Source organism: Peromyscus californicus, unplaced genomic scaffold, assembly GCF_007827085.1.
Source record: "Peromyscus californicus insignis strain IS unplaced genomic scaffold, ASM782708v3 Scaffold_17__1_contigs__length_78620276, whole genome shotgun sequence".
NCBI lineage: Eukaryota > Metazoa > Chordata > Mammalia > Rodentia > Cricetidae > Peromyscus > Peromyscus californicus.
This window is the reverse complement of record NW_026294469.1, coordinates 16959287-17103465: the sequence shown is the minus strand read 5'-3', so window position 1 is coordinate 17103465 and position 144179 is coordinate 16959287.

Sequence of the window (144179 nt, the reverse complement as noted above, 5' to 3'; positions counted from 1 at the left end):
ACACAGATGAAAGCTTGAAGGCTGTGCTCCTCCTGGCTCTCCAGACAGCTGTTCTACCTCTTATTGTTACCACGCACCAAACAGCACAAAACATTTCCCCCTGCTTCAGAAAAATTCAGTTAATGTTCCTGACTAATTAAATTCTTACTCTAGTCATGATTAATGTAACAAATAATTACAGCTTAGATCTAATATAGATACAACTAATTGTTCTGCCCACAGAGAGTCGTGACTAACAATTAAACACAGCTTTTAAAGCCAAAGCAGAGGATGTGAGTGGCGACCTTCACCTGGCCTGCCTCTTGCCATCACTAAGCTTCTGTTCCCTTCCTCATTTCCTTGAAGGTGGCAAGGGTTTCTGTTTTGTCTGTTTACGTTTCTCTTTCTTGTCATGTTAGATGATCTCTTTGCCTTCCTTTTCTCACTCTTCTGCTGAGCCATGCAGTGGTATAGTAACAGACAGGAATGGATGGGCCTGCGTGGCCTGAATTTCCTCCAAGGACTAAAATGCAAAAGTCCTCTTCCAACCCAGCTGAAGTGAAAGATACCAGAAAACCGCCAGAGTTAAGAATACAAAATAACACACCTGGGCCCCAGTCTGCCAGTTTTGTATCTGGATACCCATGCCTGCAGCAGATGCAATGTGTTCTATAGTCCTATAGAAGATACTCATTCAGCATTATGGAAAGAGTGTTATACTAGCCTCTAATAATATCCTTGACAGCCATAGAAAACACTCATGATGCCTCTTGGGGATTCTCACAGCTCTGAGGAAAAAATGCCCCTATTTGTATTAAATGCTTGTTGAAATTTGAAATTGATAATGTTCATAAGTTTCTCATCTGCAGTCCCAAATAAGGGGTAAGCTGAATGATCCGTTGAAGAATTTGCTTCCAAATAAATGTATGAAATCTTCTCTTTATTAACTACTTCTGTACTTTAGAGTAATAAAAATTCCTTTTCAGAGTACTATTAAGCATATATTATCTTTATTAACTTAAATGCCAATAATTAAAAATACCCAGAGAATAAAATGTCTTATTGTTTGTTTGTTTGTTTTTCTTTTGTTTTGTTTCTTTCTCGAGACAGGGTTTCACTGTGTAGCTTTGCGCCTCTCCTAGAACTCCCTCTGTAATCCAGGCAGGCCTCGAACTCACAGAGATCCTCCTGCCTCTGCCTCCTGAGTACTGGGATTAAAGGCATGCACCATCACTGCCCAAAAATGTTTTATTATTATTAGAGAATTTATATATTACTGTGCTGCATCAAATATGCTATTTTACTTTTCTGTGGCAAATATTTTTAAAATATCCAAAGTTATTTCTCTGATACAGTGCATACCAGTATATAACAAAGCATTCAGTTTCACACAAAGATTTAAAACCCGAATCCAAAATGTTCTTTGCACAGTTCACATAATCAATCTGATATAATTATTCTAAATACATTCACACCTTTGTGATAATAATTCATATTATTGAAAGTTTTATATGGAACTATATTGGAGGCTGGTAACCATGATTCAATATTTTCTGATTTTTCTACTTCACAAGATAAAGTACATAGAATCCTAGAAAGTATCTAGTAAAAACAAATTCCCATATCATTTCTGTAATGTGATTACTTTATTTGCAATGTACACCTGAAATTGTAGATATCGCTAAACACACACACACACACACACACACACACACACACACACACACACACACACAGACTCGCACACACATTTGCATACATGCATACACACACCTGCACATGTACATTCAGGCACATGCACACAATGCATCACTCACATGCATTCGCACACATACACACACATGCTGCACATACGCATGCATAAGTGTTCTCTCTCTCTCTCTCTCTCTCTCTCTCTCTCTCTCTCTCTCTCTCTCTCTCTCTTGCCGCCCATGTCCAATCATTGTCACAACAACAGGCAGAGAGCAGGGTGCTCTGACCTGAAATGATCATAAAGGAAAGAATGGGAAGATAGATGATTTCTACAGAGTGAATCTACAGTTAATATTCAGATGACTCTATGTTGATCTTCAGCAACAGAATTTTGACCCACTGTTCAATGGCCAACATACAATTACTCAAAGAACTCTCATTTTTATAAACTTAAATTCTTGATTCTCAAGTTGGAAAGAGTCACAGGATATGTTCAAAGTTATCTGCAAATACCCACAGAGGACTGGATTTGGAAGCAGAGCTAACATTTAATTCTAGTTATTAAACATTTTACATATAAAATGTAAACATTCTGTATGTAACATTTACATGTAAAATACATCTTTAAGATGTTCCCAAACTCTTCAATCACCAATTAAATACTTTATTTGATTTTCATGTAGCTCCATACATCTAAGATATCTTGAGCCAAAAACTATGTGTTTCCAGCTTAAAACCACAGAATATTTGAGTATAGTACTTGCACAGTTCTAATAGATCAGCCTAAAATAAAGTAACTAAAACATCTGTCCTTTTCTATTTCATCAAAGTAGACATTAATTCTTATAAGAATCCCAAAATTATTAGAAACAACTCCTTCACCCAATCATGTGACCCTCTCTCTGTTACAATCTTGAAGGCATACACAAAGTTCAGGGCTTCTAGGTTAGAAAGAGAATCTATAAATGTGCTGAACAGCGTAAAGTTGTATTTTTCTATGTCAGTCCTTCCATACATATATCTGTGTATATAAAAGGGAGTCGATTTATATACACATGCCCATATTTGCTCTCGAAGTGAAGGATCTCTGCCATTCTGCGACTTCATATGCCTTCTGCTCATACTCTTCTATGAGAAAGAAAACTATGAAAAAGAAAAAAACAATTTTTCTCTGCCTTTGGAAATTACTGAAGAAATATTGTAATCTTCATGTCCATTTGAAGGCAAAAAATAATTTCTACACCTGGGCATACATACCATGTGTATGCTCCTTTCAAGCTATCTTTTTCTGGGGTTTCATTCCTAGCTCCTTTTACTTTATTTTTAATTTTAGATTCCAACATGAATGTCATACCCACAGAATCCAGCCACACTTTTCCTCTTTCACATTGTGTAGTGGTCCTACTGGAGTAGTCCTGAAAGATATCATATGACCCACAAAGCACAATTATTCATCAACTAGGTCTGTAAGAAAGTGCTTCCTGACATTCATGTCTTCTGCCCCACATACTCCATGAGGCCGGTGCTTTTTATCCAAACCCTCTCTGAAGAAACACTCCATCCCACAACCTGTATGGATTGAGAAGTTTTCCCAATCAGTACTATGGTATTTCCACTCTTTCTCCTATGTGCATGAGGATGGTCACTCCTCACTATGGGTTGATTCACTGAGGATGGAAACTTTCTCTTCTATTTCATCACTGGCTCTCTATACTTTCATATCATTTACTATCCAATGAATAACGTACAATGAGAACTGTATGTGACTGAGAGAATAAATAATTCTGCAATCAACCAGTCCAGGTAATACTTGTCTTTCATGTACATATTTATTCAAATAACTATCTAAGAAAATAGCAAATAAGCAAAAGTATATCCCCAGAACTCTCTATACATCCAATCACTTCAGAAGTAAAGGTTATGACTGTCATTACAGATATAAAATGAATCTTGCCTGCCATGGGATATTGTGTATCATGGAATAGAGCTATACAGGAGGCTTGGCCTACAAAGGGAGGTGTATGGATTTTTCCAATTCTTTTTCCAGATGATCTAAATACACACTCTAACAGATATTTTCTGTATCAGGTAATCATGTCTATTTTCAGCCTTGACTTCTTTGTCTCAAATTTGATCATAATCATCTCTCTCTCACAGGACTTTTGTGAGTACCATGCTAATAACAATTATATAGCAAAAAAGCACAAAAGCCAAACAAAGAACACAGAGATAAAAGGATAGATTCTGAACATACCAAGCAGTTAGTTGATTTTACTGAATTTCTGAGCTCTGGAATGAAAGGCTTACAGTGCCTTCTATGTTTAGGGTAAGTCCCTGCCTGAGCAATGTGTGATGAAATTCAGAGCAATAGAGGATATTCTATTCTTCCTTGATGGAACTGTAGCCACAGGATAATATAAAGTGGCCATGTTTTGAGTTCCAAAGCAGAGACAGTCTGTGACAATTCCATTAAGGATAGCTCCATGATAATGGGTTAGAAACGTCCATTGTTTTATAAATGATGCTGCTAACCTGCTTTCTGAGTCACCCTATTTGTCTCCCACAACTTAGAGAAATTATCTCACCATAGTTTGTCTACTTGCTTCATTTACAATGACAGCAAAGTCCTTCATGTTAGACATGAAGAAATATCTTTGTCTCCTTACTCTTCTCAATTGTGTGAGGTTTTATGTACGTATTGTTAAATTTTGTTTTCTGTTATTTTTGTTTCCTGTTCCTTCAATTAGACTTTCTAATCTAAGAAGGAAAGACATGTAACAATAGATTAGTGTTCTTTAGGATATGTAGTTCATTCTATAACTATCTGTTACCACTATTACTATTCAAAATAACAGACATTTTAGAGTTTGCAGCTGATACAGTCATGTGATATGACATAAAAATACAGAGAAAGATTGGTGACTAGGGAGAATTAATGAAGCATGACTCTCTCTCTCTCTCTCTCTCTCTCTCTCTCTCTCTCTCTCTCTCTCTCGTACTGTTTCTGTCTCTAGCTCTTGCTCTCTTTCCTTACTTAGGGGTTCAAGTCCTCTTAATAAACAGTACAAACTGCCTTTATATTTAAGGTGGGAGAACCTGTTATTTTACCTCCACAAATAGATGCCTTAAAATGAAAGAGAGCATTCTTTTGTTTCTGTGTGGGAAGCAGTTTGAATCTTTACAGATTTATCAGCACAAACTAACCAAGCAGATAAGTGGTCTTCAAGGTATGGTTTGACTATTCTTGCTAGACACAGCTAGAAAATTCACCCATCCATGATAAAGTTCAAAAGGATTGGAACAAAACATTACATGCATGATGATTTGAATGAGAATGAGCTCTAAAGGCTCAGATACTGAATACTTGCTGCACATTTGATAGAACTGTTGGGGAAGGTTTAGGAGACTTACTTGGCTTCACTCTTATCACTGTGGCTTCTTCCCTCCCTTCTGGAATGGTAAAGTATATTCGATGCCGTTGTACATTATAAATATGTAATTTATTTTTGCTTTTGATTGTAAGGGGGTTACAATTAACGATTGTTTTGAGTCTCAGAAAATACTTTGAAGTATTGAGACTGTGAAACACCATGGGGACTTTTGAAGCTGGAATAAGTACATCTTGCATTATGGTATGGCTATGGGGACCAGGGAGTGGAATGTGCTGGTTTGAATGAGAATAGCCACCATAGGCTCTTAGGTATAAATATTGTTATTCAATTGGTGAGACTATTTAGGACAGTTTAAGAACTGTGGCTTTATTAAAGGAAGTGTGTCACTGGGTGCTGAGCTTTGAGGTTTCAAAAGCCCATGGCATTCACAGTTAGCTCTCTATGACTCATCATGTAGACTAAGGGTAAGCTCTTAACCATTGTCCATGCTGTGCCTGCTGTCCTGAATGCTGCTCTGCTCCCCTCCATGATGGCTGTGTACTCTAACCTTATGGAACAATGAGCCCCCAAATAAATGCTCTCTTTATAACTTGGCTTTGGTCACGGTGCTTCATCATGGCAATAGAAATGTAATGAAGAAACTACACAAATTTAAATACATTTTACTTGAAGACTAGCCTATAATCTGAAACTGTATTTCAACATTAAAATGACTGGTTTGGGTCTTCCCCAGGGTCAATATAAAAATCTGTCAACACCATGCCAGCACTTGAACCTCCATTTTCACCTTATATTCCTTTTACCATTTAATGGTCTGACAATATTTCTGGCTTAGATATAACCCACTTTTAACATGATGTTTATTGTAATGATACAATTTGTTTCTACTTCAAAAATGAATATGGAATAAAGAATTAGAAGGAGATGAGATGAAATGATTTCCATCCTCAATGTATGGAAATGGAGTTATAAAAAGCCTTAGAGGTGTAGGTTTATATAAGATCTTACATGTAGAAGACCTTAGGTTTAATAAAATTGAATTTTGTTTGTGTGAGACTCTTACACATGCATGTGGTGATATTTTATCTATGTCCCCCAATGAAGTTTATCTGAGGATCAGAGGAAAAAGCCAGCCACTATATTACACATAGATGTCTGGCAACGGTAGCACATGCCTTTAGTCCTATCACTCAGAAGGCAGGGATCTGTCTAGATCTCTGTGAGTTCAAGGCCACACCGGGAACAGAGCCAGATGTGGTAGCACATGCCTTAATTTCCAACACTAGTTAACTATAAAGGTCTGGAGGTCTGTACAGACAGACAGAAAGTGACAGAGCTGGGCAGGAAGAGGAAGTGATGTAGCTGGGTGGAGAGAGGAAATGAGTTAACAGAACAGAAACGCATATAGGTGTTGGTATACAGAAAGTAGGTCTCCTTTTTGGAAGCTGCAGAGTTGATGAGGTAAGGTTAGCTCTGACTTTTCCTATTCCTCTGATCTCTCAGGTTTTAACCTCAATATCTGGGTCTGGGTTTTTTATTAATAAGACCTTTTAAGATTCCTCTACACATACATATAATGTGTTATGATTAAATCCATCCCCTATTCCTTTTTGATTCCTTTCCTGTCTCTCCCACCGCCAACAGCTCCATGAACTTTTTTTTTTTCAGTTATTGTTACCTGTATGTGCAAGTTTGGAAGAACTTCTGGTATAGCTTTTCAGTGGTCCCATCTCTTATGCTTTTGGCAGGTGATGACTTTTGTGGGAGGGATGGAATTGAAATTCTGTGGAGACCAAAAGGAAAAGTTTTAGTCATTTTTGATCCATTTGTAACAGAATAGAACTGACAGATGATAGACTTTTTCCCAAAGGGTTTCCATGTTTAATATGTCTTAGAGAATCATGCACCTATGCAGGGGATAATTGTCAAAGATCACAGTGAAAGGATACAGAGATAGAGAACATAATCGAGACTCTAAGAAAGAAGACATAAATAGCATTGTCTGAGACTAGGGGATAATCTAGAGGAGAAACATAGACTGGTTATATTCAGAGATAACATCAACATCCATTGTCATAGAAAATGTTGGGATTGGTCATACATGGTTTTAAGTCTGTTATTCTACAGTGTCAAGAGTCAACACTTGGATTAATGCAATTCACTGTGTGCAGATCCAATGATGCCCCAGTACAGGGCCTAAGACTGTAACAGTTCTTGCCCAACTAGTGTGTTAACAACTTTTAGAAACTTTTTGTCTTGGGTTGGATGAAGACCATATTCCTCCCCAAGCAACCATAGACAGGTAATGCTTCTAGGAGAAGGAGAAACACTTTTTGTTCAGCAGTACAGCCATTAGTAAGCTTCATGCCATTTTCCTGTGAAGAGGTCATCACCCATCCTCCTATAAACAATCATATTTACATTGATTAGTTCATCAGAGAAAAAAAGAGATGAAAATAAAAGTGGGAATCAGCAAGTGTGGGAAGGTTCAAAAGAGTGTGATGAGGGTGTATATGATCCAAATACCTTATACATACCTATAAAATGTCTTAATGAAATCCATGTTCTGTGTAATAAATACATATTTGTAAAATAAAGAACACTGGAATGTGTATAATGCAGGAATGAAAGAAAGAGAATGGGAAAGGAAGGCAGAGAAAGGGAGAGGAGGAGAGAGATTAAAAAGGATACTGAAAGGGGGCACTTGGCACGACAGGCTAATGTGAAAATAATACACGCTTTGTCACCATTTGGATTGCCCTTCCAGGTAGAGGTTGTGTTCAATGAGACTCAGGTTGAAAGCATTTCTCTGGTCTCATTTAAAAGGTTATACATAATGAGATTTCTGCCATGGTGGGAAAGTTAAAATTCTGGGTGAATTGCCAAATCTTTTGATTGCAAAAGTGCTTTTAATATACTACAGAGCATTTGTCTTTGCTCACAGCAAAATGCCAGAGCCCTACTTCCTTTCCAGGACCTGATATTCTCCACAGAACCATTTATTTTAAATTCCCAGGCAGAACTAACTCTTTCTATCCACTGAAGTAACTGTGAACAGGTGTGTAGGGCTAGAGCCTTGGCCCCAGCGAGGGACCGTCTGCAGCCTTTCTGACCCCCTGAGGATTTCTGGACTATGACAAGCACTGCATGATCTGCCTTTCATGTAACCAATGCATGTCTGATGAACACTGTTTATGTGTCCACACTCTACCGTAAAGTGGCAGCCCATGAGAAGAATTCTCACAAAAGGCTCCCAAGCCTAGAATATTCATAGACATCCATAAGATTAAGAATAAAACTGATAAGGGAAGATAGCTGAGGAAGTAAAGAGGAGGAAGTAAAGAATTTGTTTTCATCTAATGCAATATGAATTGGACACTGTGATTTATTTGCCTGTTTGAACATAAAATTATAAATAAATACACAGAAGATGTTTTGGGGATGAAGTCTCATGGGTAAGGAAGAATATATGATCCATTTCTTAGAATGGCCAAATGCCACCTAGTGACATTAACCTACACACTGTCCATCAAGGGACAGTGAGAAGTGGGGTGATTGGGAACAGTTTAAGAAGACCTCTTACTCCATCTGGAATATGAGCAAGGGTAAAGACACATAAACCTTCACAATAGAAAGTACTTTGTTCATTCCTAGGTGCTTCCAGAGATGACTCTTCTCACAGCTGCACTTCTAACATTACTGAACTTGCCTCTGAGGAATATGCATGATCTTTATACCCATAGCTGAGACAGCCATGGGCAGACCGCTGCTGCCTAGTCCATGTTTCTTCCTCCATCCCTGAGCAATGCATAAGCTCCTACAGGGACAGAAACAGCAGCATAGCCTACTAGAACCCTACCATAATATTAAGCTTTGCTGTTTGCTTTCCCCTGATCATAAAAGATCTACTTTCAAAGTAATTTTTCCATGGACTCATAATTATGGCTGGAATTTCTCTGCCTAAATTTGAATAGAGAATGGATTCTAGCCTGTTTTTCTTGCTATTCACTTTCTGATATTTGTGTTGTTCTTGGAAACACACAGGAAAAAAAACTGTCATATATATATATGACATATATATATAGATTCATATAAGAGATGGCTGTATAGAGAGGTCTCCACAGTATAAACACAAACAAGTATTATCACCTGAAGGTAATCACAGGTTTTCACTCACATATAAAGAATGCAATATCTTATTGGTTACATTTTATTTGGGATCTTATTGTTTGTGAAGCCCTTGAGAAAACGAATCTAGATCCAGGATTGAGTTTATGCAGTTTGTCAAATAAAGTTCCTTATATCCAATTCATACAGATGTAAAATGAACATACATAATGATGTTCTGTCTCAATTCAGCACTGTCTCAAATTATTGGCATGTGGTTTGTTTCAAATTTTAACATCAATAAGAACATTTGAACATTACACAAGTGTTCCTGTGTTTCATTTTTTTTATTCTTCTCTCATGCATAACATCTCATCTGCAATTTTCCAACTTTTGCCATTACGGGTTATCTATTACGATTATTTTAATTGTCGCTCTTCACTCTAGTAGGTGGGAACTGACATGTTGTTGTGGTTTTAGTTAGGATTTCCCTGATGATTCATACTGATGTGGAGTGTTCATTCATACACCTGTTGGTCATCACATGCTTCATAAGTGTTTATTTGAGTCCTATTGTGTACATTTTAATTTTTATATTTATAAGTTATTTAATGTTTATTTATTTTGGGTATTAATCCCTTTATATTATGAGTCAATTGCAAATATTCACTCTAATCCTTATATTATATATACACTTTTAATTTTATTTTATTTTTGCTTTACAGAATTTCTTTTAGTTCATTATGATCCCTGTTTTCTGATTTTAGTACTTGTATTCTTTTGATCATATCCCAAAATCCACTTTGCAGATGAATGACATAGATCTTTCTCCTTATAGTTTCTTCTGATAGCTTTACAGTTTCTAAGGCTTTTGATTAAGCTTTTTATCAATTTTGAGTTGATTTAGTACATAATGTGATAAAATCTCTAATTCCATTCTTCAGTACAGATGTTCCAACTTTCCCCAGAACTGCCTTTTGAAAAGACTTGCATATTGTTGGTGAGAAATTAAATTTTAGTATATCCCCCTCCAGGAAACAGATTGGAGATTTCTCAAAAACATCAAAATAGGATGATAATGTGGTTCAGCATTCTGACTACTAGGACTATATCCAAACAAAAGAATCAGTACCTCAAAGCAAGGTTTACACTCAGATAATGAATATAACATTACTCCGGGAGTGATATCAATATATGTATCTATCAGTGTATGAACGAACAAGGAAAAATGGTGCACCATATACATAGTACAATGCACGGAGGAAAGCATGACATTGCCGAAGTGCATACAAGCATGGAGGAAAATGAACGGCATGAAAGAGGCTGATAATGGAAAGACAAGCACTCCATGGTCTCAATTATACATAGAATTAAAAAGTACTAACAAGGCCGGGCGGTGGTGGCGCACGCCTTTAATCCCAGCACTTGGGAGGCAGAGCCAGGCGGATCTCTGTGAGTTCGAGGCCAGCCTGGTCTCAAAAGCGAGTACCAAGAAAGGTGCAAAGCTACACAGAGAAACCCTGTCTCGAAAAACCAAAAAAAAAAAAAAAAGTACTAACAAATAGAAATTGAGAGTATAATAGTAACTTTAGGACAGAGTCAGGGAACATATAGCGAGATTTGGGTCAAAAATGAAGATTTTCAGGTAGACAGGAGGAATAAAGTCATTAGTTGGTCAAAATCATGGCTTCAGTCATCACACACTGTATACTATAAAACTGAGATGAACGTAGATTTAGGTCCTTTCACACCAAGTAAGTGATGATTCTGTGAAGTAAACTGTACATGCTAACTTCATTTAGCCACTCCAAAGCATATATATATGATTTAAAACATTGCAGTTCTCATCATGAATGTGCATCAGTATTATTTTTCAATTAAAAAAAGAAGAAAAATTTAGATGGAAAGCAATAGAAAGAAAAGGAGGAGGAGAATAAGAGAGAGTAAGAAAGAGAGAGAAGAGAGGAGATGATAGAGAAGGGATGGAGGGGGGAGAGGAGGAGATCTGTAAGTTTTAGGTTGACACACCATAGTTTGATAATGACAAGAACATTTATTTTCCATTTACAGAGATTTCTGGGTAGATCTTCACTCTGAGAAGCTTTGTAAATTATGCAGTAGATATTTTTTGTCTAAGTTTGCACAAGGACTGAGTCAGAGAGCATTGTGTGGAGTGGGCAAAAGTTGCCATGACAGATGTAAGCTGAAGATTTATAGAGAGAATTAAAATTTGCATCCTTACTGGCTATTTGGTTGATGGCTGGTAATAGTGTCCTAGGAGGTGTAGCTTGCATGTCTGGCATCTACAGAACAAATGGCTTCAGCTTGTGCTGACCTTGACATCATTATGAATTATTTTAACAAGGCAAAACTTGGGAAAACATCTCTAATGTATGAGATCCCAGTTGACTAAAAGGAGCAGCTGGAGTAAAGGTCTTCTCTGTCTCTTTACTGGGTTCTGGAGTCATGCCAGGCTTTCAAAGCTGGCATGAATATGTAGATCACTTTTCCAGCAACCAAGTGTGTACCTGAGTTTGGAATTCTTTTCCATTAATATTTGCAATAACCTGTAAATTTTAGAAGGATGGGAAGCAGAAAGTTATTAAAATATTCACGGTACTATGATATATGGAATCATGAAAGACAACTTCTTAAGGGAACCATATATCATATGATCATGACATCAAGTAATTATATCAGAGGAAGATCTGCATCCACCAGTTAATTCTGGTTTGGCTATCTGAATAAGAGGTGGATTAGAAAGTAAGAATAAAAAGTAAAAACATGTTGATTCTGTGCTCTTCATTCCTGAAGGGAAGAGATGGATCCATAAGCTCTCTGCTTCTTTCTACCTTGCAAAATCCATGAGTTAATAAATGAAAATAGAAGGAAGAAACAGAAACCTAGACAGACCTACCTAGACAGAAATCAAAAAGTGTAAGAATGAGGATGTAACTCAGTAGCAGAGGGTGTTCTAGTGTTCAGGTCAGTCTTCCACCCATCTCTCTCTCTCTCTCTCTCTCTCTCTCTCTCTCTCTCTCTCTCTCTCTCTCTCTCTCTCTCTCTCGTGTGGTGTGTGTGTGTGTGTGTGTGTGTGTGTGTGTGTGTGTGTGTGTGTGTGAAAAGCAACATAAATTGAGAAAATGCTGCCATCAGATTTCCCTGTAAGGAAGTTTGTGGACAGATTTTCTTGATTGCTGATTCATGTGAGAGGACAGCACCATCCCTGGGCAAGTAGTTGTGGAATGTACAAGAAAGGTAGTTGAGCAAGCCAGCAAGCAGCATTCCTCTGTGGTTCTACTCTAGTTGCTGCCCCAGTGATAAACTGTTTTCTGTAAGAGTAAGATGTAATCCTTTTCCTTCCCAAGTTGTTGTGCTTATGGTGTTCTCAACAACAATAGAAACTTAGCTTAGTCAGCCAGCATGTGCTAAGCCCTGACTTTAATTTCCAGGGAAAAGGGAAAGGAAAAATGTGTTCATTATAAAGATACTAAATCAGAGATTCAAGGAGTGCCTATTCTACCCAGAAAGGCTCAGAGAACTGAATAAGCAGCAAAGAACAAGTTTGAGACTACTGAATACTTTATTTAAGGATGTTTCTTCTGGGTGTGACTTTCATTTCTATAACCCTAGCATTCAGGAGGTGGAGGTACAATGAAGTTTCCAATGCCTGTCTCAGGTATGTAATGACTTTGAGGACAAAGTGAACTATAGAGGATCCTACATTTATATATATAAATAAACAAAATGAATGAACAAGTTAGTTTATCCTGCTGCACATACAAAGATATTGCTTGTGTTAATCTACTGGTCTGGAGTTCCCCAGATCGTACCCATTCTTTTCTGTGTAGTAAACAGGTCCTTGGACTAAAGAGTTTGGCAGACTTTAGTGGTAAAAAGAAGTAGCTCCTAACCAAAGCCATATTCTTGGAGCCCAATCTCTACGTGTGTGAATGCATGGTAAATTAGCACAATGCATCTCACAAGTTGTTACACAAATGTGACAGCGTCAAATGCCCATCATCATCTAGCCAGGACTATAGAAGAGCTGAGATGCTTAGTGCTGCAGGTACTAGGTTGCTGGGAGAGTAGGAGGGCTGAGATGCAGGGTGCAACTATACTGATATATGAGATAGACAGAAAATGCTTCTGATTCTTAAGATCTTCATTCAGATAATTATTGAAAGAAGCTTAACAGAGATGGTGAAAACATCAGACCGAGGAGGACATACAGGACAAAAGCTGGAGGTCTGATGTAGATCAGAACTGTGAAGAAGAGGTTTGCATTGCAAACTCCATGACCTAAATCTTCTCAGGGAAAGCGTCTTTATGTTTCACTTCAAGTCTTTGTTTCATGATTTTCTCACTTTGTTCACTGAAAACAAAAATGTTAACTGTTCCCACCAGGAGGATTTAAGGCTAAAGAGACAAGATAGCAAAAAGTGTAATAACAATGATAAGGAGGAGGCACTACTAAAAAAAATATTAAATGAGAAATGCAAGGAAACTATTGAAATGGATATGAAATTTCAAACCTCTAGTGTTGGCCTGGACAACATGTGGAACTAAAGAACAGAGCCATCTGGAAAAAAAATCTCAGTATGTTTTCACTCAACATGTAAACCTCTAGTCTCCATGGTCAGTGCCTCTCTGAGGATTCTGTGAAGCTCCCTTGGGAACGGGTAGGGTGAAGTTACCAGGAAGAAAACTAAACACTTCTGATGGAGCAAAGTCTGATGAGAGATGCTCCCAGGCGGATTTCTGCTTCCCTGTGTCCTGACAGCATAATAAAAATTAAACTTTCTTTTCTTTTCTCATTTATTCACTTTTGAGAGTGAAGTTCATGTCGCTCAATTTGGCCTAGACCTCACTGTGGAGCAGAAAGTGACCTTAGACTTCTGATCCATCTGTCTCCACATCCTTGAGGCTAGCACCACAGGCCTGTGCTGGCACTCACAGTTTATGTGGTCCTGGGTTACAAACCCAGAGCTTTAGTAGCACTAGGCAAACATTGTGCCCAGTAAGCTATACCCCAAGCCCCAATATTAACCAATTTTAAAAGGTATTTGTGTGGTAAAATCTTTATAGCATTCAGAGTAAAATCTATAGAAAAACTTAGTGGTGTTATAAAGGGAAAATATTTGTAGGTTTGTTTTGTTTTACTTGTATATTTAGGTGACAGACATTCATCTATAGTTTTAACTCTATATAAGCATGCAGAGAATATCTACCGAGTGCCTATTGCATCAATGGACATGCTTAGGTATGAAAAAATGTTAAAACACCCTTTATATTAAATTGTTTTAGAGAAGCCAACACCTCTAAATACTTATTACATGGAAATACCATATGAGAAGTGAATACACAAGGGCAATGGGAAATTTTAGAGTACAAAACAATTTCCCATACAAAGCAAATAGAAAATACAACGTGGATGTGCTGATATTTGACCTTGTTCTTTGAAGACTGAGAGTTTGGAGGATGAGGAAATAGCAAATTTTATTGCAATCTGCATTTGCTGAGTTTGTGGCATTTAACATAATCAATATCATTACATTTGTGACTGTTATACTTGCACTTTTAAGTCAACTAATGCATTTCTATCACCCACAAGCTTATAACAGTATATTGAAGTTGATTCAATATTTGGCAACAACTGTACTTTATAACTGAGAAATCTTAGTATGTTCATAGAGTGCAAAGGCAGGGACATTGTAAAATAAAGATGGAATAATAAGAATGCAAATGTGGTGGCCTGCAGGAGTAGTGAGTTTATCTATGTCATGTTACATGTTACATGATCACAGTCCCCACCCTGCTCTGTACTTCTGGCTAATTACCCATGATACAGCCCTGCAAAGAAAAAAAATGATAGTAAATAATTTGATGGGTGAAGAATCTCATATAAATGAATCACAACTATAAGGGAACACCTTTAATTAGATATTGATTAAGTTATAGATCCATATTTGTAGCTTGCTGTGCTTTTATGTGGCCTTATAGAGGCAGTGTGTGTGTGTAACTTGTCCCTTACATTCATAGTTGAAACGGTAAGTAAAAGAAAGATCTCACCATCAAGATGAAGAATGGATGAGATGCAAATCCAAGGTAAAAGGTGTAAAGGCTCACAAATGACAAGGTAAAGCATAACAGACTCAGATTTCCTTGAAAAAGAGAGAGATACACAGTAAATATGATGGTTTCTTCATCTCAAAGCCAGGCAGGTCTTGTCAGGGACACAGTGCTAAAATGCACAAGGTTCCTGCCTGACAATAATCCTTCTCTAAGCTGGTGGAGACATGAGAAAGAACACCTCCACAAGGATCTATGATCAATGCAATTGCCAGAGACACAAATAACCGTGGATTTTTCTGAGTCTCTAGGATGAAATGGCATTCTGAGGCAAGGAAGAGTGAACTAAAGACAGCCATGATCTGAGATCCTGTACACATGGAAAGTTTCTGGATCACTTAAATGTTACAGAACTTCCTTCCCACCCTTCCTTCTTTCCTTTATCTTCTTCCATTCCCCCTCCCTCTCTATTCTCAAAACTGACCTGGAATATATCACCCAGACTGGCCTCAGACTCACAGAGATCCTTATGCCTCAATCTCATGAATGCTGAGAAGATATTCACTACCATTCATTCTTGTCTCACTCTTTCTTTCTTAATTTTTTGTTACTTTCCTTTTATTGGAAGTAGATTCCTTTTTCATACAACACATTATAATCATAGTTTGTGCTCCTTCCACTCCTCCTAGACCCCACACTTCCTCTACCTTCCATGTCCATTGTCTTTCTGTCTCTCCTTAGAAAAGTACAGGGTTCTAAAAGATAACAACCAAAGATGACAAAATGCAATATAATAAGATGAATCATATCATATTATCGTTGAACATAGCAACACAACAGGGGAAAAGAAACCCACAAGCAGGCACAATAGTCAGAGACCCACTCATTCTTCCCATCAGGAGCCCCATAAAATACAAACTTAATAGCTATAATGTATAGACAGAGGACTTAGTATAGATCCATGTCGCTTCTGTTCTTGCTGCTTTAGTCTCTGTGTATTTATATGCTCCTTGCTTAGTTGATTCAGAGGTCCCTATTCTCCTGCTGTCCTCCTTCCTCTCTGGCTCTTACAATCTTTTTGCCTCCTCTAATAATCTTTTTGTCTCATCTTCTGAAGCATTCCCTGAGCTCTGAGGGGAGGATTTGATGGGACCTCCCATTTATACTCTTTACTGTAATGTCTGGCTGTGGGTCTCTGCATGCACTCCCATCTTCTGCAGGAGGAAACCGCTCTGATGATGACGGAGTAAGGCACTGATCTATGAGTATAGTGGAATATCATTAGGAGCCATTATTTTGATACATTTTTTTTAGACCAGTGATGTTTGGTTTTACCCTAGGTCTCTGGTTTTTAATCACTCAAGCAGGGTTGGGTATGGATTCCTTCTAATGAAGTCAGCCTTAAGTCAAATCAGATATTGGTTGGTTATTCCAGTTCTGTGCCACCATGATATTAGCATACATTGCAGGCGGGACAGATTGTAAATGAAAGGTTTTGTGATTGGTTTGGTGTCCATGTTTCTCTTTGGGTAGCTTACAGAATACCTTCCCACACCAAAGAGAATAGAATTAAGGACTGAACACTCCATGTAGGCACCAGCTTGATATCTACATGTTAGATGAGTTGAGTGGGAGTTATCCTTGCCAATGGGGCCCCACAGTCAGTTTTCAGAGAACAACGTATTGTCTTGACAGCAGCCTGAGTTGTATAAGCATGTCCATGGGCCCCTTTTCAGCAACAACTCAATTGAATGCAACCAAGACTCTCCACTGGAAGCTTCACCTGAAGACAAGAGATGGCTAGTTGTAAATAAAGACTGTAATTGGAAGTTTCTCTCTTGGTGACCATTTCCTGAATAACCGTTTAGAAGCTTAATACTAATTATAAGTATTTGACTAATGGCTCAGGCTATTTCTAGTTAGCTCTTACATTTAAATTAACCCAATACTATTAATCTAAGCATTGCCACGTGGTTGTGACATTCCGGTCTGCTGGCATGTTGCTCTTTGAGTGACTGGATGGCATCTGCGCCTGACTCCACCCTTCTTCTCCCTGTATCTCTGCTTGGATTTTGTGCCTAGCTCTATCCTCCCATGCCATTGGCCAAAGTAGCTTTTTTATTAACCAATGGGAGCAACACATATTCACAGCATACAGAAATGCATCCCATATCAAAAGCCCTTAAAAAAATCCAGGAAAACACAAATACAAATTAGAGGATATAAATAAATACCTTAAAGAAACCCAAGAAAATACAAATAATTGATTTAAGAAAAGCAATAAAACTTTTCAAAACCTGAAAATTGAAATAGAAGCTCTGTGTGTGTGTGTGTGTGTGTGTGTGTGTGTGTGTGTGTGTGTGTACAATATGAATTCTAGAAATAAAAATTTAGGAATTTGAAAAGGAACTACAGAACCAAGCTTCACTAACAGAATATAAGAGCTGGAAGAAAGAATCTCAGGCATTGAAGATAAACTAGAAGAAATGAATACATTGGTCAAAGAAAAAAATCCTGACACAGAGCATTCAAGAAATCACACCAAACCTAAGAATAATAGGAATAGAGGAAAGAGAAGAATTCTAGCTCCAAGGCCTAGAAAATAGTTTCAATAAAGTCATAGAAGAAATTTTTTTCTAACCTAAAGAATACAATGCCTATAAAGGTCCAAGAAACATCCAGACACCAAATAGATTGAACCAGAATGCACAGACCCTTACCACATAATAATCAAAACACTAAACATACAGAACAAAGAAAGAATATTAAAAGCTGCAAGAGAAAAAGACCAAATAACACATAAAGACAGAGCTATTAGAATTATATCTGACTTCTCAATGGTGACTCTAAAACCTAGAAGGGCCTGGACAGATATGCTGCACAGTCTAAAAGACCACAGATGCCAGCCTAGACTTCCATAACCAGAAAAACTTTCAATCACTGTAGATGGAGAAAATAAGATATTCCATGATAAAGTCAAATTAAAATATTATCTCTCTACAAATTCAGCGCTACAAAGATTTTAAAAGGAAAATTCCAACCTAAGGAAGTTAACTATACCCATGAAAACACAGTAAATAAATAATCTTATATCAGCAAAATCAAAAGAAGGGAAACACTCAGAAAGACAAACACACACACACACACACACACACACACATTTATACACACACCACCATCACTACTACCACAAAGAACAAAATAATAAGAATCACTCATCATTGGTGACTGATATCTGTCACAATATCAATTGTCTCAATTCATCAATAAAAAGACATAGAATAACAGAGTGGTTATGAAAACAGAATTCATCTTGTGTTGCATCTAAGAAACATGTCTCAACATCAATGATAGATATTACCTCATGGTAAAGAGTTGGAGAATATATTTCAAGAAAATGAACCATGGAATCAAACTGGACTAGCTGTATAATATCTTATAAAATAAAGCTTAACCAAAACTAATCAAAAGAGATTAGAAGGTCACCATAATCATCAAAGGAAAAATCTACCAAATGTCATTTCAATTCTTTTTTTTTTAATTTATTTTAAAAAAAAAGTTTATTTTTCATTTTACATTCCAATCCCAGTTCCTGGTTCTTCCCTTTCTCCCACACTGCCAACTATCCCAGTCTCACCCCCTATCCACTCCTCAGAGAGGGTGAGACCTCCATTGGGGAGTCAATAAAGTCTGGCATACTAAGTTGAGGCGGGACGAAGTCCTGCCTCCATGTGACCAACCCCAAGGCTGAGCAAGGTACCCCACCCTAGGGAATATATTTCAAAAAGCCATTTCATGCACCTGGGGTAAGTCCTGGCCCCACTGCCAGGGGTTCCCCAAAGAGATCTCGTCACGTAACTGTCACCCACATTTGAGGAAGAGCAATGAAAGAGATACCTTGGTAGAGGGAACCATTAGGGTGTTAGGGAGAAACCTGGTGCTAGGGAAATTCCCAGGAATCCACAAAGATGACACCAACTAAGATTCCTAGCAATAATGGAGAGGATGCCGGAACTTACCTTACCCCATAATCAGATTAGTGACTACCCTAATTGTCATCACAGAATCTACATCCAGTAAATGATGGAAGCAGATGCAGTGATCTACAACCAAGCACTGGGCTGAGCTCCTAGACTTCAGTTGAAGAGATTGAGGAGGAATCAGGAGTAAGTAAGGTCAACATCATGATGGGGAAAACCACAGACACACCTAACCCAAGCTGGTGAGGGCTCATGGTCGCCGGTCTGTCAGCTCAGAAACAGACATTTCAATTCTTAACATCTATGCCTCAAACACAACAGCACCCAAGTTTGTCAAATAAGCATTACTACAACTTTAATCACATATTGACCCTCATACTCTGATAGTGGGAAACTTCTGTACCTACTCTCATCAATTTATAGGTCATCTAGACAAAAACTAAACAGAGAAATACTGGAGCTAACAGATATTATGAACCCAAATGAACCTTACAGATATTTACAGAACATTTTACCCAAACAAAATAATATACCTTCTTCTTTACACCACGTGGAACATTCTCCAAAATTAACCACATACTTGGACACCAAGCAACTCTCAACAGACACAAGAAAACAGAAGTAACTCCTTACATCCTATCAGATCACTACATATTAAAGCTGGATGTCATAACAGAAACATTGGAAAGTTTACAAACACATCTAAAGTGAACAGTTCTCTACTGAATGAAAAATGGATGAAGACAGAAAGAAAGAAAGAAATCAAAGACCTTCTAGAATTCAGTGAAAATGAATACATGGACTCACTTTTTCTTCACTCTTGTCTTCCCACCTATCTAGAGCCACGTGTACTTTTCTCAGCTGAATCCATTGTGAGCTCAGATTGGTTTTCTAGGATCCCAACAGCTTTGGCTCAGATTGCATTAGTCTGACTGATGGTGACTGGCATTGAGCTATTAGAATTCTTGGTTTCTGTTTTATTTTTGTTTGTTTCGTTGGTTGCATGGTTTCTTTTTTGTTTCTTTGTAGTTTGCTTTTTATAAAACAAAATGTAATAGAGCCATGTGTAGCCATGCATGCGTCTAATCTAGCAAATGGGAGGTCAAAGCAGCAGGTTTGCCATGAATTTGTGATCAGGTGGGGCTGTATGGTAAATTGCTTTTCCTAAAAAATGTGGGGATATAGTCTTCTCTTCCAGAGATTCAGCACTATCACTCAACTACCATTATGATAAGCAGTTGTTTGATAAATCACATCAAGTAACTGTGAAACATTTAGGATAGCATTAGATTACTCTGAATTATGAAGTAAATTTAATAATATCTGTAGGAATTCTCAAAAACCCTGCAATTATTTCCCTTCAGACTCTCCCATCTCTTTCATAAACTTAGCTTATACCTTGTGTAGAATTTTATGAAACTACATTTGGAGGTAGCTGTGAAAACATGCCTTTGCTGATTTTTGACTGTATGCCTAAGTAGCAGTTTTAATCATTAAACACCACCTCTAAGGGTCACTTATTATCTATGACTTTTTGGGTATTTCCTACTGCTCAACTATTCTTTTGTTCTTTGGGCAGTGATGACAATATCTAAAAGGCCCATATGAACAGTGTCTTTTGATACTGTTGGTACAATATTTTTTGATGAAGTGTCCCTGTTGGAAAAAATCTCTTAACACTCCTGTTTCTTCAAGCATCCCCAGTAGCATTTGGTTCATGTTCAATCTTCACAGGTACGCATTATGCTCATTAAATTTTATCTACAGACTCCTAAAGCTGGGCACTGACCAATCAAGTCAGCATCTCCAGCTTTTTTTCAGCTTATAACCTTCAGCTCTCAGAATAATCTGTCATCAAGGAGAAGTACAGATGGTCTCATCCAAGACACTATATGGCACTGTGACCAGAGCACAAAGAAGGTAGAAGGAGTCTCTTCACAAATTGCCTGGGTTAAAAAAATTCAAATATCATTGTGGTTTGAATGAAAAATATTCTCCATAGGCACAGGCATTTAAATACTTGATTATTTTTTAGCATCACTGCTTCAGAAGGGTATGGAGCCCTTAGGAGATAAAGCCTTGATGAGAAAGCTTTGATATTTTATTGCATTGTATTGTGGGATATTTATACACTGTGTGAAGATGTATTGCTGTGATTGGTATAATAAAAAACTGAATGGTATCTATATCCATTCTTTAGTTGAGGGGCATCTAGGTTTTGTCCAGGTTCTGGCTATTGTGAATAATGCTGCTATGAACATAGTTTAGCAACTTGTGGTATGATTGAGCAACTTTTGGGTATATGCCCAATAGTGATATTGCTGGCTTTTAAGGTAGGTTGATTCTCAATTTTCTGATAAACCACCATACTGATTTGTAGGCAAATAAATGGAACCAGAAAAAAAATTAACCTGAGTGAGGTAACCCAGACTCAGAAATACAAACATGGTAAGTAGTCACTCATAAGTAGATATTAGACTCAAAGCAAAGGATAGTGAGGATACAATCCACAAGCCCAGAAAAGCTAGGTAAAAAGGAGGACCCTAAGAGGGAGGACACACATGGAGGGCCCCACAAGCATAAATAGTTAAGATCTCCTGTGTAAACTGGGAAGAAGGCTAGAAGTGGGTGGGGGTGGGGAATGGGAACATGAGGGATTGAGATGGCCAAGTTGTCAGAGGGCTGGAGAAGGAGAGCAATGAATGAGATATCTTAATAGCGGGAGCCATTATGGGTTTAGGGAGAAACTTGGTGCTAGGGAAATTCCCAGGAATCCACAAGGATGATCCCAGTTAAGACTCCTAGCAATAGTGAAGAGGGTGTCTGAACTGGCTTTTCCCTATAATCAGATTAGTGAATACCCTAATTGTCATCGTAGAACCTACATCCAGTAACTGATGGAAGCAGATGCAGTGATACACAGCCAAGAACTGGGCTGAGCTCCTGGAAATCAGTTGAAGAGAGGGATGAGGGATCATATGAGCAAGGGGGGGGGGGGTCAAGATCATGATGGGGAAAATCAAGAGACAGCTGATCCAAGCTAGTGGGAGCTCACAGCCTCTAGACTGAGAGCTGGGGAACCTTCATGGGACCAAACTAGGCACTCTGAATGTGGGTAACAGTTATGTAGCTTTATCTGTTTGTGGAGCCCCTGGCAGTGGGAGCAGGACTTATCCCAAGTGCATGAAATGGCTTTTTGTAGCCCATTTCCTATGGTGGTATACCTTGCTCAGTCTTGATGCAAGAGGAGGGGCTTGGTCAACTTGCTATGCCAGACTTTGTTGAGTCCCCAAGGGAAGCCTTACCTACTCTGAGGAATGGATTGGGGTATAATGTGGAGGAGGTAGGGGTGAGGAGCAGAGGGAGTGGGAACTGGGATTAGTATGTAAAATGAAAAAACTTAAATTAAAAAAGGAAAAAAATAAAAAGCTGAATAGTGGGAAAAAAAGAAAGAGGCATTGCTGGCGAGCACTTGAGTGGGGTTTATGAACAGTTGGTGGTGCACTAGTTGGTGGTGTGAGACTAGGCAGAAATGCCTGCTGCAGCTGGGGCAAATAGACAGGCTCCAGGCTAGGGCCCAGAGGCATGACGCTCTGCTCTTATATACTTGAAGAGGCAGAACCAATTGCCAGACCAAACCCATGCAGTGGAGGACCTAGCGACAGTTTAGCAGTTTAAGGTTTGGCTCATGCAGACAGAGAAGTCTGAAAATGTACAAAGTGTCTAGTCCAGACTAAAAATGTCTCTAAACATATATAGTATGTTTTAAAATGTGTGTAAATGCTGAGGAAAGAAAAAAATGTGTATAGACAGTCATAGAAAAATAAACTAATTGTTTAGAATAATAAATTCTTTAAAGAGAGAGCAAAGTGGCCAGGTGGTTATAGCGCGCATGCCTTTAATCCAAGCACTCAGGAGGCAGAGCCAGGCAGATCTCTGTGAGTTCGAGGCCAGCCTGGTCTACAGAGTGAGATCCAGGACAGGCACCAAAACTACACAGAGAAACCCTGTCTCAAAAAACAAAAAAAGGAGAGAGAGATTGAGTAAAGTAATAAAAAGGAAAAAGCCACATAAAGATGGAAAATTCACAGGGTATCTGGATCCTGTATGTCACTTTGTTGACTTTAATTTTTTAAATACTAATGAACAAAAACAATAGCTGCTGAGAGATGCTGGACTATGGAAAATGCTAAATTAAACCAATTCATATATTTTAGGAATTTTTTAACTTCAGAATGGAAGTCAGAAAATATGGTGCATTGGGGAAAGCTTATACCTCTGTTTACACAGGAAACAAAATGCTATGGACCTCTTCAAAATTAAAAAAAAATTAGATTTGACCATGAGACATTGCCTAAAAATCTTGGCTACAGACATAGAGAAATAAAAGAAAAACTACAAGACAGGTGACCTATATGCTGATTCCTCTATGTGGAACAGCTCTGAGACTGAATGAGACATAATAAATCCTGTTGGCTACAGAGTCCTCATGACTTATTATTACATGTCATCCTTTCCTATGGCATGGATAGAGATCTGGTTATACAAACCAAACAGACTTATAAAGTTAGCAGATGCCTTTTACCTGTTCAAACATAGAACAAAAAAATCATATTTAGCTGATATTTGCACACTGTACATTCCATATTTGTGTTAGTGCAGATATATATATATATATATCTTACCTTTAAAAATTTGTGTGTTTTCAGGAAATAAAATAATGACAAGACACCAGTGAAGACAAGAGGCCCAGGTAACCCAGCTTCAAAATGCCTCTGTTGCAGTTTCCTCAAAATTCTGCATCCAGAACAACTTCATAGCTGCTAGTTCAGATGAGCTCTGCATTTTCCCATTACACAGAGACTGAACAACAAATATCAGAGCTTGTTTTCGTACAACTTGACCATTATCTCAGTTTTCTCAGGATACCATAGAGATGCCATCACCCCCAGACAATAAGAAGCAGTCTCGACAATTCTCGCTCATACAAAGCCTCCTCTTTCTCACCAATTGGACTCCTGGAGCTCCACCTGGGGCCTGGCCATGGATCTCTGCATCCGGTTCCCTCAGTCATTGGATAGGGTTTCTAGCATGACAGTTAGGGTGTTTGGCCATCCTATCACCAGAGTAGGTCAGTTTGGGTTGTCTCTCGACCATTGCCAGTAGTCTATTTTGGGGTTATCTTTGTGGATTTCTGTGGGCCTCTCTAGCACTTTGCGTCTTCCTATCCTCATGTGGTCTTCATTTACCATGGTCTCCTATTCCTTGTTCTCCCTCTCTGTTCTTGATGCAGCTGGGATCTCCCGCTCCCCTAAGCTCTCTTTCTCTCGACCCTTGCCCTTCATTACACCCACTCACGCCCATGTTGTTCACGTGGATCTCATCCATTTCTCTGTCATTGGGCGATCCCTGTGTCTTTCTTGAGGTCCTGTTTTCTAGATAGCCTCCCTGGATTGTGAGTAGCAGTCTAGTCATCTTTGTTTTACATCTAGTATCCTCCTATGAGTGAGTACATACCATGTTTGTCTTTCTGAGTCTGGGTTACCTCACTCAGGATGATTTTTTCTAGATCCATCCATTGTATGAGCGAGAATTGTTGAGACCAAGGTTGGATAAAGCACAGGGACAAATAGCCAAACGAATGGAAACAAATGAACTATGAACCAATAGCTGAGGAGCCCCAACTGGATCAGTCCCTCTGGATAAGTGAGACAGTTGATTAGCTTGATCTGTTTGGGAGGCATCCAGGCAGTGGGACTGGGTCCTGTACTCAGTGCATGAGTTGGCTGTTTGAAACCTGGGGCTTATACAGGGACACTTGGCTCAGCCTGGGAGGAGGGGACTGGACCTGCCTGGACTGAATCTCCCAAGTTGAACTCAATCCTCAGGAGAGTCTTTGCCCTGGAGGAGATGGGAATGGGGGGTGGGCTGGAGGGAAGGCGCGCAGGGGGGGGGGGGGGCTGGAAGAGGGAGAACAAGGGAATCCGTGGCTGATATGTAAAATTAAATTAAATTATAAAATAAAAAAGATAAAAAAGAAGAAGTCTCAAGAATATGATACCCCCATTCCCCAAATGTGTGTGTGTTCGGTTAATGATGGATGTTTGTCATCATTTATGAGGGTTGTCATCACTTATGGAGGTTGGTCACAAATTGTTACTGGTCATGGTAAGGGAGGAAACTAAGCAAAGGGAATTAGATTCAGGGATGTCATTCTGGAAAGAAAAAGGGGATATAGGAATGGTAGGATAATAGGGTAGATTATTGAATCTAATTTTAAACTAAAATATCAACTGCTTAAATATTTTACATTGGTATGGATTTTTGTATATTGATAAAAATTTAAGGTTATTTTTGTTATACTGTATATATTGATACTAATTCAAAGTTATTTCATTATATTATGTACATGTTTCTATTCTTATTTAAGGTGTTGTACCTATGCATCACATTTAAAAATGTAATGTATAATTAAGAAATGTAGGTTAGTAGTTAGGCATCTATAACAATCAAATTTGTGGCCATGTTAGGTATGTGTCAAGGTCAAACTGAGATATATTTTAGATATACAGATGGTCTTCAAATACCTCAGAGACCTACAGAATATGGCATTTAAGATGTTTTAGTAACACAAGGTTTTTCAGGACGGTGAGACATGTCTGCTCCTGGTAGCACTAATTTCCTTCAAAAAAGGATGATAGGCATGTAAGAAACTCCATATGGAATTTGTTTGCATTGTGGAGAAGTTATCCACTGGACAAGAAACTGCCCTTGCCTTGAGTGCTGACATTGCGCTGTCCAAATTGGACAAGCAGGACACAAAAGAAGACAACTGCTGAACTTTGCCAAGATAAATGATAGTCCTTAAAATTCCTGCTTAACAGAAAAGTCTGCCAGATATTCTTGGCCTGTAGGCTTAATCTGGATGCCCACACATTGCAGAGGAACCTTGAGTGACTGTCCATACAGATAGATGTCTTCGTTGTTTCTACAGCTTTGGAAGTTGCTTGCTCTGCATTTCCTGTTTACTCAGGTAATTTTATATCCTTTTTTTTTTCTTTGATGTGGTTGAAGACTAGATATAGTTACAGTTTTTGTTGTCACCTAAGGAAAGAACTTACAAAAGAGATGTAAAGTTTATAAAGTTTGAGAGACATAAAAGCTTAAGTTGTCTATCTAAGAAAATGTTTTGAAGTCTAAAAAGATAGTTTTGGTTGGCAAAACAATTATGATAGAAAATAATTCTGGTATAAAACTTCAGACTTATCAAGATAGGATAGAAAATAGAGTGTTTTCCCCAAAATTACAAATAAAAATGGATTTGGATATTGTAAATGCAGTTATTTACTGATAACTGTTTGTTTTACTATGTTACAGTTAAAACCTTCCCTCTTTATTTAGACAATATGTGACAATTGCTCTCATTATATGTAGTTTTACTATGTTATAGTTAAAAACTTTCCTGTTTATTTAGAAAAAAGGTGGAAATGTTGTGGGATATTTGTACACAGTGTCAGATGTATTGCTGTGATTGGTGTAATAAAAAGCTGAATGGCCAGGAGGTAGGCAATAGGGATAGGTGGGACTTCTGGAAGAGAGAACTCTGGGACAAAGAAAGGTGAAGTTGTCAGCCAGCCACAGAGAGGAAACAGGATGTGAAAGATGGAAGAGAGGCAATGCCACCTGGCAGAACATGGATTAATTTAAACAGGTTAACTTAAGTTATGAGTAAGTTGACAACAAGCCTAAGCTAAGGCTCAGTTTTCACAATTAATAATATGTCTCCATGTCATTATTTGGGACTGGCAGCAGAAAAGAAAGTCTGACTACAGCCTTGTCTCTTTTTCTGTTCTTTCTCTCTCCTTTGCTTTCTGTGTGCACATAAAACATGATCACCCAGCTCCCACTTCTGCTCCTGCTGTCATCCGCCATGCCTTCCTGACGTTACGATCTAGAACCAAAAGCCGAAATAATTTTTTTCCTTAAGTTGCTTTTGCTCATGCTGTTTTTATAACAGGAACAATAAGACTAATATTAACACCAATGTAGATTTCTCTGAGATACTCTAAAACTATATATGTGATTGATACAGCACTGTGTGTTGGTATAAGTATGATGTATTTAGTACATATGATTAAATCTTTTAGTGAATCCTACTTATATATGCTAGATAAATTTCTTGGTTAATAAAAATTCAAAGTTCTAAGATTTTTCTCATGTGTGTCCCAAGGTACCACAGTGACAGAGAATGTACCCGTAAAGTCCAGGCTTGATACAATGATGCATTTTTATATTTTTCTTTTACATTTTACAAATCTTTATCATTTCTATTAATATTATTTCATTAATAGCAAGCTTTTTGGAATATAAATCAGCATATTTTATTTACTAATATTTATTTGGAAAAAGTGGCTGCTGTTAAACGTGGGTATTGACTATTTGTGTAAATAAGTATGTATTTTATCAGTCTATTTACTTTGGTGTTCTTTTCTAAATTATTTGTGTAAATTTATTCTTTCTTTCCTTCAAACTTTCATACATTAGCTTCCATAGGAAGATACATTGTCTTAGTTTATTTTCCAGTTGCTGTAATAAAATACTCGGACAAAAGAAATTTGCACAGAAAGAGTTTATTCCAGCTAATAGTTCCACGGGGCAGTCCATCACAGTGGGGGAGGGGTCAAAACAGCAGTAACTTGAAGCTGTTGGCTACATTACATTCAAACTCAGCAAGCAAAGGGGAAATGAATCCATGCTACTGTGCATTTCTCTTTCTCCCTTTACAGTCCAGAAGCCCATCAGGGAATAGTGCCACCCACAGTGGGCATGAATTCCCACCTCAGTTATCATAAGTATGATAATACTACACAGGTATGTCCAGAGGCTTGTCTCCGAGATTACTGTAGATGCTGTCAAACTGAACACACTGACCATTGTAGTAAACATTCTTGCACAGAATACTCATTAAACTTTATCCTTCATGTTCCTACATAACATCGTCATAATCTCAATAATCTTCCCATCTTCTTGTTTGCTTGTTTGTTGTTCATATCATTTCCTCTTGCACTTCTCCCGTTTATCACACTGAAGACTTGCCGTGCATCCTGACTGGTACATTCATAGCAATCTCATCTCATTTCTATGCTTACATTAGAATTATTTCTTGTGTCTTAGTATCTATGTTCTCAGTGCTTTTTCCCCTAAATCTCTTTTCTCTGTGAAGATTACCTTTTAACATATTTCCTTTTCTATCACTTTAACTTCTTCCAATATTAAATTCTACTGAAAAGTTCATCTGTCATTATTCTCTTGTTTTCTAGACACAATCCAAAGTATAAGATTTACATAAGCAAGTGAGTTGCTTTAATGTATCACATTCACTTCTTACATGTACACAGTTCTAGCAATGAGATTATACTGTGAGAAAATTCAGTGGAATCATTGAACTGTATGTGAAATGGTGTGTGTAGATTTGTAGGGGAGTGATTTTTTTAAGACGGGAATTAAAAGTTTTCTAGATTAAATTGGTAATTTCTCCACCTGTGGTCATTCTTGACAATTTGTGTATGCATAGAAGCTAGGAGTCACCCCTTAAAGATATTAGTCCTGAGAAATATACTGTCTTCTATCGCCTCTAATTACAATGAATTATTTCATTTAGTAACATTGGAAAATGATAAAAATGCTCTATAGCTCCTGTCCCTAGAGTACTGCCCTTCCCACATCCATACGGCCTGATAATAAAATGGTAAATGGCTTATTTGCTTTTTGGTTTGTGTAGGTGCTAGCAGAGTTGACACACTCTTGAATTTCATCTATTTTCAATCAAATGCTCCCTATAAACTTGGCTTCTCTCAGCTGCCTGAGCCCATTACTAAGTTATATATTCCCTTTTCATCGCTCTATCACAGTGCTATAGATTTGAATGACATGAGTCATCTATGGTTCTGCTTATGAAAGGCTCTATAGCAACTTAAGATATTGTTTTCAGATTGGACTGCATTGTGCCGCTCATATCCTAGTCTGACTTGACTCCCAAAAGTACACCTTAGGTAGAAAATAACATATTTGCATGTGAAACATCCAATATAAGATATTCGTGCATACAGTAATTGAATGACTGCAAGTAGAAGATAATTTTCTCATTATTAATCTCGAATAGTTTCGTACTATAGAAAACCTGCACACTTCCAATATGAAGTCGGTTTCATTGAATTTTTTCCTCTGACATCTGGTTATTTAATCTTATGCCAACATTGTGTCTGTAAAGCATGTTTTTGCAGCTATGCCCACTCAGCTTTTAGGCTATTGATGTTTTCATAGAGAACAGTGCATTTGTGTCAAATTATATCTATTGATCTATGATTGTTTGTTAATATATACAGTTATTTAGTTAGTGTTATGGCTTGTCTGATTGTAGACTTACAAACAGAGGGAGAAAAGGAAAAAAAATACACTTCTTTTTAATACACATTCCACTGTTGAGTGAAGATTATTTGAATTGAAAATGCATTGAAATCAATGTTTCTATAGATGTGAGTTATCTTTTCACATTTTTCAGTATCAAATGGAAGTAATAGAATCTACAGTTATAACAGAAAATTCTAGTTTTCAACAAGAATAAATCTTTTTTAACTATATTTTGTTGTTTCTTTGTCTTTAAAAATGACTTCTCCACATACTCCAAGATTTCTCGCTATTAAACAAACACTGTCAAACAAGACATCATTTTAGTCCCCACCTATTAAAGATTATTTATTAAAAGTTTCTAAATAAAATATCTTTTCTGATTAATTTCTGTACCACTTTTCGGTATTGATTACCTCCACCCATTCTAGGCAATGTTTAAAATAAAGATACAGTTTAAGTAGGTTTAGAAGATTTAATATTGGCATTTATTTGTTCTTGTCAAAACTATCAAGGAGTAGTAATACATAAATGAATCTCACTATTGTTCACTTTCTGTGGCGCAAGTTAGAGGCAGGCATCCGGAGAGATAAATATGAATTTGAAAGACTGTCAGCATGAAGCTCCCCATTTAAGAAAGTGCATGGTGACCATTCAGAGGTGGCTGTAATTAAAACTGAGCCCCTTGACCCACTTTCACTGGGTATTTCAGAGCCCCCAGACCTTTCCAGAATGCCACTGACAATACATAGGTGCTTAGTCTGAAAAAAAAAAAAAGTCACCCTTCCCACTCATGGACTCTATTAAAGAACATATCACTGACTGTAGCAGCAGCAAAATCTGGCCTGAATTCACACCCTTGATTGCTCTGATGAAGGCACATGACTCAAGCATGTACAAGGAAGAAAAGAAGCTGATATAGACCTAGATTTGAAGTTGGTCTTGTGATGGCCAGAAGATTAATCTTTATCCAGTTAATTCATACATTTCACATTTCCATGTGTATATGCATCCTAACTGCTTATGCTTGCTTGAAAGATTTAATAATGTGCTATGAGTTTAAATAGTTACTAACAACCAAGGACCTGTCAGTGTATAAACTCATTGCAATTCACAGATGACATTATTTTTGTGTCAGAAGAGGAAGTAAGTATAGCAATATTATAAAGTGTGTTGACCCATAAAAAGGCATCACAAGAGCTACAGACCTTGGACAAGCACCTGTATGTCAATCCAGGTGCAAGTGAGAAGTGGAGATACAGAGAAGTCATTCAAGATGAGAGATGGCATTCCAAGCATAGAGACTAGGCAACACCAATTTCAAGAGATAAAAAGACCATATCGAACTGATATTATAGTGGGGAAATAAGAATGTGAAGAGTCAGGGGTGCATCTCTACACACAGATTTGTTAGATTTATGTTCATGAGGTTAACCTCATTATACTGTGGATCCAGAAGCCCCATAGGACAAAGGTTTGTTCCTCAGGGTGTCACTCTCAGACCCAATAATAGTCAAGAGAAGCATTCCTTTGAGCTGTTAGTCAGTACTGTTCTAGAGACTCCCAAAACATAAAGTCTATTGCCGTTGTCCTTGGTTATCTCTGGAGGTGAACTGTAATTCCCTACTTCTGAAGATAGCATGCCCTTCAGAATCAGGGCCTGGAGACCCTGGAGACTCTGAACTGGAAGTGACCTGAATTCTTCCTCCCTGAGGATTAGCTTTCATGGAACCAGGAGGCACCATGTAAACTTCCAAAGGAAGGAGGCAACCCAGCTGTGACACTGCAAAACAAAACAGTGACTGTTAAAGCATGATAATCCTAAGGGTGTAGTAGTGACAAGCATACTTTACTGGTTTCCAACAGCACTCTAATTGGACTTACCACCTACTCAATAATAGGGTTACCTTGCCCAGTACTGGAAACCTTGTTGACTAGTGAAATTATGGTTATTGGAAGAAATGTACATTGATTAATTTACTAAAGCAGCATAATCCCTAATGGCAATCTTTAAACCATTGTCCTTCTACCCACATGCAAGAGTAGTCTTCTCTTTTCATTTAGGAAATATCTCTTTGCAACAGAGGCCAGTATAGAAAAACCACAACCAGTCAAAAAGCATAGTTGTAGAGCCCAGTCCCAGTGGGATACATCTACAAAACACTAACACATCTAAGATCCAGGGAAGATTTCAAAAGAGAGGGCATAAAAATTTTAAGAGCCAGAGGACCAGGGATTTTTCTTTGAGATTGTGTCTCCTATTAATACCAGAAGCTAAACCCATAAAGTCCTATCAACATGATTAACCAAATGTGAGCTGAAAAATGAACATGCCAAAGTGCATAAGAAAAACCCAGGAGGCCTTGACCTTGCACAAAAAGCTACAGGCAAAGGAGAAAGCTGAGGGTGGGAGAAGTGGTCCTCCCCAGGGAAAATGTATCAACTTGTTTTCCAATGCCAAACATTCAGCTCTCAAAACATACATAAAAATAAGATTCTATGAATTCAGTGGGTTCTATATATACATATACATATATATACATATATATATGTATATATATATATATATGAAATAACAGATGATGAAAAAGATGCCATGATTGAAGGAGTATGTGTGTGGGCTTGAAAGGAAATAGAGGAAGAAAGAAATGTTGTAATTATATTATAACCTCAAAAATGAAACAAAAGGTATTAGAAACTTAGAGAGGTGAGACTTGTAGAAATTCTGCAGGTGATTAGATATTTTCCATTGAAAAACACTTAGTGACCTTGATCTTTATTGTACATGTACCTTCTGATTGCAAAATGAGTGATTTCTCTGTCATATTTTCCCACTATAATGGCCAAGAAAACAGGGCCAACTGAACATGGATTAAAGCCCCTAAAGTATCAGTAAAAATAGATTATTTCTTATGAAATATTTTTTCATGTTATTTGTTATTGTGAGGAAAATCTGACTAACATGGTGTTATAACAAAAGTATACCAATGAAGGCCTATTGGCAAGGGATTTCCTTGAAAGAGAAGTCATACAAAGTCATAAAATATCTACATTATTAAAACCAAGCTCATATAATCTCTTCTTTTATAATTTTACATTTTTTTTCTTTGAAGGAGCAGTAAGCATTTTTAATTCTTGCTCTCTTTCTCCACATGTTCCTTCCTTTAATCTGGACAGATGAATATTCCAGTTGCCTCTTGAGAAAGTGTGTGTGTGTGAAATGAATTATATAAGGACTTTTATATGTAAATACCCATTCAACCTTGAATTTGTCTGAATTCTTATCTAAGTACTTAGAATTTATTTCTTGAAGGCAATTCTTGGTGTCTTCCAGAGTTCCATGTTGCTAATATGAAGTTTCATGCCTTTTGTTCTTTGGTTGACCATGACAACATTTTTACCATTTATAAAATTACACCATCATCCCAGTGTTCAAAAATAAAAAGTCCTACACATGAATTCTGGATTGGATTTAAAGGGTCTTATCAACTGGGAAAACTATGTCACTCAAGCAGCATGTTACTTTATTATCACTTCAATAACTCTTCACATACATACAATTCTATCATTTCCCTTTCTTCCATGTGTCCCATTAACATTGGAATTTTTTCTTTTGACTCCCTGTTTTACTACTAGTTTTATAATTTGATTCCAGTTTATATAAGAGTTTTCTCTCTTTATGATTTATTTTTGTTAAATACTTTTTTATATTTAATTAAAGCACATACATATAAATGCATATGTATAAATATATGTGTGCATTTTTTTTATTTTACAATACAATTCGGTTCTACATATCAGCCACAGATTCCCTTTTTTTCCCCCTTCCCGCCCCTCTCCCCTTCCCCCCAGCCCACTCCCCATTCCCACCTCCTCCAGGGCAAAGCCTCCCCCGAGGACTGAGATCAACCTGGTAGACTCAGTCCAGGCAGGTCCAGTCCCTTCCTCCCAGGCCGAGCCAAGTAACCCTGCATAAGCCCCAGGTTTCAAACAGCCAACTCATGCAATGAGCACAGGACCCAGTCCCACTGCCTGGGTGCCTCCCAAACAGAACAAGCCAATCAACTGTCTCACCCATTCAGAGGGCCTGATCCAGTTGTTAAATATTTTTATTGCAAAATAACACATATTTGAAAAAAGTGCACATTTTCTCAATGTTATTATTCATGGTATTCCATTATGTTTTCATTGGTGCAATATTTTCTCATCTACAAATTATGGGTTCCAGAAGGATGGAGCTATTCAAAAAATGTATCCAAAACAGAGGCTAGAATAGATGTTTAGGCTCCCACATAGTATAATTTGAATGAATAATGATGTCTAATACACCAAGGTAATTTTAATAGAAATCTTATTTTGCATCCTGCTATTGTGCTATTTTATATGGTTTGCTATATGATTCTTTCCTTGTCTTTCATTCAAGAAATTCTATATAAGAACGCCACAAATCAAGTAGGTTGTGAATCTTTGAAATTACCCCTCATCTGTTCCAAATGATAAGGTCTGATTTTACAATTAGAAGCCAAGTGAAGCACAGGTAGTATGTGGTACTTCCTTTTTTCCTCTCTACAACAAAGTACTTGGCAAAGGATCTTGGAACTGTTTGATTTTTGACCCATGCTTTCAGAAGATTAATTTCTCATAGGGGGTTGGGGGCATGGGGAAGCATCATTTAATATGGTGGATAGGAAGCAGAGGGGAAAGAGAACCAGACTTATAGCCTTCAAATTTAGATTTCCAGTAATGTACTTCTACCAGGGAATCTAATGTCCAGCATTTCCACTACTTCAAATGGTCATCCAAATTGGGGACAAACCCTCAAAACAACCAATTGGGTATATTTCACACTGAAACCTCACACATCTTGTTTCCCTGTGAACTGTAATGTGATTGGATTGAAGAGGAGATGTCTATCTCCTTATCTTTGTTTTTGTCTATATATGTGACTCTTTTTTTTTTTTTTTTGGCTGGGAAGGGCTCCAGTAAAGTCTTTCTTTCTGAATTTTTATTGTTCAGGGGACAAACATGGAGAATGAAGAAGCCTATGTCCATATTCTTTCCTTCCAGAGGGCATCTTGCTTTATTCTTTAATGTCTCTGAAAACTGAGCCACATGTATTATTGAACATATTTCTAGCTGTGTCCTCAGTAATATTAACAAGACTCTAGTGAGATTAAAGGGGATTTTCCCCCATTTTCCATCTACATATGCTGTATTTGTATGAAAATTTCTGCTACTTCTTTCCTTGCTTCAATGGGGGATAATTTCCCATATACTTTAAGTAAAATAGAAACATTATTTTATACAAATATGCCATTGACAGAGTAGTTTTATGAGCCATAGGAGTTCCTGCATTTAACACTTAAAAGTCTTTCCAAATCATTGCACTGATTTTCTCCAACCACTATGTGTTAGAGAATCAGTTGATGACTTTGGAAGAAGATTTCCATTTTTATAAGTTACTATTCTTTTCTTGTGAGATATATTGAATTTATTTATGAAAGTTAAATGATGAATAGGATTTGAAATCCAACCTATATTTTTTTTAAAATAACATGACCTCTGATATTGCCCCAGGAAATCTCACATCTCCTAGAACTTCAGTTCTATAATCAATCCTTAAAAGGAAATAGAATAAAACCTACATAGTAGGGAAACATTAGCTATAACGTATTTGATATTTGATGCAACAAATCTGTTTTCTATTCATTCACTTCCAAGAGATAGATTGTGTGTGTGTATGTGTGTGTGTGTGTGTGTGTATAATGTATTGAAAGGTAGAAAGACTACCTATATTTTGAGTGAAATGTCTACTTTGAATTTTATGGGTAGATTTATAATTATGGAACTGATTGCACTGCCTGTGAATGACTTAGATAATCCACAGAAAAATAGGATGAAAAGGTAGTCTGGACATGGAAGGTACAATTCAGGAACAAACATTTAACAAGGATACCTCCTGACCCCTAAAGTCTTATTTTTTGTTTTAGATTCTCCTAGATCAGGAAAAATGTATCTTAATACGAATTTAGTTGTGTTCCCTAATCATATCTACCTCTTGAAAGACATAACAAAAATATCAATATCAATTTTGTCAGCCTCTGGCAAGTAAATTAATATGCCTTGTTTCTTTTAGGAACAGAGAGAGAGAGAGAGAGAGAGAGAGAGAGAGAGAGAGAGAGAGAGAGAGAGAGAAACTATTAAGGAACAGTATCATGTATCTTCAGTACATGTCTACTTGGCACTAAGGTCTCATTTTGTGAATTCAGAATAGGAAAGGAAATGCAGGCTGACGATTGAAGAAATGAAGGCTGCACATCGAAGTTGATCTGAGTTAGATGGGGACTTGAAGCTAGGTTTTCGTAAACTAAGAAAATATGGAAAATAGCTTGAGTGAAAACCCAAAAGAGAACACGAGGTAGAAGATGAAAAACTCCATGATGGTTGCATAAGTTCAGTGTCTCTAAATATGTCTAGAATATTTGAATGTATCAAAGAAGTGCAGAGAAGGGAGAGATTTTTAAGGTCTTCTAGCCAATTAGTAGTTATAAGTCATAAACCCTTAGTAACCTATGCCCCCTTTTTAGGCTTTGTGTATGTGTACATCTTTGGGTGTGTGAGTGCGTTGTCTTAATGCATGTGAATGTGGACATGTGTGTGCTATCATGCACATGTGGAAATCAGAGACAAACAGCAGTGTGGTGATATTTTATTTGTGCATTAAAAAATAAAGCTTACCTGAAGATCAGGGGGGAAAGGCCAGCCATTTTAAGTAAACAAAGAAGTCATTAGTGGCAGCACATGTCCTTAATCCTATCATTTATCAGGCAGTGTCTCTGTGTGTTCAAGGCCACACTAGGGAACAGAGCCAAGTGTGGTGACACATGCCTTTAATCCTGGTACCAACCATAGAGACCTGGAGGTCTGTACAGACAGACAGAAAGTGACAGAGTTGTGTAGGAAGAGGAAGTGAGGTAGCTGGGTTAAGAGAGCCAATGAGAGGGCAGAACAGCAGGGCAATAAAGGCATGGGTAGACAGGAAGTAACTCACATTTGGAAGCTGCAGAGTTGGTGAGGTAAGGTTGGCTGGTGGCTTTCTCTATTTCCCTGATCTAAGGCTTTCACCCCTATATTTGGCTCCGTGTTTTTCTATTTAATAAGACCATTTTAGAAATTCAGCTACACATCAGATATCAGGCTTCACTTTCTACCTTGTTTGAGACAGAGTTTCTTGCTATTTACCACTGTGTACATCAGGTTAACAGCTTCCAGGGACTTCATGAATTAATGATGCATCATACTGTGACTAGCATTGTGTGTGTGTGTGTGTGTGTGTGTGTGTGTGTGTGTGTGTGTGTGTATGCTTGAGTTCCAAATAAAATATTACAAAGCTGTGTAAAATGCATGTGTGTTCAGTCCCCACACCTGTACAGGGATATCTCTTAGATACACAGGACACTTTAGAGAGCCTGAAATTTATCTCCTCACTCTGGTTCATAACCTGTCCCATTATGCTCACAATGAAGTCAAATACCTGTATCAGTTAAGAAGAACAAACCCTGTATAGTATTTATGGTGCTAAATGAGACATACTGGATTGGCTTATACTCATCTGAACTAGATTATACTATAATAGTTTTCTACAGTTTAGAGCTCTGTGGATACCAGTAGCTTCTCAGTTCAGGCAATTTGAAGCCACAGACCAAAAGAAACCAAAGATGCAGCGAAAAGCCTGAGATGAATTCCCTCTCTCTTCATGCAAAGGGACAAGTACAAATATACATTCAGAACCTGAAACGTCTGTGGGCTGCTGCCCATGGGCCCTCTCAGTAGTAACACACACTGGCTCAGATGAGTTCCCTGTGAGAAGAGGATACCTCCTCCTGCTTTTGTTACCTACTGTCGTGGGCTACTGGAGAATGTTGTCCTTAGTCAAGACAGGCCTTTTTTAATGTACCTTACTTACCACATCCCAATCTTATCTCGAAATATCCTTAATGATACACCAGGACCTGACCAAGACATTTCTGAAGCTGGTTAAGTTGGCAACAAAAGATAATAATTACACACACATTTTCTATTAATTTTTCCTTCTAAACTCTATTTCTTCGTTTTAATCACCATTAAAAAAATGCTAGGAAAAAGGAATGCCCCTGAAAAGTGACTATAGGCTTCACATTAGGGTTTTTCCTCAACTTTCAGCTGGTTATGTGTTAATGATAAGCTTTTGCTTTCCATTTTCCTGAAATGAACAGTTGTCTCCCCACTTTCTCCTCTGTCAGGCACTCTGTTAGGGATGTGTGGTGGATGCTCCCGTCCCTAAATCACAAACAGATTGCCCAGCCCAGAATTTGGGGCATGCAGAGTTTAATAACAGTTGATTGATTGATGAATCAATAGAAAACAAAATGGGTATGACTAGCTGAACAATTATGCTGATGAATGAAAGGAGAGGAACTAAAACTAATTAGTACATGCCTTATTGTTGCCTTTGCTGCAGTAATTCTCCCAGTTTTGTGTACTGCCACCTCCTGTGGGATGTTGTGCTTGAGTTTATAAATCTGCACCCCTGCCTCCTCCCCTATGAGCTCTTGCCTGTCTCCTGTCCTGTGGTAGCTCCTGTGCCTACTTGGGGTTTGAATTCTTAAAAGATCATGTAAACCGTCTCCTGTAGTCTGCTGCTAGAGCCAAAGGCTTTGTCAGCGCCCAGCCAGCAGCAGCCGTGCGGTGCTAGGCTGTGTTTTTGCAAGTACAAGACAGAAAATCCATGTAATTACTTCTGACGCCCAAGAAGCTGTGCTGCCTGACGGAGCAGCATGTAGACGGAGCCGTTTGTCAGACTACTGCAGACTAAGTCCCCGCTCCACCTGAGGTTGTGGGTAAGTGTCTCCTGTGGTGGGTGTGAGCACACCTGTATTTGTAAATCTCACTGGTAGGACTGCCAGTATTTAACTTGAGGACTCTAAAGCCTGTCCTGATTTGGCAACAATCTCAACAGGCTTCCCCAGCATTCAGGAGAAACCTGGATTTTGAAAGACGACAGAATCATACAACATGGTGAAACCTACTCCACTGTGGTAGCTGTGAAGCTGCCACACATTGCTACAACTTATGAAGTCACAGCAAATCAGCCCCAGGCAAGCTCAAGACATACCGTATGGAAGGGAACCCAGTTTGTCTGAAAGCCAAGAGCTCCGGGTTGGTTCTGGGCCTGGGATGTCTCAGCAGGTGTCAGTGGTGATGCAGCCACTTTCAGGTTGTGTCAAGTGAGTCTGAATATTCAGAAACATCTTCAAGGGAACAACTAACCCACTTTCACCGCCAAAAGTCTACAGGCCACACGCCCCACAGTAGCTATGTGGGCACCAAATCAAAAAATGCTGAGTTTGCTTAACATGTAACTTTTCTGTGTGATTTAAAAAAAAATTACTCCATTATGCTAGTTCTGAAACCTGAACTTTGTAGATGGCAAAGTCAAAAGATTATACATGATTAAAGGAATGCTCTACGAGTTGTAGAAAGTGGGAAGACCCAACTCATCCTCTTCCTGTTATATTAAAATTCTCCCACTTTTGTTAAGAAGTGAATTTCAGTGCTCTCTGATGAATGTTGATGCAAGAATTCAAAGTCTATGTCTTCATTTGACTATGTTGGTGGCATGCTTTACAATATGTAATTTTTTTATGGAATAATTAAATTACTCTTTTTCCCTTGCAGCATTTATATCTCCTGTACAGGCAACACCAAGCCCATCAGAAGACACAGTAGATATTTGCTACTTGTCAGGCTGAATGAATGAACAAGACAGTTGAGCATTCCAAGCCTCTGTGCTTTCTTCTGTAAAAGAAGACCACTAATATTCACTCTACCATGGTGCAGTGCAGATGACTGGTGTAAAATTGACAGAAAACTGTATGCAGGTGACGATTTCCTTCTGTATTGTCTCAAATTAAAGACAGTAAGACTGTCAGAGCCAGAGGACCAGAAGTCTGCTGGAAGATCCTAAAATTAACAAGGATGCTACTACCATGATACCTCAATAATATGGCTGCCTAAACAGGACCTGGACAAGGACAACATATATAGACATGTCAATGTGGAAAGGAAAAATTTCTTGAAGTTCCACCCACACATAAAAAACTAAAGGCAACTACTGACTGTTGAGATAGGAACAGTTAGTCATTCTGAGGAATGATACCCTCAACTGTTTATTTAACAACAAGTTGTCAGCCTTGAAATAATATATATACCAGCAATATTATATGGACTCAGCAGGTTGCATTTGAATACTTATGTATACATATGTATAAATTTGTGTACATATATGCATAAATGTGTAGGTATATATATATATATATGCATAAGTATATGAATGCAACTTACTATATATGTATGTGTGTGTGTGTGTGTGTGTGTGTGTGTGTGTGTGTGTGTGTGAGGGGTATGTTGGAGGGGACACAAGAGAGGTAGAAAGGAGGAAAGGAAAAGGGAAAAATGATCTAATTATATTTTAATTTAAATAAATAAAGATTACAATAAAAAATATTAAAAAGTGACAGGACCTAGGAATAGCTTCATGGATTAGTAGCATCCTTCAGGTGATTCTCTCTGAGGTATGCCTGGTTTGTGGTTAGTTCCTCCTAATGGAACTATCCCCTACCACTTGGAGGGAGAAGGCTGGCTTACAAGATTCAGGGAGTTAAGAATACTCAAGATTCCTAGTAAGTTCAGAAAATGACAAGATTCACATATCCTTCTCCAAGGATGTAAAATTATAAAACAGTTGCTGAGAAGAGTCTTTCCAATGGATCCGCCTAAAAACTGAGCAGGGATGCATGTTCTGTCAGCTGTCAGCCCTGCTGGGGTGGACTTTTCGGTGATGTATCTGCCCTTTAGTGACCTATGTCCCTGTAAGTATTCCTAAACCCATTCTCCCCATGAAGTTATAAAGGAAGTTTCATAGATTTTGCATGAATGAAAGGAAACAAGATGATTAAGCTCACACTGTCATCAAAACTAGGTCTCTTGTTTGTAGCCTGATATCTCAGTTTCATAACCTATAAGAATCCCAGTGGGGATCCATGAGCCAGGCACACAAAGTAAGGAGAAGCTAATGAAAGACTTGCTGCCAGTCCATCTTCTCTAGAAAGCTTGCCTACAAGTCCAAACAGGGATCTCTATTTTTCATCTATCCCTTTCTCAACTGACCTACACAGAATCACCTGTTGAACAAATTTACACTAAGGAGTAGTTGGAGCATAGAGAGGGAATGTTCTACTGGAATACTTGCATTTGAATAGTGGTAGTCTTAAGTTATAAAGCTGAGTCAGTATGAGTGATATTTGTAACATCAGGGAAGAGAAATCTCTGGCTGCTTGTGAGGTCATAAGAAATAGTTGCTACAAGGCCGAGCATTACCCATCCTTCATGGTGCTTGCTACATCATCGATAATGAGCAAACTACATTTTTATTGTCTCAGAGAACACTGGATCTGCTCAGACATCACAGCATTTGGGTGGAAACACTTACTGGCTTCACACTATTGCTTTGATAACCTTCATTTTTTGGAAACATTTTGTTTTGAAATTATTTAAAAAATTATGTATATAATATCACTGAAATTAGAATTACAAGCAACTGTAGTCAGCAGCCCCAGTCCTCTCATTTACCCTTGGTCTGCTGTGAGGGTTGTGTCAACTGAAGTCCATATGACTTATGAACAACATGATAAAATTATAAGAACCAATAAAGGATAATGTTCAATAATTCATAAATAATAATTCTGAGGCCTCTACGTCTGATGCCAAAAGAAAGGGCTTTGTGTCTTGCTTTTGACTCTGAACCACCTTCCAAATTGTACATACTGCCATTGCTTTTGGGAGAGGGAGGCAAACTACACACTACACAAGGACTTCTTCTTTTTATCTTTAAAAAAATTATTCATTCTACATACCAACCACAGATCCCCTCTCATCCCTCCTTCTGCTTCTCCCAGCCTCCCCTCACCACACCCACCCTCTATCCCCTCCTCCAAAAGGGTAGTCAGCAAAGCCTGGTATATTTGGTTGAGGCAGGACCAAGCCCCTCCCTCTTGCATTAAGGTTCAACAAGGCATCCCACCATAGGTAATGGGCTCCAGAAAACCAACTCATGCACTAGAAGTAGATCCTGATTCCATTGCCAGGAGCCCCTAAATAAACCAAGCAATACCACTGTCTCCTGTATGCCGAGGGCCTAGTCTGGTCCCAGGCAGGTTCCACAGTTGTCAGTCTAAGGTTTTGAGTTCCTATGAGCTTGGTTCAGTTGTCTCTATAGATTTCCCCATCATGATCTTGACCCTCCTTGCTCATATAATCCCTCTTCCCTCTCTACACAAGGACTTCTAAATTTTCACAGCAAACATTTTATAACAGAATTCTTTCCCCCAACCCCAGTATCTAATTGAAACAAATATTTTTAGTAGGGTTACTTTTGATCTAAATACTTCTTTCCTATATCTTGGTGTTTATAATGTAAAGAGGCTGGGCTTTAGGATTCCATTAAATGCCAAGGAAGGAGCCCTGTGCTGCTATTGATGTCCTTATATAAGAAACGTAGGGAAACAGTATGTTTATCTTCACTGTGAGGACATGGAGTCTAGACCTCACCAAACACTGAAAGAGTCAGCACATAGGTCTTGGCACTTTATGTATTGTAAATATAAGAAATGAATCTCAATTTTTACACATTGCCTATTTTTGTGCTTTTGTTAGAGTGGCATAGATGGGCAAGGGTCAAAAATATACAGCCTTCAGATTAACTTTTACCCACATTAGCATGTAGAATTTTTTCTTTTATACCTAGCTCAGGAAGAAGAACTGAACAGTATATGCTTTCTCATTTTTCATCTTTGTGTAAGAGGCATCAGTATAGCCTTCTTCCAGGGTATCATTTTATATATGCCTGTTGTATTTCTCTATTAATTTTTAAGGTTTTACTTAGAGTATGGCAGAAAAGGTAAATACATACCTGAAAATAGTAATTCTGGCTGTGTAAAGAATATGTAATTTGTTGAGAATTTATGTAGAGAGAAAAAATACAAAGATGTGTGTTGACAGAAGAAAAATTAAAAGCATCTACTTCAACAAAAATTTTCTGCCCATGTACTCAAAGAAAACACTACACTGCCGTCTATGGAAATACCTTACAAAGAAGCAGTACAGCAATCAAAGCTTGCTGTAGAGTGGGAGCTGATGATGAAGGATGTTAAGAAATACAATGAACAAAAGGAGGCATATAAACATAAAAAAGTATGAGAGAAATACCAAGTGTAAGAGACAATTAATTGTTGAATAAAAAACAGGTCTAAGTGTTACATTTTTAAAGTCCTCAGGTCAAAACATACTTAAAACCTAGGTACTGAGAACAACCATCTTGTGACAGTTAACATAAGTTCTGTCAAAGTTAAAAAAGTATATGGGATGTACTTAATATCATAACAGATTTCCAAAGGATATCCAGGAAAATGAGTGACTTAACATGTCCAAGGATCATCTCACTTCGTGAGTTTCCATGAATTCACTCCAACACCACAGCAGCTAGAAAATCACCATAATACACAGGAGTTAAGTATATAATCATTTCTCTTTCTGTCGTTGGAGGTTGTGTGTCCTTGATGACATAAACTTGATTCTCAACTTATATTCTCTTTTCAAAAGGCAGAAGAATAACAACTATTCTAAATGCTATTGAAACTTTATGAAATGAATAAATGAGAGAGTGCATACAAATTTCTTTTCAGTAATTAAGTATAATTTAAAATTGACATACCATGTTATTAGCTTTCTTGAAGTATACTATATGTAAAATAAACTATATAAATATATAAATTATATATATATAGATAGATATAGATATAGATATATAGATACATATATGACAACACAACCTTGCATGTGTGGGTGTAGTCAGAAATTTCTCTGGTTCTGCCTGGCCCCAAAGTCCAGAGGAGTCTCTCCTACCCACAGTCCCACAGTCATTTATAAAAGAATTACCCAGAGGCTTATATTAATTACAAACTGTATGGCCTGTGGCTTAAGCCTCTTGCTAGCTAGCTCTTTTAACTCAACTCAACCCATTTCTATTAATCTATATATTGCCACATGGCCTTGGTGTTACCAGTTTGCTGGCATCTTATTGCTCCTTCAGTGGTGGGCTGGTGTTTCCCCAGCCTCCACACTTCTTCATCTTATCTTCATTTTGAATGTACTGCCTAATATTATACTGCCCTGCTATAGGCCATTGCAGCTTTATTTATTATCCAATGGGAGCCACATATATTCATAGCATACAGAAAGACATCCCCTAGCATGTGAGGTGCTGAGTTCAATCCCTGGTACTCAGAAGTATGTGGACAGAAAAATACAAGGAAGGACAAGGGTACCTCACACAAACTTGGAAAATAAAGTTCCAGGAAACACTCTACCTACTTTTGACAGTTGACTTAGTTACTGTTTTACTACTGTTGAAGAGACACCATGACCAAGAAAACTCTTATAAAAGAAAGCATTGAATTGGAAGCTTGCTTACAGTCTTCAGGAGTTAGTCCATGACCACCATGACAGGACTCCAGGCATGGCACTGGAGCAGCAGCTGAGAGCTTTACATCTGATACATAAGTCTCAGATAGCGAGAAAGTGAGACTGGCCAAGCATGGACTTTTGAAACTTCAAAGTTTATCCCTACTCCAAGAAGGCCACACCATCTAATATTTTCTAAACAGGTCTGAAAAGTGGGGGCTTCCAAAATGGGGACTATGGATGGAAATATAGGAGGCTATGGAGCCCAGTCTCATTCAAACCATAGTAAATACACCAACATCATCTAAAGATACCCGTGTCTTTCTTTGTATTTTTTTTTATATTTTTCTAGCTTCAGAACCATACACTTCAGAACCATACACATGTTAAGCAAGTGCTCCAAGTCCTTCCATTGGCCTTCTGAGGTAATTGATAATCAGCTTAGTCACATTTTCTGTAATTTTACATAGATGGGATCACAGTATGTACTTGTGTTTTGTAAACCCAGTGAGATTTTCATGTAGTCCTGTGCCATTAATTCTTAGTGCATTTCTTTTTACTAGGTAATAGTCCTTCCTCTTCACCACTAATCTATGCATTTTTATCTTGATAAACATGTGAATTGCACTTATTATAAACAAAGCTATTAGGAACAGTTGCATGCAAAAATTTATGGCCAGCCGGGAGGTGGTGGCACATGCCTTTAATCCCAGCAATCAGGAGGCAGAGCCAGGTGGATTTCTGTGAGTTCAAGGCCAGACTGGGCTACTGAGTAAGTTCCAGAAAAGGCACAAAGCTACACAGAGAAAACCTGTCTCAAGAAAATAAACAAACAATTTATGACCAAGAGCATGATGTGATTTTCTCTTAGATAAATACCAAGTAAGAGCATAGCTTAATCATGAAATAAATATATTTATTTTTTAAAGAAACCAACAAAATGTTTTCTGAAAAAGAGCTAATGATTTTACAATCTGGCCTTCAACATTCAGTGGCATTTAATTATTTTTAGTCTTTGTCAAAAATAGATGTGGTTAGTCTTTTTAACTATAGATATTAGAATGTGTGGCTCCTTCATCAAACTTTCAAATTGCTTTCCTATAGTGAACAGCAGTGCTTAATATCTCCTTATATATCCAGTTTAATATCATTTTTGGTGAATTATTTGTTAAAATATTCTACATATTTGAATTAAGTATTTATATTCTTAATATTAAATAATTGTATTCCAGATACAAGTGATTCCCTTGAAACAAGAGTTATAAATATTTATTTGTGTTCTGTAACTTGTATTTTCATTCACTTAATAGTGACTTTGAAGACAAGTTCTATTTTTGATAAAATCTAATTTATCATTTTGTCATTTTATAACCTGTAATTTGTTAAACTTTTTTCTGCCTTTAACTCATAAAGATTTCTACCTGTTCTGCCAAAGTTTGTTGAAAAGGCTATGTTTTTCATAAGAATGTGTCTAGACCTTGGTAAATTCAGTTGTGCACCTACACAGGAAAGTCTATTTCTTAACTCCATTCTGTTCAATTAATCTCCTTGCACTTATATGAATACAATATATTAGTTACCTTTACTATGGCTTTATAATTATTCTTAAAACTATATCATTTAAGTCCCTAGATTTTACTTGCTGTTTTGAAACATGTTTTGAGAATTCAGTTGAATTTTTATATAATATTTACAATTAGCTTGTCATCTGAAAGATAAAACATCCTAACAATGGTGTTTAACCTGTAAAAAGTGCATCTTATTACTAAGTTCTCATTTTTTCTTAGCTTTAAGGACCTAGGTCTCCCATGTTCTTCTCCAATCAAAGCCTGAATTTTTAACATAACGATTACTTCATAATTAGAAATATTTTTGTTACTTTAAATTTATGATCTACATTTAATGTCAAATAGATGCATGATAGATTTTGTGTAAGAATTCTATATGACACATCCTTGAAATCTTTCTTGTTTTTATTAGAAACATTGTAGATTTCATTACACTTTCTAAGCCAATGAATAACTCAACATGTACCCTTTCTATTTCTTTCTTTTTAATTTATTTTTCTTGCCTTATTGCAAAGGTCAAAATCTCTATATTGAGTAAAAGTGACACACATACCTCATTTCTCACATAATGGAGAAATAATTCTGATTTAATGCTTCCTCCAGGTATTATGTCTTTCATAAGACTAAGAAGATAACCATTTACTCTTGGTTTAATAAATCTTTTTCAGGGTGTATCTTGGGATTCAGAAAATACTATATTAACCCAAATGTATCAAAATGAATATCTTAAAATTCATTTTGCTGATAAAAAGCTAAAACTACATCCTGATATTTTGGCCATAAAATGATGCAAAGGTGATTCTATGAGATTATAATGGAGCTAATAAATTCCTATCCCCTAAAACATTTAGCCATTGCAATATTAAAACCAAACATGTTCATTACTCGAGTCTATGATGACACTTATGTCAGTAATCCTCCCATATCACCAGTCACAGGAAAGTATAGCACATGCAGTTATATGCTACATATTCTTGGTAGTATTAAAGAGTAACTGCTACTGGCTTCTATAAGTTTCTGCTTATAAAACATTAACAGTGAAACCATATGTAGTTGATTCTCCAGCAGCAGTTCTCATATCTTTTATTTACCATACTCCTGAAAGCATCAAGAGGCCATATTGAGTGACTGCTTGATTTCAGGACTTAAAGTTTTTTTTACTTGTGAACCTCAGTATGTATATTTAACAGTTCTATAAATCAAGCAGCATTGAAAATGAATCATGATGAAAATTTCAAAACCTTTCTTTAGTGTACATATAAATTTACCATTTATTAAAAATGAAGCAAATTTGCATAACATTGATGGTAATTTATTTGATATAGAAATTAAATCTTGCCTGAATATTTTATACTTTAAGGCTTTGACTACCATCAATAGTATTCAGATTTGGTCACCAATTCACCTTTATAATTGTTTATATTCAGAACTCAGAATACTTTTATAATATATATGACTCATTCAGCATGACACCTTGGTGCAATCAGAAGTATGTTTGGGGGACATTTTAGAATGAGTTAAAAAACTACCCCAATCCCAGCCAAACTCCACTTAATGATTTTCTAGAATACTCTAGTAAATAGCTCAAACAAATTTAAAAAAAAAACACAAATATTATAACTTCATCCAATCTAAAATAGCCTAATCTTATACTAATATGTCAAGGAATGGCTACAGTAAATCATGAAATTCTTCTCTTTCTATCACTAAACCATAATCTTTTCACAAGAGAAGAACATGTTGTAGTACAATAAACACTGCCATTAGATGTATGCATTCTCCTATTTGAGCCCAAGTTTCTCGGGCAGTGTTCATTGGTGTTACACAGCATGTCATTCTGCGTAGTGAAAATGAGCAGCTAAGGGTTGAGAACCAAGAGTGCACTGAAATCATGCCTGCAGCCTGGCTGAGCACTGCCAGAACCACCACAGCTCTTTCTCATTTTGCTTTGAATTTATGTTTGGTTGTTGTGCATTCTGAAGCATCTTATCGTTTCCAACTTTTTTTTTCACAGCCTCACACTCAGTTAGCAGAACCTCATGTAGCAGGGACATTCAATTTAAGAAACTGAGACTTATCCATCGTGGGGTTGTGCCAGTCCACAGGGCAGGAAAGCCATCATTAAGTGACTCGTGGTACCTTTCAAATGCCTTGACCCGCATTCTCATGATGAGACTTCTCTGTATTCTCCTGGTGACTATGCCTTTCCATTGATATGCTATCCTCTCATTTCGCTGTTGCATTTACATTAATAAGATTTGCTTTGTTTTTCAATTCTGAATCTGTTCTCAGGTGGACAATGACTATAATTTGTACAACCATCTGATCAACTGAGTCCTGTTATTTAGCAACATTTGTTTCTCATTGGGCTTCTTGGTCTAATATCAATGTGATTCTTTCAGCTTTCTTTTGGTTAGTATTAACACAGGATATATTTTCCTATATAATTACACACATTATTTATATTTTTAGGCATGTTAAAACTGAATAGGGACTTTTTAACCAATTTAAAAATCTTTGCTTCCATACTGTTCATATTAGACTCTTTACATTTAATATGATCAAGCATATGGTCATTTTTGAACATTGTTATCTGTATTTTTTCTATGATATTTATTTTCCATTTTTCTCCATTGTTTCTGATGGTTGCTTTGGCTTATTTTACACTGTCCTTTACGTATTATTTTATCATTCCTTCTTTACAGGCTCATTAGCAATAACTCTACAATACAGATTTAGTGCATGTATTTGCCATCTCTAATATTCTGCATGTAACATGGTCTTCTTTTCTTTGCTAAGGATTTTATCTCCATCCTGGATTTTGAAATTTTTGATTATGATGTATTTTAAGCTAGTTTACATTTTACTTCTTTTATTCAGGACTTATTGAGGTTCATGAATTCTTGGGTTTATAATTTTTATAAATTTTATTGAACTGGAAATTTTTCAGTTGTTTTTATGTTTAGTGATGTTGATTGAGACACTTATGTGCTGTCTATTTTTTTCCTGCTTGACATATGCAAAACTAGAATTATTTGGTAATGACTCTCAGTTGAGGAAATGCCTCTATATGATTAGCCTATAGACAAGCCCATGAAACATTTTCTTGATTAAAGATTGACGTTGGAGGGTCCAACCCACTCTGGGTGGTGCCAAGCTGGGCAGGTGGCCTTTATTGTATAAAAAAGCAGGTTGAGCAAACTATAGAAAGAAAGGCAGTTAGCAGTATGCTCCATGGCTCTTGCTACAGTTCCTGCCTCCAGGTTTCTGCTTTGAAGTCTTGCCCTGACTTCCCTACATGATGCTACAAATGTAATCTAAATAAACCCTTTCCTACCCAAATTTCTTTTGGTTGTGGTGTTTTATCACTGTAATATAAAATCTAACTAAGATCTAACTAAGACAATTTTAATAGCAAAAAGATCTTGTAGTATATACATAAAAAGAAATCTTATTGTAATCATGTATTAATGTATATATTATAGAATATGTAGTAAGAAATGTTCTTTTTTAATTTCATGCTACAGTCATTATTTTTTAAAACTTATTTCTTCACCATTTCTGCTCTGCCCCAAGAAAGCCAGTCATCTGTATCATGGGCTCTCTGAACTTCAAAAGGGGATAGTCTTTGATTCATTTGGGGCATTTTCCACTATTTCCTTAAGTTCAGCAATAATTTCCTGTTTGTTACAAATTATGCCACAAGAGGCATCCAATAAGTTTCTCATCTCAGATACAGACATTTCTAACTCTAGAAAATTGACGGGTCACTATAATCTGTGTTGAGTTTTTGAATATTAACAATGAGTAATGTGCCAGTTTTCCTCCTATGTGTGAGTTTTTAGACTATTTTTGTTATTGTGGCCATCTCCTCATTGTATTGTGTTCTCGTGTTTCTTCTTGATTGGTTTCCAGATATGTTGACTTTTAACATTTTGGGAACTGGATAATTTTGTATTTCTATAGCTATATTTGAATGTTGTTAAGGGGATATATTGTTACTTGGTTTCTTAGCTCTGGTTCATTAGTGTCTAAGGGATGCTTCTTTGTGAATAGCTAATTCTTTTGAGTAGAGCCCATCCTGAAATGAGAGTTACTTTTCAGCTAGTGGAGACAGCCTATCCCATATCCTGTGTGAGAGACATAACTTGTTTATTCCAGATCATTCTTTCCTTATCTTAGGTGGCTCTTTCATTAGCCATGCTCCCCAGCAAGCTTCAGATCATCTGGTGTTAATCTGCTGTAGAACTGCCTGCCGTGTTCTCTCTGTATGCTGGGGGGACACTTTTTCTTCTTGCTGTAGCTGCCTTCACTTCTAAGAACTTGAGTTCTGCCTGCACTGATCAAGGATGCTTCTGCTCTCTGCCTCATTTCTGTTCCTCTGGTATAATGTCCTCAGACTTCTCAAGGAAACTGACTGGGAAATTTGGGGGTGACTGTCTCCAGTACCAACATCTCAGGGATCATTTGCTGTCTTAAAAAAAATAATAGAGGTCATTAGAGAAAATGAAAAATTCCCTTAAAGAAACTAAGGAAAATACAAACGAAAATTGGAAGAAATGAATAAATCCCTTAAAGAAAGCCAAGAAAAAGCAATTAAACAGGTGAAGGGATGGGAGGGGCAATAGAGGGTAGGGGATGGGGGATGAGAACATGAGGAAACTGAGTCGAACTGGGGGTGGATGGAGTGGGAGAGCAATGAGAGAGATATGTTGATAGAAGAAGATATTTGGGCATAAGGCAGAAACCTGATGCTAGGAAAATTCCTTGTAATCCACAAGGATGACCTCAGATTAGACTACTAGCAACAGTGGTGAGGTTACCTGAACTGGCCTTCCCTGGTAATCAGATTGGTGAATACCCTGTCATCATAGAGCCTTCATCCAGTTACTGATGGAGGCAGATGCAGAGATCCACAATCATGAACCATGCCGAGCTCTGAGAGTCCAGTCAAAGAGAGAGAAGAGGGATTACATGAGCAACAGGGTTCAAGATCATAATGGGGAAATCTACAGAGACAACTGATTCAAGCTCAACAGCACTCACAAACTTTAGACCGACAGCTATGGAACCTGCATGGGACCAGACTAGACCCTCTGCACATGGGAGACAGTTGTGTTGCTGGGTCTGTTTGAGAGGCTCCAGGCAGTGTGATCTATCCCTGGTACATGAGCTGGTTTTCTGGATCCCATTACCTGTGGCTGGACACCTTGCTCACACCTGATAAAAAGGGGAGGGTCTTGGTTCTGACTCAACTGAAGGTACCAGGCTTAGCTGTCCCTCCATGGGAGAACTTACCTTGTTGGAGGAGGAGAGGAGGGGTGGGGAGAAGGGGGAGTGGGAAGAAGGATGAGAGGAGAATCTGTGGTTGGGATGTAAAAGGAAATAAAAAAATTTAATAACAATAAAAATTTAATAAAATTTAATTACAATAACAGCAAAAAAGAGATACTCTTTTGTATTTAGCCACAAGGGCCATAGAGGTTGGAGATGACCAGAAAATGTCTTTTCTGGGTATAGCTGAACTTCTGTTTGCAGTGATTTGCTGTGCACCCTGTATCTCACCCAGTAATTCTTTTTGATAATAAATATCTGTTTTCTGAAATGGTTTGGAAATGACCATCTTATTTCGAATGATTTGGTGGTTTGAATAAGAATGGACCCCATATGCTCCGATGTCTGAATGCCTAGTCCCTGCTTAGCTAACCGTTTGGGTTAGATTAGGGGATGTGTTCTTGTTGAAGGAGGTGAGTCACTGGGAGTGGCTTTGAAATATTAACAGCTCACACCAGGCCCATTGTCTCTCTGCCTGCCTTCTGGATGTAAGCTCTTAAACCCATGCCTACTGTCTTGCTTCCTGCCATGATGATCATGGACTAACACTGTGAAACTGTAAGGAAGACTCCAACTAAATGTTTTCTTTCATAAGGGTTGCCTTGGTCATGGAGTCTCTTCATAGCCATAGAACAGTAACTTAGACAGAAGTCATTTTCTACTTGATTTAGCATGGTGGACTTGCTTCTGAAATTCATACTTCCCAAGAGCCTGCAGTCCCTCCAGCCTTCTGGCTGTGGTTTTCTTTGCTTCTGCTTATGACCCATCCATATGTGTGATATACCTTGCAAATACTGTTTTCTGTCTGATCTCCCTTCCTATGAAATACTACTCCTTTGATGACCCTGCACTCTCAATACTAGCACTAACCTTGTAATTCATAGAACGTATTTGTGGTTACTTCCTGGTATCTTTATATTCTTTACCTACTACATTCATAAGCTTTAAATAATGCATTCTATTTATAATCTCTATTCTACACAGTAACTCTGTCAGATTTATTACTTTATTCCAAGTATATCTGGCACATTTTCTGATGCATACTAAATATTCAATAATGTATTTTTTCTTCTTTGGGAACATCGCTTTTATGATAATCACATGCATTACTTTGAAAACATGTTTTCTTTGTAATAACATGGAAAAATACTGAAAATCCCTCTGCTGCCATCAAGTCCTCAATAATCTTGATATGGTGTATATTAAGATTATGTGCATAGCAGTACATAAGCAGGAAAGAACAGCACAATTCCCAGGCTTTGTATGCAGTGTTTATTTGTCTGTCATGTTTCTTCCTGCACAGGCTCCTTTTTTAGCTAGCTTTAACTGTTAGTTTGCCACATCCTAGAGTTATTTGAGGAATGAGTCTCTATTGAGGATTGTCCAGTTAGATTGGCCTATTGTTATGTTTCTAGGGGATTTTCTTGTTTTTTGTTTGTTTGTTTGTTTGTTTTGCTTTTTCGAGACAGGGTTTCTCTGTGTAGCTTTGTGCCTTTCCTGGATCTTGCTCTGTAGACCAGGCTGGCCTCGAACTCACAAAGATCCGCCTGCCTCTGCCTCCCGAGTGCTGGGATTAAAGGTGTGTGCCACCACTGCCCGGCAGGATTTTTCTTGATTGTTATTTGATGTACGGTATACTTAACCCACTGTGGGCAGCATCATTCCCTGGGCAGCATGTAAGAGAGACAGTAAACAGCATTCCTCCATGGTTTCTGCTTCAGTTCCTACCCCAGTTTGTACCTTGGCTTCCCTCAATTCCTGTAGACAAATTTCTAAATGGTCTTACTAAATAAAAAATATGGAGCCAAATACAGGGGTGAAAGCCTTAGAGATCAGGGAAATAGGAACAGCCACCAGCCAACCTTACCTCAGCAGCTCTTGCAGCTTCCAAAAGCCACTACTTTCTGTCTACCCAGACTTTCATTGCTTTGCTCTTCTGCTCTCTCATTGGCTCTTAGCCCAGCTACCTCACTTCCTTGTCACTGCCTGTCTGTATAGACCTCCAGGTCTCTATGGTTGGTACCGGGATTAAAGGTGTGTGTCACCACGCTTGGCTCTGTTCCCTAGTGTGGCCTTGAACACACAGAGACCCTGCCTGCTAAGTGATAGGACTAAGGGCATGGGCAACCACTGCTTGACTTTTGTGTTTACTTAAAATGACTTGCTATTTCCTCTGATCTCCAGGCAAACTTTATTAAAGCACAAATAAAATATTACCACAAATAATGAACTAGGATCTGGAAGTGAAAGCAAAATAGTTTCCCCATCAGTTCCTTTTGGTTAGATTGTTTTACCCCAGCAACAGTACAAAGCTAGAAGAGTGGCACTTCCCTGTGACTTGAACCAAGTCTGGCAGCAGCTTTGAAGACCTGACTGTGTATTCTGCCTCTAGTTTCTGTTTGTTGTTCTTTGTTTTCATGTGGTTCTGAATTGCTCCTGAACTTATGGTCCTAAGTGTACCCTGATTTTTCCTTTGCCCTTGGGGTTTTCATTTTCTCCCCCTGTGTTAGAAGTTTTCATATAATTATTAATTGATTTTGACAAATGATAGAATTGGGTAGGTGGGTCAAGGAGAAAGATTTTGCCCAGAGATGGAGGAATGAATTCGGCCCTACGTTTCCCACGTTTTCTGCATATTTTTGCCTGAGGGTATTTTAAATCTCAGGCTGCCAGGCAGTTGTAAGTGGTCTCAATTAATTGAGATTTCTGAAGCTAAAAATCAATTTCATTTTTAAAAATTCACATTAAGGATGAAGATTATTTTATTATTACATAGAATGAGCTCAGCAAATGGGAAACTGCTCATTCACCCAGCACAAGGAGGACTTGAAGTCATGATGCAGAGATGATTAATCTGTGGCAGTGCCAGTGGTCAGGGGGAGGTTGTTCCCTGCTAGACACACATGCCCTCTCCTTCATCACTGTGAAGATAAAGTCCCCTCACTTTGCATGGAGCATTTGCCCCAGGAGTACTTACTTTAATGTTTCTCTTTACATTTATAAGATGGCTTAGCACTTAGGTCTAATGTGTAAGATTGAGCATGGTTTCATAGTATCTTTTCCTATTTTAGGTACTCTAGTATTCAAAACTATTAGAAGCACCTAAGTTTATAAATATAAAAGACTTACAGAATTCATTTTTAGAGCTTCAGTATCCATGTTAGGACAATACCCATTGACTGTTGTATCATTCCAACAGGCAAAGCACAGCAGGTGTCCAGGTAAAGGTATGAGTGACTATCACCAACACAGGACTCACACATGCACCTTCTAGAATGTAACCTCCTAGCCTGAGGCTTTTTGTATTTAAAAATGAGGTAGATAAGGTCTGGTATTACATGCAGGACTTGTTTGTATGTTTGTTTTGGTTTTCTTTCTTTCTCTCTTCCTTGTTTCTTTTATTTCTTTCTTCCTTTTCCAGTAAGTGTCAGGGGGGGTGGATGCTATGAACTTTATTGAAAACATTCAAGAGATTAGGTATTCCTAATCCCTTCTACTTCTTATGGGGGTCTGGGATGGTAACCATGAGGGTATATGCTCAGTGTTAGGGGCTGAGTTGGGACATGAACTCCTTAGCAGCAAAGAATGAAGGCCTCTCTTTTACCGTGTGTTCTTGCTGGGGTGGATGTTCCAGGGCTTCTTACTCCTTGGAGGTTATGTTGGCCATGAGGTCTACCATCTTATTGTTGTACCCATATTAATTGTCATAACAGGAAATGAGTTTATACATTGTTATTGAGAGATCAACAATCAAAGGTGGGTGCCACTGTTAAACTTGCCTTGGCCAGAGACAGCCTAGTCCTCAATGTAACACAGGATGCCTTTTAGTGGACCCTCTAAAGCCTTCTTCACTATGTCTTGATGTCATTATACTTGACTCCCTTCCCCAGGTGGCATTCCAGATCCAGGGCAGACATTTTTGGGGTAGAAACACAAAAGGTTATGCTAGCTAGTTTCCAATTCAGCTCTGGAATGACCTTGCTTTGGCAGCACCAGTGACTGCAAGAATTATGTTCTTGGCAGGCCCATGGGCCATCACTCTACAGCTTCCCAGATGGGATATCCACAGTCATCTGGGTGACAGTGATGGCATGAGCTGTGGTCATGAGTCCTTCCACAATGTCAAAGTTGTCATGTATGAACTTAACAGGGGCAGTTGTTAGTTCAGGAAGTGTTGTTGACGATAGACTGACTTGTCATACTTTTTATAGTTCACTCCCATCATAAACATGGGGGTATAAGCAGAAGGGGAAGAGATGATGACACTTTAGTCCCCACCTTTCAAGTGGGCCCCAGACGTCTCCATGGTGATGAAGACACTAGTAGACTCTATAACATACCTGTCATTAGCCTCATCCTATTTGATGTTGGTGGCTGTGTTAGTTAAGGTTGCTACTGCTGTGATGAAACACTATGGCCAAATCATCTTTGAGAGGAAAAAGTTTATTTGACTTATGCTTATACATCACACTTCATCATCAAAACAAATCAGAACAGGAACTAAAGCATGGCAAGAACTTGGAGTCAGGAACTGATGCAGAGGCCATGGAAGGGTACTGCTTACTTGCTTGCTCACCATGGCTTATTTAGCCTGATTTATTATAGAACTTAGAACTACCAGCTCAGAGATGGCACCAAGCAAAATGGGCTGGGCCCTCTCCCACCAATCACTAATTAATAAAATTTTCTACAGCTGGATAATATGGAGCCATTTTCTCAATTGATGTTCTGTCCTTTCAGATAACTCTAGCTTCTTTCTTCTTGACATGAAAGTAGCCAGCACAACATAAACACAACACTTTTCGATTAGAACACTTCCTTTCTCATTTGTCCCCAAGATGCCATGTTAATATTAATATCACAATATAAAACAAAATTTTAACATCCCTATTCTTATAAATTTACACATTAAATGTTCAGTCTTTTAAAAATTCAAATTATCTCAATTGTGGGCTCCTGCCAAATCAAAACAAATTACATACATTCTTACTTCAAGAGGGAAGAACCAGGACACAGTCACAATCTGAATAAAGCAAAACCAAACTCCAACTAAATGTTCAATTAATTGAGATTCACTCATGATCTTTCGGGCTCTTCCAAGGCATTTGAATCACTTTTCCACCTATGGCCTCTTCAGCACACACAGCTTATCTTCTAGGTACTAGCTGGCTACGCACTATTGTTGCTGCTGTTCTTGGTGGCCATCCCACATCACTGGCATCTCCAAAATTTCTGGGGTCCAGTATTGAAACTGGGCCTTGCTATCACCAAAAGCCTTTTGTGGCTATCTTCAGGAACTTGAGTCCTGCCAAGTACTGCAAGCTTCAGCCATTCTTCATGACCCTTTCATACCTTCAAAACCAGCACCATGTGACTCTTATTCAACCAAGTGCAGCTGACAGCATGGGTTATAACCTTAGCCATGTCTGGATTCTATGTGCTGACTCTCAAGAAATACTTTCCAGAAGATTTCACCTCCAAGATGCTAGTCACTTCTTAATCATCACAAATTTCTCAGTTCTACCTAACCAGCCTCAAATATCCCAGGAAAGCCAAGATTTCACTTCTCTAGTCCTAGTATCTTGTTATTGAGGACTTATTTTTCAGACCCAGCTAACTAGAACCACAGAATCTCAAATTAAAATAAGAAACAGCCCTGATAAAGTGTTTAAACTTCCCTGTGAAACTTCACAAGCCAGACGTTCATCTTTAACATTGCCCTAAATATTAACTTCCAAGCTCCTACTAAAACAGTCAATTTAGACCTTAACACTCAATGACTTTTCAAGTTCAAAGTTCCAAACTTCTTCCAAAATTCTATCCAATCTCATGGTCATGTCTCTTACAACAATCCCCCACTATCCTGCTACCAACTTTTTTTAGAGTTTCTATTGCTGTAACAAAATATCATAACTAAGAGAGAAGTTGGGGAGGAAAGTATTTATTTAGCTATGTTTCCACATCACATTTCATCATCAAAGGAAATCAGGACATGAGCTAAAGTATGGTAGGTCCTTGGAGGCATGAGCTGATGCAGAGGCCATGGATGGGGTGCTGTTTACTGGTTTGCACCACATGGCTTGCTCAGCCTGCTTTCTCATAGAACCCAGGGCTACCAGCTCCAAGCTGGCACTGCCCACAGTGGGCTGGATTCTTTCCCATCAATCACTTATTATGGAGGCACTTTCTCAATTGATGTTTCCTCCTTTCAGATAACTCTACATTGTGTTATTTTGACATGAAACTATCCAGAACAGTGGGATCTTGCTCTTGGAATACGATGATGGCCTTCTCATTGATAATAAATTTTCTTTTTGTAGTTAGTTGTTTTATTTTTTCTTTTTTTATGTTTTTTGTTTTTTGGGTTTTTTTTTGGGGGGGGGATGGGGGCACCATCCTACTCCAAAATAATCACACCAAGACTTATTCTTTCTTATGAATGCTCTGACTTCTCTCAGCTTATTTTTAGCCAACTTTTCTTAACTTTAATTATGCCATTTACCTTTTGTTTCTGGGTTTTTACCTTTCTCTATTTCTGTGTATCTTTTCTTTCCTTTTTATTCCATGTCTGGTTGTGTGGACATTCCTGCTGGGTGGCAGGCCTCCTCTCCTCCTTTTCTCACTCCTCTTGCTCCTCCTTTTCACATTCTTCTCCTTTTATTTATTCCTGCCATCTGCCAGCCATGCTTATCCTTTCTCCTGTCTAACCATTGCCTGTACAGCTCTAGACCAATCAGGTATTTTAGATGGGCAAAGAGTCAAAAAAGTGCAGCATATAAGAGTACAACACATCTTTGCATAGTTAAACAAATATTCCAAAGCATAAACAAATGTAACATATCTTTAACTAATATTCTGCAGCACCTTTCCTCAGCCATGACTGTGCCATGGAACTTGCCATGGGTAGAGTCATACTGGAACATTTAGACCATGTAGTTGAGGTCAATGAAGGGGAACATTGATGGCAACAACATCCACTTTGCCAGAGCTGATGGAAGCTCTGGTAACCAGGTACCCAATATGGCACTATCCATTTACTGTGATCTTCACCATTGTGTCTAAGGGACTAGGCTGGCACTACCACTACATGACAAAATGGGCTGTCTCCGGAAAAGGAAGAAACAAAGAGCCATTTTCAGGTTTTCTAACCCAAGCTTGGGATAGGTGGAGACAGCAGGATCCCTGAAGTCAACTTGCCCGCCAGCTCAGATTAATGCACTAGCCCTGGGTCTATAAAAGAGGCCATCTCAAAGAGAAGCTGGATGGCAGAAAAGAATGACAGGAGGTTGTCTTTTGACCTCTACCTATATGTGTACACATATGCATGTACACCTTCTCTCACACAAGCACAGCAAAAGCAGTATGCACATAGGTACACATACACACGCACACACACACACACACACACACACACACACACACACACACACACACACGGCTATGAACACGTACATGTATGCTTGCAAACAAACAAAAGAAACACATGCAGTAGACATTCAATAATACTATAAGTTGCTCTAAAGATTCTTCCACATGCACACATGTGCCTGAATGCCCTTGTCTTTAGGAGGCATCTGGTAGAGTTCCATAAAAATCTAAGATTAGTGAAAAAGTTGGGGACTTTGGCTTGATAATTTTATTTTTTTTTCATTGTAGAGCTAATTCAGTGTCACATTCTCAAGGAAGGGGCAGACCAGGCCTATGTCACCAGCTCTATTGACTATAGTACTGGTGTTACACCTGAAACTTGCAATAAGTTGCTGCTGGCACATCTGGCTCCCATAAGAGACTCCAGGAGGTCTGATGTAGACTCACAGTACTTGGAGGGAAGACAGGACACCAAATCACCCTTGATGGACATGCCAATAAATCGCCATGCTGTTTAATAAGGAGTGATTAAGGAAAAGGTCCCTCTGCCTTACACACAGATTATAGTTAGATTCAGGAGCTCAAGGCTGGAGAACTGAATGCCACTTTCCTGTCTCAGTGAGCTACATCTGGAGAAGTAGACTTTCACCTCTAACCCACTGTAAGTACTTCACTCCACACCTCTAAGGTAGATAACCAGACTAGAATCAAATTAATGAGGAAACCTACTCTGTCCAGGTATTGGAAAAAAAGCTGAGGGACAGAACTGCCGACTTTCAGTTTCCATATTCAGTTATTCAGTGACACATTTGATTTCTCATTCTTATTCTCTTGCTATCTAACTTTCTGTTAATGTTTCAGGGAGACAAAGAGGTACTAAAATGTATAGGTAATTACACAGTACACAGCACTCCAATCCCAAATATCGTATTTTATAAACCAGTGTCCAGTCCTTAAATTCATTCCCCTAATTAGGCATTCATTTTTATTGATTCAGTGAAGTCAGAAAGAAGACATCAATGGAGAATAAATGGATTTATATGTTTGACTTTAACAGAACAACCAGATGTTGATCTAACTATGGTTACATAAAGCAGAATTTCTTCACAGTTAAAGCTGAATTAAAGGGGATGATCACTGGTCTAAAAAGCAGTTCTCTAAACAATGGTTCAGTGGCAAGTTGAGGGTTGCCTGGGATGCTTTGCTGTCTCCCTTTTAAAAATAATTATTGCATTTACTTTTATCTGAATGTTTTGCCTACATGTGTGTGCATACAATCTCTATACATTGCCCTTGGAGGATAGAAGTGGGTATTGAGCCCCCTGTACCTGGCGTTAGAGTAGATTGTGAGCCAACATGTGGGTCCTGGTAAAGAAAACAGGATCCTCTCTAAAAGCAGCAAATTCTTTTAACCCCTGAAAACTTTCTCCACCCCAGTTATCAGGTTCTTGATTTCAGAAAGCTGGATTACCTGTTGGGATTCTCAGTTCATTTTCTCACTTTATAAAGAACAGCCTGGAGTTCATCTGTCTTAAAGATCATGACTTCCATTAACATCTTTCTTGATGAAATCATGCTACAGCTAAGCACTGTATGAAAAACTCCTAATGTTTTACCTAGCATTATATTCTTACAAAAGGATGTGTAATCATCTGATGAATGTATTCTACTTGTACTAAAACCAAGTCAGTTTGATAGGGTTTCTGCTCATTGCTTCTATTTTGTTATTGAGGCCAAAAAAGGTTGAATTATTTTCATAGCTGAACTATTCTATGAACCCAATTCTTATACTCCCTGACCAAGTTCACATTACAAGTGTTTTAACTTGTTCAAGCATTTTGGTCAGAAGAAATGGGATTTTGTTATGTTCAAAAATGCATACTGATACGGTTTGTGCATGCTCAACCCTCACAGAATATTATCTGACTGAAGGAAATAAACATCATGGAGAAAACAACATACTTGACTCTTTTCTGCAAAGCATATTATTAGTGATTCTACCCACCAAATGTCCTGTGCCTATCTACAGAGCACATCTGGATATGCTCTATGCCATTTGGCATGTACTCAATGCTCCATGCTGGTAGGAAGACCTATGAGTGAATAAAGTGTTAGCTTCATTACTGTTTTCTCTTCTGGACCACTCTGAAAGTAACCACATTTTTGAGAATCAAGGCAGTCTTCCACAAATACTAATAATTTTGGGTTAACCTCATTGGTACAACTCATAAGAATGTTCATTGTATCATTTTTAAATGTAAACATAACCATGCAAAATCTTTTCAAATAAAGTAATTTTTCATTAGATTTATACACACATGGACTGACAGACACAGAACAAGCAAGGGCATATATTAAGATCTGGAACTTAGACATCTTTACACTGCTTTGGTATGGGGCATTTACCCACCAACCCCACAGCTCCCCAGAGTTTCCTTGAGTGTGAGCAGCAGGAAATATTAGATAGAAGGATTTATTGTGGAGATAAACAGATAGAAAATAAAGGATAGCCTCGAGAGGGCCTGGAACCTATTCCAACGGGCCCCGACTGTCTCTGCCCCAGGGTATTTATAGAGACGACAAGGGGTGGAGCAAAAGACCTACCCCCCAGCACAGCCAAGTGAAGACCATCTCAGACACCTGCACTCAAGCCCTCGGTCCTAATCATCCTCTATGCGGACATGCTGGGTAAAGCCACGAGGAACCTGAAAACGGGCTCCACACTTTTGGTCAGCCTATGTCTACTTTATGTTAATTGAGATTAGAATTCTGTCTCCTACAGATTAATGGTGTTACAATTGGCACTTCATTTGAATTTCCTCAACAGCATGGGTGTAAGGTGAAAAGAAAAACAACAGACACCATGACTGTTATGTTCTGCTGAAGAACTTCTCCTCCCTTAGTTTTGTGATGAGCCATTATCCTTGATATACATGTTGAATGTTGTGTTTTCACCATTTCCATCTTCAAGCCATCCCACTTCCTGTGTTCATATATCCCATTACCTTGTCTTCCTGCATTGTCTCTTTTGGGACATAGTACTTTCTTCCTGCTTTTTTTTTTTCTTTGCTGTAATATATCCCTTTTTGGCAATTGTTTATCCAACTTGTCCAACCAGCAGCATCCTACAGCCTCAGAAATGAGCCCAGGTAAACCTCTTCTGGTTTCCAGAGAAGCGTCAGACCTCCCTCCTGTCAGTTTTCATCACAGGATCAACTCTGCAGTCTTATGAACAAAGTCTGATTTTCTCATTGAGCTATCACAGAGATCAGCTCCACACAGTACGTTCATCAAAGAAAATGGTGAATTTATGCCTGCAGTAGAGAGGCAACAAATGGGGGTGGGAAAGAAAATACCCCAAACAAAGTCAGGAAGAGAAAACAGTTATGGAAGTAGATGATATTCTGAAGAGAGTTTACTTATATGAGGCCATAGAGGAATGGATGAATAAGCAAATGAGCTGTCCATCAAATGATAGACTATTCCGCAGCTATATCTGATACATAGAAGAGAAGAAAGTGAAGGGGGGAGAGAGAGAGAGAGAGAAGACATACATGTAATGAGTCTCTGTTCTGCCAGCCAGCTCCGAAATTAAGACATGGAGACTTATTGTTAATTATGAAAGCTCGGGCTATATCTTAGGCTTGTCTCAACTAGCTAGTATAACTTAAATTAACCCATTTCTATTAATCTACATTCTGCCATGTGTCTTACGGCTCTTACCTCTCCTCCTACATTCTCTGCTTCTTCTGTGTCTCAATGATGATACCACCTTCTTCTTCCCAGCATTGTCTCTCTGCCTGGAAGTCCTGCCTATCTCTCCTGACTACCTATTGGCCATTCAGCTTTTTATTAGACCAATCATAGCAATACATCTTCACAGTGTACAAATATCCCACAATATTTCTCCCTTTTTGTCTAAACTAAAATTGAAGATTTTTAGCTCTAACATAGTAAAACTACATACAATAGAACAACTATCAGGTAAGAATTACATTCATAATGTCCAGTCCATTTGCATTTGGCAAAATCAGAGAAAATACTCCCTTATCTATCATATCATGGTGAGTCAAAAGTTTTGTACCTAATTCATTTTCTACCTAACTTTTATTACCAACCAAAAACTATCTTTTTAAACCTCAAAACATTTTCTTAGATTAAACAATTTAAGTTTTTATGTCTCTCAACTTAATGTGCTTTACACCTATTTTGTGAGTTTATTCTCTGAATTTGGTAACAAGGAAAGCTGTAACTATAACTATCTTTTCCTCAAAACCATCAAATACCTGAGAAGGATACAACATTACCTGAGTAAACAGGAAGTGCAGAGCAAACAACTTCCAAAACTATAGAAATGGCAGAGATATTTGGCTGTCTGGAAAGTCACCCTAGCTTCCTCTGTAATGCTGAGACATCCATCTTTGACCTACAGAACTAGAATATCTGACAGACTTTTCTGTGAAGCAGAAATTTTGAAGGACTGTTCTACATTGTCTTGGCAAGGTTCAGCAGTCACTTTCTTTTGCATCATGCTGTGCAGTTTGGACAGCATACTGTCAGCAGTCAAGGCAAGGGTAGTTTCATGCCCAGTGTAGATAACTTTGCCTTGTAGAAAGCAAATTCTATATGGAGGTTTTTTGATGCCCATTATTGTTTTTTGAAGTAAGTTGGTGTTGTCAGAAGAAGCCATGTCTCAATATCATGAAAAGCCTTAAGTTATTAAAACATCTTAAATGGCATATTTTGTAGGTCTCTGAAGTGTCTGAAGACCATCGGTATATCTAAAATATATCTCTGTTTGACCTTGAAAACATACCTAACATGGCCACAAATTCGATTGTTATAGATGACTAACTACTAACCTACATTTTTTAATTATCTTAAATAGTTTATAATAATAGCCTTTAAGGACAAGAACTTTACATTATATTTTTAAAATGACCTACATAGGTACAATACCTTACACAAGAGTAGAAATATATATATATATATATTATGTTAAAACAAAAAACCTTAAATTTGTATCAATATAAAAATATCTTGCCGGGCGGTGGTGGTGCACACCTTTAATCCCAGCACTCAGGAGGCAGAGCCAGGTGGATCTCTGTGAGTTCGAGGCCAGCCTGGGCTACCAAGTGAGTTCCAGGAAAGGCGCAAAGCTACACAGAGAAACCCTGTCTCGAAAAAACAACAACAAAAAAAAACTTAAACAAGAATGGAAACATATATATATATATAATATATATATATATTATATATATATAGTATAACAAAAATAACCTCAAACTTGTATCAATATACCAAAATCTATAACAATTTAGAACATTTAAGACTAGTAGGTTTTTTTTAGTTTAAAAGTATATTCAATAAACTAACCTTTTATCTTATCATTTCTATTTCCCCCTATTTTCTTTTCAGAAAGTGATCCCTAAATCTATCCCTCTTTGCTTAGTTATTTCCTTGACTATGACTGTAGCAACTTGCAACTACCCCCCTAAATGATGACAAACATCCATAACCCACTGAATAACATAAAACCACCCATCCTATCTCTTGGGAATTTTGACATCATATTCTTAAAATTGCCTCTTGTTCTTTCAGGCAACAGCATCTTTAGGGGACCCTGAGACAATTGGGATAATGGTCAAGTCCTTGGAGAGCCAGCTGTATTATTTTTGTTTAGTATCTGTGTGATTGGAAAGTGTAGAACTTATTTGAATTCTTGGCTGGATATTCTGTGAGGATGGACCATCTAGACTTGCAGCTTTGAAGCTGTTCCGGATATAGAATTTTGAAGAACCTGCAAAAGAGGCTTTCTGAGAGGTCGCATAACCTATATACATATATGTATTATATATGTTATAATATATATGGGTAACATATATACATATATGTGTTAATGCATATATATGTATTAACACAAGTATAGAATGTACATGTGCACAAGTCAGCTAAAGATGATTTTTTATTTAATCTTTTAGCAGGTAAAAGTTACCTATTAACTTTATAAGTTTGTTTAGACTGTATAATCAATCCTCTATCCAAACCACATGAAAGGATGTCATGTAATAATAAGTCATGAGGATTCTGTAGCCAAAATGATTTATCATGTCTCATCTAGTCTCATAGCTGTCCCCATGTAGAGGGATCAGCAAATATTCCATCTGTCCTGTAGTCTTTCTTGATTTCTCTCTTCATGGTCAAGAGGGCTCTTCCAATCAAACCTAATACTTTTTAATTTTCAAGGGAACTTTAACTTTTTGTTTCTTGTAGAAACTAGGAGTAACCTCTCCCCCAACACAAGATATTTTTGACTTCCATATTGAGGTTAAGACATTCTTAAAATATATAGGTTGGTTTAATTTAGCAGTTTCCATAACCTAATGTCTCTCAGCAGCTATTGCCTTTTGTACATTAGCAAATTAAAAAAATTCTAATTCAACAAAGCACCAAAGGGATCCAGATTCCCTTTGTATTTTTTTCCCTTGTGTGGCTTATTTTTTTTATATTGTTTTACTCTTTTCTTGAAGACTTTACTTATTTTACTTTATTATTTTTAAACTGTTTATGTTTTTCTGTAACTGTCTATACTCATTTTTTATTGTATCTATTTAAATGTTTTCTTGGTATGGACCACTGTACTGCATGCATGTACCCTTCTCTGACCAAGTGAGCCAAGCTTTAAACCTACTGCATAGTTCTGTATATGGTACTTGCTGGCTCAATCATACAGGCAACAGCTGGGAGCCCTGTCTCTGTACTACTCCAGTCTGGTTTTGTGTTTGTGTGTTTGGAACTTTGTTTTAAGCTTTCTCAGGTCCTGTGTGGAAATGAGTGTCCCTCATTGGACATCATACATAAGGAGTCTTTCTCTATCCAGCTAGCCAGCTCCCATATTAAGACACAGACCCTTATTAATTAACAAAAGCTTAGCCTATAGCTTAGGTTTGTCTCAACTAGCTATTATAAATTAAATTAACCAATTTTTAGTAATCTATGTCCTGGCACGTGGCTCATAGCTGTTACCTCTCCTCCTGCACATCCTGCCTTCTCTATGCCTGGCTAGTGACACTACTTTCTTCTTACCAGTAGTCTCTCTCTTCCCAGAAGTTCTACCTATCTCTCCTGACTAGCTATTTGACATTAAGCTTTTTATTACACCGATCACAGTAATATATCTCCACAGTATACAAATGTCCCACAATATACACACAGACAGAAACAGTGAGACAAAGAGAAGGAACTCTATTATATGGACTAGTTAGAGAGAAGAACTTGGGAATGTAACATGGAAGGCAAGTATGGGATGGAGCATAACATATACACATACAACCACCACCCTCTGTGGCCACCAACAATGCACCTTTGACTAATAAACATTTTTAGAGAACTTGACACTCTGGCCATCTGGTCCCTTTACTCCCACTGGGTCCCACATCTAACCTGAAATGAGATTCACCATTATTTTTGGAAATGAGAGGAATGAAAATGTCTGTTGAGAGGAAGTCTAAATGTTTGATTGTAAGATCTTCTTTGATAAACACAATTATTGGGGAGAACAAATTCTAATACAGCTAATGCCATAACACTGCTGACAGTTCATCATTGTTCCCATGTGAAGAGCTTGGTAACATAACTGTGGTCTGATAAGAACAGGAGTGTTCCAAATCCAAAGCACTTTGTGTACTTTCATAGAAATGAACATAATGTGGACTAGAACCTTGGGCGATAAATATTTTGAAATTTTATTTTAATATAAATATTAAGAAGCAATATATATGAAAATGGTAGAGCAAATCTCCTTCAAGAATTAACTAGGAAAAAGGAGAATTTTACTTGTCTTTTTCATTTTGTTTCTGGGTCAGGATGTTCAGTTTAGAAGCTTCTTTCACTCTTCTGTCCTGTGTATGAAAGCTAATCCCTTAAAATTTTTTTCCTAATGTAGATGGATAGATAGAGAAGGAAGGAAGAGGGGTAAAGACCCACAAAGAATAGCATTATCTTCATTCAACAGACAACACTTGCTGGGAAGATATACACTCACACATGATAGGACCCACTGAAACACATAATTAGAAATCAACTCCACAAACAGGAGGAGACATTTCTTTTTGTCTGACTCAATTACTTTGGAAGAAAAAGACAAAGTATAGCAATGATGTGGACACGGTGTCCCTGTGCAGATTAATAGATTAAACTAATGTCTAATTCTGCTCACATGTTTCCCTCTTCTTGAGCCCTCAGATCTAGACACATGAAATCTGGAGTTTAAAAGATTCTTAGAAGACATATAAACAATATCAGTCTTTAAATCAAAAACTCATTCAAGTGAATTCACCAGTCTAGGAATATCCTGCTGCTGCTGGGTGAGCAATATGTTCTCAGTGGGTCCATGTGGACCCACAGCCTTTTGAAAAGACAACAAAGGCTTCTTCAATACCCTGCTGTAGAGTAAAGCCATTTTGCTATACACACTATGATTGTCAGATGCACTCTTCAAAAGCAAAACAATTCTGATTAATAAATGTTTCCAGTGACATTGAAGGTTGCTATTTGTGACTTATCCCATAAAATCTTGTTTTTCAAATATTTTGTATCAATCATCCAATCCTACTAGCATGTTTATTATTTTTATAAAGATTTAAAGAACTGCAATGGTGCAGCGATTAAGAGCGCTCGCTGAATAAGAATGAAGCCCTAGGTTAAAATCCTAAGCACCCCACGTATAGCCAGTGCTGAAGGAGGGAGGTAGAGACATGAGGATTCCTGTGGTTTGCTGGCTGCCATCTTAGCTCAGGTTTCAGTACACAATCTCATCTCAAGGAAATAAGTTAGATGATGATAAAGCAGAATACATGCCATCCTCCTCTAGCCTCCCCAATGCACATGATAGGTGTAGTAAATACACAGCTATGCATGTATTATGTACATATGCCAAACCCACTCACCCCTGTCACACATATCAAAAGTTATCATGATGTTTCAATAGCCAGTACTATTTAGAAAGCTTCTCATCTCAGAAGATGCCTAGAGGTAAAGGCAGCAAACAGCACCTTCAAACGAAACAATTATTCATTATATCTGACCAGGACTCAAGGTGTCTTTGTCATGGGATAATTTAATAAAGAATTTGGCACTGAAAGAAGTCTGAGTTAGATGAGAAAGCTTTGACCATAAAGAAAATATTAGCAGACATTCTTCTGAAGAGCTGGTCCGCTGGGGCCCAGAAGGAGCTCTGTACGGCTCTTGCAGAATTAGAGGTTTATCCATTTCAGCAACCAGCTCTTATCCTTACTCCACTCTTGCAGTGACTGGAACAACACAGTGGCATATGAGAGAAATACGGTTTCTGCAAACTAAGTCAAGTGAAATAAAGACTGTAGAAATGTCTTGTAAATGCTAAATTTTGATGAGATATTTATTACACGATGCTTTATAAGAAAGTAAAATCTTCACATCCTTTAGAACTTTGGATTTGATGATACAAAGCTCACAAAGCATAGCCTCACTTGGCTTCAGCAGCTGTGGCTAGGGAAGACTCCTGTTATGCAGCTTCTCTTCCTTGAGAAGCTATCTGTCCTCACAAAGGATTGCTGCTAGGTTCCGCCACCATAGATTATGGAAAAAAACACTCTAGCGCTTTGTGTATTCACTTGAAGACTTTAGTATATAGCTTATTAATACTATGATATAAATTATGAAAATATGTCATATATATCATTTGTAGTTATCTCTTTCTCTGATCATGATACATGATCATGTAATTGAATACAGCACCCCTAAGCTAAAGGCACAGCCTAACAAACCCTATGAAAATAATCAGTGTACACACACACTGAAGGACCACCAGTGATCTGAAAGCTGTGGAAGTGAAGAAAATGCCCGAGAAGCTCCCAGTTTACACTACAAAAGAGTTCCTTTGAAGTAATTCCGATATTCCTTCTGCTGTGACTCAGAGAAAGGGACTTGATTTGAAAGAAGCTAATCCAGAGAAGAGGCAGATGCAGGGCATTGAACTTTTCCCTAGAAGGACAGAAACACAGATGCTGTGAGCTGGAGGGCAGCTCAGGAAACAGTGCTTTGTTTTATGGAGATCGAGGACAGGAAGAAGAAAAGGAAACAAAGGCATTTGGAAAAGAATGATGTAGGAAATTTGCTGCAACAGAGAGTGTATATAACAGAGCCATCCTGTAAAAGACACCTCAGGCTACATGTATGAGGTCAGGATCTCTATGAAATAGGCTCTGAGGGGAACTGCGTAGAGCTAATTTACCTGCTTCACACCTGGGAGATGAGAAAGCTGGACAAGGTCCAAATGATGGCATTATTTTGATGTCAATCATTCAAATTGGAAAGATTCTTATTTGCACCTGAGCTTATATTTGGTTGTGCTTTTTTTTTTCTTTTTTTTTTTTTTGTAAAGTCCTCAGATTTGTCAATGATATGCACACACACACATGCACACGCACACACACACACACACACAAACAAACACACCCCAAGTTTCCCCTGACAAACCATTTCTGTTCCCTTATATAAGGAAGACAGATATTTTGCCCTTATAGAACTATATCAAATTTCAGTTTTCTTTAAATGTTCATGCAGAGAAGAGGAAAAAGAATGCATTTTTCACAAAGCTCATCTTAATTTCTTTTTTGAAAAAAAAAAACCCTCATCCTTCAGTGCACCAAGTCATAGGGAGGCGTAGCCGGTAAAGGCTGCACAGTTAATGTTGCTCACGGACCCCTGTGGAGCGGAAGGATTTTACTAGAACTCTATGAAGTGCCTTGAAATTAATTTTCCTATAATAGAAACTACTTAAAAGAATTATCTTGCTGTGCAGCAAATCAGTTCATGTGGCAGATTTATGCTTTCATCTAGAATTTTCTTAAAGGGGGCATAGGCAACAAAGAGATGATTTGGATGAACTTAAAATCAGTCTGCTCAAGCCCAGAGTTTTGTTCTTGGGTTTAAAGGACTTCAGAAACGTTGAGTCTTAAAGAAATGAAAAATTGTTTTTGGATAAACTTCAAGATATTTTCCAAAAATTAAAAAAAAAAAAAAGATTTCAAGCTGAAAGAACTTCTAAGGTCACAATTACTTTATAGACGAATATTCTGAGCTTCTCAGAAGAGTGTGGAGAGCTGGTCATAGATGCACAGGCATGCACAAGCACAGGTGTGCATTAACTTGTCCACCTGTGGACATATCTCATCTCGGAGGATGTTTTCAAACCTTCTGTTAGAGTGTGCTCTCTGTGTTCATTTGTCTGGGATAGGTATTGGGTAATAGTAAACCAGCCCAAGCTTAACCCAATAAAGATCACTTGCTGGCCAGGCAGACTCAGCTTAATGGCTTTGCTTGGCTTTTTGTCTCGTGGATGCTGACTCAGAGAAGCAGTACAAATAGCTGACCTCCAGTAATACAGAGAGTGGGCCACTAGAAGACTAGGAGTATAGGTACATCACACCACAGCCTGTTTTGTGCCAGGATAAGGAGGTAGAGGGCATTGCTTCTGTAATTGATGGTTACAGGATGCTGAACTAAGTGTAAACGTTACTGGGAAATGTGTGGTGTATTGTTCCAAGAAGATGCAGGCCTGCTGAGTATTTGATGGGTCCTGCCACTCAATCAAACCCACATTTACCATTACCTACCCACCAAACTCTCCATCCGACTCTCAGAATATTACACTCTTTAGCAACAGAAAAGATTAAAAGCATGATAACATTTTCAGGAGACATTTGCATCTTAGGAACTCTGAAAAAGGAAAATTTCGCACGAAAGAGTCACATTTGTTGATGAAAGGCAAAATAATGTAACCAGTCAAAAACAGCAGATGAGCAAAAACCTGGCAGCCTGGCTGTGGCTGTGAAGAGAGAACAGTGTGGTGAATGATGACAAGGAGTGGGATGGGGAAGGAGCCACACATGGCTTCACAATGCAAACAGATTCAGAGGACATATATCAATAAAACAATAGCTGTTGATTATCAAAGTCACACAAAAGAATCTGTGTCCAAATTGCAGAGGTGAGCTCAAATGTCATAGGGAGAGACGAAATCTGCAGCTTGCTGCTTAACACATCAAAGAAAATAAGCAAGTGAGAGGCAGCATCAAAGAAGTAATATTCCAGAGATCTCAGCTCCATGTGTTCTTTTTCACCTTGTTCACCATCCTTTTATAAGAAAGTAGTTCGAGCTTGCAACACTGCCACTTCCATTGTTTTAATTGTAGTGCTCATAAGGTGGGATTATGCAGTATCAGGTTGTCGCATATTAAGACTGCAACCCAACCCCAGTAAGAGTGGCTATTATCAAGAAATCCACAAACAACAGATGCTGGATAGGATGTAGCGACAAAAGACCTCTGACCCATCGTTAGTGGAAGTGTAAAATAGTACAGCCGCTATGGAGTTAACTATGGAGGTTTTTCAAATTTTAAAATTTGCCTGGTTGTTGTGGCACATGCCTTTGATCCCAGCACTCCAGTTGCAGAGGAAAATGGATCTCAGAGTTCAAGGCCTGCCTGTTCTTTAGAGCAAGTTACAGGACAGTCAGGGGTACACAAAGAAACCCTGTCTCAAAAAACAAAAACAAACAAAATTAAAAATAGATCTTTGAGTCAGAACTTGAATTTCTTTGAGAAAGTAAAAGGCAGGTTTCTGTTTCTCTCTTTTTAGTAGACTTGGTCCACTCATAGAAATATCAAATGTCTTGTTGTGTGATTTCAGTGCACAATATTCATGGAAAGGAATAGAAGGGTGTCATGAAGACTATGAATGTAAATCCTGTGATCTAGTTTGTGTGTCCAAGCACAATAGGTTGTTCAGCTATGCTCATAGTAACCATCCTGAATTCTCCATCTTATTTGATGTGTGGAGGAGTCTTTTGCACACCTTTGACAGAACAACTTTTTTTTTTTAACCACACAATCATTGCAACACGAGCCTGAGCCTCCTCCTCTTTTTCTCTCATTCTTACCTTGTGGGAACCTCCACAAAGGTGCCTGACATACCTCTATATCTTTCCCTTAGTAAACTACCTTCTTTCAAAAAATGAAACTACCATAAAGTCCATCTGTACCAGATATGGGCAGATGCCCAAAGGACTCCATATCCTGCCACAAAGATACCTCCATATCCAGGTTCTTCGCTGCCTAGTTAAAAGAGGAGGAACGTGAAAATTGCCTAGTTGTCCAACACCACTTGAATAAATAATGAAACCATGGAATCTAACAACAGGGGAATTCTATTCAGACACAAAGAAAACTGAAATTATAAAATTTTGAAGAAAATAGAAGTATCCATAAATTGTTGCATTCTGTTAAGTGACCAAGACCAGAAGCGACATCTTCTCTCTCATATGCAGATCATATATTTCAATGTTATGGCACACAAACATACAAATTATATGGGCATGAGCATAGACATACATCATGAAACCAGAAAGAAGGCCATTAGAGGGAAAAGGGATGTTGAAGAAGATATGGCAGTAGAAAACACGTGACATGAAAGTGAAGAGGAGGCTACTAAGAGTGGAGGGCTCGAAGTGGGGAAGGGGTTGTGGGGAAGGGTGAAGGAGGATCAACATTAACACGGAAATTGGGTTTGAATTGGGTTTGAGAAGTGCTTAATGAAAGCAGATACTCTGTACAATTATTATGAAGCAAAAGGGTTTTTTGTTTGTTTGTTTTAATGAAACAAAACACTGTAATCATTTCTAGGAAACTCTGAGAAATGTCTTGCTTTCAACATGTGTGTCTCTGTGTGTGTGTGTGCATGCATGGAGAGAGAGAACAAGACAGAGAGGGGAGAGAGAGAGAGAGAGAGAGAGAGAGAGAGAGAGAGAGAGAGAGAGAGAGAGAACATGTATATGGTATGGAATATGGTATATGTTCTTCCTTGACTGAGCCTTACTTATTCACCAAACCCACCTTCTCCTTGATTTCCATCAATAGGACATTTAAGCTCATTGTGGAATCTAACCCTGGAAAATGCAGCAGGCATTCATGATCAAGGAGAAAATATATATCTCATGTACTTCTTGACATATACTTTCTTCTTCACCCTACTGAAATATTTTCCCAAGGGCTGAGAACTAAGCCCTCTTTCCCCCAAGGGCTGGTTTTCCTCGCTGAATTTCCATGATGCTTCTCCACACCCATGTATGTTTCTGTTTCTAAACTCTTGCCTACTCCACCTTTGTATTTCTTTGAAATTATATTTTGGTCAACAAATATTTTAATGTGGGTATCTCAAGTCCCAAATAAAGGGATAAGTTAAAGGTAATTGTCTCTGATTTGTTAATATGGTTAAGATAAATCTGGGTAATATAAATATGATTATTTCCTCATATGAGAAATTGATAGCTGATTTTACTTTGTCCCTGGCAATCCAGTACTGGTCCTTACCATTCTGCTTGAGATAAATTACTAAATCTATTACTTAGCTTCTGTATGAACCTCTATTCTCTTGGTTTATTGTATTTCTAGTGAACTGAAACCTTCTGCCTGAGTTGAGGTGTTAGCATGTGAAAATATTTTCTGAATCTGGCTTCCTGATTGAAAATGCTGTCCAGTAGAATTAAATGTGATTGTGAAACATGAACACATTTTCATTATCAGTAGCTTATAATTACAGCAAGTGTTTTGGTTTTTTTGGTTTTTTTTTTCTTCAAAAAATACCCTATTTACCATTGCCGGCAGTCTGTTGTGTGGGTATCTTTGTGGATTTCTGTGGGCCTCTCTAGCACTTAGCTTCTTCCTGTTCTCATGTGGTCTTCATTTACCATGGTCTCCTATTCCTTGTTCTCCCTCTCTGTTGTTGATCCAGCTGGGATCTCCCGCTCCCCCAAGCTCTCTTTCCCGAGACCCTCGCTTTTCATTACCCCCACTCATGTCCAGGCTGTTCATGTAGATCTCATTCCATTTCTCTGTCATTGGGCGATCCCTGTGTCTTTCTTGGGGTCCTGTTTTCCGGGTAGCCTCCCTGGTGATGTGAGTAGCAGACAATTCATCCTTGTTTCATGTCTAGTATCCTGCTATGAGTGAGTACATACCATGTTTGTCTTTCTGAGTCTGGGTTACCTCACTCAGGATGATTTTTTCTAGATCCATCCATTTGTCTGCAAACCTCATGATGCCATTGTTTTTTTCTGCTGAGTAGTATTCCATTGTGTATATGTACCACATTTTGTTTATCCATTCTTCAGTTGAAGGGCATCTGACCTACTCTGGTGATGGGATGGCCAAACACCCTAATTGTTGTGCTAGAAACCTCATCCAACTACTGAGGGATCTGGATGCAGAGATCCATGACTAGGCCCTGGGTGGATCTCTGGGAGTCCAATTAACGAGAATGAGGAGGGTTTATATGAGTGAGAATTGTTGAGACCAAGGTTGGATAAAGCACAGGGACAAATAGCCAAATGAATGGAAACACATGAACTATGAACCAATGGCTGAGGGGTCCCCACTGGATCAGGCCCTCCGAATGGGTGAGACAGTTGATTGGCTTGATCTGTTTGGGAGGCATCCAGGCAGTGGGACCAGATCTCGTGCTCATTGCATGAGTTGGCTGTTTGAAACCTGGGGCCTATGCAGGATTGTTTGGCTCGGCCTGGGAGGAGGGGACTAGACCTACCTGGACTGAGTCTACCAGGTTGACCTCAGTCTGTGGGGAAGGCTTTGCCCTGGAGGAGATGGGAATGGGGGGGGGGGGGCGTTGGGGGGAAGGTGAGGGGGACGGGAGGGGGGAGAACAAGGGAATCCGTGGCTGATATGTAGAACTGAATTGTATTGCAAAATTAATTAAAATAAATTAAAAAAAAATACCCTATTTACTTTGGAAATAGAAGTGAAGCACATTCTTTTGCATTTATTAATTGTACACCATCCTGTAAACATTAGCTGACAATCTCCATTTGAGTCCTAAGGAAGTTCTCTGGCCAAAGAGGTGCCACACAGTTACCAGCTTTGAGGGCTCTGTATTCAGAATGGGCTCTAATCTTTGAAAGATGCATTTTCCCCATCAGCAACCCTAATGTCCCCCTAGGGAGGGATTTGTCAAAGGAGGAATTTGTAAAGTCACCATCTTCACAAAGGCCCTAGAGAAGGAATCTAGCTGATGTGTTTCAAGACCTCTGAAGGTGAAAAATGAGGCTGAGTAGCCGTTGGTGCCACAGGGATTTTGTTGGAAGTGTTGGCATACCTTCTGCGAATTAAATCAGAGTAGTTCTTCTAGAGAGCAGAGTTGTTTTCCTGAGAGAATTGTATGACATCACAGGTGAGGCCAAGAAGCAGCTGTTTAGAGAGAACAACTCACTAACTGCTCATATTTACTCACTTGAAATCACAAGGTGTTTGAAAGCAAGATAAACTGAGAAGCCTTAAAATTTACAAATGGAAATAATTAAAGGGCTCTATGTATGATATCGCAAGTCTTTGAAAAGAAACTGACCCTCAGTTATGCAGAGAAGCAAGCATTGCTACATCTCCTGAGCTAAGAAAATGATTTCTGTATGCCACAAAGAAGGGAACATTCTCCACCTATCTAATTCTGATGTTTTAATATTTCTTTACATGTGCGTTTCTAAGAATTAGACATTGCATAATCAGAATTATTTTGTTCTACAAAGTGTGTATGTGTGTGTACATGATTGAGTTTGGGCATCTGTGTGTGTGTGTGTGTGTGTGTGTGTGTGTGTGTGTGTGTGTGTGTGTGTGTTGGATGTGATTTTTACAATGAACACCTCAGTTTTAATTATTGATTAAAACAGTAAAATCCTTTGATTTTTATGTGGAATGTCCATTTGGCATTATGTGTTGGAATCATGACATATTTAAATGGAGGAAAATATGTAAAAAGCAGATGAATAGACAAACTTTGCATCATTCTTTATTTGGAAAATGAGCTTAAAATTTTAGATACCTAAACTATTAAGCCCTCCCTTTTCCAAGCCATATTTTTGCCCAATACTAGATTCAGGGTGCGATTTTGTTCTCAGTGGTGGAACCAGCACAGTTATATTGAGCTGGGGTTTTAGCTTATTTTGTACAATTCTAGGAAAACAAGAACCCTGAGGAAGCCTGAGTTTTACTCCAGCTGAGTTCTTTCCAAACCTTAATTTTACAGGTTGAGGACACATAAGTACTAGTGGTGCCTCCTCACTACATTCGCCTAATAGTCAACAAGTGTAATACAGTGCATAAATATTTGATATCCAGTCTTAAATGAAAAAATATGTATTCTATAATGAATACTTAATTAGGACTGCAAACAGAATATAAGGAACGGAGCCCCTACTGGTTCTAAGACAAAGCAGAGTAAAATGAATTACCATCATGCAGGGAATGATATTAATAGTGTCCAGTTTTATAAATGAATCCAATTTTAAGCCACTTTAGTTGCTATCATACTGAGAAAGAGTGGGACATGCCTAACATATCATTTCCTTTCTGGCAAATGACAAGATTTAAGCAGAAAACAATTTTAACTTACTGATGTTTGCCTGCATTAAGTATTTCTAATTACTGGGCACTCACCGTCAAGCATGACTTGGAAAACAAACGACCATGCTCTTTTCAGGACCAGTATACTGAGCAGTACCATGTTCTAATTTTTTTTCATCTCTTACAAAAGAAACAAAGTAATGGAAGGAATGTTAGGGTGACTCCACCGGGTAAGCAAAACTTCTGCACTCACTCCTGTGAGTGCATCTTGAGGGAAACAGTTGGTGTTTCACTGTGTTGACCAAGTTTATTATGCTGTGTTTGCTGTTCAAATTGTTTGCAAGTGGAGAAAGTCATCAGGAAGTGAAGAAGCAATCACAAGGAAGGGTGCCAGTGGACTAGTGCACCAAACACCATTTTTCATGTGGTAGAAGCAGAGGCTATTGTGGTGATTATTATGGTAATGAGAATAATTGGACTATAAAAATTGGACATCAGATGACAAAGTAATAGACTTCTAAGATTTTCAGAAGTCCTGATTGAAACATTCAGTCCATTAACCTATCACTGAGTAGTTTTCTATTATATGTTTGGATGGCCCTAGTCATTGATTAATCAGAAAGAATTAAGGTGATATTATTCCAGTTTTAAGATTTACTGTTTTACATGGTAAATAAGACCATCCAACATGGCAAACATTGCTTAATTCCAAGTTTAAATACCCAACTATTCCTTTATACACTTGACCACAGTCTCCCAGGGCAAAACCAAGCCTCATTCATGCTATACTATATATGCATATTTTATATGTATACATGTGTATGCATATAAATATATATATTCATATACTATTATAATATATACACACATTCACTCACATCTTTGGTCAGATGAAAAATATGTTTAGGCCAGATGTCCACCCAGATTTTCCATTAACAGCTTTATCTTTGCAGACAGGTATTTTATCTCTTCCCTGAAGCCTTCCTTAGCTATGTGGAAAAAACACATATGAGGGACTGGAGGGTTGGCTCAACAGTTCAGAGCACTGGCTGCTCTTCCTACAGGTCCTGGGTTCAATTGCCAGCACCCACATAACAACTCACAACTGTCTGTAACTCCAATTCCAGGGGAGCTGATACCTTTATACCAATGTACATAAAATAAAGTTAAATAAATTATTTTAAAAAACACATATGAAGAAGAAAGCAAAAAGTTGTTGCACATATTAAATTAAGCTATGAAACTAAGATGGATGGTTGAACACAAAGACAAATGGATGCATCAATGGATGGATGGATGGATGGATGGATGGAAAAATGGGAGGATGAGTGGGTGGATGGATGCTAGGACTCATGGGTGAATGTATAATGAAAAAGATAGATGGATGGGCAAAATGATGAATGGTTGGGTAGGTGGATGTGTCAGTGGGGATGTGTTGATGGATGGTAGTACTGATGAATAGACAGTGGTTAGGTAGATGGGTGAGTGAGTTGAAACAAACATGAGGGTGGATAGAGAGAAGAGACTGAGTAGATGGCCATACTCCTGGAATATCTTCTGAGCTTTACTATTTTTTTTCAGCCTCCTGAAAAGGTGAAACTAGAGATTACTTTTGCTTGAGAAGCATTTCAGTTACTGAGAGAAAAACTCTTCAACTTACAATTTTAATTAGGATATCTTAAGCATTGCCTATGCAAGACTAGATGATAAAGTATTTGACTAAAATTCTAGCAATGGGTTTCATTTGCATTTGCTTAGTTATTCTTCACAATCATTTCAAGAATTACTGCCTTTCATATAGTCTGCATTTTAGTAAGAGCAAAACCAACATTGTTCAGTGCCTTGCCTGGGTTGTGCTGGTAGAAAATAATGACTGACTAGACATTTGAATGAAGAGAAGCATGGCTTTTGAGAACTATCTCTTAATAGTTATATTCCCTGAATACAGGCTTTACACCACTTGTGTTCAAAGGAACATGAATACAATACATGTAGGAGACCCTCATCTCTCATTTCTTTCATAACTTTTCAAGGTATGTCCCCCACATTAAAAAAAATCCCCAAAGTGCTGACAGACTCTGCCCCTTACAGCATGTGATGTTAAGAAGGAGCAAGTCGGGCTGGAGAGATGGCTCAGCCGTTAAAGGCTAGGCTCACAACCAAAAATATAAGAAGGAGCAAGTCAGTCTGGGTAAGATTGTAATCATGCAGCTATGTCTTGTTTGGGAAAAGGGCAGTGCAGGAAAGAACAGATGCTCCCATCCATGGACATCCCTTTCACTCCATGATATACTGACACCAAAGACACAGTACATCATGATGACATACACTTAAAGTTAAAGCTGGTCAAAGCACTTCTGTGTTCTCTGGGGGACCTGACACAAGCCATGATCTATGAAAGGGCCCAGGGTTGCTCCATACATGAGGGTGGATGGAGCTTTTCAAAGTTATAACAGTCCCTCAGATGCAATTGTTGCCTTCACTACAAAGGCACATCTCTTCTGCAAAATTAAGTGACATGCATGCAAAGACTATGGAGTCGAAACAAAGAAAACCCATCCACTCTCTGTAGTCCTGTGTGTCTAAAGCTATGATTTTGTAGTAAGAAAGAAATGAAAACACCAAACTTCAGATTTCTTGTGCATCTCTGATCCTTAGCGTCATTCTGAGTATCTGCTCTTTCTGATGGTGTTTAAAACTGATGTGTTCAGGGGAACTCAAGAGGGACACAAGGATCTCCCTGGGAAGAGAAAATATAATAGATTTTGCAGGTGAATTGTGAGAAGTGGGGTTGGGAACAGAAGAGATAAGTCCAAGGGCAGATACTGGAAGGAACGACTGGAATTGGGGGGCGGGGCATTGCAGGGGCAAGGTGGAAATTTAGCGTGATGGAAATTCTACAGAATCTGAGAGTAACCCTAGCAAAGACTCCTAGTAATGGGGAACATGGAGCCTGAGGCGGCCGTCTTCTGTAACCACCCAAGGCCTCAAGTGGAGGGATTGGGTCACCAACTCAGCCACTAAACATTCGACTTACATTTTGTCCTGCCTGCATTGTTCTGGGACCAGAACCTAGTGTAATGGTCATCAAAGAGACCAGAGAAACTTCATCAAGCAACTAATGGGAGCAGATGCAGAGTCCTACCGCCAAAAAATAGGCCGAGTTTAGGGAGTCCTGCAAAGGAGAGGAGAAAGGATTGGAGGAACCAGAGGGATCATGGACACTATGAGAGCATGGCTCACAGACTCAACAGACCTGGACTCATGGGAGCTCACAGAGACCAGGGAGGCTGTAGGAGTGTGACTATTGGTGAAATTATTAAGGCAACTCCACATAGTTAAAAGGGAGGTTTATTTTGTGGGGTAAGTCACAAGTGAAGAGATAGGTAAAAAGGTCTGGGAAAGGTGTAGCAGAGTCTGGCGGTGTTGTCTGCAGAACTCTGCTCATTCTACCTCCAGCGTCCAGGGTCCAGGAACCAAGAGAGCTGGCGCATCCAGATCTCGGGTCTTCAGGGTCCTCTCTCAGGCCACCTTGTAGGCGTGACAGTTACCGAAGCCTCAACGGGGGTTGGAACTTCCAGATCAAAGCTGGAATGGCTACCCACTACATGTGACCTAGGTCTTATGCATGTATGTTAGGACTAAGTAGCTTGGTGTTATTGTGGGATTCCTAACAGAGGGAGCAGGGACTATTTATGACTTGTTTGACTACTTGTGGGATCCTTTTCCTCTGATTGGATTGCCCAGTCTCACATCCATAGGATGGTATGTACCTGGTCACATGGTGGCTTGTTATGACATGTTTGGTTGATGTCCTTAGGTCCTTCTCCTTTCTGAGGAGAGGGGCAGTGGAGGGGAGAGATTAGGGTAATGGAAGGGAGGGGAAACTATGGTGGGGAAGTAATATATTGAGAGAATAATAAAAATAGCTCAAATGTTCTTTTTAATTTTTAAGTTCTTTTATTCTTTGACAACTTCATGTAAGTACACACTGAAATTTTGGTCATTTTCTCTACCTCTGTTCTCTTTCATCCATCTCTCTCTCTCCTACTTTACACCTCTTCAAACTTCCTACCTCAGAGTGTGACCATGGTGAGGTACTAACCTTGGGTGCCCTCCCCAACTTCCTGATTTATTGTCTAAGTTCTAAATTGTTTTCCAAACAATTTCTAAACTTGTTTAGGAAAGAAAACTCACTATTAGAAAACATTTTGCTATCATTCTTGTCCAGAGCAAGGCAGGCAAGGAAATGTTCCATAAATGTTTGTTGAGTTTGAAGAAAGTGAAATTATCTGTACAGTTACAAAGAAAATCGGAGCCAGAGGATGGTGGCCTCTGCTCTGAAATGTGCACTTGATGAATTTGTCTCAATTTCTCATTAGTCTTTACTGCAGTTACTTTTATGAGGAGTCAACAAACAAATGAAAGCTCCTCTCTTGTGCTTAAACAATTATAAAAACCGGGCTTAGTCGGTCCCCAGCGATGGCCTACAGCCGTTGGTACACTCATCTGGGACTGATCGTTATAACTCTGCTCCAGAAACTCCTGTAAAAAGAAAAAAAAAAAGCAAAAGCATCATTTTTCACTAGTCAGAACAATAAAATTGCAGGGCTGTGGCTTTTAAAAAAAATTTTAAGCCTCAGATTTCACTGAAGAGAAAAGAAATTAAAATGACTCTTCATCTTTCTGCCCTATTGTAAAGTAAAATAAGGCTAAAGTAAAAGAAAGCATAAAATGTGATGTCAGCGTGTATTATTAAATGTGGCCTAATTTTCCATGGCAGAACACTTAGTCTTTCTCAGATTTAATCCCCTCCCCCATGTAAAATGTGTACCACTCCTGCTATGTTGCATGGTAAAGAGGCTTGTTGGAAATGACATTCCCATGACTACAGGCAGCTCTTTTGTTGACATGAAACAGCTCTCTCCCAATGATCCCCTAACACCACACACAGTGTTCTTAAAGTAACCTGTGACCAGAGGTCACATGGCAGCATACATATCTTATCTCCAGATGTTTACATATGTGTAACACAAATCTTAAAAGGTCTTATTAATGTAATAAAACAAATCTGGAGCCAGGTATTGGGGTGAATGTTGAAAGATCAGAGAAGCAGAACAAGCCGCAGCTAACCTCACCTTGCCGACTTATCAGCCAATCCTGTTTCCTCAAACTGGAAACCTATGAATCCTCATCTGAATGGATCTCAGCTGGACTGCTGCTAAAAGCCTAAAAGCTTAAAAAGGCTCTAGTTCCTGGTCCTCATACCTTATATACCTTTCTGCTTCCTGCCACCACCATGTGGCATGTGTCACCATGCCTGGCTGTTTCCAGTGTGGCTTTGAACTCACAGAGATCCGAATGGATCTCTGCCTCTGGAATACTAGGAGTAAAGGTGCGTGTGACACCATTTTCTGGCCTCTATGTCTGTCTAGTGGCTGTTCTGTTCTCTGACTCCAGATAAGTTTATTAAGGTGCAGAATATATTGGGGGACACAATATTGCCACACATATGTACTATTCAACTTTAAAGATTACTTTGGGGATGTTTCCTACTATTTATGTTGACTGCCCATATAGGGTGAGGCATTAGAAATTTAAAATGTTCTTGTAGCCACATTTAAAAGGTTAAAAGAAGAAAAAGGTAAAGTAGTTAATATTTAAGTATGATTTAACAAAATTACATATATAATATTTATTATTGTTGATAATTGATATAAAACTATGAATGAAATCCTGAATGTTGATTTTTATCAACCACTTTGAAAGTCTAATAGCCTTAGTTACATTCATACTAAAACGGTACATTAGTTGGGACCTGCCTAGGGCAGTTGCTTAGAAGTCTAGTGTCGGGGATGGGCAGACACAGCATCTCTATGGGGCACCACACCATCTCTTTTCAGGACAGCTTTTGCTGAGGGAAAAACTGCCATATGAATTATTTGTTGCTCATATTTTCTTTCTTTTTGTTTTATTATTATTATTCTGTTTTTGTCTTTGTTTTTGGTATTTTAGAGAAGGTCTAACTGTGTAGGCCTGCCTTGACTAGAACTTAGTATATAGAGAAGACTGTCCTCAAACTCACACCTGATTGTGTCTCCTGAGTGTTGTTATTAAAAGAGTCCACCAACACTGCCAGCCTGCTATTTATATTTTTATTTGTCTGCTTGCTTTACATATTAGGCTGATTTTATAATTTTATCAGTGTAATACACATCTCAGTTGTTTTTCTTTTACTATGAATAGCTTTATAATTGTCTACTTTTTCTCACCTGGTTTTCTTTCTTCACTATTCATCATGAATCCCCTATAATAACAGAAAGAGAAAACAAAGGGTCTTCTCTTTTACTGAGCGATAAGCTTCCTCTATGTGTCTCTGCTCTATTTGCAATGCCCCCCTTACTCTCACACATAAACCATTTCCGCTAATCACAGAACAACTTAAAATTTTCTGCAAAATCCAGTCTTCTTTCAGTTCACTGTGAAAGATATTTGCATGTTTCTGAATGTCTATGACATGGGTTTTTGCAGGAAGCAAGCCACAGCAAGGAGACAGCGCAATGCGATGTTCTCAGAGTCCACTAGGAAACACAGTTTTTCTGCAGAGTTACTTTAAGAATAGTAACATTTGGTGGTTATGGATCTGAAGATAGGCTATAAATTCACCAGGAAGAATGGGATCCATGCAGTTAAGACTCATATGGACTGTCATCTTTGCCTTATAGGGCCAGTCAAATGAGCAGTTGACCCAAGTTCTCTTCATTTATACTAGCATGTTGAGGTCTAGACTATTTATTGAAACATTAACTTTTAGCATTGAATAAAGTGCAGAAACCTACTCAAGACCCCACTTGGGAAGATGTGAGTCTAGAGCACAGTGCTCTTCCTCCAGTCTTGTGCTTTGTAATGCTCTATTTCTATAACTGTATTTGAACTACTTATAGGTAGAGGACTTTGAAATTTCAAGAGATTTAATTAGTCAGCATATTTTAGAAAACATAATAGTTTAAACTTCCATTTTTCCAGATTGTCAGCCCTCTGGAGAGACCATTACGCTGGCTCTTGCTGTCTCCTGTGGCAGGATTTTCTGTCACCCTCTGTCCTATGAGGACCCAGTAAGTACTCCTCTGGGATGTGCATGTGTGGACAGTCCCGCTCTTCAGGAACACATGGCTTCCTCTGCTGCACTGGACTGGGCACAGGCTGAAGGAAGAGCTGCTCTTCCCTGTGACAGTCCTCACAGTGCTCCTAGACAAGCGCAGCCCAGTTCTGGTGAGATCTGACCGACATTGTTAGACTCTATGATTCTCAGACTTACAGCTTCTGGTGACCTTCTAGGGTGCCCAGTATGAACACTCTCCAGGGCCAGCAGAGTCACTGTTCTCTGTGCTTGGGATGGGTTTCTAGAAGGGGATTTCATGGAAATCCCTACTGGACTTGTGTGTGTGTGTGTGTGTGTGTGTGTGTGTGTGTGTGTGTGTGTGTGTTTGTGAATCTGTGTATATGCGTATGTATTTGTATGTATGTATATTTGTGTATATTCATATATATCTAGCATTGTCTATGTATGTATTTGTATGAGTGCATATGTTCATTTATGTGAGTGAATGTGTATGTAGTGTATGTGTTTATATATGTATGTTTATGTGCATATCTGTATTTTAATGTATGTATACGTATATGTGTTTGGGAGTATACATATGTGTGTGTATATATATGTGTCTATATGTATTTGTATATGTGTGTGTGTGTATGTGCATGTATGTTTCTATATGTATATGCACATATGTAGCTGGAGTTTTCTCTAGTCCTGCCGGGCCCACAGCCACTCAGACTCAAATAAACACACAGATGCTTATATTAATTAAAACTGTTTGGCCTAATGGTTCAGGCTTCTTGCTGGCTAGATCTTACATCTTAAATTAACCCATAATTCTTATTTATGTTTATCCACATGGCTTGGTACCTTTTCCCAGTTCTCCCTTCACATCTTGCTTCCTCTGTGTCTGGCTGGCAACTCCTGACTCAGCCTTCCTCTTCTCAGAATTCTCCTCTCTCTTTGTCCCACCTATACTTCCTGCCTGGCTACTGACCAATTAGCACTTTGTTTATTAACCAATCAGAGCAACACATTCACAGCATACAGAACAATATCTATAGCACACATATATATGTGTGTGTATGTGCATTTATGTGTTTGTATGTACATATATACATATTTGTCTACAAGTGCATATGTGAATGTATATGTGAATATGTATATTTATGTGTATATGTGTGTATATGTCTATGGCTATATGTGTATTTACATATGTGTATGTATGTGTGCATATGTGCATATATATCTGTGTGCATATGTGTGTATGTGTATGTATGTATGTATATGTATATGTGCATATGTATGTGTGTATATATGTGTATATATGTATGTATATAAATATTTGAGTGTGTATATGTCTGTGTGCATATGTGTGTATGTACATTATATGTTTATACAGATGTGTGTAAATGTGTGTGTGTGTGTGTGTGTGTGTGTGTGTGTGCATGTTTGTATGTCAGTGAGGATTGAATTGGAGGCCCTACTTATTCTAGGCAAATACTTCATTAATGAGACATAGCCTAAGCTCTTTGATTATTTGTAAAGGTTATTTCAGAACAAGGTAGTGCTCACTCTATACTCTATGCAGGCTTTAAACTAGTTGTCCCCATGCCTTAGCAATCCCAGTAGTTAATGCTCCTACTGTATCTGGTACTACTCACGTTACCAAGTAGGAATTTCATCATGACTGCTATTTTTGATTAGAGTGAAAATTGCCTGGATGGTCAATAATCGCTTCTCTGCATCTGGAGAGTGTTTGCAGAGATTTGGGGCACTAAGGGAGAAAATCTTCCCTGAACTTGGGTATTGCTGATATCTGTGAGCTTGGATAGCAGAAAAACAGGAGAAGGAAAAATCCTGAGATGCCAATTTTCTCCCCCTTGCTCTCTGTTACCTGGCCACCAAGAGGTGAACCTCCTTTCCACTGGGAAGTTGAAGGCCTGCCTCCAGCACACACTGATGGTGCCAGAGGATGGTAGACTGGACTCCTCAAAGTGTGAACCAAGTAAACCTTCCTTCTCCAGGTGATTTGCTCAGGTATTCCATCACTGTGGAAAAGCTGACTGATACAGATGTGCTTGGCTTCAGTGATGAGCCTATCCACATCTAGCTGCCTTTGCCAGGCTGTACCTACCCCAAACACAAATACTATCCTACATGTACAAAACAGGTTTGCCAAAAGTTGGGGGTCAGACACCACACCTATGTGTCAGCTCAACATTTAACTGCACTTCCTAGTTGCTCTTTTGTGACTATGAACTAGTGTGTTGCTGACTATCCAGATGACCCATACATGAAGGCTGTTAAGGAACAGTTAGCAAGAATGTGAAGAGAGATTTCCCATGGCCTGACATTGAATTCTACCCTTGGACTTGACCTGTTACTCAGTCCCATCGCTCTGTCACTTCGAGATGGAACTGTGATCTGAAGTGTATTTCACAAAAGGTCATCTCATCGCCCTGGAATGCCAGCATCGCCTGGGGTTGTGCAGCGTTCTTAGGAGGAATGGCAGCAGATGTGCAGTTTCTGAATCAGGAAATGCAATGTTCAGTGGAGCCTCACTGAATGAAACTAGAACCGACAGAGAAGGTCATGCAAACACAAAACAGTACAGTCTTCCTACCTTACAGACACACCCAGCCACCCTTTGGGTGGACAGTGGTAGAACCAGCTAAAACTGAGTATTTTCCATTTAGTAGAAGCTCCCATCTTTTATGCAGCACTCTAGCTGGACACCTAGGAACCTCCTTCTCTCTCTCTCTCTCTCTCTCTCTCTCTCTCTCTCTCTCTCTCTCTCTCTCTCTCTCTCTCTTTCTCTCTCGGCCTCCTAATATATTGGACTGACACCTGTCTTACTGATTTGACCTTCTGAATGTCTCCCAAATCTGGGTTTAACCATAGAACATAGGAAATGGCACAAGTTGGTCAGGAAACGAAGCTTGATAAAGTGCTACGTGTGCTTCTGCTCAGCCGGGTTGAGAAGTGTTATTGAATGCCAGCTCTGTGGGGACTGCTCCTATCGGATGACTTCTTCCTTGCAAACAAACGCAGTTGAATTCTGTAATAACAAGAAGTAAAAACAGAGACTTGAGACTCAACTAAAAATCCAACATGTATTTTTATTGCCTCTGAGACTTGTAGAAATGTTTGTAAATAGGAAATTATATAAGGGAGTTTGAACCCTCTGCCCAATTAAGGTTAGTGTGAGCACTTTGTGTCTCAAAGGTGATGGAGCCTGGGAGTTCACATCATAGCCAGAAACCCAAGGGCAGCTTTTCTTCTCTGGTTGTTATTCACTTGTTGGACTCCCTTGTAACATGTGGGGCTGAGGGAGGTGAATACATAACAACATGAATGGCCTTAGAGGCCAACAAACAGCTGAGCTCTACAGCCCTTGCAACAGCTCAGACATCCAAAGAACTGGAACTGTCCAAAAGAGGGCACATGAGGTTATTGAAGCACTCAGGTCCACAGTCACTACAAAGTACTTGAATGCACACAAGTCCTGAGGTTCCTGAGATTTTTTAACTATGCTCCCACCTGGTGGCCTTGAATAAGGACACAACCACACACTATATCATATAGTGCACAGTGTGATTATGAAATAGTCAGAAACACCTTCCAGAGACCTTAAAAGTTCATTCATTAGCATTTATCCCAGACTTTCAGCCTGTTTCAGATCTGTTTTCCTTATCCCTGCAATACAAATGAGTTTGACTTATACCCATCTTCATTATACAGATTTATCTAGTTATTCAATGAAGCCAGAATCCACAGCCCACTAAAATGCCTTCTGCAGAAGGCCAAGGAGCTTATAGCTTCCTGTCGGCTGAGAAATCAATTAATAGGACATCTAGTTACACCTCAGAAGTACTCCAAAGAGAATGAGGACTGATTCCTGGATCATGTGTTTCATGGAGGCCAGAGTTCTGCCCAGAGAAGCTTGATATAGCACTGCATTGGTTCTGAGTAGCTAACTGTTATGGAATACTGCCTGTGTGGGGACTGTTTCCATTGGGTGACTCCTTACAACCAGAGTTGACTTCTCCACTAGGCCCAGAAAGAAGAGTCTTGCTTTCCTAAATCTCCTGGCCTCAAGCATCAGTTTTCTCAGAAAAGTTTATGACTTCAGCCCCCAACCAGAAAGGCCTAGCTGAAGTTTCAGCACGGCACTCTCCCTCAGTCTAGACCTCATCTCAAAATAATGTGTTCAAATGCCCCAAAACAAGCTTTAAAATATTAATGAGGAAGTGTGTTATTTTTGAAATTTTATTCTACCTAGAAGCACTGTGGGAGCTTCAAGCTCCTGTAATAGTATATAACAATAAAATAAAATGAGGTACAAGAAACCTGTGCATGTAGCCAAAATCATGGTTCATGAGTTACACACAAAGTGAGCATTGACAACTTTTACAGGCAGGGTAAAGAAAACACTTCATATATAGTTATGATTTATGCTGAAGGATCACTAGGAGTGCCTGGGCAGAAAATAGTACCTCTTAGTGGTCAGTAACTTCCTTCTGTATAGAGAATCCCAATTTGCAGACGTTCACAGTGACCACTAGGAACTATTAGTGATAATAGGAGAAAAGAAGAAGACAAAAAAAAAAGAAAGAAAGAAAATACATGTGTGTCCCTTCACATAGACCCGCACTGTATGTATGGCTCACAACAAAGAGGTTCAGAACCTTAAGTGAAATGAGCTCACATTGATGACCCTGGGCATCAAGCAAGTACTCACACCATGTCAAGATGCTAACATAATATGTGCCCATTCCATCTAATGTATTTCTATAGAGTGAACACTAATGGAGATGAAGCCCTCTAGGAGTGGAACAGGGTCTTGGGAACTAAGATCTGTATAGGAAATAACATGCTGGGATAAAAGTGCCCTACCTCAAGATCTGGGCCTTGATGTTAGGAGATGGACTTAAGTCAGTCCTTCTAAACTGGGCCCACAGCTAAATCTACAAGTGAGTATTTCCTGACTTTATTTTTTTTTATGTGTTATAACACTGCTGGAGGAGGTAGAGGAAAATGGAGAATTATTCTCCTCTCATTTCAAGGTAAAAATCTATCTATCTGTTTATCTATCTATCTATCTATCTATCTATCTATCTATCTATCTATCTATCATCCAGCTAGCTATTGTCTATCTGTCTATTATATATATTCTAACATCTGTACTTTTAGTGCATATCTATCAATCTATATATCTATTCTCTTTCTCCCTCCCTCCCCATCACATTATTTTGTCTTAATATGAGTAAGCACTTGGAACAAATGAGGCCTTATGACCAGGTTTTCTATAAAATTAAGAATATAAAAGCACAGTGCCACCCACCATGAGTTTTGTAAGGAAACTGTGTCGTATTCAGGCAGCCTTAAGTTTTATACTGCAGTCCACACCTATGTTACAAGCCCTGTGATCTCACTGTGATTGTTATTAAGGCTGTATAATCCTTTTCTAAAAATATACAATAAAAAACTTCTGACCTTATGCTTTATTTATTTGGTTGCTTATCTCATGTATTTTCTGATGTGTGATTACAACCACTGCAAACAACTGAGACTCTGTAAACACCTTTCTTTATCTTTTGAGAGGAAATTTCATTTCCATTAAATGGAAGTCAGTCCCTTTACTGTGCTGTCCAGGACACGTTTTCCTGACTTCTGGTTTTGCTGCATTCTGTGTGGCTCTGAGGAGGCTCTCATCTACAAAGCCATAAACAAACCCTCAGAACACTGAGGAGTGCTTTCTGCTATTCTCCTTTTTTTCTGTGAGTTTTTCTGTTGAATTGTAATGACCACTGCTTCTTCTCAAAGTCACTTTATGCTGCTTCCCATAACTGATTATTTTTATCATCTCTGTCTATTGATAGAAGCCTTGGAAGTTAGTGCCTTGGACCTTTGCTCCATTCCCTCTCCCATCACGAAGCCTGGTGATTTCTCACAGTACCTGGTCAGAGACTTGGAGTATGGATCTATTACAGCTTCAATTGGAAACTGTGAAAAAATCAGAAGTCATTCTCTGATCATTAATGGCATTTGGTGTGAGATTAAAGTGCATGAAATGGAGCATTTGGGTCATTGAATGGATGTGGAAAATAGTAAAATAAAATAAACAGACTCCAGTCTTTGAATCCAAAACTGTCTATACAAAAGAAGTGTTTTGCATGACTACCATAGATATGTAGATATGTTTCCATTTCTGAATATCTGATTAATCTTTCAGTGCCTAGGGCTCAAGTACACCCCATAGCATCATTGCCCACTGAACTTCTGGAAACTCATATTAGTTAAGGATGATATAATCTATATGTTGCCGATTTTGTTATCCTTAACCCATCAGATTGTTGTTTTTTGGAAGCTGTTTGCTACCCCTGGAGCTCTGAGTTATTTTAACAACCTATTTCTCCTTCTGAATTTTCTATGCAAACAAAAGAATGCAATTGACTACAGGATATTTTCTTAACTGCCATCTAATGTGGGCTGTACTTTAGAGTCAGAGACCATGTACAGCAAGCCATAGGCACATTCTTTCCATTTTTTAAGATTACTTTTTAATCTGATAAAAACAACACAGTAAGGCTCTGTTTCCGTCGGCCTTACCAAGAAGACATGCATTCATATCTTTGATGCCTTAAGTACCTGTATTGTAAGTAGACTTGTTGTTGACAAACTTTGAACGGGCCTGTGCTCCCTGATGCTCAGGTGAAGTCAAAAGATCACTTGATACATGTGGTGATATGTTGTGTACCCTAATAAAGCTTGTTTGAGGATCAGAGGACAGAGCCATCCACTAGATTAGACATGGAGGCCAGACAGTGGTGGCACACACCCTTAATCCTATCACCCTGGAGGCAGAGATCTGCCTGGATCTCTGTGAGTTCAAGGCCATACTGGAAACAGAGGCAGGCAGTAGTGGCACACACCTTTAATCCCAGTCCTGGGAAGCACACACACCTTTAATCCCAGGAAGTGACAGCAGAGAAAGGTATGTAAGGCTTGAGGAAACAGGAGCTAATGAAGTTCAGCTGAGATCCTCTCAGGTGAGGATTCAGAGACTTTCAGCCCAAGGAAACAGGATTAGTGAGATGAAGTTTGCTGTGTCATGCTCTGCTTCTCTGATCTCAAGATCTTTCAGCTTTCACGGCAATATCTGGCTCTGAGTTTTTTTGTTATAAGACCATTTAAGATTTGAACAACAGATACAATATTCTCTTTCCTTCTCCTCACCCCTCCTACCTCTTTCCTTATCCTCTCTATCTTAGCTGTCCCCATTCCTTCTTTTTTTTAACCTTTTCTCTCCATCTTCCTCTTTATCTAGAAATCATGTGAGAGATACTTGCATGCTGTTGCCAGCAAATTTCTTCATGCAATGACCTAGCCTTATTTACACTTCTTTTGAAGATCTTGCCCACCTTCCCAACCAACCTGTTCTATGTTCTACAAATCATGAGGTCAAATTCTTTCTTATTTGACAAAGAACTGTGCACCCTGAAGGCCAGTTAGGATAGGAACAGTTCTGTTGCCATGGGGTGATCAGAACTAGGTTCAGAGATAGCAGCCTGAACCTTGTGACAGGAACTTCGCAGCCCAGTATATATCAGTCCTCCTCTATAAACAGTCAGGATATGAAAAAGAAAAAGAAGGGATAAAGCTATGAAAATAACCTTCTCAAATGGTGTCTTTTTTTTCTTTCAATGTGTTTTCATTTTCTTTTTCCAAACTTTCTAAGTACAAAATTGTCCACTTGGCTGCATTACCATTTCATAGATCTTGGTGTAGCATACTGCTTTTATTTTGATAGATAGCACATATAAGTGATCTGACTAAGCTGTGAGATGCTGCGTAGTAACTCTAGCACACTCTCCATGAAGGAAAGGCTCTTACGTGGAATTCCATGACCTGATTACCAAGATGAGATAAAGACAGGAAAGTGCAGGCTCCTACTGAAGAGCCCTGTTGTTTCTGTCATACAAACCTGAAAACCAGATGAGCAGTGTTGAAATTGGGAGAGAATTATGAGTTCCACTTATTGCTACAGATGAGCTCCATATTCTAGAAACTTCAAAGAGCCTAGCACTGGGACCAAACTATCAAGACTGTTAAATAGTTAGTTCTTTCCAGCTCTTTTTCTGGAGCCTTCCATGCAGGCTCCACTGGCCCTCTCATCAGCTCCTCTGCTTCCACAATTGCCCACGGTAATCTATTTTTTCTTTTTCTTTTTCTTTTTTTCTTTTTTTGAGACAGGATTTCTCTGTGTAGCTTTGCGCCTTTCCTGGAACTCACTTTGTAGTCCATGCTGGCCTCAAACTCACAGAGATCTGCCTGCCTCTGCCTGCCAAGCCCATGGTAATCTCAAGAACAAAATAGTGTCCTCTGTTGTTTGCCCACTATATGACTGTTCGTTATGTCAATGAAGGTATTTAAGTGCATATTTAAGAGGAACATGTCAGCACTCAGGCATTGGTCATCAACACCAGCTGTGACTCTGGACAGTAACTTAACTACAGTGGGAAATCCCTGGTCTCTTATCTGTGCAATAGAATGGTAGCATTACCTACTCGTAGGGTTATTGTAAGGATTAAAGCAGATAACACTAATGCTTAGAAGAGTGTCTTACACATCTTAAGCCCTCAATAAATGTTAGCAACCATCACTTTTATTAAATGATTATGGTTTAATGTGTAACACCTCCCAAGGGAGTTTAAAGAGATTTCAGCTCTTGAATTCCAAAGCATTGGACTTTAATGGTGGAATTTCAACCACTTTAAACAGCCTATGTGGCTGGAAATGGAAGGTCTTTCTGTGCAGCAGAAACATAGCTCATGGCTCCATGTTTAAGTACACTCATGGATTCAGTCTGAGATGAATTTCCTTTTTAGTCCTATCTCTCTGAGGAAGATCGTTTCTAGTTATCTTTATACTTTTGAGAATATGTGGGCTTTAACACACTGGCGTCATCCAGCTTCAAGCAACATCAAACTGTAAGCAAATCAATGCACTGAGCCCTGCTCCAGAGGTGAGGCTCCACTCCTTAAGAAGGGACCTGAATTCATTCTCATGCAAGGAAGGCTTTCCTCTTTAATAATGAATATTTTTAATCCTAAAATATCACTCTGAGTTAGTCACACATGGCTGCTCTTATTTTGTTTCAAAATTAAAAAGAAATATTTTAACTATGGTTAAGCCTTTCTGATTTTCTTTAGAACAAAGAAGGTCTATTGTTTTTAATAAAGACAAGCCACAGGCTTTACACTAGATGACTTAAAATGGTCACAGCTTTTAGGACAAATGCTCCTTCTTCCTTCCATGTGTATATATTCATATCTGTGCATTTTTTCATTTGTACATTCCTTCATTCATTTTTACATCCATTTGTTCTTTGTGCACATTTGAGTTATGCAGGGCTACTTAGAAACGTGAAGACTACACAGGGGGAAAAAAGAAGTTTGTATCATAAGGACACTTCATAAAATCTTTAACACCAGTTATATCCATGAGATGGAGCTCCCTTAGAGGAACAAATAAGCTGTGCGGAAGGCACACATATTATGATGTCACAGTTTACTTACTTTTATGTTAGAATATTCTATGACAAAACCCAAAAAGGAACAAGACAGTACAGAGATGGCAGGCAGTTTACTGGTTTTTGTTTTGTTTTGTTTCAATGATCAGCTCATTATTCTTAGAACCAACATTTCTGTAAATAAATCACCACTCTAAACTTTTCTGAGCATCGTAGTCCTCCTTGTGTGTACTTAAACTCACACTGAGTAACAAGTTCTCAGTTGCAACTCAGGATGCATATCTATATCCGTCTTTACGGCTTTGTTCCCCAGTTCAAGAAAAATCACAGATAACTGTTACAGGTGAACATTTTTAATATAGAAGGGGTTCTAACATACCTATCCCCACAAAATAAAAGGCTCTATTCAAAATGTTTCACTAATGCCGATTTCAAGATACTTGCATTGACCTGTGATATATTTTGTGATTCTTAACTATTTCAAAATACATAGTTAACATGAGAGTGAGATGGGGAGAGAAAAACGCAATCTGATCTAGGCACTTGAGACTAACCAGGCATCTATTGATTTATTTTCTAAATGCTGAATTAACTACTTCCTTCCTTCTTTCCCTCCTTCCTTCCTTCCTTCCTTCCTTCCCTTCCTCCCTTCCTCTCCCCCCTCTCTCTCTTTCTTTTTTCTTTCTTATTATTACCAGACAAAGTTTCAAATCCCAAAGAAAGACTGTGGTTTCTTACAGAGACACAAAAGCATTTTCCCACCCATAAGCCACTGAAGCTTCCTATGCTCTGTTGTAAGTGCTGGACTCAATGACGTCAAATACTCTCTTTTATGGGAAACACTTCTCTCTCCTCAAAGTCTATTGTTTTGCTCCTTGTACTTGTTTGAAATACAAATTCAAAATACATTTGTTTTATTAATCTAGCTTTTAAATAATTAACCCTTGCTTGCTAACTTGGAACATCAATTAGTCATTGTATCATACTGGGAATTCACCTTATTACCTGCTTTAACAAATACCAGAGAGCAAATTAGTGCATTGCTGGCATATAAGAGGAGTACTAAAAATGACATATGGAGAGCCAGAAGCAAATTGCACCATTTTAGCCTGGGCTATGAGACTTGCCCTTCCCCAAAATATGACTTCTCCTACCCCATCACAAATTTCTAATAGCTCCCCAAGGAATGGTGACTTATGGCCAAGTAGAGCCAAGCTGTCAATGCCGTTTGGGTTTTGGAAAACATAAAAATTCCTCTTGTATTTGTGTAGTCATCATTTTCCAATTTCCTGGGATCCTGTTATTTATGAGCATTTTAGTGTGGCCAGCATGGGGCTGAGTTCAGCCTCTAGAAAAAATGTAGTTATAGACCTTGATGCCTGCTGGTTCAAAAGACACAGACTCCGCTGCCTGTCACTCACAGGGCTATTATCGAGACATGCCTCTGCCTCACTTTGAAGGTGCTCTTTTCAGATTTCAGACTTCCTGTCCTTTCTCCGGCCACCTGAAAACTTGAAGAAAAAGTCAGAATGAAAGGAAAAGTGGGAGAGCACTGTAGCTAGAGTTTTCCTGCCTGGCCCACAGTCAGGATAAATCTCTGCCACCCGCCAGTCCCATAATCGCTCAGACCCGACCAAGTAAACACAGAGACTTATATTGGTTTCAAACTGTATGGCCGTGGCAGGCTTCTTGCTAACTGTTCTGAAAGCTTAAATTAATCCATTTCTATTAATCTATACCTTGCCACATGGCTTGTGGCTTACCGGTACTTTACATCTTCCTTGTCCTGATGTCTCCCCTCCCAGCTTCCTGTTCTCTCCATGCTCCTCTCTCTTAGTCCCGCCTATACTTCCTGCCTGGCCACTGACCAATCAGTGATTTATTCATTGACCAATCAGCAACACATTTGACATACAGACCATCCCACAGCAGAGCACCTCACGCTCACCCACTTCATGAGGAGAGAGGAAGGGTGGGAAAGACGATGGGGTGCAGGCGGAGCCAGGAATGGGAGTATGGGCGAGGCAAGGACAACCATGCAGAAGTATGGAGCACTGGGCAGCTAGGCTGTACTCTATGAAAAGGAGGCACATTTGAGAGAAGAAGAGAGTGGGTTCTAACAGGGTGATCTGTGAAACACCTTCCATTTACCCTTTGTTCTCTGGGTGTATCAGGATTTTTGTTGTTTACATTTTCTCAGTTGTCTGAAAGGAACACATTAAGCAAAATATTCAAGAGAAATAAAAACGAATTTTCTTTAGAATTGTAAAGAGATTTCTCCAGGGTTATGGAGACTTGAATCAATATAAATACAGCATGATGGCACTAGGGCTGAACTTAGACTGGAGGGCATCACATTCAGGGACCCCTGTAGGTTAAGTTTTTCTGCCTGGCCCACAGTCAGGACAAATATCTATCACCTGCCAGTCCCACAGCCCCTCAGACCCAACCAAGTAAACACAGAGACTTGTATTGGTTACAAACTGTATGGCCATGGCAGGCTTCTTGCTAACTGTTCTTACAGCTTAAATTAATCCATTTCTATTAATCTATACCTTGCCACATGGCTCGTGGCTTACCGGCATCTTCACATGCTGTTTCTCATCGTGGTGGCTGGCAGTGTCTCTCTGACTCAGCCTTCCACTTCCCAGCTTTATTCTCCTCCTTGTCCCGCCTACACTTCCTGCCTAGCCAATGGCCAATCAGTGTTTTATTTATTGACTAATTAGCAACACATTTGCCATACAGAACATCCCACAGCACTTCCCCCATTTTTTTTTTCAAAAAGGAAGGTTTTAACCTTAACAAAGTAAAATTACATATAATTTGGGAATTTGGGCGTAGCTTCTCTTACTACTTCCTGCTGGAGGGGGGCGCTGTATCTTATGGGGAAACAAAGAAAATTTTAGGATTATGGAATAGTCCATGAGGCTGTATCGTCTGAGCCAGTTGCCTTGAAACCATTCTGGATGTTGGATCATCTGGGCCATGGTGTCATTGGAGACCTTTCAGGGGGTCTTGGCTGGTCAAACCTGATGTATCTTAACCTGGAACAAATCCATAGCCTCTGGCTTTCTGTGGAAACAAAAGAGACTCTTTTCCAAAGCAATATATCCTTATATCCAAATTTTGAAGTCAAGGTATCTTTAAAATATATATATTGGTTTAACTCAACAGCTTTTACAATCAAATGTTTTTCTGCAGTTAAAAATCCCAAAGAAAACACAATCCAGATTCTCTGTGTAATATCCATTTTTACGTGGCTTATTTTTTATACTACCTTTACTGTCTCTTTAAAGACTTTATTTTTTAAAACTATGTATTTGTTTCTATAACTCTATATATCACCTTTTTTGTCTCTTTCAAGCCTACGTATCTTTTACACACATTGTAAACTATTACATCTGAATCTGTCTTATTGTGAATCTATTGCCTTAAACTGCAGCAGCTGTGACTGCTGGATCCACCCACCTCAGCTTCCCAACATGGCCATGGTTTACCGCCAGCTCTGGGAGCTATCGGGGGTCTATGCTTTTAGCCAAGCAGCGTGTAGCCCAGAAACCTCCCCTTTTGCTCTGCACCAGCAAAGGCTAAATCCACCATGCAGCTCAAAGTGCCACTTGCAAAGGCCTCATTCCCGCCATAGGCAGGTTGAGCACGCACGCTAGGAACCCACCAGTAGCTCAAACCAGCAGCTGCTGCTCATTTGAGAGAGACAATTAGGAACTGTTTTTAGCTCCGTTTTAGAATCTTTCTTCAGGTTTTAGGTGGAAACTCTTGCCACCACGTTGGACGCCATTTGTAGGTTAAGTTTTTCTGCCTGGCCCACAGTCAGGACAAATATCTATCACCTGCCAGTCCCACAGCCCCTCAGACCCAACCAAGTAAACACAGAGACTTGTATTGGTTACAAACTGTATGGCCATGGCAGGCTTCTTGCTAACTGTTCTTACAGCTTAAATTAATCCATTTCTATTAATCTATACCTTGCCACATGGCTCGTGGCTTACCGGCATCTTCACATGCTGTTTCTCATCGTGGTGGCTGGCAGTGTCTCTCTGACTCAGCCTTCCACTTCCCAGCTTTATTCTCCTCCTTGTCCCGCCTACACTTCCTGCCTAGCCAATGGCCAATCAGTGTTTTATTTATTGACTAATTAGCAACACATTTGCCATACAGAACATCCCACAGCAGACCCCTCCATGCTACAAGTATTCTTTCCTAGGCAAGCTGGAAGCCTGGTAATACAGCACAGCCAAACTGGCTTATACTTTCAAGGAAGGAATTGTCCACTTGGAGCTCCCTGTAATGTGCATATGGTATTAAATATTATGGAGAGTTAAGGAAGTCCTGAGTGAATGTGTAAAGAGAGAATAAAGTCCTGAATGGATATGTATTGTTGACATGGGCACAGTCATGCCAGAGACTTAATGCCTCAGACCAATAGACTAGCAAAGCCTCTCCTCTCTTGGTGAAGCTCAGAGCAATGGCAGGACTTTCTCTGGTTCAAGTGAGAATGTTGACAATATGTACACGTGTGAGTGTTTGTGATCAATTGACTAGTGTGTGTAAAAATTAGCTATTGCAGTTTCCTCCTCCCAGATTTCTATAACCTGAGACCAACTTGCCTTCAGGAATCTCCTACCAAGCCCAGCTAACTCCTCTCATGTTATACATGATAAACAACTGTACTGGGTGGGTTTGTGTGTCAACATGACACACAAACTAAAGAGTCATCAGAGGAAGGAGCTTCAGCCAAGGAAATACCTCTAAAGATCCAGCTATAAGGCATTTTCCCATTTAGTGATCAATGTGGGAAGGCCCAGTCCATGGTGGGTGGTGCCATCCCTGGGCTGCTCATCTTGGGTTATATAAGAAACCAGACTGAGCAAGTGAACAGCTTCCTTCCATGGCCTCTGCATCAGCTCCTGCCTCTGGGATCCTGCCCTATTTTGAGTTCCTTCAGTAATGATCAGCAATGCTGAAGTGTAAGCCAAATAAACCCTTTCCTTGCCAACTTGCCTTTTGATCGCAGCAATAGAAACCCTAAGAGAATCACTGTGGTTCAAGGTTGCTACCTCGGAGCTATGCACTCTTGAACAAGCACAACTAACCTTACTTCAGCTTTTCTGCATGTCTTTTTTCATCCTTTTGCCACCAAGCATCGAAGTACCAACCTATGCAGATGGCAGCAATACATTTATATAAAGCCTTGGATACAGTAGTATTTGTCTGTATGAACTAGGCTTGTTTTAGCTAACTTGATGTCTAGTTGTAGCCATTCTTCCAAGGAATTATATGATTTCATTCTTTACGGCTGACTAAAACTACAATATGGACATATCTATCATATCATCTTTAACAATCCATCTATTGTCAAGACACCTAGGTTGTTTCCATAATTCAAGGGCTATCCATAGTGCAGAAATAAACAAGATGCATAAGTACCTCTATGGTCTGTTGACTTAGAGTCCTTTGGATATATTTCCATGATGGATTATCTGGCAGTTTTATATTTTAGAATTTGAAAAACTTCCATTCTGATTTCCATAGTGTTTGCACTAATACACATTTGCACCAACAGTGCTTAAGAGTACACTTTTAACAAGTAGTAAAGACTGGTTTACTGAAATAACTTTCAGCAAAGGCATAAACTACTCAGGGTAAGCAACAATCAAGTCACAATAACAGGACCCACAATAATGGGATACCAGGACATGACACCCTCTATCCAGTAGTGGTTAGAGAAAGAAAGAAGTAATCAAACTAAAATGAAAGAGGGAGAGGAAAGTGAAGGGAGAAGAGGGAAAAGACTTGAAAATGAGTTGTGACCTTCAGTGCTAGAATGCAGCTGTCTTCATGCATATATGCTAACCTGACACAATAGACTGAATAACTAATAGTAGAATTTTATTTCCTATTGTTCTTGTCTCTAGAGAGTCCAAGGTGAAGGCTCTGGCATTTGGTTTCTAGTAGAGGCCTCCTTGTCACAGATGGAAACATCTAGGTTTCTTTACACAGCAGGAGGGATGAAAGGGCAAATGGAGATGGGCACCACTTTATCACTCTGTAGAAGGCTAAAGAGCATGAAGGAGCCCAGGCTAGCCCTCCAGCCATTTATGGAATGGATCAGAGAGAAAAATCATGCTGATGCAGTCACTCTTCAAAAGTTCCTGCCTCTACAGACCACAGCAATAAAAAAGAGTTTTAACCTTTTTATTTTGAAGAAATTTGACCCCACAGCAGAGATCACCATAAAACAGATATATCTAGTTCTTTGGTTCCCTAAACTCTGACCTTTTGCTTTTGACTCTTACTGTTTGGATACAAAGTGTCTCTAAATTCCTCCTAGGTTTAGGGTTTGGTCAACAGTTGGTGGTATTCAGTTAAGGAGATTCTGAGAACTGCAGACCTTGGTGGAGGAAATAGGCCACTGGGAGGGGGCAGGTATTTTTTCCAAGGAACTCCCAGTTCCCCATCTTCCTAACAGTCAGTAACTGAAAATCACCTTCTGCCACACAGTGATTCTAGTCTACCACTCTTGAATGGTATCATAGACTGAACCCTCTAAAGTCATGAACAAAAAACAGTAATTTCTCCCCTTCAGAAATTCTCAGGAGTATTTTGGTCACAGCTACAAGAAAAAATAACTATCAAAGCGTTCCATCGGCTCAACTCAAATGGAAACATATTGGCCAAAGAGCCCGAGACATAGACGAAAGACAGATGTTAGAGAGCAACAAAGAAGGACAAACCAGAAATCAAGAATAAGTGAGGTCGTAACCACAATAGCACCTGCGATGATTTTAATGCAACACTAAAGACTGATTACAAATTGTGTAGCTGACAACGTAGGAATCCTAATAGACAGGACAGAGGAGTCTTGGGTCTGTGGGGAGAAGAAAAGATACTGAGAGGAAGCATGAAAGGGGAAGACAAGCAGAGGAGCACAGACACAAAAGGCAAACTTCATTTTCTCTGCTCAAAATGATTTTAGAGCTGACTAGCAACAGTGAGGGGAAGGTGGCTAGAGACCATGACACTCTAAGCTGTGTTATTTCCAGCTGGCCCTGAAGCCTGAGTTTTATCTCAGATCTGCAGCATGCTGTCATATTCGGCGATCGTCATAATAGCAGCAGAGATAAGCGCTTTTGAGATAGATTACAGTGGAGATGAGCAGACAGGATGGTGTCCCCGCTCTTTGCCCATCGCAGCAGCTCTCATAGAAACCCGTGTTTCTAAGCTGACTTTGCCTTGGTCTAAAACACAGTGAAATATTAAATACAAAAGAAAATTCTATTTCTCTGGACTTTGACGGGTACATTTAATCTATTTTCAGGGGCTTAGGCAGTTGTATTTACAAGGATCTTAATTTCCACAAATTTAATGACTTACTCAATGCAGCACGTGGGTACATCTTAAGACAGCCTCATAGCAATGAACTGAGAAACTCTGAGTCATTTCTTTACTGACTTATATAACATGTTAAGGTTTAAGTAGTGAAGTATGTGTACTAACCCAGAAAATACATGTGTTTAGTGAATGACAGCAGAGCCATGAAATCCAGGCTGCCCCGTCCCCTCTCCCAGCAAGATGGAATTCAACCCAATCTTGATTATCATATCAGGAGATACCAAGCTACAGGACAAATTTAATCCCAACTGACTCAGTCACTGGTGACCAAAGACAAGGACTTGGGTTTGTCACAGGCTTCTAATCATTTCATTGCACAGAACCATCTTCAAATTTCAGTTTGCCTCAGCTCCCAGAGAGATCAGTAGAAAACAGACTTTTGCTCACAGGGGCCAGGCAGATGGCTCAAATCCATCAATCCTAGAAAAATCTGTGCTGGGATGTAGGGCCTATAGCCAACTGAAAGGATTAAGCATTAAACTAAAATCTAAAAAAAAAAAAAAAAAAACTGCAAACAATACGGCTTTGTTGTAGGAAGCATGTGTTAGTGTTGGCTGGATTTCATGTGAAAGCTGACCATTGTCCTCCATGTAATTCAACACCCCCAACAAACCTTTTCTCTAATTTCATATGATCCTAATGGATAACTTTCTCTTCTTCCTTCCTCTCTTCTTCCTACAGTTTCTCTCTTGCTAACTCAATGAGTTAGGGTCTCTCACCACTGGCTTCTTTATTGATACTAGCTAGCAATTGTCATTGATATTTCATTCTTTAAAAGGCTGGCTACACACTCACTGTAGAGAAGGCAGAATTGATTACATATATTTATATGGGCTGCCAAAGCGGACCTCAGTTTAGAGTAAATTTTAATAGCTAGAAGGTATGCAAAGGGCAGATCCCAGGGGAAATCTTGCTACTTTATGTCCTTTCTGAAGCATAAAATTCAGCAAGAATCCAGTCACGTTATTGAGTGCCAAAGAGATAGGTCCATGAGTTAACTAGGAAGTCATAGCTTCTTCAGAAAAATAACCCAAACCAATTTTAAAACCATATTGAGACACAAATCCTAGTGATTTAAAACTTCTCTTTTTAGCTTGTTTGTGCTCTATATGCCAGGAAAAAAAAGCATGGCTATGCTGCATTACAACTAAATTAAAGTTGTTGAGACAAACAAACCTCCAAACACTTATCCCTACTTACGTTTCTTGAAAGTTGTGTCCAGTTCCTGTGTGTGAAACAATGATAAACTTAAGACAGTAAGAATCAAATGCTCCCTAAGCACTGCTTGTCCCATGATTGAAGTGAAAATGAGCCACTAAAGCATAAGCATTGTGTGTAAGAGAATAGTTTATTAGTCATTCAGACAAATACATCTATGTGATGACTCCTTAATGCTGCTGACAATAGTGAATCTTTATTTTAATCAACTAAACAGTAAGGAGTTTTCAGGTGCTTGTCATTTAGTAAACTGGTTACCTTGCAGGCATGGTGCCTTGAGCATAGATCCCAGCACACACATTGAAAATTGGGAACTGCTGCTGCTTTCCCAGATATAAGGAATACTGAGAAATAGGAGTCTTCTCCTCTCCTTCAAGAGGTGTGTGCCTTAATTCCATATTCCAAACTGTGTTAGGAACTTAAGAGATTCAATACCAACATTCAGCCATGACAGGAAGCACATTCTGGTCTCAAAAGATGAAGAACGTGCATTTAAGTGTGAAAAGGACACAGAGAGAATTCTAGAGCAAGAGAATCAAATTATACTCATGTGGAGAGCCACTGGACTGAACAATTCACCCTGAGAAAGACAAGTATCATGCTTATAAGAATTTCCCATCTCATTGTGGAACATCTCCTTGGATTTGGGCTTTTTCCACCAGAAGCCGAGATTTTCCTTTTCTGAATATTTAGACACCTACTTCTTGCTAGTTTCGCTTTTATTGCCATTATCTAAAGAGAAATGATAACAATAGTATGAACACTAATTATTGGTAGTAATACCTACACAATAATACCTTAAACAAACCTAAATTGCCACACTCCACATCTCAACTGCTATCTAAAATAAGGCTCCAGAAGGGGGGTAGTGTTGTTATAGTCTTTAACTAATCATGGGGAGAAAAATGAGAATAAAATAAAAATAGTCTCTTCGTTGACAAAGACATTTAACCAAATTTGGTTGGCCAAATTTTTAGAAATGTGCCTATAAAGAAAGGCAATCTTTACAGGAACATAAAAGAGTGTAAAGCATGTAGCTATTGGTGATTTCCTAATAGTCAAATGAAAATCTCATTCAATTTATGCTTTTATTTTATAACTTTACATATAAATATTATAGTCTGTCAAGGATGACTTTCTTTTTTATTTTGATTTTCTTTTCAAGCTCTGATAATTTATTTTTTACTCTTAAAGACTTAATTTGGACTTGATTCAGACTCAGAAGTAGAAGCTCTCAGTGAAGATACCCTACATCTCTTGGCAATCTGTTCCTAGCACTTTTCTTTGGCTTCCTTCATCCTCTTGGCAAGAAGTTTAACATAATTTGCAGCCTCCTCCTTATTTTTCTTAGTGCTTTGTTTCTTCAGAGCAATGCATCTATGTTTGTGTAGAAGGACATGGGGAATAACTGAATCTTGGTTTGGTGCTTCTTAGCCTCTTTGTTTAAGGCATTCTCACAACATATTTGTGGACATCATCTTTTGAGAGATTGAAAAGCTTTCAGATTTTGCTTGCTCTTTTGGGCCCCAACTGCCAAGGCACAACAGTGTCTTTCAATCCATTAATGTCTTCTCCTTTTTTAAACAATAAGCAAGTCAAGACTACTCAGATTGTCATCCACAGTGCATCCCTGAACACACTTATGCTTACTCTCTCCAGTTCTCCTTGGTCTAGAACAGCAATGTCCCCGACTCAACAGCAGGCACACTCTGCCATTTGTCGAGATGCCTTGCTTCTTAGGAAAACCTTACTTGTACTTCTACCACTGATTTGGACTACATGATCTTTTCACTTTTTACCAAGAGCATCAGCAGCTACTTCTGTGACCATGCATTTGCATTCATTGTCCAATTCAGTGAGTTTCTGACAGCTGGTGGCTAGAAAGAAGATATTAAGCTTCAATTTTTACACAGCCTAGCAGACATTGCTACAAAAGGAGCCATTTATTATTATTATTATTATTATTATTATTATTATTATTATTACTATTACTATTGTGTGTATTTGAGTTTGTGTGCATGCATGTGTGTACACAAGCACTTGCCTAGAGAGACCAGATGAGGGTTCTGATCCTCTGACAGTTTTGAACCATCTAATGTGACTGCTGGGAACAGGGTACACACAGGTCCTCTGAAAGAGCAGTGGTAGCTGTTCTTAGGGTTGAGCCATCTCTCCAGCCCAGAGTATAACTTTCTCCACTCCCATCTAAGCAGAGACTTTCTTCTGTTCCAGAAGCAAGCAAGAGTCCATTATCTTATTCTATAATCCTATTTTACTAGTCAGCTAATATGTCCTTTTTTGTGATATAACGTATATCAATATTAGGAAAAGCTTTTTAAACCAGAAAAAAAAAAACAACTTTGATCTTTTCTTAGTTCAGTATGACGAAAAATCTAATAGGTTGTATTTTTAAAAACCCATATAGGACAGTTGAAGGTGGGAGAAGATTGAGAGTTTGAGTAATTCTGTTATAGGATGGATATGTTATGGGATTCATTAGCATGTTCATAAAATTACAAGGTTCAGTGTGGAAAGGCTCCCAGACTAAACTGAAATCCTTACTTCTGTCTGTCTTAATGATAAAGATAAAATATTTATTTTCACATAATATGTGGTAATAAAAAGGGGTATTATCTACTCCTGGGGAAAGGAATATATATAGTTAATGACAAAAATGGTCGTACATTTGGTATAATAGTTTGTTTTTCCTCATCTCCTGTTATTTTACCAAATGAGTCAGCATCAAAATAATAGCAGTAGGTTAATATAGTCTCATAAAATATGGTGTATTCTTAAAAAAAACCCTCTTGTTTGTGTCTTGATTAAGATTGACCATTGACTTTTCTAATAGAGGTTGAAGGAGACTCTTAACACTCCTCTTCCCCCAACATTGGGACGCTTCTTTTGCTCTCTTCTACAACCTTCATTGGTATTTGGCAAAACTTAAAACCAAATTACACTGTGATCCACTGTTCTAGAAGCTACTTTAGGAACAATTGCTTTGGTATTGAGGAGCAAATTGGGAGATTGTGTTGATTTTGAATTAAAAAACATGGCCAAATGTACACACATGTCACACATGGAGATGAGGAGAATAAAATAGCAACATCAAGATGAATAGCATGAAACAGACTGAGAAATAAGTCAGCATCTAAAGATGAATAATTCCATATGTATTTCTATAGGTACATGTAACTCCTGGTAGACAACCTGCAAAGACCTGATTTTCTGATTTGCCATCCATCCTTCCAAAAATTACCAATAAGTGCTTTCTAGGACAAAAGAATTTACAGCACAAAAGAACATGTGATATTGTGGCCACACTCCTGTTTTAACACTAAATATTAATCTATAGTTAGAGGATAACAATGAAATATTTGTTTGGAAACCTATATTTTTTTTTCAAAGGCAATGATTTGGTAGACTGTTATTCTTGTGCCCAATCAGAAGAAGGATAATTTTGATACACCAGTGAACTCTCAAAGATAAAATTGTCAACTGTTTCCACTGAAAACCGAAGTGGGAAACATGCACAGTCTATCCACTGAGAGAAGAATCTTCCTGAACAGATCAGACCAAAGAGACTATTGTGCACTGTCTGGTGTATAGGGCAACCCAAGAAGCAAAGGTCAGAGAAGGAGCATCTAACCCAGAGTGTGTTCCATGGTGTTCCACTGTCTTCCCAGGAAGCAATGTGTTTCTCTCATAGAAAGTCTATAATAGTTAGTGCCTTAGTCATTATCCCAGTTCTACACACAAGCAAATACTGTACAAATCATTAATTCCCTTGCTCAGTGTGATGCACCTCTTACCTGGATGTAACGGGATATAATGCAGATGGTCTGGTTATTTGGATAGAAGCTATATATTAGTCTTTCTGTGAGCTCTCCCTCTCAACAAGTTCCTCAGGTGTCTCTTGCATTACCCTCCTCTGATTCTGGGAATATGTCTTTACTCAGCCTATGGTATAGACAGCCTTTTGGTTCATATTTGTAAGTTTATGGAATACATGAATCTGTCTTACAACTGCTGGGACCAAACATTTACACAGCGGAACTGTGCTAGGTATTAACACAAGAGTTAGTGACAAAGCAGATCTATACTCCTTAATCATCATGTTATATCCTTGGGATATTGTAGAAGATGGCAACTTTTGACTTTTCCTAATTCTTAAATTCTAGAATGATATTATTATAACCATATTCCTTAGGCACTGGAAGCCACAGAGCCCACATGACAGATTCTACCAGGTCATCCTTTGTAAGTTTGATATTTCCATATCAACAACATAGGGATCAGTTCCTTATCTGTATGGCAGAATCTGATAGATTTTGCATTTGATTTCTTGGTGTCTAGAATGACATTCTGGGAAAAGAGAAAATAAAGTGTTTTGATAAAGTGTTTCTTCCTGTAGGAGGCTGCTTTTTGGTAATGTGCTGTTTTATGTTTATGCAGATACTGAAAAGCTACTATTCAAAAGGACCATCTCACTCAGAAGTTCCTCTTCACTACACCTATATAGAGGAGCATTGTGGACTCAAAACACAAGTTAAATTTTGTTATGCTAGCATTATTCTCAATGCTAATGTAATGTCTATCCAGGAAGACAGCATTGTTAGATTGTTAGCACTGTAAATTGTAACGACAAATGGAATTAGATGGGTTTTCTATGTTAAATCAATCATTAAGCAGTGCTATAATTATTTGCTGTTGGGAGTACTTTTTTCTATTGTAAAATTGAAACAGTCTATGAATGTAATTGCCGTGTTTTTATCCTAGGGCCCTTTAAGATGGGAGTCTGAGAGAAAGATGTGGCACATCCAATCCTGACATTTTAGAGGGACTGTCCTGTTAGGGACAATACACATCACCATGTAATTAGTCAGTGCGTTTTCCTGTGGTCTGTGAAACTCGTATTTCCTTCTTCATCTGAGAGACAGAGCTGACACTTTCCAACCTTCTGTAGCTTTAATTACAATGTGGTGTTGGGTCCAATTATAGCTGTGACCATCGTGACCTTTTCAGGTTAGGTATTCAAACCATTTGCCTGATTATGGGTAGAAGATTTTAGGCATCAATGTAGGTGAGTTTGAGATCATTGGATAGCTGTTTCTTCATTTCCATGAGGGAGAAAAAAAGTCAGCAAGAGCATAAGCTGATAATGATGGCATTAAATTAAAAAAAAAAAAACTTTATTTGCAAAATGGCATGTCTTCATCTTCCATCTATGATAAGGCCAGCCCAGCAGAAACCTTTGCTAAAGTTCATTCTTGTCCAGCTTTCCTGTCCCCACTTCTCATTGTCTTATGGTGTGTGTGTGTGTGTGTGTGTGTGTGTGTGTGTGTGTGTGTGTGTGTGAGAGAGAGAGAGAGAGAGAGAGAGAGAGAGAGAGAGAGAGAGAGAGAGAGAGAGGAGAGATCTCCCAGTCACTCTGTCTTTGAAATACATGCCAAACACTGATGTTTTCATGCATGAAAAGAGCAAAATTAATTTGCACATCCTGTGTATATCACCTTCTCTCCAGCAATATCAGAGAGTTTAGGAAAGCACATGAGACAGAATGGTGTGTGGTGTCACTCTTGCATGGCATTACCATTAACATTAATGTCAACAACAAGAATGTGATATCTGTGTGTGGTGCTGTGACTTTGAATACAGTAGGCAAGCTGTCCATGCCATGAACATCACCAGCCCTAGAAAGACTTTCATTTGTACAGAGGTAGCTCAGATAATATGAGAGATGTCTTTCCTGTGTGTTCCGAGCCTCTAAGAATAAAACAGAGAAAGGCAATACAAGCCTCCAGAAGAAAATATGACAGGAGCATGGGAACATGTGAATTCTAATTGGAAGAAGAAATATGTCAGTAGGACACCTAGTTATAGTTTCCTTGAAACAGTCAGGTTTTATTCAAACTTGTTATGTAGAATATAAAGAACTAATGGAAGTTTTTAAGCAGGAGACATCTGTTTTACAAGTAAAGATTTGTGAAATTAAGTTGAAATTGTTTGTTGAGTTTTAATAAGGGGAGGACAATAAAAATGGAGCATGCCAGTAGGCTGCCTCTGTATGTTCTTTACTTTGTACTGTAGAGTTCTGTGATGTCTTTTAGCTCATAGAACTAGCTGAACCAAAAACATAAATAAATAAAACTTTGTCATGGCCAAAAACTAAGGTCAAATTCTCCAGGCAAATACCAATAACATCAGACATTAAAAAAACATCCAAAATGTGAAACTACATAAGGTGAATGGATGTTGCATGTAATTTCTCTCTTCTCTGCTCCACACACAATATTATGAGTTTTGCATGCATTTTATGGTATTTAATTTCATTCTCTTAACTGTGTCAATTGGTGCTATCTTTTATGCTTTAGCCACAGACACTGAGACTGAGTTCTTCAAGTCAAATCAACAACCAAATATAGAGGTAGTATTTAAGCTCAGGTCTACTGACTATGTATGTAATATTTTTTAATCCAGAGATCACAGGGGGGAAAGTCAGTGAATTTATTATGTCTCTATATGCAAATGTGAAAGTTTTCATCCTTAGTTATTTTTCAAATCCGTGCTAATGAGATAGATTGGGAAGCAAAAATATGAGCTTAATTGCAGTTCGCAGGGTGAACACGCAGTCACTGCAAAGGCTCCTGTGTGTGGCAGGTGCTGCTTAATGATGCATCATCCATTAAGGCAAGGCCATGGAAAAATACAATAAGGCTGTGATTTTCAGGAATCATAATTCAATTTTTCAAGGAAATAGAATAGATAGTATGGACTCCATGAGAAATTCAGAAAATATTTATGACCCTTTATTTGGTTGACTTTTATTTATTTGGTTGTTTTTCACTTCAGCAAACCCCACCCCCTTCACCTTCACGATGCATGTATATTCATGTCCCTCTTATTCCTGTCAGAGCAGCCACAAACTACACAGGGAAGGCCTTTGCTCCAGAAAGTCTTTGATGTGTATGCACCGAGCGTGCATCCCTTTCTGTTCATCTCTTTTTTCCCAGGACTCTGACTGCCTCAGATCCACCCTCCATTTCATATGTAAGCTTGCCAGTCTCTCTCCTTATACCTTGAAATCCCATCCGTTTTCAGACCAAGGGTTAGGAATCTTAGTAATCTTATTGGATCTTCTTCAAAATGGAAGTATTTTGGCTACAAGACATACTTTACAATTAGTTGACAAAAATCTAAGCCCTCCATCATGTTATTATTGCTCAATACCCAGTTAAAGCTTACCCTATAGAGCACTGGATCTGAGGCCAGAGCTTGGGATCCTAATGCCAGGTCTGGCTGACTCTGCTCTTCACAGTTGAAATGACCTTATATCTCAATCCATATCTTAATCTAGGTAAGCATTTAGTTGTTTGCTTAAGTCAAACTTTCTGTCAAAAGCCCAGAAATGTTTTGTCATGTTCACCCCTTGGATAAGTTATTTTAGCTTTCCTGTGAAATCTCATCAAAGGACCACAGAGGAGTACATGTTGAGTTTGACAGTCACAATTTTATTGGTAGGGTGACCAAGTATCTCTATCTATATGTTTTACATCATCCATCAACCTGTCTATCTACATATATATGTGCATGTTTGTGTGCATGTATATATACATGTTTTCTTCTCATTATTCCATGAACAATGCAATATAACAATTATTTACAAATAATTTGTATTATATTAGATTTTATTAAGTACTCGATGGATATGCAAGAACATGATGCCTCTTTCCTGCAAGGACTCCAGCTTCCTCATATTTCATATCTTTAGGGGCTTTGGAACCACCTCCTCAGAAATTCTGAAAGCCAATTGTATTTCTCAATGCCTCTTACATAATTTTGACTTTAATGAAATAAAACACCAGTCACCAATTCTCTACATCTGGTACCAGCACAGCAACACCCATTAACTTCCATGGAAGTATTTCCTGTAGTAGGTCTCTGGAAAAGGCTAGTAAAGGGTAGTGGGCACACCTAGTTTATCAACATTTGATGATGCCTTATGAACATAATTTGTCCTTACCTGTGTAGTGTGATATTACTGAGTGACAACTCAGATATTAGGAAGTGAAAAATGGCAGGGAGAAAGAGAAAGAGTTGATTATCCCATTTTCTTTCAAATTTCCATTTACCTTTCAATTCTAATTCATCATTTAAAGCAGGTAAATTCTCTCTACCAATACAATCAAGGGATGTTCATGCCACATTAATAGATTGCTTTAGTTTTGTACTTCTTACAACTTAATTATTTAGAGCCCAATTCCCCTACTCAACATTAGCATATGAAGGCAAAATCTAATTTGTAGTAAGCAGCTTGAGGCCACAGAGCCACAGAGCCACAGAAAAATGTAGATGGAGGCAGGTGAACACGCTGAACGTCTGTCTCGCAGGTATATGCAGGATTCACCTGTGCATAGCATTTTAGTTTTGTCAGACAATAGATATATTTTGCAAAAATAATATTGTTCAAGGAATTTTTCGCTTCTAAATAAGAAACAATGTCTACTTTGAGGCTGAAGTAAGAAAGAAAAAATGAAGCAAGCATATCAGACAAGTGAAAGAAATACACATTATTTTGTCTTCTGGATGTTAATTGGGAAATTCACAGTCTTTGACATTTATGGGCCACCTCTTCTTTCTGAATTCCTTTTGAATGATCCAAGCTGCCCATTTCCCCTCCCTATCCATACTGATGCATATTTATGTATCATAATATATCCTCAGACCAGCATATAGGAAGGTAAATTAAGTAAAAGGGAAACTGATGCCTGTTAGAAAAGATTTGTATAGAACATGTACTGTAGGCAACCTGCCAGACACTTGATGGTCATAATTGGAAGAGAATGGTCTGTTTTATGTCTTCACATTTAGATGAACAGACTTCCCTATATATTCAACAAGTATTCATCAATGAACCTATCTACCATGAGTTAGAAAAGGCTGGTACCTTTACACTAGACCCTGAAGTTGCTGAAGAAATTAATCCAGAACGAATTAGGAAGCCGTCTCTAAAAGATAATCTGTTCTAAACTGCTCAGAAAGTGGAGAAGAAGAAAGAGGAGAAATATTTGTGTGCATCTGTGTCCTTATGTGCACATGTGAGGGCTTACATGTAGCAGCCAGGTAACTGTTTTCCATTTTATTTTTTGAGGCTTGATCTCTCCGTGAAATTACAACTCACAGATTCACCTAGAAGGACAGACCAACAAGCTCCAGCGATCCCTGTCTTTACTTTCCCAGACCTGGAATTATAGGGTTGTTTTTTCTATTTTCTTTATTTTTCCTCTCTCTCTCTCTCTCTCTCTCTCTCTCTCTCTCTCTCTCTCTCTCTCTCTCTCTCTTTCTCTCTCTCTCTCTCTCTCTCTCTCTCTCTCTCTCTCTCTCTCTCTCTCTCTCTCCCCCCCATATACACACCCCACATTCAACTTTTAACAAGTGCTAAGAATTTGAATGCAGGTCCTCATGCTGACTTATTAAGTATTATACTTACCATGCCATATCTACCACCCCAGAAAAAACAACTCTTGTGGCTGAATTTGGAGAGAGAACAAGAGAAGGAAGATCAGCTTGAAAGTCTCTCCAACATTTTATAGAGCCATTTAAATGATAACAGTATACAATAAAGTTGGACCCTTAAAATGAGATTTAAACTCTAGTTTGAAGCTTTAATAATGGGTATCCCAGGAGAAGCTGCCTGAGAACTGATTGAATCATCAACTACAGGACAGTTCCAGAGTCTTCTAACACAGTTTAATTGACAAAGAAATCCAGATTTTGAGTGACCCTTAAATAGATCATTAATGGGAAGGCTAAGAGAGAGAGATTTTTAAAGCAACTTTTACATTCTAATCACCAGAGTTTACAATCAGCAAGTACTATATATATTTAAATGAGTCTTTACAGATCAGTGAAAAGGACTAAGGTGGCCTCAGCAAGTTGTTCACTGACAAAATGAAACACATCTCTGAATTGATCTTCAGATTTTGAACCGTATACTATTCCAGTGTTTTCTCTGTGAAAGTACAATGATGTGCAGTAAAATGAGGTGGCTATGTGGACAGCATCACTGTAAGTCTCAACTCTACTTTCTGTCATTTATTATCTATGTGAAATCAGATATGTCTGCTCACGTGTGTGAGCTACAATGCACTGATCTTCTGAAACATGGTCTTGTTTAACTAAACCCATTGGTATGCTTAACTGTTTATCCGGATGCTTCAACTAGAATAGCCATTTAACAACTGTCCATTGCTATAACGCTATAATCTATTCAGACATACCTATCATTACATTTTTTCTTGCAGACAAAGACATCTCATTTTGGGGAGTGCTCAGGCTTCTTCCATGACTTAAGCAGTTTCCAATAATCTCAGTAAGTCATCCTAATGGCTTTGTTAGAAAGTAATTTAATCTGTTTTGACAGTGGATAATTTGTGATCAGTAAAGAAGTGAGAGGTCTAGCTGGGAAATGTTTTAAAATTTTTGCTCAGTCCTACAAGGGGATACAAGAAGGAAAGAGTTTATCCTCTCCTGGACGTTTTGTTCCTATGGATGGAAACTAAAACTGAGATAAACAAGTTATCACCAGGATGGACGTAGGGCAAAGACAAAGGCCACAAGGCCTTTGAGGACAGATAGAACTCAAGGGCTGAAGCGACCTGGATTCATGATCTGTGCACTGTTGATTGTCTATGCTAATATAAGGTATGTTTTCTCTGTACAACATACAAATGCATATAAATGATTCATTATTAGATTTCATGAGGATAAAAAAATCACCATAGATTGATATGGAATATCTCTACCTTCAAGAAAGTTGATGGGTGAGTGTGAACTAGTAAGCACAAAATGTCTGCAGAGAGTTGATTCTCCAATAGAGATGTTGATACAAACACAGATTGTGGGAATACTTGGGAAAATGATAAAGTTATACAGGAGAGGAGAATTTCTTGTGGCACAATGGGATGTGTCAGTAGCATGCATAATCATTTTGGGCAACTTGCCTCAAAATGTTTGCCAAGAGGAGTATAGATTTGCTTCATCCAATGATGCATCCGGCAAAAATTAGTGGTAGGTCAACTCGGCAAGAACTGTGCTAGAGTCTATAAGCAATAGTCCTGTAGGATCACTCCACCACTCGAAGCAGAATGTCACAGTTGCATCAGCTTGAGCCTATGGAGATGGAAGATGAGACAGGAATAGCACAGATATTCTGTGAAAGGCTTGGTTTGTCTTATGGCAGGCATCCTTTGATTTGGACTCCAAAATGAGGGAAGCATCAGTGCATGAACCTTTGTCAGGGTCCACTTTGTCTATGTAAGCCAACATTTTCATGGTTTGTGAAAACAATTGTATTTCCTCAGCTCTCTTCACTTCAAAATAGAGACTTCCTTATGTTCGCTATGGTTCTTTCTCCCCGGCTTCCACAGCTCTTTAGGCAGACATTTGAGGAACTGTCAGAAACAAGGGACAAAGAGCACAAAAAGCTGACCAGGAAAGCAGAAAGCAGTGAAAAAAAATGAGAAGTGCTGGTGTGACCAGTCATTGTGACACTTCCATGCTTTCACACCTTTGAATGAGTGTTCAAAGTGTTTCATTTTGGGAGCCTTGGACAGTGGAGCGTGGACTGCAATGGCTTCAGGCATTTCTAAGCACAGCTGGCCACTTGGCTACCCCTGGGGTCCATGTCAGTTTTCCAAATATAATGGAAATAAAATATAGATTTTTTTCAGTGCTGATTGGTGAACCTCACTGTGAGCAACTTCAGGATCAGTGCTTCCTCTCACCTTTTTTTTTTTTTTTTTTTCAAACAGAGTAAGATACATCCCAAAAAAGGGACATGATTTGCCTTCCAAAGAATAAGTAAAAAAAGGACAAGAAACAGATACTGTTTTTCTTAGTTAGGTTTATTATTGCTGTGATGAAACACGAAAACCAAAGCAACTTGGGGAGGAAAGGGTTCATTTGGCTTGCAATTCTACATCCCAGATCATCATCAAAGGAAATCAAGGCAGGAATGCAAACAGAGCAGGGACGTGAAGGCAGAGGCTGATACAGAGAACACAGAGAAGTGCTGCCTACTGCCTTGCTCTTTGTGGTTTGTTTAGCCTGCTTTTTTATAGAACCCAGGACCACCATCCCAGGGATAGCACCACCCTTAAGGCCTGGTCCCTGGTTCTTGCCCATGAGTTAAGAAAATGCACTACAGGCTTGCCTATAACCTGATCTTATGGTGGCATTTTCTTAACTGGGGTTCCCTCCTCTGTGATAACTCTAGCTTGTGTCAAGTTAACATAAAAGGTAACAAGTATACTGTTAAAGACAAACAATAAATTGTGAGCATGGGCTTTCTTATGGTCTACCCAATCTAAAATTCTGTCTCAATGAATCAGAGGAAGTTAAGTTTAGAATCATGTAGGAAGAGGAGAAGGTAAACATTCTAAAACTGTGTGCTGGTATGCCATTTAAATATTTAAATGAATAGCTTTATGATAAATTATTATTGTCTTTAATTTCAATTAAATGTATTTAAATGTTTACCCACATTAGCTTCAGAATGATTAATGTGGTAAACAACATCCTTCAACTCTCTCTTCTGGCCTTTCTTCTGAGTAAAGAGATATCTGAAGTTCTCAATTCTGGACTGTCTCTACTGCTCATTGCATGTGGAGTACTTGACCGGCAGTTTATTTTCTCTTTAGAACATAAAGTCACAGCATGACCTAAAACTTTGTATATCATTAGATGCCTTATTTGATTTTAAAGATGAAAAATTGCCAAGTTACAGATATGGTTGCTAGAATACACATGATGAGTGGTCAGCTATCTTCGTGACTGACCTGCCTGATTTTAAAAGACTTCTTTCTTTTTTTTTAATTGTTGAGATTATAACATAATTACAATATTTCTTTCTTCCCTCTCCTCTCTTCAAACCCTCCCACATGCCCCTCCTGATTCTCCTTCAAATTTGTGGCTTCTTTTTTTCAATAATTGTTATTGTATACATTTATGTATGTACATACACATCCTTAAATATAACATACACAGTCTTTATAATGCTACTTGTATGTATATTTTCATGGCTGATCACTTGTCCCTGGACAACCAATTAATGTGCTCTTTCCTGGAGAAGACCACCTCTCCCACTCATAGATTTCTTCAGTTCTCTATAGATCTTTGTGTAGGGTTGAGGCCTTTGGATTTTTCCCATTCCATTTTGGCATGTCCTCTGGCATTGTCCTTTTATCATTTGAACTTCAAAATTAGTCTTCTATTTCTCAAAATCTAATCTATTTATTCGTATGGTAGTAGGCAGTCCTCTAACCCTTTGGTTTTTCACAGCTGGTTCCATTTTGGAACCTACACACCCATCATAATAACGTCTACACAATTGTGTGAGGAATTGAAGGACATCCTCATTTCTTCTGCCTTCCTACACTTTGGCAGGCATGAATTTGTCAAAGTAAACTTTGATTACTGGTACCAGCTAAATAGTTAAACTATCATCACAATGTGGTTGGTCAATTTCAGGGACACTGAGAATCATGGATGGAACACAGTAGTTGTGATGTGTCACAACTTAACTGGATTAACTAATACCTATGGCTTTGAAGAGTGCTATTTCACAAGGTATTAATTCAGGAGTAAAGCCCCAGTGTGAATGTGTGAATAATTATCTCATAGGCTTTAATTCCTAGACTGAATAAAAAGTGGAAAAGGAGAAGCTATCTGAGTACCAAAATTCCCTTTTCTCTACTTGAGGTACTAAGATGTGACTAAGAAATTTTATGCTCCCAGCATTATGGAATTGCTCTATAGTCATGTCCTTCTTTCCACAATAGACTATCTCTCCTGAAACTGTGAACAAAATAAACTATTCCTCCTTTAAATTCTTTTGTCAGGTATATGAGTACAGCAAAGAGCAGAGTAATTCTTTATAGTAGGTAAAAAGCAGTAGAGTTTTCACATAGAGTATCTTTTTGATCCACAGCACTTCAAATGCAAGTAGTGTGTATTTTTCTTTTTTATAAATATTTTTGTTTTATAATTAATTTAATTTTACATATCAACCATGGATTCCCCTGTCCTCCCTCCTCCCACCCTCCAGCCTTCCCCCTGCAACCCACCCCCATTCCCACCTCCTCCAACAGGATTCAGTCCAGCCTGGTAGATTCAGTTGAAGCGGTCCAATCCCCTCCTCCCTGCACCAAGGTTGAGCAAAGTGTCTCAGCATAGACCCTAGGTTCCAAAAAGCCAGCTCATGTACCCAGGACAGGTCCTGGTCCCATTGCCTGGGGGCCTCCCAAACAGTTCAAGCTAATCGACTGTCTCACTTATCCAGAGGGCCTGGTCCAGTTCCATGGGGGCTCCTCAGCTATTGGTTCACAGTTCATGTGTTTCTGCTAGTTTGACTATTTGTCGCTGTGCTTTTTCCAATCATGGTCTCAATATTTCTTGCTCATATAATACTTCCTCTCTCTCGCCAGTTGGACTCCTGGAGCTCCACCTGGGGCTCGGCCGTGGATCTCTGCATCTACTTCCACCAGTCACTGGATGAGAGTTCTATCATGACAGTTAGGGTGTCTGGCCATCTGATCACCAGAGTAGGTCAGCTCAGGCACTCTCTAGACCATTGCCAGTAGTCTATAGAGGAGGTATCTTTGTGGATTTCTGGGGACCTCTCTAGCACTCTGCTTCTTCCTATTCCCATGGGGTCTTCATTCTTTTTTCACATTGCAATTAGATTTTAACCATAAGTTAAGTGTTCGGGGGCATTAATGTAGAATAGTAGTGGTTATCTTAGTTAACTTCATCAATTGTCAGTTTGACACAGTTCAGTTAAGAAATTACCTAGATCAGATGGCCTAAAGATATGTCTGTGAGGGATTGTCTTGATGTAGGAGGATCCATCCATTGTGGTTGGTAACATCAGTAGGCAGATGTCCTAGGCTTTGTAAGAAAATCAGCCTGCCATAAGCCTGACAGCAAACCAACAAGCAGCATTCCTCATGGTGCTAGTTTTGAAGTTTTGAAAGATGCAAGACTAGAATGATCATGATGAGAAACAGAGACAGCATTGAATTCCTTTTGCAGAGGTCATTAATAAAGATACAGTCTGAAGTGTATTGGAAGACCCCAAGAGTATTAGAAATAAAGTGTTGAAATTTTTAAAGACTGTAGAATTTTTGAAGTTGTGCTTTGTTTTATAATGACAACATCAGATCCTGGAGACAAGTAATTAAAAGTTTATCATTAAAAGTGATGTGTTTGCTTGTTAAGTTGGCAGAGTGTTGTGTCCTATTTAGCCTTGGCAATTTGGCACTGTCTAGTACCATCTGAGAGGACAGCCTTCATGGAGGAATTTCCTATTAAATTGCCTTGTGGAAATATCTGTGGAAAATTTTCTTGATGTAGGGGAGCTCAGATGACTGTTGATGGTATGATCACTATGTAGGTGGTACAGGGTTCTATGAGAAAACTAGGTAAACGTGGGCCTAAGAGCTAGCCAACAAATAGAATTCCTCATGGTTTCTGTTCCAAGTTATTGCTTGAGTGTTTTATCACAGCGACAAAAAGAAAGCAAGAATAGTAGTACATAGTTGCTTTTTATTTCTTTTTTTGAAAACAATCATTGATCATATATAACTATTTACTCCAAAACTCTGCAGCATTTTATAGCTCTCATAAGTAAAATAATATATTACTTTATAGTTCTTGTTTTATACATGCTCTTTTCTCAGTTTGCTCCATGGATTTTTAAGGATGAGTAGTCTTCCTTTTCCAGGGTGACATTCTCTTATTTCTGCAATATTTAATAATTAAAGTTCACTCTTATTATCCCAAGACACTGTTGGTGTATGCCCACCATCCTGAAATAATCATGACTAGCAATATTTTCACTCATGAAATCTCCTTACTGGATAACAAAACACTTGATCAATGTATTCTAGTATATTTTTTTCAATGAAGAGTTTTAAATTACAGATCCCAAGAATGGGAATCCCTTCACTCAGTGATGCACCATTATTCATCCTCTATTTTGGAAGGCATGTGGTAAAAATTTGGAATGCAGAGGTATAGATGAGGATTTCCAGAATTCAGTCTAAGGACAATTGTACTGTATTGTTGGAAGTTTTAAGGCAACTCCATGTAGTTAATAGGGAGGTTTATTTTGTGGAGTAACTTACAAGTAAAGGCATAGGTTACAGGGTCAGGGAGAGGTGAAGTGCAGTCCAGCGGTGTTCTCTGGAGAACTCTGCTCAGTCTACATCCAGCATCCAAAATCCAGGAACCAAGAGAGCTGGCACATATGGATCTCAGGTCTTAAGGGCTCCTGTCTCAGCCCCGCTTCGTAGGTGTGACAGTTAACAGAAGCCTCAATGGGGGTAGTACTTCCTGGTCAAAGCTGGAACAGCTACCCACTACAGTAGTGGTTTAAATAAAGATGGCCCCCATTGGCTCATAGAGAGAGGCAGTATTTTAAAGGATTAGGACATGTGGCCTTGTTGAAATAGGTGTGTCCTTATTGGTGGAAGTGTGTCACTGGAGGTGGTCTTTGAGGTTTCAGAAACTCGAGTCAGACACTGTGGTTTATACTCTCTTCCTGTTGCCTGCTGACCCAGATATAGAACTCTTAACTACTCTCCAGCACCATGTCTTCCTGTGCACCACCATGGTTCCTGCCATGATAGATAACTAAACCTCTGAACCTGTATGCCAGTCCTGTAGGCAGAAGTTTTTCTCCTGCCTGCCTGTTCCCAAATACCCAGCAGCTGCTTCCCAAATAATTGACTTGGAGGCTTAATATTACTTATAAATGCTCACCAGTAGTCCAGGCTTATTGCTAACTAACTTTTACACTTAAATTAACCCATAATTCTTATCTATGTTTAACCACATGGCTTGGTACCTTTTCTCAGTGCAGCATTCTCGTCTTACTTCCTCTGTATCTGACTGTTGACTCCTGACTCCACCCTTCCTCTTCCCAGAATTCTTCTAGTCTGGTCTCCCTGCTTATAATTCCTGCCTGGCTACTGGCCAATCAGCATTTTATTAAACCAATTTGAATGACAAATCTTTACAGTGTACAAGAGCATCATCCCACAGCACAGCCCCAATTATTTTTCTTTCCTTTTATAGGAGTTGCTGTGGTAATAGTTCTCTGTCTGTCTAAGACAGATGTTGCTACAAGGAGTGGGGTATTGCTGTGATAGGCATTACCATGTTTTTGTTTAAAGGAATGTGGTCTTTGGGAATCTGGATTAGGAAAACAGTTGAATACTTTAAGTGGGGCCTACTTGGCCAGAACATAGAACACTGTAGTCCTGAGGGTGTTTTGAACTGTGGAAAGCTAGCTCAAGAGGTTTTAAAGAATATTAATGTATGCCCTAGAGACCATTCTTGTGATATTTTGTTGAAGAATATGGCTGTTTTCTGCCCTAGTCCATAAAGTCTTCCTGAGACTAAATTGAAGTTATAGATTAATAGCATTGGCCGAGGAGATTTTCAAACAGCCTAGTAGGACAGTGTTGCATGGTTAGTAGTGGCCATTCTTATACAGATTTATAATGAAAAGGAGGGAGATGAGTTAGGAAAAACACAAAACGTGTGCTTTGAGGAGAAAAGGAGAGACAGGAAATGTAATGGAGTCAAGTCCAGTACTGAAAGAGAAAAAATATTTAAAGAAAAACCTGATACTAAATGGAATAAAGAGGGTGGTGACCTCAGGGCAAGACTCCAATGAACTAAGCTTCCAACTTGTAGAAAGGAATTAAAGAAAAATTTAGGGACCTGTTTGGTGGCACACACCTTTAACCCCAGCACTCAGGAGGCAGAGTCAGGCAGATTTCAGAATTCAAGACCAGCTGTGTCTGCAGAGCAAGTCTCAGGCCAGCCAAACTTAGGCAGTGAAGGAAACCATCAAAACCAGAAATCTGTTTGAAGTGTATTTGAATGATGGGTCCGTATTCCAGCCCCAGCAAGCAACAGAACTTGTCAAGTTCAGCCACAAAGTTCTGGCTTTAGAGTCAAGGATACAAGTGAGAGGTTCTTGAATCTCTTCTGCAAGTAAGGGAAGCTGCTGAGGTGAGTAGGGCTGTCCTGTATGGAGACCTAGAGATGACATTATGTGAAGTGTGGATTGCCTTGGGGACCTCACAGGATGTTGACGATGCTAGAGCATTAGGAAAGCTGCTAACAGGGAGTGAGTGATGGAACTGCCTGTTCAATTGGCAGCTGCCCTTCTCTACCCCGGCAGAGGCAGCCACTCTGATAGATTCCTCCTTCACCAACAAATGTCATGAAAAGGTTTTGGGTGAAGACATTCTTTTTTCAAATCAGAACAGAATCTTTGCAGAGTGGATCAGGGAAGCAATGGACCTCTGCTGGGAAACTTCTGGCCAAACCCTAACACTGAAAACAGAGCTGGAGAAAGAGACCCATCCTGACCCTGAAACCAGAGCCAGTGAAAGAAACACACTTTGTCCCTATAACCAGAGCCAAAGAAACACACCCTCACCCTGAAACCAGAGCCAGTGAACGAAACACAATTTGTCCCTGAAGCCATAACCAAAGAAACACACCCAGACCCTGAAACCAGAGCCAAAGAAACATACTTTGGCCTTGGAACCAGAGCCAAAAAGTTAAAAAAGGCCAGTGAAAGAAACACATTTTGGCCCTGAAACCAGAACCACATCTGCCCCTGACCAGCTAATCATGACACCAACCAGTTTTCGAGTAGGAAAACCAACCAATCCCTAAGCAGAAAAACAGCCAATTGCTGAGCACGAAATCTAGCTAACCCGAGCTTGTCCAAACTTAAGGTGATGGAAATCTGACCAATTCCCCCCCCCCCTAAAAATCTTCTCCCTGGAAAAACTCTGCCCCTAAGAAACCCTACATAAACCCTGTGCCTGTTCAATTGGCAGCTGCCCTTCTCTACCCCGGCAGAGGCAGCCACTCTGATAGATTCCTCCTTCACCAACAAATGTCATGAAAAGGTTTTGGGTGAAGACATTCTTTCTTCAAATCAGAACAGAATCTTTGCAGAGTGGATCAGGGAAGCAATGGACCTCTGCTGGGCAACTCCCTAGTGGAGTGGAGCAGAAAAGAAGCAAGGGACACACCTCTGCTGAGGAAAACTCTTAAGGGAGTGGAACAGAAGTAACACCTTTTCACGGGAGCCAGAGCGCATCGCTACATTTCTGCAACTTGGGCCAGAGCTGCAAAGAATCCGACCTCTCTGCTGGGAAACTCCCTAGTGGAGCAGAGCAGAGAAATAAGGGATACCTCTGCTGGGAAACTCTTTCGGGGAGTGGAGCAGAGCTCAGCTGCAGCGGCTCTCAGAGTGGAGCAGGATTGACGCATCCTGAGGGGGGACCATCCTCCACTGGAACCCAGTTTCAGGTATAGCCTGACTTCCTGACAAGTCAGGATATATGTCTCGTCATAGCTCTAAGTATCCAGGATACCTTCCTTTCCCAGATGTGGGTATAGTCTGACTTCCCAACAAGTCAGGATACCGTTCTCCTCACAGCTGTGGAATAACCCGGATACCGCCCTTCACAGTTATAGATATAACCTGACTTCAGACAGTCAAGGGTCTTTTCCTCTGGAGTTGTAACAGTTGCAGGAACCTGTCCAAGAGAACGAAGAGTGTGGCAGTCAACAAAACTGTAAGAAGTTGGGGAGCTGCGGAGTGCTTGACATCAGGCATAGAGATACAAAGTTTGGAATTTGCCCAGCTGGTTTTTGGTCTTTCTTTCATCCGGTATTTCCTCACTATGCTCTATTTCCTCCATTTTGGAATGCTAATACATATTCTATGCCATTATGTGCTGGAAATATGTGATCTGGTTTTTGATTTTGATTTTACAGGGGGTTGCAGTTAAGAGATTGCCATGAGTCTCAGAAGAGACTTTAAACTTTTAAATAATTGAGACTATGGATGGAGATTTTTGAAGATGGACTGAAAGCATTTTTGCATTGTGATATGGCTACAAACCTATGGGGGCCAGGGAGTGGAATGTGGTAGTTTGGATGAAAATGGCCCCCAAAGGCTCATACAGAGTAGCATTATTTGTAATGACTAGGACATGTGGCCTTGTTGGAGTAAATGTGGTCTTGCTGGAGGAAGTGTGTCACTGAGGGTTTGCTCAAGTCAGGTCCAGTGGTTTACTCTCTCTTCTTGCTGCCTGCCAATCCAGATGTGGAATTCTCAGTTACCTCTCCAGCAGGTCTTTCTACATGATGCCATGCTTCCCACCATGACTGAAGTGATCTAGACCTATGAACCTATAAGCTAGCTCCAAATAAATATTTTCCAGTGCAATAGTTGCTGTACACATGGTGTCTATTCACAATAGAAACCCTGACTAAGACAATATTAGAATATGTAATACCTCTTTCTGTCTAAATCTATACTAACCTGACATAATTTACAGTTTAGATCAAGCCATAATGTTAAGATAGAGAAGCCATTTACACGTAGTTTTTACTGTCTATATTTGAAGCCTTGTTTCCTTGAATTGTCAATGCTAGAGCACTTACCTATTGTGTTATGCTCATAGCTTAAACTCTGAATCACATGCACGCAGATACACACACACACACACACACACACACACACACACACACACACACACACTGTTAGGTTTGTTGTGAACTTAGAAGTGATTGAATCTTTCAGACTTCAACTAGAAAATCTATGTACTCTTCATCATGAGTTTATTATATGTACACACATGCTTACTAGACAGTACAAAATATCAGCTGCTGTAACCTGAAGTATTGTTTCCAATGTAAATGAAAAGTGCAAGAATATATATTTCTCTAGTCACCAGTGGAGCCATGGGAAGTCAGTAGAGAAGACAAATATTCCTAAACTTCAAAGCCATAGGCATATGACATAATTGGTGTGTAGACAAGGAAAAGAAAGTGTCAAGGTACCAGAACACAAAAGAGTAAGATTCTAATGTACATGGCAGTTCAAGGGCTGCTCAGGATTTCCCAGGAGATGTAGCATAGGGGTTGCCATTCAATGGGATAGGAAAAACTGTGGCAAGAACTTCAGGAAAGCACATTCCTGGATGAAAGAGCATCATGCAATGAAGTGTTGAAGTAGAGAAGACCTTTGGAGAACTGAGAATATTGGAGATAATATTAAACACAGTGAAAGCTATCAACGGAGCATGCCATTGGTGAAATGTATTATACAGTGAGAACAATGTCAGATCATGTGAAGCTGAGACAATGCTTCCCCATAGAAAACAAATCTCTAAATTTGCCTCAGTCTCAATAACGTTACTAGAGTGATCACTTTGGCCATAAGAAAAACAGCTCTATTCACTCAGAACAGTACCCCTCACAGTAGATTTTTCTTAGCTTTGACTATGCAATCCTGACAAAAACTAGGAGACAAAATTCAGATTCAGAGAGACAGCCAGATTCATTCTTTCAAAAAGTGGTCATCTCAGGGTCTCCCCACTACTCATCTCTTCTTTCCTTTTCTTTTCCTTTTTTTATTGAAAAGGGTATTTACATACTAATTGGCTCTTTATTCCTGGAGAGTCCCTTTGCTCTTGTAAAGTCTTCCCCTTCTGAAGCGTTTAATACCCAGCTTGAAACATCACTGTTGATTGTAGTGGATAGACTGTGATGTCACAAATGGGGGATTATGACTTCACAGGGGAAATAAGAGAGCATGACAGCTTCAGGAGACCAAGATCTTTTATTTATAAGTATGCCTCTCTTAATCAAATGGGGAGCAGAATACCAAACATATAAAAAATGACAGCAGAACTCTAGCTAAATAAATGATCTTCAGAAATATCCTGGCAATGTCACATTCTCTTTGGAGAATTCCTGAGAAATGCTATAGCCACTGTGTGTTTGAGATGCCAAATCTTGCTCTACCTAGTCCTTGAGAAATATCCAGCCCCTGGGTAACTGCAAGTGTAATCATGGCCAAGAACAAGCTCCCATAGTGTGTGCTACAGTGTGGGCTGGAAGTATAGCTGTGACCTGCTGTGCTTAGTATTCTTCAGGTGGTTGCTTCATAGAGACCTCCTTCAGCCCCTTAGCTTCTTTGATATGACACAATCTAGATTTGAACACAGGGAAAGCCTTCCCATGCGTGCTCTTTTTTTTTTCTTTCTCAAAATGTCACTTTTCTATATTCAATCTAAATATTACATCATATTTTAATAAGATAAAATTCTCAATTTAGGTAAGTATTTTACAAGTTAAAAATATTGTTAATAATAAATGAGAAATGCTGCCATTTATTCAGCCTTGTGTGTGTTTCCATGTGTCACATAAAATGCCTGGTTGTCGTTCCTAACTTTGCCTTGCTGGTGCCAACTTTATTTTAATACAAGTGTTATCCATTACTAGTCATGTCTTCCAGCCTTAGACAATTGGAGGAGGTGGTATTTGTTTGTTGTTTGAGTATGTGTCTTAGTTAGGTTTTTATTGCTGTGAAGAGACACCATTACCACAGTAATTATTACAAAGAAAACATTTAATTGAGGTGGTGTCCTACAGTTGCAAATATTCAGTGCATTATTATCATGATGGGGTGCATGGCAGCGTGGAGGCAGACATGATGCTGCCTATATCTTGACCAGAAGGCCGGACGAAGTCAACTGACTGTCACACTGAGGGAGTCCTGAGCAAAAAGACATCAAAGCCCTCCCCCTGTAGTGACATTCTTTCTCCAATAAGGTTACACCTGCTAACAGTGACACTCATTTTAGGGGCCATTTTCTTTCAAACTACCACAATATGCTTAGCATGCCAATTCATTTTGTCATTAAGTGATATTTGTTTCTCAAAATGCTGCTGATAGAATACCAGTATCAGAATTGTTTAGGGCCCCTCTTATAATTAGTTATTCATAGGAGTAGCAGAAAATATGTATATACACTTTAGGTGGCACCAAGGAGCCTGTATTTGTTAACAGTTTATCCCAGTAGTACTTAAGCTGAAAATTGAGAACTGTTCACTTAAATTTTTCATGGGACAATAGGAAAAAAAAAAAGCAACTAACTAATCAACCAATCAACAAACAACAAAATACCTAGTGGCAGAAAAGTCCTCTATAGCTAGAAAATTTAATATCTGCTCATGGAACAGCACTCATAAGGGAAATTTCAGCTTCTTCCTACTTGGCCAGTTATGGATTTACTTTCCACATCCTTCCTTGTCCTACTGACAAAGTCATTTCTTTCTAAATCTCCAACTTTCTAAAGAATTCTCAAGGACCTTTAGCTATACTCTACTGCTACTTTCTCTGTAGTCTACCTCATGGTACTATCAACTGTCAGTCATAATAAAATAGAATATCAATACCATTTTTTCCTGAAATACTGGTTTTATTAAGGTATTGTGCATAGCTACTTAAGAGACCATGAAGATTCTACTTGATAAATTTTACCAGGAAGACTAAAATTATAAAGCTAGCTCCTTCCAAAGTTTATAGCGTACTTTCAAACCCCCAAATCCCTTTTCCCCTCCTGACCACTAAACCTAATGGAATAATTATCAATTTGATTTTAAAGTTTATCAAAATCAAACTGTAATATTTAATCCTTTGAGTATAATTACATTTGTACACATAATTACATTTGTACACATGATGTGTGAAGATTTATTTACAATGTTCAATGATCACTCTGCTCTTACTTCTTACTGATGAATAGACTTTAGTTGTGTGAACACACCTGGCATCTAATTCGCACTTGTGTGAATCAACAATTGTGTTTTTCACAGTTTGGCTACAGTGAACATGACTATTATTAGTAACCTGAAGTATCCCATTCAATGGCATGTGCATATTTTTTAACATACTCCAACACATCATATGCTCAGTATTAGTATAGACTCATATTTTGATATGTAGTATCCCAGAGGTATTTTTTTCTTTTAATCACAATTTTTTATGAATTATTATTTCATAATTTTTCTCCATTTCTGTTATTTTTGTTTTTTGTTTTTTTCGAGACAGGGTTTCTCTGTGTAGCTTTGTGCCTTTCCTGGATCTTGCTCTGTAGACCAGGCTGGCCTCGAACTCACAAACATCCGCCTGCCTCTGCCTCCCGAGTGCTGGGACTAAAGGCGTGCGCCACCACCGCCCGGCTCATTTCTGTTATTTTTATATTTAAAAATATCATTTTATAATATTAAAGCTATATCATATATTAATAAATATTTCCTATCTTGCTTTTGTTTATTTACTTTATTATATTATATTTGCAAAAGCAAAGCCATTCCTATAAATATATTAATATAAAATTCTTAATGCATTTTCTATAATAACACAAAGTCATTTATTGTCTACTATTGTATTTGTATTTTGATTTTAATATTTACAAGCACATGAATAGAAAGAAAACATTTAATGATATTTTCAAAGTAAATATGTATTTAATATTAAAGTGTATAACTATATGTTAAATATGTAATATAATGTTAAATATCATGTAAATTTGAAAATTTAAAACAGTATACTTTTCAATATGTATTTTGATATGGATTATATTAAAACCTAGGAATTTATGATAAAAATATGCTGTGCTAATATCCTAGTTGGTTTACTATTGCTGCAACAAAATGCCAGGACCAAAGCAACTTGGGGAGGAAAGGATTTATTTGGCTTACACTTTCACAGCACTGCTCATCATTGAAGGAATTCAGGATAGGAACTCAAACAGGACAGCAACCTGGAGGCAGGAGCTGATGCAGTGGCCATGGAGGGGTGTTGCTTACTGGCTTGCTCCCCATGGCTTACTCACCCTGCTTTCTTTTAGAACCCAGGAGCACCAGCCTACAGATGGCACTACCCAAAATGGACTTGGCAGTACCCTACAAGCCAGTAATTAAGAAACTGCCCTACAGGCTTACTTACATCTTAATCTTATGGAGGCATTTTCTCAGTTGAGGCTCCTTCCTCTCTGATCACTCTAGCTTGTGTAAAGTTGACATAAAACCATCCCCGACAGCTTCTTCATTATTATCTGGAAAATCTCACCTCATCTATATCATACAATCACACTTTAAAATTCATGTACAAGTGAAAATTGAAACTCTTATGGTCCTTTTCTAAATATTTTATTGAAGTTAAGCATATTGAGAGAAATGTATATTTCTGTCTTTTGGAGATGATTATACCACTTGCTGGTTTATTTCTTTGATTGATTGGTTGGGTTTTTATGCTTGTTTGTGTGCTTGTTTCATAGAATGTATTTATGAAAAGGTCTCATGTAGCCAAAGCTTCCCTAAAACTTGCTTGCAGCCAAGGATGACTTTGAACACCTGATCCTCTGCCTCAGTATCTTAGGTGGTAGGAATTCAAGCATGTGCAACTATGCACATCAACATTATATTATTGATTATTAATTTAACTTTTATGATAACTCTTTTTTCCTTGTTAATTCAATTTATCTTTAAGTTTCTTTATTTGGTGACTGTATGACTAATTTCTATAATTTCCTTTGCTGAATATTTTTATTAGAATACATTAATTGTAATTAATAATGGGTTTTATTTTGACATTTTTATTTAATTGCATAATGTATTTCAGTCTTCTTTTATTTTTTAGTTCATTTTAAGTTTTGAATATCTAATGTCTGGGTTTTTATATGTGAGAAACCTTCCACAACATAAACATTTACAGATGTTCTCAAATTGAGAACACACTGAATAGTCATTGATTTTTCTAAATTTTACCTCAAAAACACAAAAAGGACTTTGTGGTTCTGTTTTATGGGCTTTTTGATTTGTTTTGTTTTGGCATATTTTTGTCTTACTGGTTTTTAGTTTCATTTAACTTTGGGTTCTTTTGTTTGCTTGGTTTTTGAGGAAGAATGAGAATGTGAAGTTGGGTTGGTAGGGAGGTAGAGAAGGACTGCAAGGGATTAGAAGGCAAAATATGATAGAAATATAAATATACAGAAAGCTCTTTAAAAAATTTTTTTAAATCAAAACTGATTTTAGATTTAAAAAAACATGATTATAGTTTCCTCTTCATATCTATTTTGCTGCTCAAATACTTCCAAATTTTGCCCCATTTGGAGCTTTTTCAGATTGGTACATATGTCTCTTTTACAATTAGATTTATTATTGCCAGTGTTTACTTAATCCAGACACCACAAGATGTCTCAGACTCAGAGAGTGGATCTTTTGCACATCAGCTCTGGAACAAGTGACATCTCCAAGGACCTCTCCCATTATTTTAATAGACGTTTGCATCAGTTCCTTATCTGGTATCTGGACAGATTCCTGACAGGAGCAACTAGAGGAGGAAGGTTTATTTTGTCTCATGGTTTGAGAGCTCACAGTTCATCACAGAGGGAAGATATTATAGAGTTCATACTGGTGGGATGACTGGGCAGAAGTGCAGCCCTAGTATGCAACCTTGGGGCTGCCCCGGAGTGACTGCCTCCTTCAGCAAGAATTCATCTCCTAAAAACAGAAAGTTCCACACTCTCAAAATTGTGCCACTAGCGGGATGTCAAATGTTCAAACACCTGAGCATAAAGGGGGCATTTCACATTCTAATATAATAGTCTTACATTTTAAAATCAAGGATGTTTTCTTTTTTCCCCAGATATTACAGTGAAAAGACATGATAAATATGTAGCTATAGATATTGTTAGAGACTGAGATGTATATAACATATGACACAGGTAACACCTAGTATATGATACATAAACATAATTCTAGATGTGACATAATTTTATCCAATTTATTCTGCATATAGAATGAAATGCACATTTATCTATGCATTAATATGCGTGTGTGAGTGTGTGTGTGTTTGTGTGTGTGTGTGTGTGTGTGTGTTCATATATGGATATGTATGGTTAATCGAGATTGTCAGCTTAATGAGATTTAGAATCATCATGGAATCAAACCTTTTGGTGTGTCTATGAAGGAGCTTTTAAATGATGTTAACTGTGATGGAAAATCTCACCCTAAATAAAGCAGCTGCTCCATGGACTGGAGTCCCAGACAGAATAAAAAGCAAAATGTGATCTGAGTACGACCCATCATTTCACTCTCCTTCCTAACTCTGGACACAGTGTGACTGGGTTCCTCAAGTCGCTGCTGCCACAACTTCCCTGCCATGGTATCCTGTACACTCCAATTTGAGGCAAATTAAAGCCTTCCTTCATGAATTGCTTTTAGCAGAAAAATGATAATTAATGACATATTTGTGTCTTTCTGTGGAGACAATGCATATATATATATATATATATATATATATATATATATATATATATAAACACACATGCACACACAATGTTGTATGTGTGTTAATGTATATGTGTTTACATATTCATTGTAAACAACAATATATATTGCCAAATTTATATGTTTTGAAACAAAATACATTTACTGATATCTACAAAATGGCATCACAGAATTCTTGCCAATTTTCTAACCTATATCTCTGGCAAAAAGAATCATGATTCCCTATGCTTATAAAATATTACATTCTTTTAATTCACTGTGGTATATACATAAAGGTGAATTAAAAGAATGTATACCTCAGAACTTCTAATGCTACCCATGCAAGAAACTAACTCCACACAAGTGGCTATGTTCACCTATAACTCCTTTGGCCTGAGCTTTGCAGAGCACTGTTAGGGAATTAAGTAACACATCTGTAATATAGTTACACTCATCATGGGATTTCTCACAAATACTCCTTGATTTTTTTTTAAGCTAAACTTTGGCATATGATAAAGTTTTTTCTTTGATAGGCATAATTTACCAGGATTTGAAAAATGAATGGAGTGAAATATAACACACACTAGGATCAAAAAAAAAAAATGGCTTTATTTCCCTAAAAATCTCACCCTTGAAGCCTACTTTCAGTTAATCCTTACCAACCTCAAGAATTCCTTGAAAATCTTCATTTCGTTTCTGACCCTCTTGTAGCTAAAGTTTTCCTGCCTGACCCACAGTCAGGACAAATCTCTCTCACCTGCCAGTCCCACAGCCGTCAGACCCAACCAAGTAAACACAGAGACTTATCACATTTTATTTTTTTTTAATTTTTATTTTTATTTTTTTTTGGTTTTTTCGAGACAGGGTTTCTCTGTGTAGCTTTGCGCCTTTCCTGGAACTCGCTCTGTAGACCGGGCTGGCCTCGAACTCACAGAGATCCACCTGGCTCTGCCTCCCGAGTGCTGGGATTAAAGGCGTGCGCCACCACCGCCCGGCAACACAGAGACTTATATTGCTTACAAACTGTATGGCCATGGCAGGCTTCTTGCTAACTGTTCTTACAGCTTAAATTAATCCATTTCCATTAATCTATACCTTGCCACATGGCTCGTGGCTTACCGGCATCTTCACATGCTGTTTGTCATTGTGGCGGCTGGCAGTGTCTCTCTGACTCAGCCTTCCACTACCCAGCTTTATTCTCCTCCTTGTCCCGCCTACACTTGCTGCCTAGCCAATGGCCAATCAGTGTTTTATTTATTGACTAATCAGCAACACATTTGCCATACAGAACATCCCACAGCACCCTCTTACTTTGTACTTTTCACAAAGCCAGAGAATTTGCAGGATGTTTTACCTACCACTAGAATGTAAAGGTTCCATCTTCTCAATATTTGTTCAAGAATTAGAAGCCATACAAAAATTAAAACAAAATCCAGCTTATTCAGCATTTTTTTGATTTATGAATTTTACTGTTGGCAACATATAATAAAATTAACCTCCACAATACCTTTATCTATTTCAACTATTTTCAATTTTCATTAAACCTTTAGGCTCAAAAATCTCTTTTGTGGTATTTCAGTACAGTGTCATAGGTCATTGTTTTGTTTGTGAGTCTATTGTGCTTCTAGAATCATTTGCTTTAAGCTATCATTTCTACATTGAATAGTTCTTGATTTTTTTGTCAAAACTGAGTTCACTGTCTACATTTAGTACCAAGTGTGGATTTCTGTGTTCTATGTCATACTTTCACTACAACTGTATTTTCTTAATGTTTGCAAACATAAAATAAGACTTGAAACCACATGGTATATTCACTAAATATTCTTGTATGGTGATATTTTTATTTGTGTATTAATAAATAAAGCTTGCCTGGAGATCAGGGGAAAAAGGCCAGCCACTTTAAGTAAACAAAGAAGTCAGGCAGTGGTAGCACATGCCCTTAATCCTATCACTTAGCAGGCAGGATCTCTGTATGCTCAATGCCACACTAGGGAACAGAGCCAAGCATAGTGACACGTGCCTTTAATCCCGGTACCAACCAAAGAGACCTGGAGGTCTGTACAGACATGCAGTGACAAGGAAGTGAGGTAGTTGGGCTAAGATAGCCAAAGAAAGGGCAGAACAGCAAGGCATATAAGCCTGGGTAGACATGAAGTCATACAGTTTGGAAGCTGCAGAGTTGGTGAAGTAAGGTTAGCTGGTGGTTTTCAGTATTTCCCTGATCTTTCTGAGATTTTAACCCAAATTTCTTGCCTATAAAGACTAGAATTTACAGATTAATTCAAAAACAGCATACTGCAATCGGCCTTCAATCCATGAAGACTGTATATCTTTTGTCAACACAACAGATGGGAACAAAAAGGCACTGTAATTACTCCACTGAATTTAGTTTTGAGTATTTCTTTTTATAGATTTTATGTAAATGTCAAGGCACTTTATTCTTAATTTCAGTTTCCACAGATATTTAAGAGAAATATGATTGGCTCTCATACATTGCTTTTCACCTTTGTTAAACTTAACTGTTTGATCTAGGGACTTAATTTCTTGCTGCCTTATAATTGCTCCTGCAAATTCAGAAACATTACACAAACACATATATCCCACAGGCAAACACAACAAACAAAAACACACATGCACATACACACACACCCACACACACAAATACACACACCCCACAAACTTAAACATATATGCATCACACAAACACACATATCACACAAACACGCATGAACATTCACATACTCACACACCACACAGAGAAACTCCTTTGAACTGTCTTTCTTTGGCTTATCTTACCTGATTGAGCTGTCTCAACTTCCAGGTTAATGTAGAGAGGAGCACTGAAGGAGAACCTCTTTGTCTTGCCCTTTACTGTAGGGAGAAGCTGTCAGTGTCTCATTGTTTCTGTTTGTTTGTTTGTTTTTATTTTTGTTTTTTCGAGACGGTTTCTCTGTGTAGCTTTGGTGCCTTTCCTGGTACTCACTCTACAGCCCAGGCTGGCCTTGAACTCACATAGATTCCCCTTGCCCTTGCCTCCTGCATGCTGGGATTAAAGGCATGTGCCATCACCACCTAGCTTCAGTTTCTCTTTCTTAACTGTGAACTTTGCTCTTTGATTCCTTATCAGATGCCCTTTATTGGGATGAGGGATGTCTTTCCTTCTATTCTTTTTTTGCTGAGAGTATTAATTAACCGATTAATTAATATCTTTTCAAACACTTTCCCACATATATTCAGATCTACCATATGCAAATAAATGCCTATGCACATGATTTGATAAATTCTTATTGGTGGATTCTATTCACTGTTCCATATTAGTTAAACCAACCTTACATGTTCAGATAATCCTATCTAACAATTCAAGTTTGAATTACTAGTTCACTGAGGATTTTAGGACAGATACTCTTATTGTATGTATGTTTTTTTTCTTGAAATATCTTATTTTTTGTTTATGGTGTGCTACTTTGAGAACTGTAGATACAAATTCACTTTCTTTACTTTATAGAAGACAGCTTAGTCGTTTTTTGAGTGGGCTTGAGCAGACCTGATTTTATTGTTACTTTGAGTTATTGAGTTTATGAATACAGATAACTCATAGTATACTTTCATTACATTTATATATCCTTAAAAATCAAAAGGGATATCCCCACCTTTATCTCTGATAATGCTAGCAATATTTTTTTTACCATTTTATTGTTAATTATATCAGTTACATTTCATCATTTTTCTGCTCTTTTCAAAAGAAATATTTTGGTTGTATTTCTTTTCTTATTTTCCAGTTTGTAATTTCAGTTTATTTGTTCATATGCATCCTTTTTCCTTCCTGTTTTGTGTTTAATATTTGTCTACTATCCTTTACTTCATTATATAGTATCTTACATTACTAATCTTGACTTTTGCTTGTCTGTCATAAAATACACATTTAAGGGTTCCTTTCCCGCTGTTTTTTTTTAAATCACATCTTCATGTGTATATTCACGGTTCTGTAACCATTTGTCCACTTTCTTCAGCCTAACACCTTACAAGTTCAATCTCTAATGATTACTCTAACTCCCATACTGCTCTAGCCATCCTTCCTTCTTGCTTGTAGCTACTCATTCTAAAAACAAGGAGCCTGAGTCTCCTATTCTTCCGTGAATTTATTTAATCATTCAATTCACATGAGCCTATATAGTATGTGTAGAAATACCCATCCTTCAGAAGAACACAGATTTAAACATTTTACTCACTTAAGGCAGCTTGCCTTCCCTTTATCTTTATATACTGCTCTCTGGCACAGCCATATCTGAGGGGAATGGCAAAAGTCCTAATGCCGGCAAAACTGCTTGACAAAGATCCAACAAAGCTGAGCTGCATGATGGCCACAGTGCCACCTTGGTTTTCATCTCTACCTGTTGCATACATGGGGGACTTTTAATATTTGCACAATTTGGGGACATTGGATTGATGGAAAATTTCTTGTGAATCATTTATGATTAGAAGTCTAAGCTTTCCCAGGACAGTTCTGAACATACTACCCTTCATACTTTTAGGGAGATATCCTTATCTACTTGAAGGTCTTCCTTCAACTTGGAGGTTGTGACATACATAAAGAAGCCAGACGTCTCTTTATGAGCCTGTGAGATATTCTTGAAATGTCTGTTCCTGTATTTATTCAGGAACAAAATAATCAAAGCAAAGTAAACTTTAAAATGTCAACAAGATTTGGTGAGCTAGAGGAGTTGGCCACAGATCAGATTGCAAACCTCTTCCCACTATACACTAAGGCAATTATGTGACATATACAGCAATAAAGTTAGATTAGTTGAAGTTACCTATACTCTACACAGAGATTTATATTGTTGGGCAAAGAATGATGTTAAAAGATGATAAAAGAATGATGTGTTAGCCGGACGGTAGTGGTGCAACCTTTAATCCCAGCACTTGGGATGCAGAGCCAGGCGGATCTCTTTGAGTTCGAGGCCAGCCTGGTCTACAGAGCGAGATCCAGGATAGGCACAAAAAGTACACAGAGAAACCCTGTCTCAAAAAAAAAAAAAAAAAAAAAAAAAAAAAAAAAAAGAATGAGGTGTCAGGACTTCCCTTTCTCAGAAAAGTTAGCACGTGCAGAGCCACTGTGATATCATGACTGAAGAACAAAAGATTGCCAAGATTAGACATATAAACAAACTTTATAAATATGTAAAATGTAAACATTGTATTACGCCAGAATTTGAATAATAACTGCAGCAACTTTGGCCTAAGGATTTTTCTTGAGCACTCTGACCATTAAGAGTTAATAATACACTGCTTGGTACATGGCAATCTGCCTGAGCTGTCTTGGAAATTTTGTTTTGGTTTAGCATTCTTGAAGCAACCAGAGCTACCGTCTGGAGAACAGACGGTCATATGCCTTTAGATTCTTAAAAATTGGCTTATGGGGTTAATGAGCAAAAGTTGTTATAATAGATAACTGTTTATCAATGATGTTTAAACTTGAGGGGAAATTATTGTAAAAGATAACTCTGTTCTGCCACAGTTTATCAATGAGGAGTAAAAATATGCAAGAGGAAGTGAAGCATATGTTCAAAAACAAAAATGATATGATCTATATTTTTGTACAACCTGAAACTCTCCCTTCATACTGAACTCTGTATAAACAAAGAACCACTCTAGCTGCTAGTCAGTCAGGTTGCAAGGTCCAGTTCTCTAGACCATCATGCCGGACTCACTCCATTCCTTGTGAATTTCTTACCTCCTCTCTGGGACCTGTCAACCACAGGGCTGGTCCTCAGCAGCTCTCATTTCCAAAGTTAACCAAGTCAGCAGCCTCTGTATTAAGTAGTGTGGTTTACTATGGCATGTTTAGAAGATGCTTTATCAAAAAAAATTCTTGGGTTAGGTGTTTTCAATTGGTTTATTTTATTTTTATCGTATATCTGTCACTGGTACCCACTTTTGCAGGAAGAAGACATTTGCTCATGTCTGTCCAAGAAATTTCACAGAACAGGATGAGCTGAAGTCCTTAGACTGGCGTTTGAATGTTCACTCAAAATATTGGAAGATAATGCACCATTTTGTGATTTCTTTTCATTTTTCTGTTTTATATTCTTGGGGGAATGCTACTATACACTTAACAGAAAGCTCCACATCACTTAATGACTTTTAAAACCTCTGATTTTAAAAACTTATATTTTAACATTCCTTAAATTATCTTGTGACTTTCTTACATGGGCAGTGTATTTACATCATTTCTATTATCCCCTCTGGACTTCTCTGTGGCACCCAACCATGATTTCGTATTCTTTAGATAGTATTAGAATAGTTCATACATTATAAACTATGTGTGTATATGTGTGTGCACGTTGAGGCCACTTAGTGTTGGTGCAGGTATGTACATGTGTTCAGGGTTGACTAATCAGATCAAGTTTTCTTTTTGTCTTTGTCCTTCAAATATACTTTATTTGACACCATCTTTGTGGGCTTGATGTGTTCTTAAGTGGTATCATGTTTTCATGGATGCACATTTGGAATTGGATATCAAAGGGTGTGCTCTTCTCTGGGAGAAGACTATTTCTTCCACTTTCATTATTCCTTAGCTGCCTGATTCTAGGGTTGAAGCCTCCCGAGGTTTCCCCATATATGTTGACATGTCTGTTAGTATCATCTTTATTCAGGTCATGTTTAGGCAACAAAGTTGGTGAAACTTTGTGAGTCTAGTGTCTGATATTTCTAGGAGACCCAGTCTTACCAAAAAAATTCCTGTTCCTGTGGCTATTACAATATTTCCACCCTCACTTTTGAAATTATCGCTGAGTCTTAGGCATAGGAGATGTATTTCAGATGTGTCCGCCGAGACTGGTCTCTAGAATGCTGCATTCTTCTTTGGTTATGTTTTGGGGAATGTTTTCTGTCTGTTGCAAAGAGATGGCAGCATATATAGTCTTACATTTGTATTTGAGTATACCTTTCATTTGCTGGATCTTTGGTGACAGGTTTGTGTTAATGTAGTCAGGCACTGAGCTGAGTCTGATATTTCTTATTGATACTAATGAGCTCTGTACACTGGAGTCTTCACATTTTTCTGGTGACTCTGATTTCATTTCACCACCTGCTTTGTGTCTTCAGTTTGCACTGCTTATTGAGGGAGTCTCTCTGTTTTCATTGCTCCTAGATGTACTATGTTGTAGTCTTTCTCCGATGCTTGCTAGCAGGATAATGGCTGCATAAGCATGTTATTTCATATTCTGCTTAAGCCTTCCCTTAGGCAGGCATTGAGAGTCTGTTTTATGGGATATGACACCCTATTCCTCTTGTAGGTACAGTAAGTCTGTAATTTGTTCTGGCCAACTACAAAGGCAGATGTTTTATTCCCTTTCCCTCAATGCCACAGAGCAATAATTATTATATCTCCCTCCTTATAAAACATTTTACTGCTTGACAATAGGGGTGTTGGACCTGTATGTATCTTTGCTGGTCCATTCCATGTCTAAGTAGAGCTTCTGTGGGATTACAGCAATATCCTAAGGCTATAGAAGGCCCTACAGGTTAGAAGTCTTACTCCTTGAAGACAATATAGCAAATGAACTTTGTGTGGTTTCACCAGTTCTCTTCTTACCCTTTCCATGACTTCTGTCATGTTCTGTTTGTGCTCTCTGACTTCTCACTTGGATAGTTTCCAGTAGGCACATTTTGCTCTGCTTCCTATGGAAGATGAGAGACACACGCTGAGAGATCTCTGTGAGAAAACTTTATGTCTATGTTTCCCCTTCACACTCCCCAGTGTGCTTACACAATAAATCTGGTGGTATTCTTGGGGCAGACGCATGCCTTTACCTCTTAAATGGGAAGAAAAATCTTGTTAGTCTTGGCAGTATGTGGCTTTCTTTTCTCTACAAATAACATGAGGGTATTTTCCGGGCACTTTCCCATCTTCTCTATAGAGAGCAGCAGAGGTTCTGGAGTGAAACCCTACAGAAGCATGTGAACTCCAGTATGTCCATAACACTGAATTGAATAAAAATTCCTTCTGCTCACCATGAAAATCATCACTTTGCAGCTTGTGTTGACATGATTACATCTCGAATATTGACTTTTCCAGGAATAGACTTGGACATTTTATTGTTTCCTTGTGGTGATTTTTTGATATTATTTTATTTTCTGGACCCTATTACAAAATTCATTACAAAACATGAGCTCTTGGCTTCTGTGAGCTTTGACAGATGGACAATGCAGTAGTGGAAGGAAAACAGGAGCTTAAAATAGCACCTACAATATGAAAATATACAGCATTTGAGAACTAATTTCAATGAGAATTCTTACTGTCCAAAGACCTCTAAACCAAAATACACAGAATTCAAGGAATTATTCATTTCAAATAGACTTAGATGCTGAAAATGTGCTGTTGGTGTGGGGCAACTTCTAAATATGGGAAACAATTTGTGATGAGATTCACTCAAATGATAATCCTTGGATAAAAAGATTTTAACTATCAATAATTAGTCAGGAATAGAAGAACAGAAGCAACCAAGACATAATTTGGTTCTCAGTACAAACCTACTTAACATTTGAGAGTTAAACCCTAAGGCAGGTGAGAAGAAAGCTTAGGAGTGATGAATAGTAAGTGAAGATTTCAGCAATGTTGTAACTGGGGGAGATATCGTTGGACACACTCAGGTGAGCTCTCCAGCAAGCATTCTAGGTGACTTGTTACAGATATGTTTTTTTCTGATGTCTTACTATGTAGCCTTGACTGACATGAAGTTCAGTATGTAGACAAGGCTATCCTTGAACAGAGACAGATATGTTTGCCTCTGTCTCCTTAGTGGTGGGAATAAAGGAATATATCACCATGCCTAGCTACTTTTTTTCGTTGAAAAAATATTTATATATAATATATTCTCCTCACAATTTCTTCTCCCTCATTTCCTCCCAGATTTCTCCACTTCTCCACCCATCCAACTTCATACCTCTCCCTCTTTCTTTAGAAAGCAAAAGTGAAATAAAACAAAGAAATATTACAGAATATTTTAAAGTGAACAATAAATACATTCACACAGAAAAAACACATAAAAATACAAAATTGGAAAGCATAATATACAAGCAAAAGACCAGTAAAATTAAAAAAAAAAATCTCCAAAGCAATACGAGACAAAAGCATTCTACAAAAGCACCATTGAGTTTGTTTTATGCTGGACATCTACTGCTAGGCCCAGTTTCTTGACCATTCTTAACTGGAAGACAGAACAAAAGTTTAGGCAATGGGCACAACATTCATTGTTGGGCTCCTAGATTAATTATTTTGTTTTGTTGCTACAATTTGAGTATTAAAAGCTGATCTTTTACTACATGATCCAGTAATTGTCAGTCTATCCAACCTTCTCTCAGTAGCAAAAAATGTAAAGCCCTAAAGATTCAAAACAATATCCTCACCCTGAGCACAGTCTCTGGTCTTCATGATATTAGTTTCATCAAAGAAAGCAAGAGGAAGGAAATAACTCTCCAAAGAAGGCACAGAAGACTATAGAGTTCTTTATTACAAAGGCTTAGCTACATAACTGATTCCTTTAACGTAGGTGAGGCATCACTCAGCCAGAACACACCAGGAGTTAAAGTTGAACTTGAGACAGTGCTTGTGACTTCCTTCCTCTTAACTAAGGAAACATGGGTAGGAAAAGTTCTCTGTGGCCCAAGGGAAGCCAAAAGAACTATACTAACAATTACTCCCCTTGGAAAATCTCTATCTCTTCACAACTTCAATTGTGGGATCTGTTGCTTGGAGGAGATGTTTTCCCAACTATTTAAACCCTGGACTTTTAAATTTGTAAATGAATCTGAGGAAGATCAGATGTTTCATATTTAGATTCAAAAACATACTGAAACTCACTATTTTCAGTATTTCACACAGTTTAATGGAAATGACCTGTGCAACAAGACAAAGGAAGACAACAAATATTAGATACCATCATTTTAATGCCTTAGTATTGGTTGCACCTGATGATTTGAATCACTGAAGAATATATATATATATATATATATATAGATAGATAGATAGATAGATAGATAGATAGATTATGTGTGTGTGTGTGTGTGTGTGTGTGTGTGTGTGTGTGTGTGTGTGTGTGTGTGTAGTTTCATCAGAATGCATGTAGGACATGTTAATTATTTCAGAGCACTCAAGTTCTGTGAGTAGAAAGACATACTTAACATTTTACAGAAAAATTGGTGAAGATGAACATGAAATCTTTCTAATTATATCACTATGTTTATAGAAGATTTATGTTTAAAATAGGTTCTTTAAGTATACCATAAATAGAGACATCTATAGTGCTATTTATTTAGCATGATCATAAAAGGCAGACAGAGATCCAAAGGAAAGTAATCAATGGGCTCATGGTGGTACACAACTTTTATCTCAATACTTGTGAGGCTGAGATAAGCAGATCTCTATGTGCTCCAGGCCATCAAGGCTACATAGTAAGACCCATTTTCAAAAACAAAAATCAGAATAAAATATATTCTTTAGTGTTTGTGTGGAATATTCTGTAGATTTTTTGCTAGGTCCATTTGATTAATGATGTTATTTAACAATAGCATTTCTCTATTTTGATTTAATCTGAATTACTTGCCTATTGGTAAGAGTAGAATACTGAAGTCACCCACTATCACTGTGGGAAGGTCAATATGTGATTTTATTTGTATAATGTTTCTTTTATGAACTTGGGTGGCCTTGTGTTTGGTGCCTAAATGTTTATAATTTATAATATATATGTACATATATATATATATGCTATTGTGAATTTTTTCTTTAATTGATATATAGTATCCTTTGATATATCTTCTGATTAGTTTTGGTTTGAAGTATATTTTGTCAGAGATTATAATAGCTATGCATTCTTGCTTCTTCGGTACATTTTCTTAAAATGTTTTTCAACCCTTTACCCTAAGATGATGTCTCTACTTGATGCTGAGGTATGTTTCTTGGTTGCAGTAGAAAAATGTATCTTGCTTTCTAATCCAAATTAATCACTAATATCACCCAACAATAAATGCTGTGATCAATAACAGAAACCTGTCTGCAAGATATACTGGTGTTAATAGTGGCACAAATGTTATGGGAGTAAGCAATCAACGTTCCATTGGATTTAAGTCCCACTGCATGAGATGAACCCATATCTGACACTGCTAAAGTGGATGAAAACCTTAAGCAAGGTTTTTGTTACTTGATAGATAACAGATGTAGAGTTTCCCTACTATTAATATTCTCTTATGGGAACATAGCAATAAAATGACTCCTTATTAGATATTGTAAAACCAATAGATCAGTGCATCATTCAACCTCATTAGACAAGCTTCTAACTTAACCATAACTAGACAGAAGACCCATACCTGGATAATGTGAAAAGAGTGAGAGACTTTGGAGCTCAGTCTTAAATGGGATGCACTCATTAAACCACTTCCCTCAAGGCTTAAGGAAGAGGAAGCAACAGATAAGAGCCAAAGGTGGTGGATGTCTCACAGTAAAGAGTGTCCTCTAAATACAACATGAATGATGCAAATAAGAACTCAGAGGCTTTGACAGCATGATCAAGAACTGCACAGGTTCAAAACAGACGAAATCCCAACACTGAAAAGGCAAGGGGGACAAAAATTCCCAACCTTAACCAAAAAGCTATTTGTAGTTGATCCTTGCTGGGAAAGTGTGAGTTTGCACTAGTGGAGTGTCACTGAGTATATCAACGATACTACAAGGCAGTCTCCACACCCAGAAGTAGATAGCCAACACAACATATACTCCATTTTTTCTTCCTGTGTAGGCTTCTTGTTTCATTTTGACTTGTTTTGGAGTTTTTTTTGTCTTATTGGCTTTCTTTTTAAGAGTGAGTAAATGAAGCTGATGGATTAAGAAGGTAGAGGGATTGGGGAGGTGTTGATTAAACATGATTAAAATACATTGTATTGAAAAAAAGAATAGCTGGGCAGCAGTGGCGCATGCCTATAGTCCCAGCACTCGGGAGGCAGAGCCAGGTGGATCTCTGTAAGTGTGAGGCCAGCATGGTCTACAGAGCAATATCCAGGACAGGCACCAAAACTACACAGAGAAACCCTGTCTCAAAAAAAAAAAAATAGGAAAAAGAAAACAGAATAAAAAAAGTAAAAGAAAACTTAGAAATGCAATCCATGTCCTGTGTACTAATGCAATGACTTAGCCATCCAAAATATTCTCAATGCAGGTAACAAAATCTTTCTACTTGAACTTAATACCATCTCAATAGGAGGGAATTTGTATCTGTGGTTGTGAACCCAGCAAACTACCAGTGACTGGAGAAGTAAAATACCCTAAAGAGAACCTGAAACTGCTATTTTCTTAAAAGAACAAAATTTCTAACTTTTTCAAAATTTTTCCTTATACCCACAGACAAGTGTAATTCTCATCAAAGAATCTTGTTTTTGCAGTAGATGGAAGACATTACAGAGATCTACAACTAACTAAAACATAGAGAGTATGTGATATCAGGCTTCCCACCCATGAGTGATACATCTATAACATGCCTTACACACAAGGCTTGGCAAAAATCATGAACAGGAGGCAAAGAGACTTTAAGAGCCATGGGATCAGAACATCTGCTTCCAGATATTGTCTTCGAGACATGGTAGGGAAGCTGGACATATGAAATATCAACAATTGTTGTTTCTAGAAAAGATTTGTTCAATGACATCATCATTTGACATCCAGTGTGACTACAAGCAATTCACAAGGTCCAACTCCCAAATAAAGAGATACAGACAATCAATGGATGCTGAGAAAAGAATAATCAGTTTTCTCTAAGGATGACATTACTAGTAGATTATCCAATCTAAAGTGTTCACACACACGCACACACGCACATACACACCAATCAATAATAATAATAATAATAATAATAATAATAATAATAATAATAAAGAAGAAAAAGAAAGGAGGTATGAGTTTGAAAGTGATTTTGGGAGGATAAAGGGAATTGGAGTGGAGATGTGCACAAATGATATAGAGAACTCCTGTATGAAATTATATATATGTAATATATATACAGACACATACACAAAAATACACACACATACACACACACACACACACACACACACACACACACACACCATATATATGGAGAGATCTTACCAAGTCAAACAAATAGATTTCATATTGAAATCTTAAAATTTTTTATTTATAATGAATTCAAATTAAACTTGTATTTATTTCAAGATATAGCAAATTATATTTCTCAAAGAACTTCTATTTATAAACCTAGTAAAAATGTGTCAGGATTTTTTGTTTAAAAGATGATTACTTCAAAAAGTTTTAAATTGTCACCCCTAACCCACCCCTAACAGGTACTAAAGGCCGTGTCTTTGAGTAAATGTTCAGTATAGGCTTGCTCATTTAAACATGTAGCACAAAGAATGAAAAGGAGCTGCTTCCTCAGCTTCAGTGAGTATTTGGAAAGATCATTTCCCTTTGGGAACAGAAAGGACTACTCACTTGTGCATATTACAATGTGAATGAAACTTTGTCAGAGCTTTGCATACAAGAAGGACAGAGGGACCTTTGGCAGGAAGATTGTGTGGTCTCCCTCCACTTTTCCCTGATGACCTCAAATTGAGCCTGTACATGTGCACTGAATAGCAGTCTTTATAAGCTGGGAGAGAATATAACCCACACACCGTCTCCCACACTTTTAATAAAAGTTGGCTGTTACTTTTGAAATCACATCACAGAATTCAGAGCTTAAGAGAATTGATTTTCAAAGCTATGTCCCTTTATCCATTGCGAGACCCAATAAAAAGCTTTCACACAATAAAATCACACATTTCAAAACACCAACTACAACATCAAATCGTATGTTTTTACTGCATCTCCACATGAAATAGACCATATATTAATAAAAAGAAACCCTCTCCAGATATGATGCTGAAGGGACTATGCAAATACCATGTTGGGTCTGCTATATTTGACAAGGTCCTTAATGAAACCTGTAGCTTGGTGCAATTGCTATGGTCCCAGGCTTCTTTGTACATAAGATTTTAAAATATAATAATTCAAGGTGAGCTTGCTGTTGACTCATTATAGGTAACAGGGCATTATTAAATGATGTAACCTGTTGGTGTGTATTTTACTCTATTCACACTATACAACAAAACAAGATCAATTTGTTTCTCGGTTGAATTAGTTTTCTTGTGGGCACCTCTAGCATGCATTCAAGAACAGCTTCCCAGAAACAAATTTATTTCCCTGAAATGATGGTCTTTATTGGCAACATCTAGTTCTTTTAATTTTACAGTTGGTTTCCCAGCTCTGATCTCTGTTTTCATGAAGCATGAGCAAAGTCCTAGAACAGTTGAATGTGCTTACTGTGTAGTTTATGAATTAGTTACTTCTTCAAGTTGGCAAGAGACATTGAATAAAATGCCAGTTGAAGTAACTTACACCTCCTCCCAACTCTCCCTAAAGAGGACAATAATTTGCCCTGCATGTATCACAGCTTAGTATTAAACTCTAATTGGCATTCACATAGAAAGAGAAAGAGAGAGAGACAGAGACAGAGAGAGAGAAAGAGACAGAGACAGAGACAGATACTACTTGAACCAATAATCATTAATTTATTGTGAGTCACACATACATCATGCCAAATCCTTGAGCTGTGGGTAACCAATATGTAAAAGAAACAGACAAACAACATATTTTGCACCTATTGCACACCCACAGGTATGTGGAGGTTTAGACAATAAACAAAACATGTTTTGCACCTACTGGGCACCCATAGGTGTGTGGAGATTTAGACAACTACAATATAGATATACACTTTGACAAATTGGAGGATGAGTTACCTCTGTCAGGAGGCACTGGTTGCTTTCTGATCTTACCTGGTCATTTACTACAGAAGAAATTCAGTTGGTGTTTGTAACAAAAGAAACAGGCTTTTGGGGGCACCTTCTACTGCATTAAATGGAGCAAAGGAACACAGCTGTATTTTAAATGACTCTACCAGCTCTCCCAAGAAGGGCATGCTCTGCCTGGGAGGGACTGCCATTAGCACATAAGTGAGAAGTGGCATGTGCTGCCTCTCTAAGGGTCTTTTAGTGTCCATTCTGCTGGCTCTCATTACACTGCCTGAATCCATTAAGACAGCAACATTACACCCATGAAATGTTTTTTTTTTTTTTTACTAAAGAGGACATTCAGAGCTTTAATCAGTGACAGAACATCTAGTCTGACAAGACAGAGTGACATGGGGTGCCCTACTACCATTTTTGCCACTGAGCAAATAAGCCTTAAAGGAAAGACCGTATTCTCATTAAATTGCCACTGGTTGATGTATCAGTGCTCCCGTGAAAATAATTATTCTGAATATGCTTAATGTAAATATTGAAGTCAAGTGAACTCTTATCTTTACTCTGTAGATGCCTGATCCACAATAGCTCAGCTAAAGCCTTGAGGTTGTTGAGATAACTGTCAGCACGTTTCAGAGTGACCACGGGTCAGGATATTGCTCGTGTCTTAGAAAGGAGGGAATGGTTTTACCTATCTGCAAACTAAAGCCTGACACCGCTGTGAGATACCTCAGCAACAGTCTTAAATGGACTCTCAAAGATTTTGTAGCTTGAGATACTAAAGAAGGTGGCCAGATTGTGTTGTTGATGCCAGTATGTTTTTAAGGATGTGTGTGCTAATGTGAAACATAATATACGGCAGATGAAAATGTGCCAACATGATATACAATAGGATAAAGAGTTCTACAGGGGAATGCACCCAAAAAATGAC